Consider the following 144,179-nt stretch of genomic DNA (forward strand, 5'->3'; position numbering starts at 1 on the left):
TGCTTATATGAGTTTGCTTTTCAATATAGAGCAACATTTTAAGGAACAGAATCTAAGTATCATGGTGAATTCAGTAGGTTCCCAATAGGATTCGCATGTAATAAAATGGTTATTCAAGACAGAGCAACGTTTTCACGAACTGAAACACCTTTTCTTTGTGAATTCAGTTAGTTGCCAGTAGTTTGCTCATGTAAAATGTGTACTTTTAAAGATTTATCAAAATTTGGTGAGCCGAATCTGAGTAACATGATGAATTCGGTTAGTTCCCAATGGGCCGCAGTAGTAATAAGTGGACTGTCCAGGATATAGAAAAAATTTCACGAATGGAAGCAAAATTTCCATAGAGATTTCAGTGATTTCCCAATGTGACATGCTTATATGAGTTTGCTTTTCAATATAGAGCAACATTTTAAGGAACAGAATCTAAGTATCATGGTGAATTCAGTAGGTTCCCAATAGGATTCGCATGTAATAAGCTCGTTATTAAAGATAGAGCAACGTTTTCACGAACTGAAACACTGTTTCTTTGTGAATTCAGTTAGTTCCCTATATCCTGATCTTGTAATATGTGTACTTTTAAAGATTTATCAAAATTTGGTGAGCCGAATCTGAGCAACATCGTGAATTCGGTTAGTTCCCAATGGGCCACAGTAGTAATAAGTGGACTGTTCGGGATATAGAAAAATTTTCACGAATGGAATCAAAATTTTTGGGCGAATTCAGTGATTTCCCAATTGGACATGCTTGTATGAGTTTGCTTTTCAATATAGAGCAACATTTTAAGGAACGGAATCTAAGTATCATGGTGATTTCAGTAGTTTCCCAATAGGATTCGCATGTAATAAGCTTGTTATTCAAGATATAGCAAAGTTTTAACGAACTGAAACACTGTTTCTTTGTGAATTCAGTTAGTTCCCAGTAGCCAGCTCTTGAAATATGTGTACTTTTAAAGATTTATCAAAATTTTGTGAGCCGAACCTGAGTAACATCGTGAATTTGGTTAGTTCCCAATGGTCCGCAGTAGTAATAAGTGGACTGTTCGGGATATAGAAAAAGTTTCACGAATGGAATCAAAATTTCTAGGCGAATTCAGTGAGTTCCCAATGGGACATGCTTGTATGAGTTTGTTTTTCAATATAGAGCAACATTTTAAGGAACGGAATCTAAGTATCATTGTGAATTCAGTACGTTCCCAATAGGATTCGCATCTACTAAGCTTGTTATTCAAGATAGAGCAGTGTTTTAAAGAAAAGAAACACTATTTCTTTGTGAATTCAGTTAGTTGCCAGTAGCCTGCTCTTGTTATATGTGTACTTTTAAAGATTTATCAAAATTTGGTGAGCCGAATATGAGTAACATAGTGAATTCGTTTAGTTCCCATTAGGCCGCATTAGTAATAAGGGGACTGTTCGGGATATAGAAAAATTTTCACGAATGGAATCAAAATTCCTAGGCGAATTCAGTGATTTCCCAATGGGACATGCTTGTATGAGTTTGTTTTTCAATATAGAGCAAAATAAGGAACGGACTCTAAGTATCATGTTGAATTCAGTAGGTTCCCAATAGGAATCACATGTAATAAGCTTGTTATTCAAGATAGAGCAAGTTTTAACGAACTGAAACACTGTTTCTTTGTGAATTCAGTTAGTTCCCAGTAGCAGGCCCTTGTAATATGTGTACTTTTAAAGATTTATCAAAATTTGGAGAGCCGAATCTGAGTAACATGGTGAATTCGGTTAGTTCCCAATGGGCCGCAGTAGTAATAAGTGGACTGTTCGGGATATAGAAAAATTTTCACGAATGGAATCAAGATTTCTAGGCGAATTCAGTGAGTTCCCAATGGGACATGCTTGTATGAGTTTGCTTTTCAATATCGAGCAACATTTTAAGGAACGGAATCTAAGTATCATGGTGAATTGAGTAGGTTCCCAATTGGATTCGCATGCAATAAGCTTGTTATTCAAGATAGAGCAACGTTTGAACGAACTGAAACACTGTTTCTTTGTGAATTCAGTTAGATCCCAGTAGCCTGCTCTTGTAATATGTGTACTTTTAAAGATTTATCAAAATTTGGTGAGCCGAATCTGAGTAACATCGTGAATTCGGATAGTTCCCAATAGGCCGCAGTAGTAATAAGTGGACTCTTCGGGATATAGAAAAATTTGCACGAACGAAATCAAAATTTCTAGGCGAATTTAGTGAATTCCCAATGGGACATGCTTGAATGAGTATGCTTTTCAATATCGAGCAACATTTTAAGGAACGGAATCTAAGTATCATGGTGAATTGAGTAGGTTCCCAATTGGATTCGCATGCAATAAGCTTGTTATTCAAGATAGAGCAAAGTTTTAACAAACTGAAAAACTGTTTCCTTGTGAATTCGGTTAGTTGCCAGTAGCCTGCTCTTGTCAAATGTGTACTCTTAAGGATTTATCAAAATTTGGTGAGCTGAATCTGAGTAACATGTTGAATTCGGTTAGTTCCCAATAGGCCTCAGTAGTAATAAGTGGACTGTTCGGGTTATAGACCAAATTTCAGGAATGGAATCAAAATTTCTAGGTCAATTCAGTGATTTCCCAATGTGACATGCTTGTATGAGTTTGGTTTTCAATATCGAGCAACATTTTAAGGAACGGAATCTAAGTATCATGGTGATTTCAGTAGGTTCCCAATAGGATTCGCATGTAATAAGCTTGTTATTCAAGTTAGAGCTACGTTTTAGCGAACTGAAACACTGTTTCTTTGTGAATTTGTTAGTTCCAAGTAGCCAGCTCTTGAAATATGTGTACTTTTAAAGATTTATCAAAATTTGGTGAGCCGAATCTGAGTAACATGGTGAATTCGGTTAGTTCCCAATGGGCCGCAGTAGTAATAAGTGGACTGTTCAGGATATAGAAAAATTTTCACGAAAGAATCAAAATTTCCATAGAGATTTCAGTGAATTCCCAATGGGGCATGCTTGTATGAGTTTGTTTTCAATATAGAGCAAAATTTTAAGGAACGGAATCTAAGTATCATGGTGAATTCAGTCGGTTCCCAATAGGATTCGCATCTAATAAGCTTGTTATTCAAGATATAGCAAAGTTTTAACGAAAACAAACACTGTTTCTTTGTGAATTCACTTAGTTGCCAGTAGCCTGCTCTTGTCAAATGTGTACTCTTAAGGATTTATCAAAATTTGGTGAGCTGAATCTGAGTAACATGTTGAATTCGGTTAGTTCCCAATAGGCCTCAGTAGTAATAAGTGGACTGTTCGGGTTATAGACCAATTTTCAGGAATGGAATCAAAATTTCTAGGTCAATTCAGTGATTTCCCAATGTGACATGCTTGTATGAGTTTGGTTTTCAATATCGAGCAACATTTAAGGAACGGAATCTAAGTATCATTGTGAATTGAGTAGGTTCCCAATAGGATTCGCATGTAATAAGCTTGTTATTCAAGATAGAGCAACGTTTTCACGAACTGAAACACTGTTTCTTTGTGAATTCAGTTAGTTCCCAGTAGCCTGCTCTTGTAATACGTGTACTTTAAAGATTTATCAAAATTTGGTGAGCCGAATCTGAGTAACATCGTGAATTTGGTTAGTTCCCAATGGTCCGCAGTAGTAATAAGTGGACTGTTCGGGATATATAAAAATTTTTACGAATGGAATCAAAATTTCTAGGCGAATTCAGTGAGTTCCCAATGGGACATGCTTGTATAAGTTTGCTTTTCAATATAGAGCAACATTTTAAGGAACGGAAACTACGTATCATGGTGATTTCAGTAGGTTCCCAATAGGATTCGCATGTAATAAGCTGGATTTCAAGATAGAGCAACGTTTTCACGAACTGAAACACTGTTTCTTAGTGAATTCAGTTAGTTCCCAGTAGCCTGCTCTTGTTATATGTGTACTTTTAAAGATTTATCAAAATTTGGTGAGCCGAATCTGAGTAACATGGTGAATTCGGTTATTTCCCAATGGGCCGCGGTAGTAATAAGTGGACTGTTCGGGATATAGAAAAATTTTCACGAATGGAATCAAAATCAAGGAGATTTCAGTGATTTCCCAATGAGACATGCTTGTATGAGTTTGGTTTTCAATATAGAGCAACATTTTAAGGAACGTAATCTAAGTATCATGGTGAATTCAGTAGGTTCCCAATATGATTCGCAAGTACTAAGCTTGTTACTCAAGATAGAGCAACGTTTTTGCGAACTGGAACACTGTTTCTTTGTGAATTCAGTTAGTTCCCAGTAGCCTGCTCTTGTAATACGTGTACTTTTAAAGATTTATCAAAATTTGGTGAGCCGAATCTGAGTAACATGGTGAATTCGGTTAGTTCCCAATAGGCCGCAGTAGTAATAAGTGGACTGTTCGGGATATAGAAAGATTATCACGAATGGAATCAAAATTTCTAGACGAATTCAGTGAGTTCCCAATGGGACATGCTTGTATGAGTGTCCTTTTAATATATAGCAATATTTTAAGGAACGGAATCTAAGTATCATGGTGAATTCAGTCGGTTCCCAATAGGATTCGCATCTAATAAGCTTGTTATTCAAGATATAGCAAAGTTTTAACGAAAACAAACACTGTTTCTTTGTGAATTCACTTAGTTGCCAGTAGCCTGCTCTTGTCAAATGTGTACTCTAAGGATTTATCAAAATTTGGTGAGCTGAATCTGAGTAACATGTTGAATTCGGTTAGTTCCCAATAGGCCTCAGTAGTAATAAGTGGACTGTTCGGGTTATAGACCAATTTTCAGGAATGGAATCAAAATTTCTAGGTCAATTCAGTGATTTCCCAATGTGACATGCTTGTATGAGTTTGGTTTTCAATATCGAGCAACATTTAAGGAACGGAATCTAAGTATCATTGTGAATTGAGTAGGTTCCCAATAGGATTCGCATGTAATAAGCTTGTTATTCAAGATAGAGCAACGTTTTCACGAACTGAAACACTGTTTCTTTGTGAATTCAGTTAGTTCCCAGTAGCCTGCTCTTGTAATACGTGTACTTTAAAGATTTATCAAAATTTGGTGAGCCGAATCTGAGTAACATCGTGAATTTGGTTAGTTCCCAATGGTCCGCAGTAGTAATAAGTGGACTGTTCGGGATATAGAAAAATTTTTACGAATGGAATCAAAATTTCTAGGCGAATTCAGTGAGTTCCCAATGGGACATGCTTGTATAAGTTTGCTTTTCAATATAGAGCAACATTTTAAGGAACGGAAACTACGTATCATGGTGATTTCAGTAGGTTCCCAATAGGATTCGCATGTAATAAGCTGGATTTCAAGATAGAGCAACGTTTTCACGAACTGAAACACTGTTTCTTAGTGAATTCAGTTAGTTCCCAGTAGCCTGCTCTTGTTATATGTGTACTTTTAAAGATTTATCAAAATTTGGTGAGCCGAATCTGAGTAACATGGTGAATTCGGTTATTTCCCAATGGGCCGCGGTAGTAATAAGTGGACTGTTCGGGATATAGAAAAATTTTCACGAATGGAATCAAAATCAAGGAGATTTCAGTGATTTCCCAATGAGACATGCTTGTATGAGTTTGGTTTTCAATATAGAGCAACATTTTAAGGAACGTAATCTAAGTATCATGGTGAATTCAGTAGGTTCCCAATATGATTCGCAAGTACTAAGCTTGTTACTCAAGATAGAGCAACGTTTTTGCGAACTGGAACACTGTTTCTTTGTGAATTCAGTTAGTTCCCAGTAGCCTGCTCTTGTAATACGTGTACTTTTAAAGATTTATCAAAATTTGGTGAGCCGAATCTGAGTAACATGGTGAATTCGGTTAGTTCCCAATAGGCCGCAGTAGTAATAAGTGGACTGTTCGGGATATAGAAAGATTATCACGAATGGAATCAAAATTTCTAGACGAATTCAGTGAGTTCCCAATGGGACATGCTTGTATGAGTGTCCTTTTAATATATAGCAATATTTTAAGGAACGGAATCTAAGTATCATGGTGATTTCAGTAGGTTCCCAATAGGATTCGCATGTAATAAGCTTGTTATTCAAGATAGAGCAACGTTTTAACGAAAAGAAACACTGTTTTTTTGTGAATTCATTTAGTTCCCAGTAGCCTGCTCTTGTAAAATGTGTACTTTTCAAGATTTTTCTAAATTTGGTGAGCCGAATCTGAGTAACATGGTGAATTCGGTTAGTTCCCAATAGGCCGCAGTAGTAATAAGTGGATTGTTCGTGATATAGAAAAATTCACGAATGTAATCAAAATTTCTAGGCGAATTCAGTGATTTCCCAATGTGACATGCTAATATGAGTTTGCTTTTCAATATAGAGCAACATTTTAAGGAACAGAATCTAAGTATCATGGTGAATTCAGTAGGTTCCCAATAGGATTCGCATGTAATAAACTTGTTATTCAAGATAGAGCAACGTTTTAACGAACTGAAACTCTGTTTCTTTGTGAATTCAGTTAGTTCCCAGTAGCCTGCTCCTGTAATATGTTTACTTTTAAAGATTTATCCAAATTTGGTGAGCCGAATCTGAGTAACATGGTGAATTTGGTTAGTTCCCATTATGCCGCAGTAGTAAATAGTGGACTGTTCGGGATATTGAAAAATATTCACGAATGGAATCAAAATTTCTAGGCGAATTCAGTGAGTTCCCAATGGGACATGCTTGTATGAGTGTCCTTTTCTTTATAGAGCAACATTTTAAGGAACGGAATCTACGTATCATGCTGATTTCAGTAGGTTCCCAAAAGGATTCGCATGTACTAAGCTTGTTATTCAAGATAGAGCAACGTTTTTCCGAACTGGAACACTGTTTCTTTTTGAATTCAGTTAGTTCCCAGTAGCCTGCTCTTGTAATACGTGTACTTTTAAAGATTTATCAAAATTGGTGAGCCGAATCTGAGTAACATGGTGAATTCGGTTAGTTCCCAATAGGCCGCAGTGGTAATAAGTGGACTATTCTGGATATAGAAAAATTTTCACGAATGGAATCAAAATTACTAGGAGATTTCAGTGATTTTCCAATGGGGCATGCTTGTATGAGTTTGTTTTTCAATATAGAGCAACATTTTAAGGAACGGAATCTAAGTATCATGGTGAATTCAGTAGGTTCCCAATAGAATTCGCATATAATAAGCTTGTTATTCAAGATACAGCAACGTTTTTAGGAACTGAAACACTGTTTCTTTGTGAATTCAGTTAGTTCCCTGTAGCCTGCTCTTGCAATACATGAACTTTTAAAGATTTATCAAAATTTGGTGAGCCGAATCTGAGTAACATGGTGAATTCGGTTAGTTCCCTATAGGCTGCAGCAGTAATAAGTGGACTGTTCGGTATATAGAAAACTTTCCACGAATGGAATCAAAATTTCTAGGAGATTTCAGTGATTTTCCAATGAGACATGCTTGTATGAGTTTGTTTTTCAATATAGAGCAACATTTTAATGAACGGAATCTAAGTATCATGGTGAATTCAGTAGGTTCCAAATAGGATTCGCATGTACTAAGCTTGTTATTCAAGAAAGAGCAACGTTTTTGCGAACTGGAACACTGTTTCTTTGTGAATTCAGTTAGTTCCCAGTAGCCTTCTATTGTAATACGTGTACTTTTAAAGATTTATCAAAATTTGGTGAGCCGAATCTGAGTAACATTGTGAATTCGGTTACATCCCAATAGGCCGCAGTAGTAATAAGTGGACTGTTGGGAAATAGAAAAATTTTCACGAGTGGAATCAAAATTTCTAGGCGAATTCAGTGATTTCCCATTTGGACATGCTTGTATGAGTTTGCTTTTCAATATAGCGCAACATTTTAAGGAACGGAATCTACGTATCATTGTGATTTCAGTAGGTTCCCAATAGGATTCGCATGTAATAAGCTTGTTATTCAAGATAGAGCAACGTTTTAACGAACTGAAACACTGTTTCTTTGTGAATTCAGTTAGTTCCCTGTAAACCTGCTCTTGTAATATGTGTACTTAAAAAGCTTTATCAAAATTTGGTGAGCCGAATCTGAGTAACATCGTGAATTTGGTTAGTTCCCAATGGTCCGCAGTAGTCATAAGTGTACTGTTCGGGATATAGAAAAATTTTCACGAAAGGATTCAAAATTTCTAGGCGAATTCAGTGAGTTCCCAATGGGACATGCTTGTATGAGTGTCCTTTTCAATATAGAGCAATATTTTAAGGAACGGAATCTAAGTATCATGGTGATTTCAGTAGGTTCCCAATAGGATTCGCAGGTAATAAGCTTGTTATTCAAGATAGAAGACCGTTGTCACGAACTGAAACAGTTTCTTTGTGAATTCAGTTAGTTCCCAGTAGCCTGCTCTTGTAATATGTGTACTTTTAAAGATTTATCAAAATTTGGTGAGCCGAATCTGAGTAACATGGTCAATTTGGTTAGTTCCCAATGGGCCGCAGTAGTAATAAGTGGACTGTTCGGGATATAGAAAAAATTTTCATGAATTGTATCAAAATTACTAGGAGATTTCAGTGATTTCCCAATGAGACATGCTTGTAAGAGTTTGTTTTTCAATATAGAGCAACTTTTAAGGGACGGAATCTAAGTATCATGGTGAATTCAGTAGGTTCCCAAAAGTATTCGCATTTACTAAGCTTGTTATTCAAGATAGAGCAACGTTTTTGCGAACTGGAGCACTGTATCTTTGTGAATTCAGTTAGTTCCCAGTAGCCTGCTCTTGTAATACGTGTACTTTTAAAGATTTATCAAAATTTGGTGAGCCGAATCTGAGTAACATGGTCAATTCGGTTAGTTCCCAATAGGCCGCAGTAGTTATAAGTGGACTGTTCGGGATAAAGAAAAATTTTCACGAATGGAATCAAATTTCTAGGCGAATTCAGTGATTTCCAACTGGACATGCTTGTATGAGTTTGCTTTTCAATATAGAGCAACATTTTAAAAAACGGAATCTAAGTATCATGGTGATTTCAGTAGGTTCCCAATAGGATTCGCCTGTAATAAGCTTGTTATTCAGGATAGAGCAACGTTTTAACGAACAGAAACACTGTCTTTGTGAATTCAGTTAGACCCTGTAGCCTGATCTTGCAATACGTGTACTTTTAAAGAATTATCAAAATTTGGTGAGCCGAATCTGAGTAACATGGTGAATTTGGTTAGTTCCCATTATGCCGCAGTAGTTAATAGTGGACTGTTCGGGATATAGAAAAATATTCACGAATGGAATCAAAATTTCTAGGCGAATTCAGTGAGTTCCCAAATGGACATGCTTGTATGAGTTTGCTTTTCAATACAGAGTAACATTTTAAGGAACGGAATCTACGTATCATGGTGATTTTAGTAGGTTCCCAATAGGATTCGCATGTACTAAGCTTGTTATTCAAGATAGAGCAACGTTTTTGCGAACTGGAACACTGTTTCTTTGTGAATTCAGTTAGTTCCCAGTAGCCTGCTCTTGTAATATGTGTACTTTTAAAGATTTATCAAAATTTGGTGAGCCGAATCTGAGTAACATGGTGAATTCGGTTAGTTCCCAATAGGCCGCAGTAGTAATAAGTGGACTGTTCTGGATATAGAAAAAATTTTCACGAATGGAATCAAAATTACTAGGAGATTTCAGTGATTTTCCAATGGGGCATGCTTGTATGAGTTTGTTTTTCAATATAGAGCAACATTTTAAGGAACGGAATCTAAGTATCATGGTGAATTCAGTAGGTTCCCAATAGAATTCGCATATAATAAGCTTGTTATTCAAGGTACAGCAACGTTTTTACGAACTGAAACACTGTTTCTTTGTGAATTCAGTTAGTTCCCTGTAGCCTGCTCTTGCAATACATGAACTTTTAAAGATTTATCAAAATTTGGTGAGCCGAATGGGTAACATGGTGAATTCGGTTAGTTCCCTATAGGCTGCAGCAGTAATAAGTGGACTGTTCGGTATATAGAAAAATTTCCACGAATGGAATCAAAATTTCTAGGAGATTTCAGTGATTTTCCAATGAGACATGCTTGTATGAGTTTGTTTTTCAATATAGAGCAACATTTTAAGGAACGGAATCTAAGTATCATGGTGAATTCAGTAGGTTCCCAATAGAATTCGCATATAATAAGCTTGTTATTCAAGGTACAGCAACGTTTTTACGAACTGAAACACTGTTTCTTTGTGAATTCAGTTAGTTCCCTGTAGCCTGCTCTTGCAATACATGAACTTTTAAAGATTTATCAAAATTTGGTGAGCCGAATCTGAGTAACATGGTGAATTCGGTTAGTTCCCTATAGGCTGCAGCAGTAATAAATGGACTGTTCGGTATATAGAAAAATTTCCACGAATGGAATCAAAATTTCTAGGAGATTTCAGTGATTTTCCAATGGGGCATGCTTGTATGAGTTTGTTTTTCAATATAGAGCAACATTTTAAGGAACGGAATCTAAGTATCATGGTGAATTCAGTAGGTTCCCAATAGAATTCGCATATAATAAGCTTGTTATTCAAGGTACAGCAACGTTTTTACGAACTGAAACACTGTTTCTTTGTGAATTCAGTTAGTTACCTGTAGCCTGCTCTTGCAATACATGAACTTTTAAAGATTTATCAAAATTTGGTGAGCCGAATCTGAGTAACATGGTGAATTCGGTTAGTTCCCTATAGGCTGCAGCAGTAATAAGTGGACTGTTCGGTATATAGAAAAATTTCAACGAATGGAATCAAAATTTCTAGGAGATTTCAGTGATTTTCCAATGAGACATGCTTGTATGAGTTTGTTTTTCAATATAGAGCAACATTTTAAGGAACGGAATCTAAGTATCATGGTGAATTCAGTAGGTTCCAAATAGGATTCGCATGTACTAAGCTTGTTATTCAAATAGAGCAACGTTTTTGCGAACTGGAACACTGTTTCTTTGTGAATTCAGTTAGTTCCCAGTAGCCTTCTATTGTAATACGTGTACTTTTAAAGATTTATCAAAATTTGGTGAGCCGAATCTGAGTAACATGGTGAATTCGGTTACATCCCAATAGGCCGCAGTAGTAAGTGGACTGTTGGGAAATAGAAAAATTTTCACGAGTGGAATCAAAATGTCTAGGCGAATTCAGTGATTTCCCATTTGGACATGCTTGTATGAGTTTGCTTTTCAATATAGCGCAACATTTTAAGGAACGGAATCTACGTATCATTGTGATTTCAGTAGGTTCCCAATAGGATTCGCATGTAATAAGCTTGTTATTCAAGATAGAGCAACGTTTTAACGAACTGAAACACTGTTTCTTTGTGAATTCAGTTAGTTCCCTGTAAACCTGCTCTTGTAATATGTGTACTTAAAAAGATTTATCAAAATTTGGTGAGCCGAATCTGAGTAACATCGTGAATTTGGTTAGTTCCCAATGGTCCGCAGTAGTAATAAGTGTACTGTTCGGGATATAGAAAAATTTTCACGAAAGGATTCAAAATTTCTAGGCGAATTCAGTGAGTTCCCAATGGGACATGCTTGTATGAGTGTCCATTTCAATATAGAGCAATATTTTAAGGAACGGAATCTAAATATCATGGTGATTTCAGTAGGTTCCCAATAGGATTCGCAGGTAATAAGCTTGTTATTCAAGATAGAAGACAGTTGTCACGAACTGAAACAGTTTCTTTTTGAATTCAGTTAGTTCCCAGTAGCCTGCTCTTGTAATATGTGTACTTTTAAAGATTTATCAAAATTTGGTGAGCCGAATCTGAGTAACATGGTCAATTTGGTTAGTTCCCAATGGGCCGCAGTAGTAATAAGTGGACTGTTCGGGATATAGAAAAAATTTTCATGAATGGTATCAAAATTACTAGGAGATTTCAGTGATTTCCCAATGAGACATGCTTGTAAGAGTTTGTTTTTCAATATAGAGCAACTTTTAAGGGACGGAATCTAAGTATCATGGTGAATTCAGTAGGTTCCCAAAAGTATTCGCATTTACTAAGCTTGTTATTCAAGATAGAGCAACGTTTTTGCGAACTGGAGCACTGTATCTTTGTGAATTCAGTTAGTTCCCAGTAGCCTGCTCTTGTAATACGTGTACTTTTAAAGATTTATCAAAATTTGGTGAGCCGAATCTGAGTAACATGGTCAATTCGGTTAGTTCCCAATAGGCCGCAGTAGTTATAAGTGGACTGTTCGGGATAAAGAAAAATTTTCACGAATGGAATCAAATTTCTAGGCGAATTCAGTGATTTCCAACTGGACATGCTTGTATGAGTTTGCTTTTCAATATAGAGCAACATTTTAAAAAACGGAATCTAAGTATCATGGTGATTTCAGTAGGTTCCCAATAGGATTCGCCTGTAATAAGCTTGTTATTCAGGATAGAGCAACGTTTTAACGAACAGAAACACTGTCTTTGTGAATTCAGTTAGTTCCCTGTAGCCTGCTCTTGCAATACGTGTACTTTTAAAGAATTATCAAAATTTGGTGAGCCGAATCTGAGTAACATGGTGAATTCGGTTAGTTCCCAATAGGCCGGAGTAGTAATAAGTGGACTGTTCGGGATACAGAAAAATTTTCACGAATGGAATCAAAATTTTGGGCGAATTCAGTGATTTCCCAATGTGACATGCTTATATGAGTTTGCTTTTCAATATTGAGCAACATTTTAAGGAACAGAATCTAAGTATCATGGGGAATTCAGTAGGTTCCCAATAGGATTCGCATGTAATAAGCTTGTTATTCAAGACAGAGCAAAGTTTTAACGAACTGAAACACTGTTTCTTTGTGAATTCAGTTAGTTCCCAGTAGCCTGCTCTTGTAATATGTGTACTTAAAAAGATTTATCAAAATTTGGTGAGCCGAATCTGAGTAACATCGTGAATTTGGTTAGGTCCCAAAGGTCCGCAGTACTAATAGGGGGACTGTTCGGAATATAGAAAAATTTTTACGAATGTAATTTAAATTTCTAGGCGAAATCAGTGAGTTCCCAATGGGACATGCTTGTATAAATTTGCTTTTCAATATAGAGCAACATTTTAAGGAACGGAATCTACGGATCATGGTGATTTCAGTAGGTTCCCAATAGGATTCGCATGTAATAAGCTTGTTATTCAGGATAGAACAACGTTTTAACGAACTGAAACACTGTTTCTTTGTGAATTCAGTTAGTTCCCAGTAGCCTGCTCTTGTAATATGTGTACTTTTAAAGAATTATCAAAATTTGGTGAGCCGAATCTGAGTAACATGGTGAATTCGGTTAGTTCCCAATAGGCCGGAGTAGTAATAAGTGGACTGTTCGGGATATAGAAAAATTTTCACGACAGGATTCAAATTTTCTGGGCGAATTCAGTGAGTTCCCAATGGGACATGCTTGTATGAGTGTCCTTTTCAATATAGAGCAATATTTTAAGGAACGGAATCTAAGTATCATGTTGAATTCAGTAGATTCCCAGTAGCATTCGCATCTAATAAGCTTGTTATTCAAGATAGAGCAACGTTTTAACGAACTGAAACACTGTTTCTTTGTGAATTCAGTTAGTTCCCTGTAGCCTGCTCTGGCAATACGTGTACTTTTAAAGATTTATCAAAATTTGGTGAGCCGAATCTGAGTAACATGGTGATTTCGGTTAGTTCCCAATAGGCCGAGGTGGTAATAAGTGGACTGTTCGGGATACAGAAAAATTTTCACGAATGGAATCAAAATTTTTGGGCGAATTCAGTGATTTCCCAATGTGTTATGCTTATATGAGTTTGCTTTTCAATATTGTGCAACATTTTAAGGAATAGAATCTAAGTATCATGGGGAATTCAGTAGATTCCAATAGGATTCGCATGTAATAATCTCGTTATTCAAGATAGAGCAACGTTTTAACGAACTGAAACACTGTTTCTTTGCGAATTCAATTAATTCCCAGTAGCCTGCTCTTGTAATATGTGTACTTTTAAAGATTTATCAAAATTTGGTGTGACGAATCTGAGTAACATGGTCAATTCGGTTATTTACCAATGGGCCGCAGTAGTAATAAGTGGACTGTTCGGGATATAGAAAAATTTTCACGAATGGAATCAAAATTTCTAGGAGATTTCAGTGATTTTCCAATGGGGCATGCTTGTATGAGTTTGTTTTTCATTATAGAGCAACAGTTTAAGGAACGGAATCTAAGTATCATGTTGAATTCAGTAGATTCCCAGTAGCATTCGCATCTAATAAGCTTGTTATTCAAGATAGAACAACGTTTTAACGAACTGAAACACTGTTTGTTTGTGAATTTAGTTAGTTCCCAGTAGCCTGCTCTTGTAAAATGTGTACTTTTAAAGATTTATCAAAATTTGGTGAGCTGAATCTGAGTAACATGGTGAATTCGGTTAGATCCCAATAGGCCGCAGTAGTAATAAGTGGACTGTTTGGGATATAGAAAAATTTTCACGAATGTAATCAAAATTTCTAGGCGAATTCAGTGATTTCCCAATGTGACATGCTTATATGAGTTTGCTTTTCAATATAGAGCAACATTTTAAGGAACAGAATCTAAGGATCATGGTGAATTCAGTAGGTTCCCAATAGGATTCGCATGTAATAAGCTCGTTATTCAAGATAGAGCAACGTTTCTCGAACTGAAACACTGTTTCTTTGTGAATTCAGTTAGTTCCCAGTAGCCTGCTCTTGTAATATGTGTACTTTGAAAGATTTATCAAAATTTGGTGAGCCGAATCTGAGTAACATGGTCAATTCGGTTAGTTCCCAATGGGCCGCAGTAGTAATAAGTGGACTGTTCGGGATATAGAAAAAATTTTCATGAATGGAATCAAAATTACTAGGAGATTTCAGTGATTTCCCAATGAGACATGCTTGTATGAGTTTGTTTTTCAAAATAGAGCAACTTTTAAGGGACGGAATCTAAGTATCATGGTGAATTCAGTAGGTTCCCAAAAGGATTCGCAATTACTAAGCTTGTTATTCAAGATAGAGCAACGTTTTTGCGAACTGGAACACTGTTTCTTTGTGAATTCAGTTAGTTCTCAGTAGCCTGCTCTTGTAATACGTGTACTTTTCAATATTTATCAAAATTTGGTGAGCCGAATCTGAGTAACATGGTGAATTCGGTAAGTTCCCAATAGGCCGCAGTAGTTATAAGTGGACTGTTCGGATTATAGAAAAAAATTCACGAATGGAATCAAAATTTCTAGGCGAATTCAGTGATTTCCCAATTGGACATGCTTGTATGAGTTTGCTCTTCAATATAGAGCAACATTTTAAGGAACAGAATCTAAGTATCATGGTGATTTCAGTAGGTTCCCAATAGGATTCGCATGTAATAAGCTTGTTTTTCAAGATAGAGCAACGTTTTAACGAACTGAAACACTGTTTCTTTTTGAATTCAGTTAGTTCCCTGTAGCCTGCTCTTGCAATACGTGTACTTTTAAAGATTTATCAAAATTTGGTGAGCCGAATTTGAGTAACATGGTGAATTCCGTTAGTTCCCAATAGGCCGCAGTGGTAATAAGTGGACTGTTCGGGATGCAGAAAAATTTTCACGAATGGAATCAAAATTTTTGGGCGAATTCAGTGATTTCCCAATGTGACATGCTTATATGAGTTTGCTTTTCAATATTGAGCAACATTTTAAGGAATAGAATCTAAGTATCATGGGGAATTCAGTAGATTCCAATAGGATTCGCAAGTAATAATCTCGTTATTCAAGATAGAGCAACGTTTTAACGAACTGAAACACTGTTTCTTTGTGAATTCAATTAATTCCCAGTAGCCTGCTCTTGTAATATGTGTACTTTTAAAGATTTATCAAAATTTGGTGTGACGAATCTGAGTAACATGGTCAATTCGGTTATTTACCAATGGGCCACAGTAGTAATAAGTGGACTGTTCGGGATATAGAAAAATTTTCACGAATGGAATCAAAATTTCTAGGAGATTTCAGTGATTTCCCAATGTGACATGCTTATATGAGTTTGTTTTTCAATATAGAGCAACTTTTTAAGGAACGTAATCTAACTATTATGGAGAATTCAGTAGGTTCCCAATTGGATTCGCATGTACTAAGCATGTTATTCAAGATAGAGCAACGTTTTAACGAACTGAAACACTGTTTCTTTTTGAATTCAGTTAGTTCCCAGTAGCCTGCTCTTGTAATATGTGTAATTTTAAAGATTTATCAAAATTTGGTGAGCCGAATCTGAGTAACATCGTGAATTTGGTTAGTTCCAATGGTCCGCAGTAGTAACTAGTGGACTGTTCAGGATATAGAAAAATTTTCACGAATGGAATCAAAATTTCTAGGCTAATTCAGCGAGTTCCCAAATGGACATGCTTGTATGAGTTTGCTTTTCAATATAGAGCAACATTTTAAGGAACAAAATCTAAGTATCTTGGTGAATTCAGTTCGTTCCCAATAGGATTCGCATATAATAAGCTTGTTATTCAAGATAGAGCAACGTTTTAACGAACTGAAACACTGTTTCTTTTTGAATTCAGTTAGTTCACAGTAGCCTGCTCTTGTAAAATGTGTACTTTTAAATATTTATCAAAATTTGTTGAGCCGAATCTGAGTAACGTGGTGAATTTGGTTACTTCCCAATACACCGCGGTAGTAATAAGTGGACTGTTCGGGATACAGAAATATTTTCACGAATGGAATCAAAATTTCTAGGCGAATTCAGTGATTTCCCAATGTGACATGCTTATATGAGTTTGCTTTTCAATATAGAGCAACATATTAAGGAACAGAATCTAAGTATCACGGTGAATTGAGTAGGTTCCCAATAGGATTCTCATGTAATAAACTTGTTATTCAAGATAGAGCAACGTTTTAACGAACAGAAACACTGTTTCTTTGTGAATTCAGTTAGTTCCCAGTAGCCTGCTCTTGTAATATGTTCACTTTTAAAGATTTATCAAAATTTGGTGAGCCGAATCTAAGTAACATGGTGAATTTGGTTAGTTCCCACTATGCCGCAGTAGTAAATAGTGGACTGTTCGGGATATAGAAAAATATTCACGAATGGAATCAAAATTTCTAGGCGAATTCAGTGAGTTCCCAATGGGACATGCTTGTATGAGTTTGCTTTTCAATATAGAGCAACATATTAAGGAACGGAATCTACGTATCATGGTGATTTCAATAGGTTCCCAAAAGGATTCGCATGTACTAAGCTTGTTATTCAAGATAGAGCAACGGTTTTGCGAACTGGAACACTGTTTCTTTGTGAATTCATTTAGTTCCCATTAGCCTGCTCTTGTAATATGTGTACTTTTAAAGATTTATCAAAATTTGGTGAGCCGAATCTGGGTAACATCGTGAATTTGGTTAGTTCCCAATTGTCCGGTGTAGTAATAAGTGGACTGTTCGGGATATAGAAAAATTTTCAGGAATGGAATCAAAATTTCTAGGCGAATTCAGTGAGTTCCAAATGGGACATGCTTGTATGAGTTTGCTTTTCAATATAGAGCAACATTTTAAAGAACGGAATCTAAGTATCATGGTGATTTCAGTAGGCTCCCAATAGTAACCGCATGTAATAAGCTTGTTATTCAAGATAGAACAACGTTTTAACGACCTGAAACACTGTTTCTTTGTGAATTCAGTTAGTTCCCAGTAGCCTGCTCTTGTAATATGTGTACTTTTAAAGATTTATCAAAATTTGGTGAGCCGAATCTGAGTAACATCGTGAATTTGGTTAGTTCCCAATGATCCGCAGTAGTAATAAGTGGACTTTTCGGGATATAGAAAAATTTTTACGAATGGAATCAAAATTTCTAGGCGAATTCAGTGAGTTCCCAATGGGACATGCTTGTATAAGTTTCCTTTTCAATATAGAGCAACATTTTAAGGAACGGAATCTACGTATCATTGTGATTTCAGTAGGTTCCCAATATGATTCGCATGTAATAAGATTGTTATTCAAGATAGAGCAACGTTTTAACGAACTGAATCACTGTTTCTTTGTGAATTCAATTAGTTCCCAGTAGCCTGCTTTTGTAAAATGTGTACGTTTAAAGAGTTATCAAAATTTGGTGAGCTGAATATGAGTAACATGGTGAATTCGGTTAGTTCCCAATAGGCCGCAGTAGTAATAAGTGGACTGTTCGGGATATAGAAATATTTTCACGAAAAATTTTCAAAATTTCTAGGCGAATTCAGTGATTTCCCAATGTGACATGCTTATATGAGTGTGTTTTTCAATATAGAGCAACATTTTAAGGAACGTAATCTAAGTATCATGGTGAATTCAGTAGGTTCCCAATAGGATTCGCATGTACTAAGCATGTTATTCATATAGAGCAACGTTTTAACGAACTGAAACATTGTTTCTTTTTGAATTCAGTTAGTTCCCTGTTGCCTGCTCTTGCAATACATGTACTTTTAAAGATTTATCAAAATTTGGTACCGAATCTGAGTAAAATGTTGAATTCGGTTAGTTTCAAATGGGCCACAGTAGTAATAAGTGGACTGTTCAGGATATAGAAAAATTTTCACGAATGGAATCAAAATTTCTAGGAGATTTCAGTGATTCTCCAAAGGGGCATGCTTGTATGAGTTTGTTTTTCAATATAGAGCAACATTTTAAGGAACCGAATCTAAGTATCATGGTGAATTCAGTAGGTTCCCATTAGGATTCGCATATAATAAGCTTGTTATTCAAGATAGAGCAAAGTTTTAACGAAAAGAAACACTGTATCTTTGTGAATTCAGTTAGTTCCCAGTAGCCTGCTCTTGTAATACGTGTACTTTTAAAGATTTATCAAAATTTGGTGAGCCGAATCTGAGTAACATGGTGAATTCGGTTAGTTCCCAATAGGCCGCAGTAGTAATAAGTGGCCTGTTCAGGATATAGAAAAAATTTCACGAATGGAATCAAATTTTCTAGGGGAATTCAGTGAGTTCCCAATTGGACATGCTTGTATGAGTTTGCTTTTCATTATAGAGCAACATTTTAAGGAACGGAATCTAAGTATCATGGTGATTTCAGTAGGTTCCCAATAGGATTCGCATGTAATAAGCTTGTTATTCAAGATAGAGCTACGTTTTAGCGAACTGAAACACTGTTTCTTTGTGAATTTGTTAGTTCCAAGTAGCCAGCTCTTGAAATATGTGTACTTTTAAAGATTTATCAAAATTTGGTGAGCCGAATCTGAGTAACATCGTGAATTTGGTTAGTTCCCAATGGTCCGCAGTAGTAATAAGTGGACTGTTCGGTATATAGAAAAATTTTCACGAATGGAATCAAAATTTCTAGGCGAATTCAGTGAGTTCCCAATGGGACATGCTTGTATGAGTTTGCTTTTCAATATAGAGCAACATTTTAAGGAACGGAATCTAAGTATCATGGTGAATTCAGTAGGTTCCCAATAGGATTAGCATGTACTAAGCATGTTATTCAAGATAGAGCAACGTTTTAACGAACTTAAACACTGTTTCATTGTGAATTCAGTTAGTTCCCAGTAGCCAGCTCTTGAAATATGTGTACTTTTAAAGATTTATCAAAATTTGGTGAGCCGAATCTGAGTAACATGGTGAATTCGGTTAGTTCCCAATGGGCCGCAGTAGTAATAAGTGGACTGTTCAGGATATAGAAAAATTTTCACGAATGGAAGCAAAATTTCCAAAGAGATTTCAGTGATTTCCCAATGTGACATGCTTATATGAGTTTGCTTTTCAATATAGAGCAACATTTTAAGGAACAGAATCTAAGTATCATGGTGAATTCTGTAGGTTCCCAATAGGATTCGCATGTAATAAGCTCGTTATTAAAGATAGAGCAACGTTTTCACGAACTGAAACACTGTTTCTTTGTGAATTCAGTTAGTTCCCTATATCCTGATCTTGTAATATGTGTACTTTTAAAGATTTATCAAAATTTGGTGAGCCGAATCTGAGCAACATCGTGAATTCGGTTAGTTCCCAATGGGCCACAGTAGTAATAAGTGGACTGTTCGGGATATAGAAAAATTTTCACGAATGGAATCAAAATTTTTGGGCGAATTCAGTGATTTCCCAATTGGACATGCTTGTATGAGTTTGCTTTTCAATATAGAGCAACATTTTAAGGAACGGAATCTAAGTATCATGGTGATTTCAGTAGTTTCCCAATAGGATTCGCATGTAATAAGCTTGTTATTCAAGATATAGCAACGTTTTAACGAACTGAAACACTGTTTCTTTGTGAATTCAGTTAGTTCCCAATAGCCAGCTCTTGAAATATGTGTACTTTTAAAGATTTATCAAAATTTTGTGAGCCGAACCTGAGTAACATCGTGAATTTGGTTAGTTCCCAATGGTCCGCAGTAGTAATAAGTGGACTGTTCGGGATATAGAAAAAGTTTCACGAATGGAATCAAAATTTCTAGGCGAATTCAATGAGTTCCCAATGGGACATGCTTGTATGAGTTTGTTTTTCAATATAGAGCAACATTTTAAGGAACGGAATCTAAGTATCATTGTGAATTCAGTACGTTCCCAATAGGATTCGCATCTACTAAGCTTGTTATTCAAGATAGAGCAGTGTTTTAAAGAAAAGAAACACTATTTCTTTGTGAATTCAGTTAGTTGCCAGTAGCCTGCTCTTGTTATATGTGTACTTTTAAAGATTTATCAAAATTTGGTGAGCCGAATATGAGTAACATAGTGAATTCGTTTAGTTCCCATTAGGCCGCATTAGTTATAAGGGGACTGTTCGGGATATAGAAAAATTTTCACGAATGGAATCAAAATTCCTAGGCGAATTCAGTGATTTCCCAATGGGACATGCTTGTATGAGTTTGTTTTTCAATATAGAGCAAAATAAGGAACGGACTCTAAGTATCATGTTGAATTCAGTAGGTTCCCAATAGGAATCACATGTAATAAGCTTCTTATTCAAGATAGAGCAAGTTTTAACGAACTGAAACACTGTTTCTTTGTGAATTCAGTTAGTTCCCAGTAGCAGGCCCTTGTAATATGTGTACTTTTAAAGATTTATCAAAATTTGGAGAGCCGAATCTGAGTAACATGGTGAATTCGGTTAGTTCCCAATGGGCCGCAGTAGTAATAAGTGGACTGTTCGGGATATAGAAAAATTTTCACGAATGGAATCAAGATTTCTAGGCGAATTCAGTGAGTTCCCAATGGGACAGGCTTGTATGAGTTTGCTTTTCAATATCGAGCAACATTTTAAGGAACGGAATCTAAGTATCATGGTGAATTGAGTAGGTTCCCAATAGGATTCGCATGCAATAAGCTTGTTATTCAAGATAGAGCAACGTTTGAACGAACTGAAACACTGTTTCTTTGTGAATTCAGTTAGATCCCAGTAGCCTGCTCTTGTAATATGTGTACTTTTAAAGATTTATCAAAATTTGGTGAGCCGAATCTGAGTAACATCGTGAATTCGGATAGTTCCCAATAGGCCGCAGTAGTAATAAGTGGACTCTTCGGGATATAGAAAAATTTGCACGAACGAAATCAAAATTTCTAGGCGAATTTAGTGAATTCCCAATGGGACATGCTTGAATGAGTTTGCTTTTCAATATAGAGCAACATTTTAATGAACGGAATCTAAGTATCATTTTGAATTCATTAGGTTCCCAATAGGATTCGCAGGTAATAAGTGTGTTATTCAAGATAGAGCAAAGTTTTAACAAACTGAAAAACTGTTTCCTTGTGAATTCGGTTAGTTCCCAGTAGCCTGCTCTTGTTATATTTGTACTTTAAAAGATTTATCAAAATTTGGTGACCCGAATATGAGTAACATAGTGAATTCGTTTAGTTCCCATTAGGCCGAATTAGTAATAAGGGGACTGTTCGGGATATAGAAAAATTTTCACGAATGGACTCAAAATTACTAGGCCTATTCAATGATTTCCCAATGTGACATGCTTGTATGAGTTTGTTTTTCAATATAGAGCAACATAAGGAACGGAATCTAAGTATCATGGTGAATTCAGTAGGTTCCAAATAGGAATCACATGTAATAAGCTTGTTATTCAAGATAGAGCAAGTTTTAACGAACTGAAACACTGTTTCTTTGTGAATTCAGTTAGTTCCCAGTAGCAGGCCCTTGTAATATGTGTACTTTTAAAGATTTATCAAAATTTGGTGAGCCGAATCTGAGTAACACCGTGAATTCGGTTAGTTCCCAATAGGCCGCAGTAGTAATAAGTGAACAGTTCGGGATATAGAAAAATTTTCACGAATGGAATCAAAATTTCTAGGCGAATTCAGTGATTTCCCAATGGGACATGCTTGTATGAGTTGGCTTTTCAATATCGAGCAACATTTTAAGGAACGGAATCTAAGTATCATGGTGAATTCAGTAGGTTCCCAAGAGGATTCGCATATAATAAGCTTGTTATTCAAGATAGAGCAACGTTTAAACGAACTGAGACACTGTTTCTTTGTGAATTCAGTTAGTTCCCAGTAGCCTGCTCTTGTAATATGTGTACTTTTAAAGATTTATAAGAATTTGGTGAGCCGAATCTGAGTAACATGGTGAATTCGGTTAGTTCCCAATAGGCCGCAGTAGTAATAAGTGGACTGTTCGGGATATGGAAAAAATTTCACGAATGGAATCAAAATTTCTAGGCGAATTCAGTGAGTTCCCAAAGGGATATGCTTGTATGAGTTTGCTTTTCAATATCGAGCAACATTTTAAGGAATGGAATCTAAGTATCATGGTGAATTGAGTAGGTTCCCAAAAGGATTCGCATGTAATAAGCTTGTTATTCAAGATAGAGCAAGTTTTAACGAACTGAAACACTGTTTCTTTGTAAATTCAGTTAGTTCCCAGTAGCCTGCTCTTGTAACGTGTGTACTTTTAAAGATTTATCAAAATTTGGTGAGCCTAATCTGAGTAACATTGTGAATTCTGTTAGTTCCCAATATGCCGCAGTAGTTATCAGTGGACTGTTCGGATATAATAAAATTTTCACGAATGGAATCAAAATTTCTAGGCGAATTCAGTGAGTTCCCAATGGAACATGCTTGTATGAGTTGGTTTTTCAATATCCAGCAACATTTTAAGGAACGGAATCTAAGTATCATGGTGAATTGAGTAGGTTCCCAATAGGATTCGCATGCAATAAGCTTGTTATTCAAGATAGAGCAACGTTTGAACGAACTGAAACACTATTTCTTTGTGAATTCAGTTAGATCCCAGTAGCCTGCTCTTGTAATATGTGTACTTTTAAAGATTTATCAAAATTTGGTGAGCCGAATCTGAGTAACATCATGAATTCGGATAGTTCCCAATAGGCCGCAGTAGTAATAAGTGGACTCTTCGGGATATAGAAAAATTTGCACGAACGAAATCAAAATTTCTAGGCGAATTTAGTGAATTCCCAATGGGACATGCTTGAATGAGTTTGCTTTTCAATATAGAGCAACATTTTAATGAACGGAATCTAAGTATCATTTTGAATTCATTAGGTTCCCAATAGGATTCGCAGGTAATAAGTTTGTTATTCAAGATAGAGCAAAGTTTTAACAAACTGAAAAACTGTTTCCTTGTGAATTCGGTTAGTTCCCAGTAGCCTGCTCTTGTTATATTTGTACTTTAAAAGATTTATCAAAATTTGGTGACCCGAATATGAGTAACATAGTGAATTCGTTTAGTTCCCATTAGGCCGCATTAGTAATAAGGGGACTGTTCGGGATATAGAAAAATTTTCACGAATGGACTCAAAATTACTAGGCCTATTCAATGATTTCCCAATGTGACATGCTTGTATGAGTTTGTTTTTCAATATAGAGCAACATAAGGAACGGAATCTAAGTATCATGGTGAATTCAGTAGGTTCCAAATAGGAATCACATGTAATAAGCTTGTTGTTCAAGATAGAGCAAGTTTTAACGAACTGAAACACTGTTTCTTTGTGAATTCAGTTAGTTCCCAGTAGCAGGCCCTTGTAATATGTGTACTTTTAAAGATTTATCAAAATTTGGTGCGCCGAATCTGAGTAACACCGTGAATTCGGTTAGTTCCCAATAGGCCGCAGTAGTAATAAGTGAACAGTTCGGGATATAGAAAAATTTTCAGGAATGGAATCAAAATTTCTAGGCGAATTCAGTGATTTCCCAATGGGACATGCTTGTATGAGTTGGCTTTTCAATATCGAGCAACATTTTAAGGAACGGAATCTAAGTATCATGGTGAATTCAGTAGGTTCCCAAGAGGATTCGCATATAATAAGCTTGTTATTCAAGATAGAGCAACGTTTAAACGAACTGAGACACTGTTTCTTTGTGAATTCAGTTAGTTCCCAGTAGCCTGCTCTTGTAATATGTGTACTTTTAAAGATTTATAAGAATTTGGTGAGCCGAATCTGAGTAACATGGTGAATTCGGTTAGTTCCCAATAGGCCGCAGTAGTAATAAGTGGACTGTTCGGGATATAGAAAAAAATTCACGAATGGAATCAAAATTTCTAGGCGAATTCAGTGAGTTCCCAAAGGGATATGCATGTATGAGTTTGCTTTTCAATATCGAGCAACATTTTAAGGAATGGAATCTAAGTATCATGGTGAATTGAGTAGGTTCCCAAAAGGATTCGCATGTAATAAGCTTGTTATTCAAGATAGAGCAAGTTTTAACGAACTGAAACACTGTTTCTTTGTAAATTCAGTTAGTTCCCAGTAGCCTGCTCTTGTAACGTGTGTACTTTTAAAGATTTATCAAAATTTGGTGAGCCTAATCTGAGTAACATTGTGAATTCTGTTAGTTCCCAATATGCCGCAGTAGTTATCAGTGGACTGTTCGGATATAATAAAATTTTCACGAATGGAATCAAAATTGCAAGGCGAATTCAGTGAGTTCCCAATGGAACATGCTTGTATGAGTTGGTTTTTCAATATCCAGCAACATTTTAAGGAACGGAATCTAAGTATCATGGTGAATTAAGTAGGTTCCCAATAGGATTCGATGGTAATAAGCTTGTTATTCAAGATAGAGCAACGTTTTAAGGAACTGAAACACTGTTTCTTTGTGAATTTAGTTAGATCCCAGTAGCCTGCTCTTGTTATATGTGTACTTTTAAAGATTTATCAAACTTTGGTGAGACGAAGATGAGTAACATAGTGAATTCGTTTCGTTCCCATTAGGCCGCATAAGTAATAAGTGGACTGATCGGGATATAGAAAAATTTTCACGAATGGAATCAAAATTTCTAGGCGAATTCAGTGAGTTCCCAATGGGACATGCTTGTATGAGTTTGCTTTTCAATATCGAGCAACATTTTAAGGAACGGAATCTAAGTATCATGGTTAATTGAGTAGGTTCCCAATAGGATTCGCATGCAATAAGCTTGTTATTCAAGATAGAGCAACGTTTTAACAAACTGAAACACTGTTTCTTTGTGAATTCAGTTAGATCCCAGTAGCCTGCTCTTGTAATATGTGTACTTTTAAAGATTTATAAAAATTTGGAGAGCCGAATCTGAGTAACATGGTGAATTCGGTTACTTCCCAATAGGCGGCAGTAGTAATAAGTGGACTCTTCGGGATATAGAAAAATTTGAACGAACGAAATCAAAATTTCTAGGCGAATTTAGTGAATTCCCAATGGGACATGCAAGAATGAGTTTGCTTTTCAATATAGAGCAACATTTTAATGAACGGAATCTAAGTATCATTTTGAATTCATTAGGTTCCCAATAGGATTCGCAGGTAATAAGTTTGTTATTCAAGATAGAGCAAAGTTTTAACAAACTGAAACACTGTTTCCTTGTGAATTCGGTTAGTTCCCAGTAGCCTGCTCTTGTTATATTTGTACTTTTAACGATTTATCAAAATTTGGTGACCCGAATATGAGTAACATAGTGAATTCGTTTAGTTCCCATTAGGCCGCATTAGTAATAAGGGGACTGTTCGGGATATAGAAAAATTTTCACAAATGGACTCAAAATTACTAGGCCTATTCAGTGATTTCCCAATGTGACATGCTTGTATGAGTTTGTTTTTCAATATAGAGCAACATAAGGAACGGAATCTAAGTATCATGGTGAATTCAGTAGGTTCCCAATAGGAATCACATGTAATAAGCTTGTTATTCAAGATAGAGCAAGTTTTAACGAACTGAAACACTGTTTCTTTGTGAATTCAGTTAGTTCCCAGTAGCAGGCCCTTGTAATATGTGTACTTTAAAGATTTATCAAAATTTGGTGAGCCGAATCTGAGTAACACCGTGAATTCGGTTAGTTCCCAATAGGCCGCAGAAGTAATAAGTGAACAGTTCGGGATATAGAAAAATTTTCACGAATGGAATCAAAATTTCTAGGCGAATTCAGTGATTTCCCTATGGGACATGCTTGTATGAGTTGGCTTTTCAATATCGAGCAACATTTTAAGGAACGGAATCTAAGTATCATGGTGAATTCAGTAGGTTCCCAAGAGGATTCGCATATAATAAGCTTGTTATTCAAGATAGAGCAACGTTTAAACGAACTGAGACACTGTTTCTTTGTGAATTCAGTTAGTTCCCAGTAGCCTGCTCTTGTAATATGTGTACTTTTAAAGATTTATAAGAATTTGGTGATCCGAATCTGAGTAACATGGTGAATTCGGTTAGTTCCCAATAGGCCGCAGTAGTAATAAGTGGACTGTTCGGGATATAGAAAAATCTTCACGAATGGAATCAAAATTTCTAGGCGAATTCAGTGAGTTCCCAATGGGACATGCTTGTATGAGTTTGCTTTTCAATATCGAGCAACATTTTAAGGAATGTAATCTAAGTATCATGGTGAATTGAGTAGGTTCCCAAAAGGATTCGCATGTAATAAGCTTGTTATTCAAGATAGAGCAAGTTTTAACGAACTGAAACACTGTTTCTTTGTAAATTCAGTTAGTTCCCAGTAGCCTGCTCTTGTAACGTGTGTACTTTTAAAGATTTATCAAAATTTGGTGAGCCTAATCTGAGTAACATTGTGAATTCTGTTAGTTCCCAATATGCCGCAGTAGTTATCAGTGGACTGTTCGGATATAATAAAATTTTCACGAATGGAATCAAAATTGCAAGGCGAATTCAGTGAGTTCCCAATGGAACATGCTTGTATGAGTTGGTTTTTCAATATACAGCAACATTTTAAGGAACGGAATCTAAGTATCATGGTGAATTAAGTAGGTTCCCAATAGGATTCGATGGTTATAAGCTTGTTATTCAAGATAGAGCAACGTTTTAAGGAACTGAAACACTGTTTCTTTGTGAATTCAGTTAGATCCCTGTAGCCTGCTCTTGTTATATGTGTACTTTTAAAGATTTATCAAACTTTGGTGAGCCGAATATGAGTAACATAGTGAATTCGTTTCGTTCCCATTAGGCCGCATTAGTAATAAGGGGACTGATGGGGATATAGAAAAATTTTCACGAATGGAATCAAAATTTCTAGGGGAATTCAGTGATTTCCCAATGGGACATGCTTGTATGAGTTTGTTTTTCAATATAGAGCAACATAAGGAACGGAATCTAAATATCATGGTGAATTCAGTAGGTTCCCAATAGGAATCGCATGTAATAAGCTTGTTATTTAAGATAGAGCAAGTTTTAATGAACTGAAATACTGTTTCTTTGTGAATTCAGTTAGTTCCCAATAGCAGGCCCTTGTAATATGTGTACTTTAAAGATTTATCAAAATTTGGTGAGCCGAATCTGAGTAACATCGTGAATTCGGTTAGTTCCTAATGGGCCGCAGTAGTAATCAGGAATTTTAAGGAACGGATCAAAGTATCATGGTGAATTGAGTAGGTTCCCAATAGGATTCGCATGTAATAAGCTTGTTATTCAAGATAGAGCAACGTTTAAACGAACTGAGACACTGTTTCTTTGTGAATTCAGTTAGTTTCCAGGACCCTGCTCTTGCAATATGTGTACTTTTAAAGATTTATAAAAATTTGGTGAGCCGAAACTGAGTAACATGGTGAATTCGGATAGTTCCCAATATGCCGCAGTAGTAATAAGTGGACTGTTCGGGATATAGAAAAATTGGCACGAACGGAATCAAAATTTCTAGGCGAATTTAGTGAGTTCCCAATGGGACATGCTTGTATGAGTTAGCTTTAATATCGAGCAACATTTTAAGGAACGGAATCTAAGTATCATGGTGAATTGAATAGGTTCCCAATAGGATTCGCATGTAATAAGCTTGTTATTCAAGATAGAGCAACGTTTTAACGAACTGAAACACTGTTTCTTTGTGAATTCAGTTAGTTCCCAGGAGCCTGCTCTTGTAATATGTGTACTTTTAAAGATTTATAAAAATTTGGTGACCCGAATCTGAGTAACATGGTGAATTCGGTTACTTCCCAATAGGCCGCAGTAGTAATATGTGGACTGTTCGGGATATAGAAAAATTTTCACGAATGGAATTAAAATGTCTAGGCGAATTCAGTGCATTCCCAATGGGCCATGCTTGTATGAGTTTGCTTTTCAATATCGAGTAACATTTTAAGGAATGGAATCTAAGCATCATGGTGAATTGAGTAGGTTCCCAATAGGATTCGCATGTAATAAGCTTGTTATTCAAATTAGAGCAACGTTTAAAGGAACTGAGACACTGTGTCTTTGAGAATTCAGTTAGTTCCAGTAGCCTGCTCTCGTAATGTGTGTACTTTTAAAGATTTATCAAAATTTGGTGAGCCTAATCTGAGTAACATGGTGAATTCCGTTAGTTCCCATAGGCCGCAGTAGTAATCAGTGGACTGTTCGGGATATAGAAAAATGTTCACGAATGGAATCAAAATTTCTAGGCGAATTCAGTGAATTCCCAATGGGACATGCTTGTATGAGTTGGCTTTTCAATATCGAGCAACATTTTAAGGAAGAGAATCTAAGTATCATGGTGAATTCAGTAGGTTCCCAATAGGATTCGCATGTAATAAGCTTGGTATTCAAGGTAGAGGAACGTTTAAACGAACTGAGACACTGTTTCTTTGTGAATTCAGTTAGTGCCCAGTAGCCTGATCTTGCCATATGTGTACTTTTAAAGATTTATAAAAATTTGGTGAGCTGAAACTGAGTAACATGGTGAATTCGGTTAGTTCCCAATATGCCGCAGTAGTAAAAAGTGGACTGTTCGGGATATAGAAAAATTTTCACGAATGGAATTAAAATGTCTTGGCGAATTCAGTGAATTCCCAATGGGACATGCTTGTGTGAGTTTGCTTTTCAATATCGAGTAACATTTTAAGGAATGGAATCTAAGTATCATGGTGAATTGAGTAGGTTCCCAATAGGATTCGCATGTAATAAGCTTGTTATTCAAGATAGAGCAACGTTTAAACGAACTGAGACACTGTGTCTTTGATAATTCAGTTAGTTCCAGTAGCCTGCTCTCGTAATGTGTGTACTTTTAAAGATTTATCAAAATTTGGTGAGTCTAATCTGAGTAACATGGTGAATTCCGTTAGTTCCCAATATGCCGCAGTAGTAAAAAGTGGACTGTTCGGGATATAGAAAATTTTCACTAATGGAATTTAAATGTCTAGGCGAATTCAGTGAATTCCCAATGGGACATGCTTGTATGAGTTTGTTTTTCAATATCGAGCAACATTTAAAGGAACTGAATCTAAGTATCAAGGTGAATTGAGTAGGTACCCAATAGGAATCACAAGTAATAAGTTTGTTATTCAAGATAGAGTAAGTTTTAAAGAAATGAAACACTGTTTCTTTGTGAAGTCAGTTAGTTCCCAGTAGCAGGCCCTTGTAATATGTGTACTTTAAAGATTTATCAAAATTTGGTGAGCCGAATCTTAGTAACATGGTGAATTCGGTTAGTTCCCAATGGGCCACAGTAATAATATGTGGACTGTTCGGGATATTTAAGAATTTTCACGAATGGAATCAAAATTTCTAGGAGATTTCAGTGATTTCCCATTGGGACATGCTTGTATGAGTTTGTTTTTCAATATAGAGAAACATGTTAAGGTACGGAATCTTAGTATCATGGTGAATTCAGTAGGTTCCCAATAGTATTCGCATGTACTAAGCATGTTATTCAAGATAGAGCAACGTTTAAACGAACTGAGACACTGTTTCTTTGTGAATTCAGTTTGTTCCCAGTAACCTGCTCTTGTAAAATGTGTACTTTTAAACATTTATCAAAATTTGGTGAGCCGAATCTGAGTAACATGTTGAATGGGTTAGTTCCCAATAGGCCGCAGTAGAAATAAGTTGACTGTTCGGGATAAAAAAATTTTCACGAATGGAATCAAAATTTCTAGGCGAATTCAGTGAGTTCCCAATGGGACATGCTTGTATGCGTTGGCTTTTCAATATCGAGCAACATTTTAAGGAACAGAATCTAAGTATCATGGTGAATTGAGTAGGTTCCCAATAGGATTCGCATGTAATAAGTTTGTTATTCAAGATAGAGCAACGTTTTAACAAACTGAAACACTGTTTCTTTGTGAATTCAGTTAGTTCCCAGTAGCCTGCTCTTGTTATATGTGTACTTTTAAAGATTTATCAAAATTTGGTGACCCGAATATGAGTAAAATAGTGAATTCGTTTAGTTCCCATTAGGCCGCATTAGTAATAAGGGGACTGTTCGGGATATAGAAAAATTTTCACGAATGGAATCAAAATTTCTAGGCGAAGTCAGTGAATTCCCAATGGGACATGCTTGTATGAGTTGGCTTTTCAATATCGAGCAACATTTTAAGGAACGGAATCTAAGTATCATGGTGAATTGAGTAGGTTCCCCATAGGATTCGCATGAAATAAGCTTGTCATTCAAGATAGAGCAAAGTTTAAACGAACTGAGACACTGTTTCTTTGTGAATTCAGTTAGTTCCCAGTAGCCTGCTCTTGGAATGTGTGTACTTCTAAAGATTTATCAAAATTTGGTGAGCCGAATCTGAGTAACATGGTGAATTCCATTAGTTCCCAAGGGCCGCAGTAGTAATCAGTGGACTGTTCAGGATATAGAAAAATTTTCAAGAATGGAATCAATATATATAGGCGAATTCAGTGAGTTCCTAATGGGACATGCTTGTATGAGTTGGCTTTTCAATATCGAGCAACATTTTAAGGAACAGAATCTAAGTATCATGGTGAATTCCGTAGGTTCCCAATAGGATTCGCATGTAATAAGCTTGGTATTCAAGGTAGAGGAACGTTTAAACGAACTGAGACACTGTTTCTTTGTGAATTCAGTTAGTTCCCAGTAGCCTGATCTTGCCATATGTGTACTTTTAAAGATTTATAAAAATTTGGTGAGCTGAAACTGAGTAACATGGTGAATTCGGTTAGTTCCCAATAGGCCGCAGTAGTAAAAAGTGGACTGTTCGGTATATAGAAAAATTTTCACGAATGGAATTAAAATGTCTAGGCGAATTCAGTGATTTTCCAATGGGACATGCTTGTATGAGTTTGCTTTTCAATATCGAGCAACATTTTAAGGAATGGAATCTAAGTATCATGGTGAATTGAGTAGGTTCCCAACAGGATTCGCATGTAATAAGCTTGTTATTCAAGATAGAGCAAAGTTTAAACGAACTGAGACACTGTGTCTTTGAGAATTCAGTTAGTTCCAGTAGCCTGCTCTCGTAATGTGTGTACTTTTAAAGATTTTTCAAAATTTGGTGAGCCTAATCTGAGTAACATGGTGAATTCCGTTAGTTCCCAATAGGCCGCAGGAGTTATCAATGGACTGTTCGGGATATAGAAAAATTTTCACGAATGGAATCAAAATTTCTAGGCGAATTCAGTGAGTTCCCAATAGAACATGCTTGTATGAGTTGGCTTTTCAATATCGAGCAACATTTTAAGGAACGGAATCTAAGTATCATGGTGAATTCAGTAGGTTCCAAATAGGATTCGCATGTAATAAGCTTGTTATTCAAGATAGAGCAACGTTTTAACGAACTGAAACACTGTTCCTGTGAATTCAGTTAGTTCCCAGGAGCCTGCTCTTGTAATATGTGTACTTTTAAAGATTTATAAAAATTTGGAGAGCCGAATCTGAGTAACATGGTGAATTCGGTTACTTCCCAATAGGCCGCAGTAGGAATAAGTGGGCTGTCTGGGATATAGAAAAATTTTCACGAATGGAATCAAAACTTCTAGGCGAATTCAGTAAATTCCCAATGGGACATGCTTGTATGACTTTGCTTTTCAATATCGAGCAACATTTTAAGGAACGGAATCTAAGTATCATGGTGAATTGAGTAGGTTCCCAATAGGATTCGCATGTAATAAGCTTGTTATTCAAGATAGAGCAAAGTTTAAACGAACTGAGACACTGTTTCTTTGAGATTCAGTTAGTTCCCAGTAGCCTGCTCTCGTAATGTGTGTACTTTTAAAGTTTTATCAAAATTTGGTGAGCCTAATATGAGTAACATGGTGAATTCGTTTAGTTCCCATTAGGCCGCATTAGTAATAAGGGGAGTGTTCGGGATATAGAAAAATTTTCACGAATGGAATCAAAATTTCTAGGCGAATTCAGTGAACTCCCAATGGGACATGCTTGTATGAGTTGGCTTTTCAATATCGAGCAACATTTTAAGGAACGGAATCTAAGTATCATGGTGAATTGAGTAGGTTCCCCATAGGATTCGCATGAAATAATCTTGTCATTCAAGATAGAGCAAAGTTTAAACGAACTGAGACACTGTTTCTTTGTGAATTCAGTTAGTTCCCAGTAGCCTGCTCTTGTTATATGTGTACTTTTAAAGATTTATCAACATTTGGTGAGCCTAATCTGAGTAACATGGTGAATTCCGTTAGTTCCCATAGGCCGCAGTAGTAATCAGAGGACTGTTCGGGATATAGAAAAATTTTCAAGAATGGAATCAAAATTTATAGGCGAATTCAGTGAGTTCCCAATGGGACATGCTTGTATGAGTTGGCTTTTCAATATCGAACAACATTTTAAGGAAGAGAATCTAAGTATCATGGTGAATTCAGTAGTTTCCCAATAGGATTCGCATGTAATAAGCTTGGTATTCAAGGTAGAGGAACGTTTAAACGAACTGAGACACTGTTTCTTTGTGAATTCAGTGAGTTCCCAGTAGCCTGATCTTGCCATATGTGTACTTTTAAAGATTTATAAAAATTTGGTGAGCTGAAACTGAGTAACGTGGTGAATTCGGTTAGTTCCCAATAGGCCGCAGTAGTAATAAGTGGACTGTTTGGGATATAGAAAAGTTTTCACGAATGGAATCAAAATTTCTAGGCGAATTCAGTGAATTCCCAATGGGACATCCTTGTATGACTTTGCTTTTCAATATCGAGCAACATTTTAAGGAACGGAATCTAAGTGTCATGGTGAATTGAGTAGGTTCCCAATAGGATTCGCATGTAATAAGCTTGTTATTCAAGATAGAGCAAAGTTTAAACGAACTGAGACACTGTTTCTTTGAGATTCAGTTTGTTCCCAGTAGCCTGCTCTCGTAATGTGTGTACTTTTAAAGTTTTATCAAAATTTGGTGAGCCTAATCTGAGTAACATGGTGAATTCTGTTAGTTCCCAATAGGCCGCAGTAGTAATCAGTGGACTGTTCCGGATATAGAAAAATTTTCACTAATGGAATCAAAATTTCTAGGCGAATTCAGTGAGTTCCCAATGGGACATGCTTGTATGAGTAGGCTTTTCAAAATGGAGCAACATTTTAAGGAACAGAATATAAGTATCATGGTGAATTGAGTAGGTTCCCAATAGGATTCGCATGTAATAAGTTTGTTATTCAAGATAGAGCAACGTTTTAACAAACTGAAACACTGTTTCCTTGTGAATTCGGTTATTTCCCAGTAGCCTGCTCTTGTTATATGTGTACTTTTAAAGATTTATCAAAATTTGTTGACCCGAATATGAGTTACATAGTGAATTCGTTTAGTTCCCGTTACGCCGCATTAGTAATAAGGGGACTGTTCGGGATATAGAAAAATTTTCAAGAATGGAATCAAAATTTCTAGGCGAATTCAGTGAGTTCCCAATGGGACATGCTTGTATGAGTTGGCTTTTCAATATCGAGCAACATTTTAAGGAACAGAATATAAGTATCATGGTGAATTCAGTAGGTTCCCAGTAGGATTCGCATGTAATAAGCTTGTTATTCAAGGTAGAGGAACGTTTAAATGAACTAAGACACTGTTTCTTTGTGAATTCAGTTAGTTCCCAGGAGCCTGATCTTGCCCTATGTGTACTTTTAAAGATTTATAAAAATTTGGTGAGCTGAAACTGAGTAACATGGTGAATTCGGCTAGTTCCCAATATGCCACAGTAGTAAATAGTGGACAGTTCGGGATATAGAAAAATTTTCACGAATGGAATTAAAATGTCTAGGCGAATTCAGTGCATTCCCAATGGGCCATGCTTGTATGAGTTTGCTTTTCAATATCGAGTAACATTTTAAGGAATGGAATCTAAGTATCATGGTGAATTCAGTAGGTTCCCAATAGGATTCGCATGTAAGAAACTTGGTATTCAAGGTAGAGGAACGTTTAAACGAACTGAGACACTGTTTCTTTGTGAATTCAGTAGGTTCCCAGTAGCATGATCTTGCCATATGTGTACTTTTAAAGATTTATAAAAATTTGGTGAGCTGAAACTGAGTAACATGGTGAATTCGGTTAGTTCCCAATATGCCGCAGTAGTAAAAAGTGGACTGTTCGGGATATTTAAGAATTTTCACGAATGGAATCAAAATTTCTAGGAGATTTCAGTGATTTCCCATTGGGACATGCTTGTATGAGTTTGTTTTTCAATATAGAGAAACATGTTAAGGTACGGAATCTTAGTATCATGGTGAATTCAGTAGGTTCCCAATAGTATTCGCATGTACTAAGCATGTTATTCAAGAGAGAGCAACGTTTAAACGAACTGAGACACTGTTTCTTTGTGAATTCAGTTTGTTCCCAGTAACCTGCTCTTGTAATATGTGTACTTTTAAACATTTATCAAAATTTGGTGAGCCGAATCTGAGTAACATGGTGAATGGGTTAGTTCCCAATAGGCCGCAGTAGAAATAAGTGGACTGTTCGGGATAAAAAAATTTTCACGAATGGAATCAAAATTTCTAGGCGAATTCAGTGAGTTCCCAATGGAACATGCTTGTATGCGTTGGCTTTTCAATATCGAGCAACATTTTAAGGAACAGAATCTAAGTATCATGGTGAATTGAGTAGGTTCCCAATAGGATTCGCATGTAATAAGTTTGTTATTCAAGATAGAGCAACGTTTTAACAAACAGAAACACTGTTTCTTTGTGAATTCAGTTAGTTCCCAGTAGCCTGCTCTTGTTATATGTGTACTTTTAAAGATTTATCAAAATTTGGTGACCCGAATATGAGTAACATATTGAATTCGTTTAGTTCCCATTAGGCCGCATTAGTAATAAGGGGACTGTTCGGGATATAGAAAAATTTTCACGAATGGAATCAAAATTTCTAGGCGAAGTCAGTGAATTCCCAATGGGACATGCTTGTATGAGTTGGCTTTTTAATATCGAGCAACATTTTAAGGAACGGAATCTAAGTATCATGGTGAATTGAGTAGGTTCCCCATAGGATTCGCATGAAATAAGCTTGTCATTCAAGATAGAGCAAAGTTTAAACGAACTGAGACACTGTTTCTTTGTGAATTCAGTTAGTTCCCAGTAGCCTGCTCTTGGAATGTGTGTACTTCTAAAGATTTATCAAAATTTGGTGAGCCTAATCTGAGTAACATGGTGAATTCCATTAGTTCCCAAGGGCCGCAGTAGTAATCAGTGGACTGTTCAGGATATAGAAAAATTTTCAAGAATGGAATCAATATATATAGGCGAATTCAGTGAGTTCCCAATGGGACATGCTTGTATGAGTTGGCTTTTCAATATCGAGCAACATTTTAAGGAACAGAATCTAAGTATCATGGTGAATTCAGTAGGTTCCCAATAGGATTCGCATGTAATAAGCTTGGTATTCAAGGTAGAGGATCGTTTAAACGAACTGAGACACTGTTTCTTTGTGAATTCAAGTAGTTCCCAGTAGCCTGATCTTGCCATATGTGTACTTTTAAAGATTTATAAAAATTTGGTGAGCTGAAACTGAGTAACATGGTGAATTCGGTTAGTTCCCAATATGCCGCAGTAGTAAAAAGTGGACTGTTCGGTATATAGAAAAATTTTCACGAATGGAATTAAAATGTCTAGGCGAATTCAGTGATTTTCCAATGGGACATGCTTGTATGAGTTTGCTTTGCAATATCGAGTAACATTTTAAGGAATGGAATCTAAGTATCATGGTGAATTGAGTAGGTTCCCAACAGGATTCGCATGTAATAAGCTTGTTATTCAAGATAGAGCAACGTTTAAACGAACTGAGACACTGTGTCTTTGAGAATTCAGTTAGTTCCAGTAGCCTGATCTCGTAATGTGTGTACTTTTAAAGATTTATCAAAATTTGGTGAGCCTAATCTGAGTAACATGGTGAAATCCGTTAGTTCCCAATAGGCCGCAGGAGTTATCAGTGGACTGTTCGGGATATAGAAAAATTTTCACGAATGGAATCAAAATTTCTAGGCGAATTCAGTGAGTTCCCAATGGGACATGCCTGTATGAGTTGGCTTTTCAATATCGAGCAACATTTTAAGGAACAGAATCTAAGTATCATGGTGAATTCAGTAGGTTCCCAATAGGATTCGCATGTAATAAGCTTGTTATTCAATGTAGAGGAACGTTTAAACGAACTGAGACACTGTTTCTTTGTGAATTCAGTTAGTTCCCAGGAGCCTGATCTTGCCATATGTGTACTTTTAAAGATTTATAAAAATTTGTTGAGTTGAAACTGAGTAACATGGTGAATTCGGTTAGTTCCCAATATGCCGCAGTAGTAAAAAGTGGACTGTTCGGGATATAGAAAAATTTTCACGAATGGAATTAAAATGCCGAGGCAAATTCAGTGAATTCCCAATGGGACATGCTTGTATGAGTTTGCTTTTCAATATCGAGTAACATTTTAAGGAATGGAATCTAAGTATCATGGTGAATTGAGTAGGTTCCCAATAGGATTCGCATGTAATAAGCTTGTTATTCAAGATAGAGCAACGTTTAAACGAACTGAGACACTGTGTCTTTGAGAATTCAGTTAGTTCCAGTAGCCTGCTCTCGTAATGTGTGTACTTTTAAAGATTTATCAAAATTTGGTGAGCCTAATCTGAGTAACATGGTGAATTCCGTTAGTTCCCAATAGGCCGCAGGAGTTATCAGTGGACTATTCGGGATATAGAAAAATTTTCACGAATGGAATCAAAATTTCTAGGCGAATTCAGTGAGTTCCCAATAGAACATGCTTGTATGAGTTGGCTCTTCAATATCGAGCAACATTTTAAGGAACGGAATCTAAGTATCATGGTGAATTCAGTAGGTTCCAAATAGGATTCGCATGTAATAAGCTTGTTATTCAAGATAGAGCAACGTTTTAACGAACTGAAACACTGTTTCTTTGTGAATTCAGTAAGTTCCCAGGAGCCTGCTCTTGTAATATGTGTACTTTTAAAGATTTATAAAAATTTGGAGAGCCGAATCTGAGTAACATGGTGTATTCGGTTACTTCCCAATAGGCCGCAGTAGGAATAAGTGGACTGTCTGGGATATAGAAAAATTTTCACGAATGGAATCAAAACTTCTAGGCGAATTCAGTAAATTCCCAATGGGACATGCTTGTATGACTTTGCTTTTCAATATCGAGCAACATTTTAAGGAACGGACCTAAATATCATGGTGAATTGAGCAGGTTCCCAATAGGATTCGCATGTAATAAGTTTGTTATTCAAGTTAGAGCAACGTTTTAACAAACTGAAACACTGTTTCCTTGTGAATTCGGTTATTTCCCAGTAGCCTGCTCTTGTTATATGTGTACTTTTAAAGATTTATCAAAATTTGGTGACCCGAATATGAGTAACATAGTGAATACGTTTAGTTCCCATTAGGCCGCATTAGTAATAAGGGGACTCTTCGGGATATAGAAAAATTTTCACGAATGGAATCAAAATTTCTAGGCGAATTCAGTGAATTCCCAATGGGACATGCTTGAATGAGTTTGCTTTTCAATATCGAGCAACATTTTAAGGAACGGAATCTAAGTATCATGGTGAATTCAGTAGGTTCCCAATAGGATTCGCATGAAATAAGCTTGTTATTCAAGATAGAGCAACGTTTAAACGAACTGAGACACTGTTTCTTTGTGAATTCAGTTATTTCCCAGTAGCCTGCTCTTGTAATGTGTGTACTTTTAAAGATTTATCAAAATATGGTGTGCCTAGTCTGAGTAACATGGTGAATTCCGTTAGTTCCCATAGGCCGCAGTAGTAATCAGTGGACTGTTCGTGATATAGAAAAATTTTCAAGAATGGAATCAAAATTTCTAGGCGAATTCAGTGAGTTCCCAATGGGACATGCTTGTATGAGTTGGCTTTTCAATATCGAGCAACATTTTAAGGAACAGAATCTAAGTATCATGGTGAATTCAGTAGGATCCCTTTAGGATTCGCATGTAATAAGCTTGTTATTCAAGGTAGAGGAACGTTTAAACAAACTGAGACATTTTCTTTGTGAATTCGGTTAGTTCCCAGTAGCCTGCTCTTGTTATATGTGTACTTTTAAAGATTTATAAAAATTTGGTGAGCCGAAACTGAGTAACATGGTGAATTCGGTTAGTTCCCAATATGCCGCAGTAGTAATAAGTGGACTGTTCGGGATATAGAAAAATTTTCACGAATGGAATCAAAATTTCTAGGCGAATTCAGTGAGTTCCCAATGGGAAATGCTTGTATGAGTTTGCTTTTCAATATCGAGCAACATTTTAAGGAACGGAATCTAAGTATCATGGTGAATTGAGTAGGTTCCCAATAGGATTCGCATGTAATAAGTTTGTTATTCAAGATAGAGCAACGTTTAAACGAACTGAGACACTGTTTCTTTGTGAATTCAGTTAGTTCCCAGTAGCCTGCTCTTGTAATTTGTGTACTTTTAAAGATTTATCAAAATTTGGTGACCCGAATATGAGTAACATGGTGAATTCGCTTAGTTCCCATTAGGCCGCATTAGTAATAAGGGGACTGTTCGGGATATAGAAAAATTTTCACGAATGGAATCAAAATTCCTAGGCGAATTCAGTGATTTCCCAATGGGACATGCTTGTATGAGTTTGTTTTTCAATATAGAGCAACATAAGGAACGGAATCTAAGTATCATGCTGAATTCAGTAGGTTCCCAATAGGAATCACATGTAATAAGCTTGTTATTCAAGATAGAGCACGTTTTAAAGAACTGAAAGACTGTTTCTTTGTGAATTGAGTTAGTTCCCAGTAGCAGGCCCTTGTAATATGTGTACTTTTAAAGATTTATCATATTTGGTGAACCGAATCTGAGTAACATGGTGAATTCGGTTAGTTCACAATGGGCCACAGTAGTAATAAGAGGACTGTTCGGGATATAGAAGAATTTCACGAATGGAATCAAAATTTCTAGGAGATTTCAGTGATTTCCCAATGGGACATGCTTGTATGAGTTTGTTTTTCTATATAGAGAAACATGTTAAGCAACGGAATCTAAGTATCATGGTGAATTCAGTAGGTTCGCAATAGGATTCGCATGTACTAAGCATGTTATTCAAGATAGAGCAAGGTTTAAACGAACTGAGACACTGTTTCTTTGTGAATTCAGTTATTTCCCAGTAGCCTGCTCTTGTAATGTGTGTACTTTTAAAGATTTATCAAAATTTGGTGAGCCTAATCAGAGTAACATGGTGATTTCCGTTAGTTCCCAATAGGCCGCAGTAGTAATCAGTGGACTGTTCGGGATATAGAAAAATTTTCACGAATGGAATCAAAACTTCTAGGCGAATTCAGTTATTTCCCAATGGGACATGCTTGTATGAGTTGGCTTTTCAATATCGAGCAACATTTTAAGGAACAGAATCTAAGTATCATGGTGAATTCAGTAAGTTCCCAATAGGATTCACATGTAATAATCTTGTTATTCAAGATAGAGCAACGTTTAAACGAACTGAGACACTGTTTCTTTGTGAATTCAGTTAGTTCCCAGTAGCCTGCTCTTGCAATATGTGTACTTTTAAAGATTTATCAAAATTTGGTGAGCCGAAACTGAATAACATGGTGAATTCGGTTAGTTCCCAATATGCCGCAGTAGTAATAAGTGGACTGTTCGGGATATAGAAAAATTTTCACGAATGGAATCAAAATTTCTAGGCGAATTCAGTGAATTCCCAATGGGAAATGCTTGTATGAGTTTGCTTTTCAATATCGAGCAACATTTTAAGGAACGGACTCTAAGATTCATGGTGAATTGAGTAGGTTCCCAATAGGATTCGCATGTAATAAGCTTGTTATTCAAGATAGAGCAAAGTTTAAAAGACCTGAGACACTGTTTCTTTGAGAATTCAGTTAGTTCCCAGTAGCCTGCTCTCGTAATGTGTGTACTTTTAAAGATTTATCAAAATTTGGTGAGCCTAAACTGAGTAACATCGTGAATTCCGTTAGTTCCCAATAGACAGCAGTAGTAATCAGTGGACTGTTCGGGATATAGAAAAATTTTCACGAATGGAATCAAAATTTCTAGGCGAAATCAGTGAGTTCCCAATGGGACATGCTTGTATGAGTTTGCTTTTCAATATCGAGCAACATTTTAAGGAACGGAATCTAATTATCATGGTGAATTGCGTAGGTTCCCAATAGGATTCGCATGTAATAAGCTTGTTATTCAAGATAGAGCAACGTTTAAACGAACTGAGACACTGTTTCTTTGAGATTCAGTTAGTTCCCAGTACCCTGCTCTCGTAATGTGTGTACTTTTAAAGTTTTATAAAAATTTGGCGAGCCGAATATGAGTAACATGGTGAATTCGGTTAGTTCCCAATAGGCCGCAGTAGTAATAAGTGGACTATTCGGGATATAGAAAAATTTTCAAGAATGGAATCAAAATTTCTAGGCGAAATCAGTTAGTGCCCAATGGGACATGCTTGTATGAGTTGGCTTTTCAATATCGAGCAACATTTTAAGGAACAGATTCTAAGTATCATGGTGAATTCAGTAGGTTCCCAATAGGATTCGCATGTAATAAGTTTGTTATTCAAGATAGAGCAACGTTTTAACAAACTGAAACACTGTTTCCTTGTGAATTCTGTTAGTTCCCAGTAGCCTGCTCTTGTTATATGTGTACTTTTAAAGATTTATCAAAATTTGGTGACCCGAATATGAGTAACATACTGAATTCGTTTAGTTCCCATTAGGCCGCATTAGTAATAAGGGGGCTGTTCGGGATATAGAAAAATTTTCACGAAAGGAATCAAAATTTGTAGGCGAATTCAGTGAATTCCCAATGGGACATGCTTGTATGAGTTTGCTTTTCAATATCGAGCAACATTTTAAGGAACGGAATCTAGGTATCGTGGTGAACTGAGTAGGTTCCAAATAGGATTCGCATGTAATAAGCTTGTTATTCAAGATAAGCAACGTTTAAACGAACTGAGACACTGTTTCTTTGTGAATTCAGTTAGTTCCCAGTAGCCTGCTCTCGTAATGTGTGTACTTTTAAAGATTTATCAAAATTTGGTGAGCCTAGTCTCTGTAACATGGTGAAATCCGTTAGTTCCCATAGGCCGCAGTAGTAATCAGTGGACTGTTCAGGATATTGAAAAAATTTCAAGAATGGAATCAAAATTTCTAGGCGAATTCATTGAGTTCCCAATGGGATATGCTTGTACGAGTTGGCTTTTCAATATCGAGCAACATTTTAAGGAACAGAATGTAAGTATCATTTTGAATTCAGTAGGTTCCCAATAGGATTCGCATGTAATAAGCTTGTTATTCAAGGTAGAGGAACGTTTAAATGAACTGAGACACTTTCTTTGTGAATTCAGTTAGTTCCCAGTAGCCTGATCTTGCAATACGTGTACTTTTAAAGATTTATCAAAATTTGGTGAGCCGAAACTGAGTAACATGGTGACTTCGGTTAGTTCCCAATATGCCGCAGTAGTAATAAGTGGACTGTTCGGGATATAGAAAAATTTTCACGAATGGAATCAAAATTTCTAGGCGAATTCAGTGAGTTCCCAATGGGACATGCTTGTATGAGTTTGCTTTTCAATATCGAGCAACATTTTAAGGAACGGAATCTAAGTATCATGGTGAATTGAGTAGGTTCCCAATAGGATTCGCATGTAATAAGCTTGTTATTCAAGATACAGCAACGTTCAAGCGAACTGAGACACTGTTTCTTTGTGAATTCGGTTAGTTCCCAGTAGCCTGCTCTTGTTATATGTGTACTTTTAAAGATTTATCAAAATTTGGTGACCCGAATCTGAGTAACATGGTGAATTCGTTTAGTTCCCAATGGGCCGCAGTAGTAATAAGTGGACTGTTCGGGATATAGAAAAATTTTCACGAATGGAATCAAAACTTCTAGGCGAATTCAGTTATTTCCCAATGGGACATGCTTGTATGAGTTTGATTTTCAATATCGAGCAACAGTTTAAGGAACGGACTCTAAGATTCATGGTGAATTGAGTAGGTTCCCAATAGGATTCGCATGTAATAAGCTTGTTATTCAAGATAGAGCAAAGTTTAAAAGAACTGAGACACTGTTTCTTTGAGAATTCAGTTAGTTCCCAGTAGCCTGCTCTCGTAATGTGTGTACTTTTAAAGATTTATCAAAATTTGGTGAGCCTAATCTGAGTAACATCGTGAATTCCGTTAGTTCCCAATAGACCACAGTAGTAATCAGTGGACTGTTCTGGATATAGAAAAATTTTCACGAATGGAATCAAAATTTCTAGGCGAAATCAGTGAGTTCCCAATGGGACATGCTTGTATGAGTTTGCTTTTCAATATCGAGCAACATTTTAAGGAACGGAATCTAAGTATCATGGTGAATTGAGTAGGTTCCCAATAGGATTCGCATGTACTAAGCATGTTATTCAAGATAGAGCAACGTTTAAACGAACTGAGACACTGTTTCTTTGTGAATTCAGTTAGTTCCCAGTAGCCTGCTCTTGTAATGTGTGTACTTTTAAAGATTTATCAATATTTGGTGAGCCTAATCTGAGTAACATGGTGATTTCCGTTAGTTCCCATAGGCCGCAGTAGTAATCAGTGGACTGTTCGGGATATAGAAAAATTTTCAAAATGGAATCGAAATTTCTAGGCGAATTCAGTGAGTTCCCAATGGGACATGCTTTTATGAGTTTGTTTTTCAATATAGAGCAACATTTTAAGGAACGGAATCTAAGTATCATGGTGAATTCAGTGTGTTCCCAAAAGGATTCGCTTGTAATATGCTTGTTATTCAAGATAGAGCAAGTTTCAACGAAGTGAAACACTGTTTCTTTGTGAATTCAGTTAGTTCCCATTAGCCTGCTCTTGTAATATGTGTACATTTAAAGATTTATCAAAATTTGGTGAGCCGAATCTGAGTAACATGGTGAATTGGGTAAGTTCCCAATAGGCCGCAGTAGTAATAGTGGACTGTTGGGGACATAAAAAATTTTCACGAATGGAATCAAAATTTCTAGGCGAATCAATGAGTTCCCAATGGGACATGCTTGTATGAGTTTGCTTTTCAATAAAGCAACATTTTAATGAATGGAACCTAAGTATCATGGTGAATTCAGTAGGTTCCCAATAGGATTCACATGTAATAAGCTTGTTATTCAAGATAGAGCAACGTTTTAACGAACTGAAACACTGTTTCTTTGTAAATTCTGTTAGTTCCCAGTAGCCTGCTCTTGTAATATCTGTACTTTTATTCATTTATCAAATTTGGTGAGCCAAATCTGAGTAACATGGTGAATTCGGTTAGTTCCCAATGTGCCGCACTAGTAATACGTGGACAGTTCGGGATATAGAAAAATTTTCACGAATGGAATCAAAATTTCAAGGCTAATTCAATGAGTTCCCAATGGGACATGCTTGTATGAGTTTTCTTTTCAATACAGAGCAACATTTTAAGGAACGGTATCTAATTATCATGGTGAATTCAGTAGGTTTCCAATAGGATTCGCCTGTAATAAACTTGTTATTCAAGATAGAACAACTTTTTCAAGAACTGAAACACTGTTTCTTTGTGAATTCAGTTAGTTCCCAGCAGCTTGCTCTTGTAATATATGTACTTTTAAAGATTTATCATAATTTGTAACCGAATATGAGTAACATGGTGAATTCGGTTAGTTCCCAATAGTCGCAAGAGTAATAAGAGGCTTGTTTGGGATATAGCAAAATTTTCACGAATGGAATCAAAATTTCTATGAGATTTCTGTGATGTACCAATAGGACATGCTTGTATGAGTTGTTTTTCGATACAGAGCAACATTTTAAGGAACAGAATCTAAGTATCATGGTGAATTCAGTAGGTTACCAATAGGATTCACATGTAATAAGCTTGTTATTCAAGATAGAGCAACGTTTAACGAACTGAAACACTGTTTCTTTGTGTATTCAGTTAGTTCCCAGTAGCCTGCTCTTGTAATATGTGTACTTTTAAACATTTATCAAAATTTGTTGAGCCGAATCTGAGTAACATGGTTAGTTCGGTTAGTTCCCAATGGGCCGAAGTAGTAATAAGTAGACTGTTCGGGATATAGAAAAATTTTTAAGAATGCGATCAAAATTTCTGGGAGATTTCAGTGAGTTCCCAATGGGACATGCTTGTATGAGTTTGCTTTTCGATACAGAGCAACATTTTAAAGAACGGAATCTAAGTATCATGGTGAATTCAGTAGGTTCCCAATAGGATTCGAATGTAATAAGCTTGTTATTCAAGATAGAGCAAAGTTTTAACGCACTGAAACACTGCTTCTTTGTGAATTCCGTTAGTTCCCAGTAGCCTGCTCTTGTAATATGTGTACTTTTAAAGATTTAACGAAATTTGGTGAGGCGAATCTGAGTAACATGGTGAATTCGGTTAGTTCCCAATGGGCCGGAGTAGTAATAAGTGGACTGTTTGGGATATAGAAAAATTTTCACGAATGGAATCAAAATTTCTGGGCGAATTCTGTGACTTACCAACGGGACATGCTTGTATGAGTTTGCTTTTCAATATCGAGCAACATTTTAAGGAACGGAATCTATGTATCATGGTGAACTCAGTAGGTTTCCAATAGGATTCGCATGTAATAAGCTTGTTATTCAAGATAGAGCAACATTTTAACGACTGAAACACTATTTCTTTGAGTTCTGTTAGTTCCCGGTAGCCTGCCTTTGTAATATGTGTACTTTTAAACATTTATCAAAATTTGGTGAGCCGAATCTGAATAACATGGTGAATTCGGTTAGTTCCCAATAGGTCGCAATAGTAATAAGTGGACTGTTAGGAATATAGAAAAATTTTCATGAATGGAATCAAAATTTCCAGGCGAATTCAGTGAGTTGCCAATGGGACATGCTTGTATGAGTTTGCTTTTCAATATAGAGCAACATTTTTAGGAACGGAATCTAAGTATAATGTTGAATTCAGTAGGTTCCCAATAGGATTCGCATGTAATAAGCTTGTTATTCAAGATAGAGCAAGTGTTAATGAACTGAAACACTGTTTCTTTGTGAATTCTGTTAGTTCCCAGTAGCCTGCTCTTGTAATATGTGTACTTTTGAACATTTATCAAATTTGGTGAGCCGAATCTGAGTATCATGGTGAATTCGGTTAGTTCCCAATGTGCCGCAGTAGTAATACATGGACAGTTCGGGATATAGAAAAATTTTCACGAATGGAATCAAAATTTCAAGGCTAATTCAGTGAGTTCCCAATGCGACATGCTTGTATGAGTTTTCTTTTCAATACAGAGCAACATTTTAAGGAACGGAATCTAATTATCATGATGAATTCAGTAGGTTCCCAATAGAATTCGCAAGTAATAAACTTGTAATTCAAGATAGACCAAATTTTTCAAGAACTGAAACACTGTTTCTTTGTGAATTCAGTTAGTTCCCCGTAGCTTGCTCTTGTATTATATGTACTTTTAACGATTTGTCATAATTTGGTAGCCGAATCTGAGTAACATGGTGAATTCGGTTAGTTCCCAATAGTCGCAATAGTAATAAGAGGACTGTTTGGGATATAGAAAAATTTTCACGAATGGAATCAATATTTCTAGGCGAATTCAGTGAGGTCCCAATGGTACATGCTTGTATGAGTTGTTTTTCGATACAGAGCAACATTTTAAGTAACAGAATCTAAGTATCATGGTGAATTCAGTAGGTTACCAATAGGTTTCACATGTAATAAGCTTGTTATTCAAGATAGAGCAACGTTTTAACGAACTGAAACACTGTTTCTTTGTGTATTCAGTTAGTTCCCAGTAGCCTGCTCTTGTAATATGTGTACTTTTAAAGATTTATGAAAATTTGAGGGCCGAATCAGAGTAACATGGTGAATTCAGTTAGTTCCCCATAGGCTCAGTAGTAATAAGTGGACTGTTCGGGATATAGAAAGATTTTCACGAATGGAATCAAAATTTGTAGGCGAATTCAGTGAGTTCCCAATGGGACAGGCTTGTATGGGTTTCCTTTTCAAAATAGAGCAACATTTTTGGAACGGAATCTAAGTATCATGGTGAATTCAGTATGTTCCAAATATGATTCACATGTAATAAGGTTGTTATGCAAGATAGAGCAAGTTTTAACGAACTGAAACACTGTTTCTTTGTGAATTCAGTTAGTTCCCAATAGCCTGCTCTTGTAATATGTCTACTTTTAAAGATTTATCAAAATTTGTTGAGCCGAATCTGAGTAACATGGTGAATTGGATTAGTTCACAATAGGCCGCAGTAGTAATAAGTGGACTGTTCGGGATATAGAAAAATTTTCACGAATGGAATCAAAATTTCTAGGCGAATTCAGTGAGTTCCCAAAGGGACATGCTTGTATGAGTTTGCTTTTCAATATAGAGCAATATTTTAAGGAACGGAATCTAGGTATCATGGTGAATTCAGTAGGTTACCAATAGGATTCACAAGTAATAAGCTTGTTATTCAAGATAGAGCAACGTTTTAATGAACTGAAACACTGTTTCTTTGTGAATTCAGTTAGTTCCCAGGAGTCCGCTCTTGTAATATGTGTACTTTCAAAGATTTATCAAAATTTGGTGAGCCGAATCTGAGTAACATGGTGAATTCGGGTTGTTCCCACAGGTCGCAGTAGTAATCAGTGGACTGTTCGGGATATAGAAAATTTTTCACGAATGGAATCAAAATTTCTAGGAGATTTCAGTGAGGTCACAATGGGACATGCTTGTATGAGTTTGCTTTTCGATACAAAGCAACATTTTAAGGAACGGAATCTAGGTATCATGGTTAATTCTGTAAGTTACCAATAGGATTCACATGTAATAAGCTTGTTATTCAAGATAGAGCAACGTTTTAACGAACTGTAACTCTGTTTCTTTGTGAATTCCGTTAGTTCCCAGTAACCTGCTCTTGTAATATGTGTACTTTTAAATATTTATCAAAATTAGGGGAGCCGAATCTGAGTAACATCGTGAATTCGGTTAGTTCCCAATGGGCCGCAGTAGTAATAAGTGGAATCTTCCGGATATAGAAAAATTTTCACGAATGGAATCAAAATTTCTAGGCGAATTCAGTGAGTTCCCAATGGGACATGCTTGTATGAGTTTGTTTTTCAATATAGAGCAACATTATAAGGAACGGAATGTAAGTATCATGGTGAATTCAGTATGTTCCCAAAAGTATTCGCATGTATTAAGCTTGTTATTCAAGATAGAGCAAGTTTTTACAAACTGAAACACTGTTTCTTTGTGAATTCAGTAAGTTCCCAATAGCCTGCTGTTGTAATATGTGCACTTTTAAAGATTTATCAAAATTTGGTGAGCCGAATCTGAGTAACATGGTGAATTGGGTTAGTTCCCAATAGGCTGCAGTAGTAATAAGTGGACTGTTCGGGATATAAAATATTTTCATGAATTCAATCAAAATTTCTAGGCGAATTCTGTGAGTTCCCAATGGGAAATGCTTGTATGAGTTTGCTTTTCGATACAGAGCAACATATTAAGGAACAGAATCTAAGTATCATGGTGAATTCAGTAGGTTCCCAATAGGATTCGCATGTAATAAGCTTGTTATTCAAGATACAGCAACGTTTTAACTAACTGAAACACTGTTTCTTTGTGAAATCTGTTAGTTCCCAGTAGCCAGCTCTTGTAATATGTATACTTTTAAAGATTTATCAAAACTTGGTGAGCCGAATCTGAGTAACATGGTGAATTCGGTTAGTTCCCAATAGGTCGCAATGATAATAAGTGGACTGTTAGGGATATAGAAAAATTTTCACGAATGGAATCAAAATTCAAGGCTAATTCAATGAGTTCCCAATGGGACATGCTTGTATGAGTTTTCTTTTCAATACAGAGCAACATTTTAAGGAACGGTATCTAATTATCATGGTGAATTCAGTAGGTTTCCAATAGGATTCGCCTGTAATAAACTTGTTATTCAAGATAGACCAACTTTTTCAAGAACTGAAACACTGTTTCTTTGTGAATTCAGTTAGTTCCCAGCAGCTTGCTCTTGTAATATATGTACTTTTAAAAATTTATCATAATTTGTAACCGAATATGAATAACATGGTGAATTCGGTTAGTTCCCAATAGTCGCAAGAGTAATAAGAGGCTTGTTTGGGATATAGCAACATTTTCACGAATGGAATCAAAATTTCTATGAGATTTCAGTGATGTACCAATAGGACATGCTTGTATGAGTTGTTTTTCGATACAGAGCAACATTTTAAGGAACAGAATCTAAGTATCATGGTGAATTCAGTAGGTTACCAATAGGATTCACATGTAATAAGCTTGTTATTCAAGATAGAGCAACGTTTAACGAACTGAAACACTGTTTCTTTGTGTATTCAGTTAGTTCCCAGTAGCCTGCTCTTGTAATATGTGTACTTTTAAACATTTATCAAAATTTGGTGAGCCGAATCTGAGTAACATGGTTAGTTCTGTTAGTTCCCAATGGGCCGCAGTAGTAATAAGTGGACTGTTCGGGATATAGAAAAATTTTTACGAATGCGATCAAAATTTCTGGGAGATTTCAGGGAGTTCCCAATGGGACATGCTTGTATGAGTTTGGTTTTCGATACAGAGCAACATTTTAAAGAACGGAATCTAAGTATCATGGTGAATTCAGTAGGTTCCCAATAGGATTCGAATGTAATAAGCTTGTTATTCAAGATAGAGCAAAGTTTTAACGCACTGAAACACTGCTTCTTTGTGAATTCCGTTAGTTCCCAGTAGCCTGCTCTTGTAATATGTGTACTTTTAAAGATTTAACGAAATTTGGTGAGGCGAATCTGAGTAACATGGTGAATTCGGTTAGTTCCCAATGGGCCGGAGTAGTAATAAGTGGACTGTTTGGGATATAGAAAAATTTTCACGAATGGAATCAAAATTTCTGGGCGAATTCTGTGACTTACCAACGGGACATGCTTGTATGAGTTTGCTTTTCAATATCGAGCAACATTTTAAGGAACCGTATCTATGTATCATGGTGAACTCAGTAGGTTTCCAATAGGATTCGCATGTAATAAGCTTGTTATTCAAGATAGAGCAACATTTTAACGAACTGAAACACTATTTCTTTGAGTTCTGTTAGTTCCCGGTAGCCTGCCTTTGTAATATGTGTACTTTTAAACATTTATCAAAATTTGGTGAGCCGAATCTGAGTAACATGGTGAATTCGGTTAGTTCCCAATAGGTCGCAATAGTAATAAGTGGACTGTTAGGGATATAGAAAAATTTTCATGAATGGAATCAAAATTTCCAGGCGAATTCAGTGAGTTGCCAATGGGACATGCTTGTATGAGTTTGCTTTTCAATATAGAGCAACATTTTTAGGAACTGAATCTAAGTATAATGTTGAATTCAGTAGGTTCCCAATAGGATTCACATGTAATAAGCTTGTTATTCAAGATAGAGCAAGTGTTAACGAACTGAAACACTGTTTCTTTGTGAATTCTGTTATTTCCCAGTAGCCTGCTCTTGTAATATGTGTACTTTTGAACATTTATCAAATTTGGTGAGCCGAATACGAGTATCATGGTGAATTCGGTTAGTTCCCAATATGCCGCAGTAGTAATACATGGACAGTTCGGGATATAGAAAAATTTTCACGAATGGAATCAAAATTTCAAGGCTAATTCAGTGAGTTCCCAATGCGACATGCTTGTATGAGTTTTCTTTTCAATACAGAGCAACATTTTAAGGAACGGAATCTAATTATCATGATGAATTCAGTAGGTTCCCAATAGAATTCGCAAGTAATAAACTTGTAATTCAAGATAGACCAAATTTTTCAAGAACTGAAACACTGTTTCTTTGTGAATTCAGTTAGTTCCCCGTAGCTTGCTCTTGTATTATATGTACTTTTAACGATTTGTCATAATTTGGTAGCCGAATCTGAGTAACATGGTGAATTCGGTTAGTTCCCAATAGTCGCAATAGTAATAAGAGGACTGTTTGGGATATAGAAAAATTTTCACGAATGGAATCAATATTTCTAGGCGAATTCAGTGAGGTCCCAATGGTACATGCTTGTATGAGTTGTTTTTCGATACAGAGCAACATTTTAAGTAACAGAATCTAAGTATCATGGTGAATTCAGTAGGTTACCAATAGGTTTCACATGTAATAAGCTTGTTATTCAAGATAGAGCAACGTTTTAACGAACTGAAACACTGTTTCTTTGTGTATTCAGTTAGTTCCCAGTAGCCTGCTCTTGTAATATGTGTACTTTTAAAGATTTATGAAAATTTGAGGGCCGAATCAGAGTAACATGGTGAATTCAGTTAGTTCCCCATAGGCTCAGTAGTAATAAGTGGACTGTTCGGGATATAGAAAGATTTTCACGAATGGAATCAAAATTTCTAGGCGAATTCAGTGAGTTCCCAATGGGACAGGCTTGTATGGGTTTCCTTTTCAAAATAGAGCAACATTTTTGGAACGGAATCTAAGTATCATGGTGAATTCAGTATGTTCCAAATATGATTCACATGTAATAAGGTTGTTATGCAAGATAGAGCAAGTTTTAACGAACTGAAACACTGTTTCTTTGTGAATTCAGTTAGTTCCCAATAGCCTGCTCTTGTAATATGTCTACTTTTAAAGATTTATCAAAATTTGTTGAGCCGAATCTGAGTAACATGGTGAATTGGATTAGTTCACAATAGGCCGCAGTAGTAATAAGTGGACTGTTCGGGATATAGAAAAATTTTCACGAATGGAATCAAAATTTCTAGGCGAATTCAGTGAGTTCCCAAAGGGACATGCTTGTATGAGTTTGCTTTTCAATATAGAGCAATATTTTAAGGAACGGAATCTAGGTATCATGGTGAATTCAGTAGGTTACCAATAGGATTCACAAGTAATAAGCTTGTTATTCAAGATAGAGCAACGTTTTAATGAACTGAAACACTGTTTCTTTGTGAATTCAGTTAGTTCCCAGGAGTCCGCTCTTGTAATATGTGTACTTTCAAAGATTTATCAAAATTTGGTGAGCCGAATCTGAGTAACATGGTGAATTCGGGTTGTTCCCACAGGTCGCAGTAGTAATAAGTGGACTGTTCGGGATATAGAAAATTTTTCACGAATGGAATCAAAATTTCTAGGAGATTTCAGTGAGGTCACAATGGGACATGCTTGTATGAGTTTGCTTTTCGATACAAAGCAACATTTTAAGGAACGGAATCTAGGTATCATGGTTAATTCTGTAAGTTACCAATAGGATTCACATGTAATAAGCTTGTTATTCAAGATAGAGCAACGTTTTAACGAACTGTAACTCTGTTTCTTTGTGAATTCCGTTAGTTCCCAGTAACCTGCTCTTGTAATATGTGTACTTTTAAATATTTATCAAAATTAGGGGAGCCGAATCTGAGTAACATCGTGAATTCGGTTAGTTCCCAATGGGCCGCAGTAGTAATAAGTGGAATCTTCCGGATATAGAAAAATTTTCACGAATGGAATCAAAATTTCTAGGCGAATTCAGTGAGTTCCCAATGGGACATGCTTGTATGAGTTTGTTTTTCAATATAGAGCAACATTATAAGGAACGGAATCTAAGTATCATGGTGAATTCAGTATGTTCCCAAAAGTATTCGCATGTATTAAGCTTGTTATTCAAGATAGAGCAAGTTTTTACAAACTGAAACACTGTTTCTTTGTGAATTCAGTAAGTTCCCAATAGCCTGCTGTTGTAATATGTGCACTTTTAAAGATTTATCAAAATTTGGTGAGCCGAATCTGAGTAACATGGTGAATTGGGTTAGTTCCCAATAGGCTGCAGTAGTAATAAGTCGACTGTTCGGGATATAAAATATTTTCATGAATTCAATCAAAATTTCTAGGCGAATTCTGTGAGTTCCCAATGGGAAATGCTTGTATGAGTTTGCTTTTCGATACAGAGCAACATATTAAGGAACGGAATCTAAGTATCATGGTGAATTCAGTAGGTTCCCAATAGGATTCGCATGTAATAAGCTTGTTATTCAAGATACAGCAACGTTTTAACTAACTGAAACACTGTTTCTTTGTGAAATCTGTTAGTTCCCAGTAGCCAGCTCTTGTAATATGTATACTTTTAAAGATTTATCAAAACTTGGTGAGCCGAATCTGAGTAACATGGTGAATTCGGTTAGTTCCCAATAGGTCGCAATGATAATAAGTGGACTGTTAGGGATATAGAAAAATTTTCACGAATGGAATCAAAATTCAAGGCTAATTCAATGAGTTCCCAATGGGACATGCTTGTATGAGTTTTCTTTTCAATACAGAGCAACATTTTAAGGAACGGTATCTAATTATCATGGTGAATTCAGTAGGTTTCCAATAGGATTCGCCTGTAATAAACTTGTTATTCAAGATAGACCAACTTTTTCAAGAACTGAAACACTGTTTCTTTGTGAATTCAGTTAGTTCCCAGCAGCTTGCTCTTGTAATATATGTACTTTTAAAAATTTATCATAATTTGTAACCGAATATGAATAACATGGTGAATTCGGTTAGTTCCCAATAGTCGCAAGAGTAATAAGAGGCTTGTTTGGGATATAGCAAAATTTTCACGAATGGAATCAAAATTTCTATGAGATTTCAGTGATGTACCAATAGGACATGCTTGTATGAGTTGTTTTTCGATACAGAGCAACATTTTAAGGAACAGAATCTAAGTATCATGGTGATTTCAGTAGGTTACCAATAGGATTCACATGTAATAAGCTTGTTATTCAAAATAGAGCAACGTTTAACGAACTGAAACACTGTTTCTTTGTGTATTCAGTTAGTTCCCAGTAGCCTGCTCTTGTAATATGTGTACTTTTAAACATTTATCAAAATTTGGTGAGCCGAATCTGAGTAACATGGTTAGTTCGGTTAGTTCCCAATGGGCCGCAGTAGTAATAAGTGGACTGTTCGGGATATAGAAAAATTTTTACGAATGCGATCAAAATTTCTGGGAGATTTCAGTGAGTTCCCAATGGGACATGCTTGTATGAGTTTGGTTTTCGATACAGAGCAACATTTTAAAGAACGGAATCTAAGTATCATGGTGAATTCAGTAGGTTCCCAATAGGATTCGAATGTAATAAGCTTGTTATTCAAGATAGAGCAAAGTTTTAACGCACTGAAACACTGCTTCTTTGTGAATTCCGTTAGTTCCCAGTAGCCTGCTCTTGTAATATGTGTACTTTTAAAGATTTAACGAAATTTGGTGAGGCGAATCTGAGTAACATGGTGAATTCGGTTAGTTCCCAATGGGCCGGAGTAGTAATAAGTGGACTGTTTGGGATATAGAAAAATTTTCACGAATGGAATCAAAATTTCTGGGCGAATTCTGTGACTTACCAACGGGACATGCTTGTATGAGTTTGCTTTTCAATATCGAGCAACATTTTAAGGAACCGTATCTATGTATCATGGTGAACTCAGTAGGTTTCCAATAGGATTCGCATGTAATAAGCTTGTTATTCAAGATAGAGCAACATTTTAACGAACTGAAACACTATTTCTTTGAGTTCTGTTAGTTCCCGGTAGCCTGCCTTTGTAATATGTGTACTTTTAAACATTTATCAAAATTTGGTGAGCCGAATCTGAGTAACATGGTGAATTCGGTTAGTTCCCAATAGGTCGCAATAGTAATAAGTGGACGGTTAGGGATATAGAAAAATTTTCATGAATGGAATCAAAATTTCCAGGCGAATTCAGTGAGTTGCCAATGGGACATGCTTGTATGAGTTTGCTTTTCAATATAGAGCAACATTTTTAGGAACTGAATCTAAGTATAATGTTGAATTCAGTAGGTTCCCAATAGGATTCACATGTAATAAGCTTGTTATTCAAGATAGAGCAAGTGTTAACGAACTGAAACACTGTTTCTTTGTGAATTCTGTTATTTCCCAGTAGCCTGCTCTTGTAATATGTGTACTTTTGAACATTTATCAAATTTGGTGAGCCGAATACGAGTATCATGGTGAATTCGGTTAGTTCCCAATATGCCGCAGTAGTAATACATGGACAGTTCGGGATATAGAAAAATTTTCACGAATGGAATCAAAATTTCAAGGCTAATTCAGTGAGTTCCCAATGAGACATGCTTGTATGAGTTTTCTTTTCAATACAGAGTAATATTTTAAGGAACGGAATCTAATTATCATGATGAATTCAGTAGGTTCCCAATAGGATTCGCAAGTAATAAACTTGTTATTCAAGATAGACCAACTTTTTCAAGAACTGAAACACTGTTTCTTTGTGAATTCAGTTAGTTCCCCGTAGCTTGCTCTTGTAATATATGTACTTTTAACGATTTGTCATAATTTGGTACCCAAATCTGAGTAACATGGTGAATTCTGTTAGTTCCCAATAGTCGCAATAGAAATAAGAGGACTGTTTGGGATAAAGAAAAATTTTCACGCATGGAATCAAAATTTCTAGGAGATTTCAGTGAGGTCCCAATGGTACATGCTTGTATGAGTTGTTTTTCGATACAGAGCAACATTTTAAGTAACAGAATCTAAGTATCATGGTGAATTCAGTAGGTTACCAATAGGATTCACATGTAATAAGCTTGTTATTCAAGATAGAGCAACGTTTTAACGAACTGAAACACTGTTTCTTTGTGTATTCAGTTAGTTCCCAGTAGCCTGCTCTTGTAATATGTGTACTTTTAAAGATTTATCAAAATTTGGTGAGCCGAATCAGAGTAACATGGTGAATTCGGTTAGTTCCCCATAGGCTCAGTAGTAATAAGTGGACTGTTCAGGATATAGAAAGATTTTCACGAATGGAATCAAAATTTCTAGGCGAATTCAGTGAGTTCCCAATGGGACAGGCTTGTATGGGTTTCCTTTTCAAAATAGAGCAACATTTTTGGAACGGAATCTAAGTATCATGGTGAATTCAGTATGTTCCAAATATGATTCACATGTAATAAGGTTGTTATGCAAGATAGAGCAAGTTTTAACGAACTGAAACACTGTTTCTTTGTGAATTCAGTTAGTTCCCAATAGCCTGCTCTTGTAATATGTCTACTTTTAAAGATTTATCAAAATTTGTTGAGCCGAATCTTAGTAACATGGTGAATTGGATTAGTTCACAATACGCCGCAGTAGTAATAAGTGGACTGTTCGGGATATAGAAAAATTTTCACGAATGGAATCAAAATTTCTAGGCGAATTCAGTGAGTTCCCAAAGGGACATGCTTGTATGAGTTTGCTTTTCAATATAGAGCAATATTTTAAGGAACGGAATCTAGGTATCATGGTGAATTCAGTAGGTTACCAATAGGATTCACATGTAATAAGCTTGTTATTCAAGATAGAGCAACGTTTTAATGAACTGAAACACTGTTTCTTTGTGAATTCAGTTAGTTCCCAGGAGTCCGCTCTTGTAATATGTGTACTTTCAAAGATTTATCAAAATTTGGTGAGCCGAATCTGAGTAACATGGTGAATTCGGGTTGTTCCCAGAGGTCGCAGTAGTAATAAGTGGACTGTTCGGGATATAGAAAATTTTTCACGAATGGAATCAAAATTTCTAGGAGATTTCAGTGAGGTCACAATGGGACATGCTTGTATGAGTTTGTTTTTCGATACAAAGCAACATTTTAAGGAACGGAATCTACGTATCATGGTTAATTCTGTAAGTTACCAATAGGATTCACATGTAATAAGCTTGTTATTCAAGATAGAGCAACGTTTTAACGAACTGTAACTCTGTTTCTTTGTGAATTCCGTTAGTTCCCAGTAACCTGCTCTTGTAATATGTGTACTTTTAAATATTTATCAAAATTAGGGGAGCCGAATCTGAGTAACATCGTGAATTCGGTTAGTTCTCAATGGGCCGCAGTAGTAATAAGTGGAATCTTCCGGATATAGAAAAATTTTCACGAATGGAATCAAAATTTCTAGGCGAATTCAGTGAGTTCCCAATGGGACATGCTTGTATGAGTTTGTTTTTCAATATAGAGCAACATTATAAGGAACGGAATCTAAGTATCATGGTGAATTCAGTATGTTCCCAAAAGTATTCGCATGTATTAAGCTTGTTATTCAAGATAGAGCAAGTTTTTACAAACTGAAACACTGTTTCTTTGTGAATTCAGTAAGTTCCCAATAGCCTGCTGTTGTAATATGTGCACTTTTAAAGATTTATCAAAATTTGGTGAGCCGAATCTGAGTAACATGGTGAATTGGGTTAGTTCCCAATAGGCTGCAGTAGTAATAAGTGGACTGTTCGGGATATAAAATATTTTCATGAATTCAATCAAAATTTCTAGGCGAATTCTGTGAGTTCCCAATGGGAAATGCTTGTATGAGTTTGCTTTTCGATACAGAGCAACATATTAAGGAACGGAATCTAAGTATCATGGTGAATTCAGTAGGTTCCCAATAGGATTCACATGTAATAAGCTTGTTATTCAAGATACAGCAACGTTTTAACTAACTGAAACACTGTTTCTTTGTGAAATCTGTTAGTTCCCAGTAGCCAGCTCTTGTAATATGTATACTTTTAAAGATTTATCAAAATTTGGTAATCCGAATCTGAGTAACATGGTGAATTCGGTTAGTTCCCAATAGGTCGCAATGGTAATAAGTGGACTGTTAGGGATATAGAAAAATTTTCACGAATGGAATCAAAATTTCAAGGCTAATTCAGTGAGTTCCCAATGCGACATGCTTGTATGAGTTTTCTTTTCAATACAGAGCAACATTTTAAGGAACGGAATCTAATTATCATGATGAATTCAGTAGGTTCCCAATAGGATTCGCAAGTAATAAACTTGTTATTCAAGATAGACCAACTTTTTCAAGAACTGAAACACTTTTTCTTTGTGAATTCAGTTAGTTCCCCGTAGCTTGCTCTTGTAATATATGTACTTTTAACGATTTGTCATAATTTGGTAGCCGAATCTGAGTAACATGGTGAATTCGGTTAGTTCCCAATAGTCGCTATAGTAATAAGAGGACTGTTTGGGATATAGAAAAATTTTCACGCATGGAATCAAAATTTCTAGGAGATTTCAGTGAGGTCCCAATGGTACATGCTTGTATGAGTTGTTTTTCGATACAGAGCAACATTTTAAGTAACAGAATCTAAGTATCATGGTGAATTCAGTAGGTTACCAATAGGATTCACATGTAATAAGCTTGTTATTCAAGATAGAGCAACGTTTTAACGAACTGTAACTCTGTTTCTTTGTGAATTCCGTTAGTTCCCAGTAACCTGCTCTTGTAATATGTGTACTTTTAAATATTTATCAAAATTAGGGGAGCCGAATCTGAGTAACATCGTGAATTCGGTTAGTTCTCAATGGGCCGCAGTAGTAATAAGTGGAATCTTCCGGATATAGAAAAATTTTCACGAATGGAATCAAAATTTCTAGGCGAATTCAGTGAGTTCCCAATGGGACATGCTTGTATGAGTTTGTTTTTCAATATAGAGCAACATTATAAGGAACGGAATCTAAGTATCATGGTGAATTCAGTATGTTCCCAAAAGTATTCGCATGTATTAAGCTTGTTATTCAAGATAGAGCAAGTTTTTACAAACTGAAACACTGTTTCTTTGTGAATTCAGTAAGTTCCCAATAGCCTGCTGTTGTAATATGTGCACTTTTAAAGATTTATCAAAATTTGGTGAGCCGAATCTGAGTAACATGGTGAATTGGGTTAGTTCCCAATAGGCTGCAGTAGTAATAAGTGGACTGTTCGGGATATAAAATATTTTCATGAATTCAATCAAAATTTCTAGGCGAATTCTGTGAGTTCCCAATGGGAAATGCTTGTATGAGTTTGCTTTTCGATACAGAGCAACATATTAAGGAACGGAATCTAAGTATCATGGTGAATTCAGTAGGTTCCCAATAGGATTCACATGTAATAAGCTTGTTATTCAAGATACAGCAACGTTTTAACTAACTGAAACACTGTTTCTTTGTGAAATCTGTTAGTTCCCAGTAGCCAGCTCTTGTAATATGTATACTTTTAAAGATTTATCAAAATTTGGTAATCCGAATCTGAGTAACATGGTGAATTCGGTTAGTTCCCAATAGGTCGCAATGGTAATAAGTGGACTGTTAGGGATATAGAAAAATTTTCACGAATGGAATCAAAATTTCAAGGCTAATTCAGTGAGTTCCCAATGCGACATGCTTGTATGAGTTTTCTTTTCAATACAGAGCAACATTTTAAGGAACGGAATCTAATTATCATGATGAATTCAGTAGGTTCCCAATAGGATTCGCAAGTAATAAACTTGTTATTCAAGATAGACCAACTTTTTCAAGAACTGAAACACTTTTTCTTTGTGAATTCAGTTAGTTCCCCGTAGCTTGCTCTTGTAATATATGTACTTTTAACGATTTGTCATAATTTGGTAGCCGAATCTGAGTAACATGGTGAATTCGGTTAGTTCCCAATAGTCGCTATAGTAATAAGAGGACTGTTTGGGATATAGAAAAATTTTCACGCATGGAATCAAAATTTCTAGGAGATTTCAGTGAGGTCCCAATGGTACATGCTTGTATGAGTTGTTTTTCGATACAGAGCAACATTTTAAGTAACAGAATCTAAGTATCATGGTGAATTCAGTAGGTTACCAATAGGATTCACATGTAATAAGCTTGTTATTCAAGATAGAGCAACGTTTTAACGAACTGAAACACTGTTTCTTTTTGTATTCAGTTAGTTCCCAGTAGCCTGCTCTTGTAATATGTGTACTTTTAAACATTTATCAAAATTTGGTGAGCTGAATCGGAGTAACATGGTTAATTCGGTTAGTTCCCAATGGGCCGCAGTAGTAATAAGTGGACTGTTCGGGATATAGAAAAATTTTCACGAATAGAATCAAAATTTCTAGGCGAATTCAGTGAGTTCCCAATGAGACATGCTTGTATGAGTTTGCTTTTCGATACAGAGCAACATTTTAAAGAACGGAATATAACTATCATGGTGAATTCAGTAGGTTCCCAATAGTATTCGAATATAATAAGCTTGTTATTCAAGATAGAGTAACGTTTTAACTAACTGAAACACTGTTTCTTTGTGAAATCTGTTAGTTCCCAGTAGCCAGCTCTTGTAATATGTATACTTTTAAAGATTTATCAAAATTTGGTGAGCCGAATCTGAGTAACATGGTGAATTCCGATAGTTCCCAATGTGCCACAGTAGTAATAAGTGGACTCTTCAGGATATAGAAAAATTTTCAAGTATGGAATCAAAATTTCTAGGCGAATACGGGGAGTTCCCAATGGGACATGCTTGTATGAGTTTGTTTTTCAATATAGAGCAACATTTTAAGGAACGGAATCTAAGTATCATTGTGAATTCAATAGGTTCCCAATAGGATTAGCATGTAATAAGCTTGTTATTCAAGATAGAGCAAAGTTTTAACGAAGTGAAACACTGTTTCTTTGTGAATTAAGTTAGTTCCCAGTAGCTGGCTCTTGTAATATGTGTACTTTTAAAGATTTATCAAAATTTGGTGAGCCGAATCAGAGTAACATGGTGAATTCGGTTAGTTCCCCATAGGCTCAGTAGTAATAAGTGGACTGTTCGGGATATAGAAAGATTTTCACGAATGGAATCAAAATTTCTAGGCGAATTCAGTGAGATCCCCTTTGGACAGGCTTGTATGGGTTTCCTATTCAATATAGAGCAACATTTTTGGCACGGAATCTAAGTATCATGGTGAATTCAGTATGTTCCCAATATGATTCACATGTAATAAGGTTGTTATGCAAGATAGAGCAAGTTTTAACGAACTGAAACACTGTTTCTTTGTGAATTCAGTTAGTTCCAAATAGCCTGCTCTTGTAATATGTCTACTTTTAAAGATTTATCAAAATTTGTTGAGCCGAATCTTAGTAACATGGTGAATTGGGTTAGTTCACAATAGGCCGCAGTAGTAATAAGAGGACTGTTCGGGATATAGAAAAATTTTCACGAATGGAATCAAAATTTATAGGCGAATTCAGTGAGTTCCCAAGGGGACATGCTTGTATGAGTTTGCTTTTCAATATAGAGCAACATTTTAAGGAAAGGAATCTAAGTAAAATGGCGAATTCAGTAGGTTACCAATAGGATTCGCATGTAATAAGCTTCTTATTCAAGATAGAGCAACGTTTGAACGATATGAAAACTGTTTCTTTGTGAATTCAGTTATTTCCCAGGAGCCTGCTCTTGTAATATGTGTACTTTCAAAGATTTATCAAAATTTGGTGAGCCGAATCTGAGTAACATGGTGAATTCGGTTAGTTCCCAATAGGCCGCAGTAGTAATAAGTGGACTGTTCGGGATATAGAAAAATTTTCACGAATGGAATCAAAATATCTAGGAGATTTCAGTGAGGTCACAATGGGACATGCTTGTATGAGTGTGCTTTTCGATACAGAGCAACATTTTAAGGAAAGGAATCTAGGTATCATGGTGAATTCAGTAGGTTACCAATAGGATTCACAGGTAATAAGCTTGTTATTCAAGATAGAGCAAAGTTTTAATGAACTGAAACACTGTTTCTTTGTGAATTCAGTTAGTTACCCGTAGCCTGCTCTTGTAATATGTGTACTTTCAAAGATTTATCAAAATTTGGTGAGCCGAATCTGAGTAACATGGTGAATTCGGGTAGTTCCCAGAGGTCGCAGTAGTAATAAGTGGACTGTTCGGGATATAGAAAATTTTCACGAAGGGAATCAAAATTTCTAGGAGATTTCAGTGAGTTCCCAATGGGACATGCTTGTATGAGTCTGATTTTCAATATAGAGCAACATTTTTAGGAACGGAATCTAAGTATAATGTTGAATTCAGTAGGTTCCCAATAGGATTCGCATGTAATAAGTTGTTATTCAAGATAGAGCAAGTGTTAACGAACTGAAACACTGTTTCTTTTGAATTCTGTTAGTTCCCAGTAGTCTGCTCTTGTAATATGTGTACTTTTGAACATTTATCAAATTTGGTGAGCCGAATCTGAGTATCATGGTGAATTCGGTTAGTTCCCAATGTGCCGCAGTAGTAATACATGGACAGTTCGGGATATAGAAAAATTTTCATGAATGGAATCAAAATTTCAAGCCTAATTCAGTGAGTTCTCAATGCGACATGCTTATATGAGTTTTCTTTTCAATACAGAGCAACATTTTATGGAACGGAATCTAATTATCATGATGAATTCAGTAGGTTCCCAATAGGATTCGCAAGTAATAAACTTGTTATTCAAGATAGACCAACTTTTTCAAGAACTGAAACACTGTTTCTTTGTGAATTCAGTTAGTTCCCCGTAGCTTGCTCTTGTAATATATGTACTTTTAACGATTTGTCATAATTTGGTAGACGAATCTGAGTAACATGGTGAATTCGGTTAGTTCCCAATGTGCCGCAGGAGTAATAAATGGACTGTTCGGGATATAGAAAAATTTTCACGAATGGAATCAAAATTTCTAGGAGATTTCAGTGAGTTCCCAATGGGACATGCTTGTATGAGTTTGCTTTTCGATACAGAGCAACAATTTAACGAACGGAATCTAAGTATCATGGTGAATTCAGTAGGTTCCCAATAGGATTCGAATGTAATAAGCTTGTTATTCAAGATAGAGCAACGTTTTAACGCACTGTTACACTGTTTCTTTGTGAATTCCGTTAGTTCCCAGTAGCCTGCTCTTGTAATATGTGTACTTTTAAAGATTTATCGAAATTTTGTGAGCCGAATCTGAGTAACATGGTGAATTCGGTTAGTTCCCAATGGGCCGGAGTAGTAATAAGTGGACTGTTTGGGATATAGAAAAATTTTCACGAATGGAATCAAAATTTCTGGCGAATTCTGTGACTTCCCAATGGGACATGCTTGTATGAGTTTGCTTTTCAATATCGAGCAACATTTTAAGGAACGGAATCTATGTATCATGGTGAACTCAGTAGGTTTCCAATAGGATTCGCATGTAATAAGCTTGTTATTCAAGATAGAGCAACGTTTTAACGAACTTAAACACTATTTCTTTGAGTTCTGTTAGTTCCCGGTAGCCTGCCTTTGTAATATGTGTACTTTTAAACATTTATCAAAATTTGGTGAGCCGAATCTGAGTAACATGGTGAATTCTGTTAGTTCCCAATGGGCCGGAGTAGTAATAAGTGGACTGTTTGGGATATAGAAAAATTTTCACGAATGGAATCAAAATTTCTGGCGAATTCTGTGACTTCCCAATGGGACATGCTTGTATGAGTTTGCTTTTCAATATCGAGCAACATTTTAAGGAACGGAATCTATGTATCATGGTGAAGTCAGTAGGTTTCCAATAGGATTCGCATGTAATAAGCTTGTTATTCAAGATAGAGCAACGTTTTAACGAACTTAAACACTATTTCTTTGAGTTCTGTTAGTTCCCAGTAGCCTGCTCTTGTAATATGTGTACTTTTAAAGATTTAGCAAAATTTGGTGAGCCGAATCTGAGTAACATTGTGAATTTGGTTAGTTCCTAATGGGCCGCAGTAGTAATCAGGAATTTTAAGGAACGGATCAAAGTATCATGGTGAATTGAGTAGGTTCCCAATAGGATTCGCATGTAATAAGCTTGTTATTCAAGATAGAGCAACGTTTAAACGAACTGAGACACTGTTTCTTTGTGAATTCAGTTAGTTTCCAGGACCCTGCTCTTGCAATATGTGTACTTTTAAAGATTTATAAAAATTTGGTGAGCCGAAACTGAGTAACATGGTGAATTCTGATAGTTCCCAATATGCCGCAGTAGTAATAAGTGGACTGTTCGGGATATAGAAAAATTGGCACGAACGGAATCAAAATGTCTAGGCGAATTTAGTGAGTTCCCAATGGGACATGCTTGTATGAGTTAGCTTTAATATCGAGCAACATTTTAAGGAACGGAATCTAAGTATCATGGTGAATTGAATAGGTTCCCAATAGGATTCGCATGTAATAAGCTTGTTATTCAAGATAGAGCAACGTTTTAACGAACTGAAACACTGTTTCTTTGTGAATTCAGTTAGTTCCCAGGAGCCTGCTCTTGTAATATGTGTACTTTTAAAGATTTATAAAAATTTGGTGACCCGAATCTGAGTAACATGGTGAATTCGGTTACTTCCCAATAGGCCGCAGTAGTAATATGTGGACTGTTCGGGATATAGAAAAATTTTCACGAATGGAATTAAAATGTCTAGGCGAATTCAGTGCATTCCCAATGGGCCATGCTTGTATGAGTTTGCTTTTCAATATCGAGTAACATTTTAAGGAATGGAATCTAAGCATCATGGTGAATTGAGTAGGTTCCCAATAGGATTCGCATGTAATAAGCTTGTTATTCAAATTAGAGCAACGTTTAAAGGAACTGAGACACTGTGTCTTTGAGAATTCAGTTAGTTCCAGTAGCCTGCTCTCGTAATGTGTGTACTTTTAAAGATTTATCAAAATTTGGTGAGCCTAATCTGAGTAACATGGTGAATTCCGTTAGTTCCCATAGGCCGCAGTAGTAATCAGTGGACTGTTCGGGATATAGAAAAATGTTCACGAATGGAATCAAAATTTCTAGGCGAATTCAGTGAATTCCCAATGGGACATGCTTGTATGAGTTGGCTTTTCAATATCGAGCAACATTTTAAGGAAGAGAATCTAAGTATCATGGTGAATTCAGTAGGTTCCCAATAGGATTCGCATGTAATAAGCTTGGTATTCAAGGTAGAGGAACGTTTAAACGAACTGAGACACTGTTTCTTTGTGAATTCAGTTAGTGCCCACTAGCCTGATCTTGCCATATGTGTACTTTTAAAGATTTATAAAAATTTGGTGAGCTGAAACTGAGTAACATGGTGAATTCGGTTAGTTCCCAATATGCCGCAGTAGTAAAAAGTGGACTGTTCGGGATATAGAAAAATTTTCACGAATGGAATTAAAATGTCTTGGCGAATTCAGTGAATTCCCAATGGGACATGCTTGTGTGAGTTTGCTTTTCAATATCGAGCAACATTTTAAGGAACGGAATCTAAGTATCATGGTGAATTGAGTAGGTTCCCAATAGGTTTCGCATGTAATAAGCTTGTTATTCAAGATAGAGCAACGTTTAAACGAACTGAGACACTGTGTCTTTGATAATTCAGTTAGTTCCAGTAGCCTGCTCTCGTAATGTGTGTACTTTTAAAGATTTATCAAAATTTGGTGAGTCTAATCTGAGTAACATGGTGAATTCCGTTAGTTCCCAATAGGCCGCAGGAGTTATCAGTGGACTGTTCCCGATATAGAAAAATTTTCACGAATGGAATCAAAATTTCTAGGCGAATTCAGTGAGTTCCCAATAGAACATGCTTGTATGAGTTTGCTTTTCAATATCGAGCAACCTTTTAAGGAACGGAATCTAAGTATCATGGTGAATTGAGTAGGTTCCCAATAGGATTCGCATGTAATAAGCTTGTTATTCAAGATAGAGCAACGTTTAAACGAACTGAGACACTGTTTCTTTGAGAAATCAGTTAGTTCCCAGTAGCCTGCTCTCGTAATGTGTGTACTTTTAAAGATTTATCAAAATTTGGTGAGCCTAATCTGAGTAACATGGTGAAATCCGTTAGTTCCCAATATGCCGCAGTAGTAAAAAGTGGACTGTTCGGGATATAGAAAATTTTCACTAATGGAATTTAAATGTCTAGGCGAATTCAGTGAATTCCCAATGGGACATGCTTGTATGAGTTTGTTTTTCAATATCGAGCAACATTTAAAGGAACTGAATCTAAGTATCAAGGTGAATTGAGTAGGTACCCAATAGGAATCACAAGTAATAAGTTTGTTATTCAAGATAGAGTAAGTTTTAAAGAAATGAAACACTGTTTCTTTGTGAAGTCAGTTAGTTCCCAGTAGCAGGCCCTTGTAATATGTGTACTTTAAAGATTTATCAAAATTTGGTGAGCCGAATCTGAGTAACATGGTGAATTCGGTTAGTTCCCAATGGGCCACAGTAATAATATGTGGACTGTTCGGGATATTTAAGAATTTTCACGAATGGAATCAAAATTTCTAGGAGATTTCAGTGATTTCCCATTGGGACATGCTTGTATGAGTTTGTTTTTCAATATAGAGAAACATGTTAAGGTACGGAATCTTAGTATCATGGTGAATTCAGTAGGTTCCCAATAGTATTCGCATGTACTAAGCATGTTATTCAAGATAGAGCAACGTTTAAACGAACTGAGACACTGTTTCTTTGTGAATTCAGTTTGTTCCCAGTAACCTGCTCTTGTAATATGTGTACTTTTAAACATTTATCAAAATTTGGTGAGCCGAATCTGAGTAACATGTTGAATGGGTTAGTTCCCAATAGGCCGCAGTAGAAATAAGTGGACTGTTCGGGATAAAAAAATTTTCACGAATGGAATCAAAATTTCTAGGCGAATTCAGTGAGTTCCCAATGGGACATGCTTGTATGCGTTGGCTTTTCAATATCGAGCAACATTTTAAGGAACAGAATCTAAGTATCATGGTGAATTGAGTAGGTTCCCAATAGGATTCGCATGTAATAAGTTTGTTATTCAAGATAGAGCAACGTTTTAACAAACTGAAACACTGTTTCTTTGTGAATTCAGTTAGTTCCCAGTAGCCTGCTCTTGTTATATGTGTACTTTTAAAGATTTATCAAAATTTGGTGACCCGAATATGAGTAAAATAGTGAATTCGTTTAGTTCCCATTAGGCCGCATTAGTAATAAGGGGACTGTTCGGGATATAGAAAAATTTTCACGAATGGAATCAAAATTTCTAGGCGAAGTCAGTGAATTCCCAATGGGACATGCTTGTATGAGTTGGCTTTTCAATATCGAGCAACATTTTAAGGAACGGAATCTAAGTATCATGGTGAATTGAGTAGGTTCCCCATAGGATTCGCATGAAATAAGCTTGTCATTCAAGATAGAGCAAAGTTTAAACGAACTGAGACACTGTTTCTTTGTGAATTCAGTTAGTTCCCAGTAGCCTGCTCTTGGAATGTGTGTACTTCTAAAGATTTATCAAAATTTGGTGAGCCGAATCTGAGTAACATGGTGAATTCCATTAGTTCCCAAGGGCCGCAGTAGTAATCAGTGGACTGTTCAGGATATAGAAAAATTTTCAAGAATGGAATCAATATATATAGGCGAATTCAGTGAGTTCCTAATGGGACATGCTTGTATGAGTTGGCTTTTCAATATCGAGCAACATTTTAAGGAACAGAATCTAAGTATCATGGTGAATTCCGTAGGTTCCCAATAGGATTCGCATGTAATAAGCTTGGTATTCAAGGTAGAGGAACGTTTAAACGAACTGAGACACTGTTTCTTTGTGAATTCAGTTAGTTCCCAGTAGCCTGATCTTGCCATATGTGTACTTTTAAAGATTTATAAAAATTTGGTGAGCTGAAACTGAGTAACATGGTGAATTCGGTTAGTTCCCAATATGCCGCAGTAGTAAAAAGTGGACTGTTCGGTATATAGAAAAATTTTCACGAATGGAATTAAAATGTCTAGGCGAATTCAGTGATTTTCCAATGGGACATGCTTGTATGAGTTTGCTTTTCAATATCGAGCAACATTTTAAGGAATGGAATCTAAGTATCATGGTGAATTGAGTAGGTTCCCAACAGGATTCGCATGTAATAAGCTTGTTATTCAAGATAGAGCAAAGTTTAAACGAACTGAGACACTGTGTCTTTGAGAATTCAGTTAGTTCCAGTAGCCTGCTCTCGTAATGTGTGTACTTTTAAAGATTTTTCAAAATTTGGTGAGCCTAATCTGAGTAACATGGTGAATTCCGTTAGTTCCCAATAGGCCGCAGGAGTTATCAATGGACTGTTCCCGATATAGAAAAATTTTCACGAATGGAATCAAAATTTCTAGGCGAATTCAGTGAGTTCCCAATAGAACATGCTTGTATGAGTTGGCTTTTCAATATCGAGCAACATTTTAAGGAACGGAATCTAAGTATCATGGTGAATTCAGTAGGTTCCAAATAGGATTCGCATGTAATAAGCTTGTTATTCAAGATAGAGCAACGTTTTAACGAACTGAAACACTGTTCCTGTGAATTCAGTTAGTTCCCAGGAGCCTGCTCTTGTAATATGTGTACTTTTAAAGATTTATAAAAATTTGGAGAGCCGAATCTGAGTAACATGGTGAATTCGGTTACTTCCCAATAGGCCGCAGTAGGAATAAGTGGGCTGTCTGGGATATAGAAAAATTTTCACGAATGGAATCAAAACTTCTAGGCGAATTCAGTAAATTCCCAATGGGACATGCTTGTATGACTTTGCTTTTCAATATCGAGCAACATTTTAAGGAACGGAATCTAAGTATCATGGTGAATTGAGTAGGTTCCCAATAGGATTCGCATGTAATAAGCTTGTTATTCAAGATAGAGCAACGTTTAAACGAACTGAGACACTGTGTCTTTGATAATTCAGTTAGTTCCAGTAGCCTGCTCTCGTAATGTGTGTACTTTTAAAGATTTATCAAAATTTGGTGAGTCTAATCTGAGTAACATGGTGAATTCCGTTAGTTCCCAATAGGCCGCAGGAGTTATCAGTGGACTGTTCCCGATATAGAAAAATTTTCACGAATGGAATCAAAATTTCTAGGCGAATTCAGTGAGTTCCCAATAGAACATGCTTGTATGAGTTTGCTTTTCAATATCGAGCAACCTTTTAAGGAACGGAATCTAAGTATCATGGTGAATTGAGTAGGTTCCCAATAGGATTCGCATGTAATAAGCTTGTTATTCAAGATAGAGCAACGTTTAAACGAACTGAGACACTGTTTCTTTGAGAAATCAGTTAGTTCCCAGTAGCCTGCTCTCGTAATGTGTGTACTTTTAAAGATTTATCAAAATTTGGTGAGCCTAATCTGAGTAACATGGTGAAATCCGTTAGTTCCCAATATGCCGCAGTAGTAAAAAGTGGACTGTTCGGGATATAGAAAATTTTCACTAATGGAATTTAAATGTCTAGGCGAATTCAGTGAATTCCCAATGGGACATGCTTGTATGAGTTTGTTTTTCAATATCGAGCAACATTTAAAGGAACTGAATCTAAGTATCAAGGTGAATTGAGTAGGTACCCAATAGGAATCACAAGTAATAAGTTTGTTATTCAAGATAGAGTAAGTTTTAAAGAAATGAAACACTGTTTCTTTGTGAAGTCAGTTAGTTCCCAGTAGCAGGCCCTTGTAATATGTGTACTTTAAAGATTTATCAAAATTTGGTGAGCCGAATCTGAGTAACATGGTGAATTCGGTTAGTTCCCAATGGGCCACAGTAATAATATGTGGACTGTTCGGGATATTTAAGAATTTTCACGAATGGAATCAAAATTTCTAGGAGATTTCAGTGATTTCCCATTGGGACATGCTTGTATGAGTTTGTTTTTCAATATAGAGAAACATGTTAAGGTACGGAATCTTAGTATCATGGTGAATTCAGTAGGTTCCCAATAGTATTCGCATGTACTAAGCATGTTATTCAAGATAGAGCAACGTTTAAACGAACTGAGACACTGTTTCTTTGTGAATTCAGTTTGTTCCCAGTAACCTGCTCTTGTAATATGTGTACTTTTAAACATTTATCAAAATTTGGTGAGCCGAATCTGAGTAACATGTTGAATGGGTTAGTTCCCAATAGGCCGCAGTAGAAATAAGTGGACTGTTCGGGATAAAAAAATTTTCACGAATGGAATCAAAATTTCTAGGCGAATTCAGTGAGTTCCCAATGGGACATGCTTGTATGCGTTGGCTTTTCAATATCGAGCAACATTTTAAGGAACAGAATCTAAGTATCATGGTGAATTGAGTAGGTTCCCAATAGGATTCGCATGTAATAAGTTTGTTATTCAAGATAGAGCAACGTTTTAACAAACTGAAACACTGTTTCTTTGTGAATTCAGTTAGTTCCCAGTAGCCTGCTCTTGTTATATGTGTACTTTTAAAGATTTATCAAAATTTGGTGACCCGAATATGAGTAAAATAGTGAATTCGTTTAGTTCCCATTAGGCCGCATTAGTAATAAGGGGACTGTTCGGGATATAGAAAAATTTTCACGAATGGAATCAAAATTTCTAGGCGAAGTCAGTGAATTCCCAATGGGACATGCTTGTATGAGTTGGCTTTTCAATATCGAGCAACATTTTAAGGAACGGAATCTAAGTATCATGGTGAATTGAGTAGGTTCCCCATAGGATTCGCATGAAATAAGCTTGTCATTCAAGATAGAGCAAAGTTTAAACGAACTGAGACACTGTTTCTTTGTGAATTCAGTTAGTTCCCAGTAGCCTGCTCTTGGAATGTGTGTACTTCTAAAGATTTATCAAAATTTGGTGAGCCGAATCTGAGTAACATGGTGAATTCCATTAGTTCCCAAGGGCCGCAGTAGTAATCAGTGGACTGTTCAGGATATAGAAAAATTTTCAAGAATGGAATCAATATATATAGGCGAATTCAGTGAGTTCCTAATGGGACATGCTTGTATGAGTTGGCTTTTCAATATCGAGCAACATTTTAAGGAACAGAATCTAAGTATCATGGTGAATTCCGTAGGTTCCCAATAGGATTCGCATGTAATAAGCTTGGTATTCAAGGTAGAGGAACGTTTAAACGAACTGAGACACTGTTTCTTTGTGAATTCAGTTAGTTCCCAGTAGCCTGATCTTGCCATATGTGTACTTTTAAAGATTTATAAAAATTTGGTGAGCTGAAACTGAGTAACATGGTGAATTCGGTTAGTTCCCAATATGCCGCAGTAGTAAAAAGTGGACTGTTCGGTATATAGAAAAATTTTCACGAATGGAATTAAAATGTCTAGGCGAATTCAGTGATTTTCCAATGGGACATGCTTGTATGAGTTTGCTTTTCAATATCGAGCAACATTTTAAGGAATGGAATCTAAGTATCATGGTGAATTGAGTAGGTTCCCAACAGGATTCGCATGTAATAAGCTTGTTATTCAAGATAGAGCAAAGTTTAAACGAACTGAGACACTGTGTCTTTGAGAATTCAGTTAGTTCCAGTAGCCTGCTCTCGTAATGTGTGTACTTTTAAAGATTTTTCAAAATTTGGTGAGCCTAATCTGAGTAACATGGTGAATTCCGTTAGTTCCCAATAGGCCGCAGGAGTTATCAATGGACTGTTCGGGATATAGAAAAATTTTCACGAATGGAATCAAAATTTCTAGGCGAATTCAGTGAGTTCCCAATAGAACATGCTTGTATGAGTTGGCTTTTCAATATCGAGCAACATTTTAAGGAACGGAATCTAAGTATCATGGTGAATTCAGTAGGTTCCAAATAGGATTCGCATGTAATAAGCTTGTTATTCAAGATAGAGCAACGTTTTAACGAACTGAAACACTGTTCCTGTGAATTCAGTTAGTTCCCAGGAGCCTGCTCTTGTAATATGTGTACTTTTAAAGATTTATAAAAATTTGGAGAGCCGAATCTGAGTAACATGGTGAATTCGGTTACTTCCCAATAGGCCGCAGTAGGAATAAGTGGGCTGTCTGGGATATAGAAAAATTTTCACGAATGGAATCAAAACTTCTAGGCGAATTCAGTAAATTCCCAATGGGACATGCTTGTATGACTTTGCTTTTCAATATCGAGCAACATTTTAAGGAACGGAATCTAAGTATCATGGTGAATTGAGTAGGTTCCCAATAGGATTCGCATGTAATAAGCTTGTTATTCAAGATAGAGCAAAGTTTAAACGAACTGAGACACTGTTTCTTTGAGATTCAGTTAGTTCCCAGTAGCCTGCTCTCGTAATGTGTGTACTTTTAAAGTTTTATCAAAATTTGGTGAGCCTAATATGAGTAACATGGTGAATTCGTTTAGTTCCCATTAGGCCGCATTAGTAATAAGGGGAGTGTTCGGGATATAGAAAAATTTTCACGAATGGAATCAAAATTTCTAGGCGAATTCAGTGAACTCCCAATGGGACATGCTTGTATGAGTTGGCTTTTCAATATCGAGCAACATTTTAAGGAACGGAATCTAAGTATCATGGTGAATTGAGTAGGTTCCCCATAGGATTCGCATGAAATAATCTTGTCATTCAAGATAGAGCAAAGTTTAAACGAACTGAGACACTGTTTCTTTGTGAATTCAGTTAGTTCCCAGTAGCCTGCTCTTGTTATATGTGTACTTTTAAAGATTTATCAACATTTGGTGAGCCTAATCTGAGTAACATGGTGAATTCCGTTAGTTCCCATAGGCCGCAGTAGTAATCAGAGGACTGTTCGGGATATAGAAAAATTTTCAAGAATGGAATCAAAATTTATAGGCGAATTCAGTGAGTTCCCAATGGGACATGCTTGTATGAGTTGGCTTTTCAATATCGAACAACATTTTAAGGAAGAGAATCTAAGTATCATGGTGAATTCAGTAGTTTCCCAATAGGATTCGCATGTAATAAGCTTGGTATTCAAGGTAGAGGAACGTTTAAACGAACTGAGACACTGTTTCTTTGTGAATTCAGTTAGTTCCCAGTAGCCTGATCTTGCCATATGTGTACTTTTAAAGATTTATAAAAATTTGGTGAGCTGAAACTGAGTAACGTGGTGAATTCGGTTAGTTCCCAATAGGCCGCAGTAGTAATAAGTGGACTGTTTGGGATATAGAAAAGTTTTCACGAATGGAATCAAAATTTCTAGGCGAATTCAGTGAATTCCCAATGGGACATCCTTGTATGACTTTGCTTTTCAATATCGAGCAACATTTTAAGGAACGGAATCTAAGTGTCATGGTGAATTGAGTAGGTTCCCAATAGGATTCGCATGTAATAAGCTTGTTATTCAAGATAGAGCAAAGTTTAAACGAACTGAGACACTGTTTCTTTGAGATTCAGTTTGTTCCCAGTAGCCTGCTCTCGTAATGTGTGTACTTTTAAAGTTTTATCAAAATTTGGTGAGCCTAATCTGAGTAACATGGTGAATTCTGTTAGTTCCCAATAGGCCGCAGTAGTAATCAGTGGACTGTTCCGGATATAGAAAAATTTTCACTAATGGAATCAAAATTTCTAGGCGAATTCAGTGAGTTCCCAATGGGACATGCTTGTATGAGTAGGCTTTTCAAAATGGAGCAACATTTTAAGGAACAGAATATAAGTATCATGGTGAATTGAGTAGGTTCCCAATAGGATTCGCATGTAATAAGTTTGTTATTCAAGATAGAACAACGTTTTAACAAACTGAAACACTGTTTCCTTGTGAATTCGGTTATTTCCCAGTAGCCTGCTCTTGTTATATGTGTACTTTTAAAGATTTATCAAAATTTGTTGACCCGAATATGAGTTACATAGTGAATTCGTTTAGTTCCCGTTACGCCGCATTAGTAATAAGGGGACTGTTCGGGATATAGAAAAATTTTCAAGAATGGAATCAAAATTTCTAGGCGAATTCAGTGAGTTCCCAATGGGACATGCTTGTATGAGTTGGCTTTTCAATATCGAGCAACATTTTAAGGAACAGAATATAAGTATCATGGTGAATTCAGTAGGTTCCCAGTAGGATTCGCATGTAATAAGCTTGTTATTCAAGGTAGAGGAACGTTTAAATGAACTAAGACACTGTTTCTTTGTGAATTCAGTTAGTTCCCAGGAGCCTGATCTTGCCCTATGTGTACTTTTAAAGATTTATAAAAATTTGGTGAGCTGAAACTGAGTAACATGGTGAATTCGGCTAGTTCCCAATATGCCACAGTAGTAAATAGTGGACAGTTCGGGATATAGAAAAATTTTCACGAATGGAATTAAAATGTCTAGGCGAATTCAGTGCATTCCCAATGGGCCATGCTTGTATGAGTTTGCTTTTCAATATCGAGTAACATTTTAAGGAATGGAATCTAAGTATCATGGTGAATTCAGTAGGTTCCCAATAGGATTCGCATGTAAGAAACTTGGTATTCAAGGTAGAGGAACGTTTAAACGAACTGAGACACTGTTTCTTTGTGAATTCAGTAGGTTCCCAGTAGCATGATCTTGCCATATGTGTACTTTTAAAGATTTATAAAAATTTGGTGAACTGAAACTGAGTAACATGGTGAATTCGGTTAGTTCCCAATATGCCGCAGTAGTAAAAAGTGGACTGTTCGGGATATTTAAGAATTTTCACGAATGGAATCAAAATTTCTAGGAGATTTCAGTGATTTCCCATTGGGACATGCTTGTATGAGTTTGTTTTTCAATATAGAGAAACATGTTAAGGTACGGAATCTTAGTATCATGGTGAATTCAGTAGGTTCCCAATAGTATTCGCATGTACTAAGCATGTTATTCAAGAGAGAGCAACGTTTAAACGAACTGAGACACTGTTTCTTTGTGAATTCAGTTTGTTCCCAGTAACCTGCTCTTGTAATATGTGTACTTTTAAACATTTATCAAAATTTGGTGAGCCGAATCTGAGTAACATGGTGAATGGGTTAGTTCCCAATAGGCCGCAGTAGAAATAAGTGGACTGTTCGGGATAAAAAAATTTTCACGAATGGAATCAAAATTTCTAGGCGAATTCAGTGAGTTCCCAATGGAACATGCTTGTATGCGTTGGCTTTTCAATATCGAGCAACATTTTAAGGAACAGAATCTAAGTATCATGGTGAATTGAGTAGGTTCCCAATAGGATTCGCATGTAATAAGTTTGTTATTCAAGATAGAGCAACGTTTTGACAAACAGAAACACTGTTTCTTTGTGAATTCAGTTAGTTCCCAGTAGCCTGCTCTTGTTATATGTGTACTTTTAAAGATTTATCAAAATTTGGTGACCCGAATATGAGTAACATATTGAATTCGTTTAGTTCCCATTAGGCCGCATTAGTAATAAGGGGACTGTTCGGGATATAGAAAAATTTTCACGAATGGAATCAAAATTTCTAGGCGAATTCAGTGAATTCCCAATGGGACATGCTTGTATGAGTTGGCTTTTCAATATCGAGCAACATTTTAAGGAACGGAATCTAAGTATCATGGTGAATTGAGTAGGTTCCCCATAGGATTCGCATGAAATAAGCTTGTCATTCAAGATAGAGCAAAGTTTAAACGAACTGAGACACTGTTTCTTTGTGAATTCAGTTAGTTCCCAGTAGCCTGCTCTTGGAATGTGTGTACTTCTAAAGATTTATCAAAATTTGGTGAGCCTAATCTGAGTAACATGGTGAATTCCATTAGTTCCCAAGGGCCGCAGTAGTAATCAGTGGACTGTTCAGGATATAGAAAAATTTTCAAGAATGGAATCAATATATATAGGCGAATTCAGTGAGTTCCCAATGGGACATGCTTGTATGAGTTGGCTTTTCAATATCGAGCAACATTTTAAGGAACAGAATCTAAGTATCATGGTGAATTCAGTAGGTTCCCAATAGGATTCGCATGTAATAAGCTTGGTATTCAAGGTAGAGGATCGTTTAAACGAACTGAGACACTGTTTCTTTGTGAATTCAAGTAGTTCCCAGTAGCCTGATCTTGCCATATGTGTACTTTTAAAGATTTATAAAAATTTGGTGAGCTGAAACTGAGTAACATGGTGAATTCGGTTAGTTCCCAATATGCCGCAGTAGTAAAAAGTGGACTGTTCGGTATATAGAAAAATTTTCACGAATGGAATTAAAATGTCTAGGCGAATTCAGTGATTTTCCAATGGGCCATGCTTGTATGAGTTTGCTTTGCAATATCGAGTAACATTTTAAGGAATGGAATCTAAGTATCATGGTGAATTGAGTAGGTTCCCAACAGGATTCGCATGTAATAAGCTTGTTATTCAAGATAGAGCAACGTTTAAACGAACTGAGACACTGTGTCTTTGAGAATTCAGTTAGTTCCAGTAGCCTGATCTCGTAATGTGTGTACTTTTAAAGATTTATCAAAATTTGGTGAGCCTAATCTGAGTAACATGGTGAAATCCGTTAGTTCCCAATAGGCCGCAGGAGTTATCAGTGGACTGTTCGGGATATAGAAAAATTTTCACGAATGGAATCAAAATTTCTAGGCGAATTCAGTGAGTTCCCAATGGGACATGCCTGTATGAGTTGGCTTTTCAATATCGAGCAACATTTTAAGGAACAGAATCTAAGTATCATGGTGAATTCAGTAGGTTCCCAATAGGATTCGCATGTAATAAGCTTGTTATTCAATGTAGAGGAACGTTTAAACGAACTGAGACACTGTTTCTTTGTGAATTCAGTTAGTTCCCAGGAGCCTGATCTTGCCATATGTGTACTTTTAAAGATTTATAAAAATTTGTTGAGTTGAAACTGAGTAACATGGTGAATTCGGTTAGTTCCCAATATGCCGCAGTAGTAAAAAGTGGACTGTTCGGGATATAGAAAAATTTTCACGAATGGAATTAAAATGCCGAGGCAAATTCAGTGAATTCCCAATGGGACATGCTTGTATGAGTTTGCTTTTCAATATCGAGTAACATTTTAAGGAATGGAATCTAAGTATCATGGTGAATTGAGTAGGTTCCCAATAGGATTCGCATGTAATAAGCTTGTTATTCAAGATAGAGCAACGTTTAAACGAACTGAGACACTGTGTCTTTGAGAATTCAGTTAGTTCCAGTAGCCTGCTCTCGTAATGTGTGTACTTTTAAAGATTTATCAAAATTTGGTGAGCCTAATCTGAGTAACATGGTGAATTCCGTTAGTTCCCAATAGGCCGCAGGAGTTATCAGTGGACTATTCGGGATATAGAAAAATTTTCACGAATGGAATCAAAATTTCTAGGCGAATTCAGTGAGTTCCCAATAGAACATGCTTGTATGAGTTGGCTCTTCAATATCGAGCAACATTTTAAGGAACGGAATCTAAGTATCATGGTGAATTCAGTAGGTTCCAAATAGGATTCGCATGTAATAAGCTTGTTATTCAAGATAGAGCAACGTTTTAACGAACTGAAACACTGTTTCTTTGTGAATTCAGTAAGTTCCCAGGAGCCTGCTCTTGTAATATGTGTACTTTTAAAGATTTATAAAAATTTGGAGAGCCGAATCTGAGTAACATGGTGAATTCGGTTACTTCCCAATAGGCCGCAGTAGGAATAAGTGGACTGTCTGGGATATAGAAAAATTTTCACGAATGGAATCAAAACTTCTAGGCGAATTCAGTAAATTCCCAATGGGACATGCTTGTATGACTTTGCTTTTCAATATCGAGCAACATTTTAAGGAACGGACCTAAATATCATGGTGAATTGAGCAGGTTCCCAATAGGATTCGAATGTAATAAGTTTGTTATTCAAGTTAGAGCAACGTTTTAACAAACTGAAACACTGTTTCCTTGTGAATTCGGTTATTTCCCAGTAGCCTGCTCTTGTTATATGTGTACTTTTAAAGATTTATCAAAATTTGGTGACCCGAATATGAGTAACATAGTGAATACGTTTAGTTCCCATTAGGCCGCATTAGTAATAAGGGGACTCTTCGGGATATAGAAAAATTTTCACGAATGGAATCAAAATTTCTAGGCGAATTCAGTGAATTCCCAATGGGACATGCTTGAATGAGTTTGCTTTTCAATATCGAGCAACATTTTAAGGAACGGAATCTAAGTATCATGGTGAATTCAGTAGGTTCCCAATAGGATTCGCATGAAATAAGCTTGTTATTCAAGATAGAGCAACGTTTAAACGAACTGAGACACTGTTTCTTTGTGAATTCAGTTATTTCCCAGTAGCCTGCTCTTGTAATGTGTGTACTTTTAAAGATTTATCAAAATATGGTGTGCGTAGTCTGAGTAACATGGTGAATTCCGTTAGTTCCCATAGGCCGCAGTAGTAATCAGTGGACTGTTCGTGATATAGAAAAATTTTCAAGAATGGAATCAAAATTTCTAGGCGAATTCAGTGAGTTCCCAATGGGACATGCTTGTATGAGTTGGCTTTTCAATATCGAGCAACATTTTAAGGAACAGAATCTAAGTATCATGGTGAATTCAGTAGGATCCCTTTAGGATTCGCATGTAATAAGCTTGTTATTCAAGGTAGAGGAACGTTTAAACAAACTGAGACATTTTCTTTGTGAATTCGGTTAGTTCCCAGTAGCCTGCTCTTGTTATATGTGTACTTTTAAAGATTTATAAAAATTTGGTGAGCCGAAACTGAGTAACATGGTGAATTCGGTTAGTTCCCAATATGCCGCAGTAGTAATAAGTGGACTGTTCGGGATATAGAAAAATTTTCACGAATGGAATCAAAATTTCTAGGCGAATTCAGTGAGTTCCCAATGGGAAATGCTTGTATGAGTTTGCTTTTCAATATCGAGCAACATTTTAAGGAACGGAATCTAAGTATCATGGTGAATTGAGTAGGTTCCCAATAGGATTCGCATGTAATAAGTTTGTTATTCAAGATAGAGCAACGTTTAAACGAACTGAGACACTGTTTCTTTGTGAATTCAGTTAGTTCCCAGTAGCCTGCTCTTGTAATTTGTGTACTTTTAAAGATTTATCAAAATTTGGTGACCCGAATATGAGTAACATGGTGAATTCGCTTAGTTCCCATTAGGCCGCATTAGTAATAAGGGGACTGTTCGGGATATAGAAAAATTTTCACGAATGGAATCAAAATTCCTAGGCGAATTCAGTGACTTCCCAATGGGACATGCTTGTATGAGTTTGTTTTTCAATATAGAGCAACATAAGGAACGGAATCTAAGTATCATGCTGAATTCAGTAGGTTCCCAATAGGAATCACATGTAATAAGCTTGTTATTCAAGATAGAGCACGTTTTAAAGAACTGAAAGACTGTTTCTTTGTGAATTGAGTTAGTTCCCAGTAGCAGGCCCTTGTAATATGTGTACTTTTAAAGATTTATCATATTTGGTGAACCGAATCTGAGTAACATGGTGAATTCGGTTAGTTCACAATGGGCCACAGTAGTAATAAGAGGAGTGTTCGGGATATAGAAGAATTTCACGAATGGAATCAAAATTTCTAGGAGATTTCAGTGATTTCCCAATGGGACATGCTTGTATGAGTTTGTTTTTCTATATAGAGAAACATGTTAAGCAACGGAATCTAAGTATCATGGTGAATTCAGTAGGTTCGCAATAGGATTCGAATGTACTAAGCATGTTATTCAAGATAGAGCAAGGTTTAAACGAACTGAGACACTGTTTCTTTGTGAATTCAGTTATTTCCCAGTAGCCTGCTCTTGTAATGTGTGTACTTTTAAAGATTTATCAAAATTTGGTGAGCCTAATCAGAGTAACATGGTGATTTCCGTTAGTTCCCAATAGGCCGCAGTAGTAATCAGTGGACTGTTCGGGATATAGAAAAATTTTCACGAATGGAATCAAAACTTCTAGGCGAATTCAGTTATTTCCCAATGGGACATGCTTGTATGAGTTGGCTTTTCAATATCGAGCAACATTTTAAGGAACAGAATCTAAGTATCATGGTGAATTCAGTAGGTTCCCAATAGGATTCACATGTAATAATCTTGTTATTCAAGATAGAGCAACGTTTAAACGAACTGAGACACTGTTTCTTTGTGAATTCAGTTAGTTCCCAGTAGCCTGCTCTTGCAATATGTGTACTTTTAAAGATTTATCAAAATTTGGTGAGCCGAAACTGAATAACATGGTGAATTCGGTTAGTTCCCAATATGCCGCAGTAGTAATAAGTGGACTGTTCGGGATATAGAAAAATTTTCACGAATGGAATCAAAATTTCTAGGCTAATTCAGTGAATTCCCAATGGGAAATGCTTGTATGAGTTTGCTTTTCAATATCGAGCAACATTTTAAGGAACGGACTCTAAGATTCATGGTGAATTGAGTAGGTTCCCAATAGGATTCGCATGTAATAAGCTTGTTATTCAAGATAGAGCAAAGTTTAAAAGAACTGAGACACTGTTTCTTTGAGAATTCAGTTAGTTCCCAGTAGCCTGCTCTCGTAATGTGTGTACTTTTAAAGATTTATCAAAATTTGGTGAGCCTAAACTGAGTAACATCGTGAATTCCGTTAGTTCCCAATAGACCGCAGTAGTAATCAGTGGACTGTTCGGGATATAGAAAAATTTTCACGAATGGAATCAAAATTTCTAGGCGAAATCAGTGAGTTCCCAATGGGACATGCTTGTATGAGTTTGCTTTTCACTATCGAGCAACATTTTAAGGAACGGAATCTAATTATCATGGTGAATTGCGTAGGTTCCCAATAGGATTCGCATGTAATAAGCTTGGTATTCAAGGTAGAGGATCGTTTAAACGAACTGAGACACTGTTTCTTTGTGAATTCAAGTAGTTCCCAGTAGCCTGATCTTGCCATATGTGTACTTTTAAAGATTTATAAAAATTTGGTGAGCTGAAACTGAGTAACATGGTGAATTCGGTTAGTTCCCAATATGCCGCAGTAGTAAAAAGTGGACTGTTCGGTATATAGAAAAATTTTCACGAATGGAATTAAAATGTCTAGGCGAATTCAGTGATTTTCCAATGGGACATGCTTGTATGAGTTTGCTTTGCAATATCGAGTAACATTTTAAGGAATGGAATCTAAGTATCATGGTGAATTGAGTAGGTTCCCAACAGGATTCGCATGTAATAAGCTTGTTATTCAAGATAGAGCAACGTTTAAACGAACTGAGACACTGTGTCTTTGAGAATTCAGTTAGTTCCAGTAGCCTGATCTCGTAATGTGTGTACTTTTAAAGATTTATCAAAATTTGGTGAGCCTAATCTGAGTAACATGGTGAAATCCGTTAGTTCCCAATAGGCCGCAGGAGTTATCAGTGGACTGTTCGGGATATAGAAAAATTTTCACGAATGGAATCAAAATTTCTAGGCGAATTCAGTGAGTTCCCAATGGGACATGCCTGTATGAGTTGGCTTTTCAATATCGAGCAACATTTTAAGGAACAGAATCTAAGTATCATGGTGAATTCAGTAGGTTCCCAATAGGATTCGCATGTAATAAGCTTGTTATTCAATGTAGAGGAACGTTTAAACGAACTGAGACACTGTTTCTTTGTGAATTCAGTTAGTTCCCAGGAGCCTGATCTTGCCATATGTGTACTTTTAAAGATTTATAAAAATTTGTTGAGTTGAAACTGAGTAACATGGTGAATTCGGTTAGTTCCCAATATGCCGCAGTAGTAAAAAGTGGACTGTTCGGGATATAGAAAAATTTTCACGAATGGAATTAAAATGCCGAGGCAAATTCAGTGAATTCCCAATGGGACATGCTTGTATGAGTTTGCTTTTCAATATCGAGTAACATTTTAAGGAATGGAATCTAAGTATCATGGTGAATTGAGTAGGTTCCCAATAGGATTCGCATGTAATAAGCTTGTTATTCAAGATAGAGCAACGTTTAAACGAACTGAGACACTGTGTCTTTGAGAATTCAGTTAGTTCCAGTAGCCTGCTCTCGTAATGTGTGTACTTTTAAAGATTTATCAAAATTTGGAGAGCCTAATCTGAGTAACATGGTGAATTCCGTTAGTTCCCAATAGGCCGCAGGAGTTATCAGTGGACTATTCGGGATATAGAAAAATTTTCACGAATGGAATCAAAATTTCTAGGCGAATTCAGTGAGTTCCCAATAGAACATGCTTGTATGAGTTGGCTCTTCAATATCGAGCAACATTTTAAGGAACGGAATCTAAGTATCATGGTGAATTCAGTAGGTTCCAAATAGGATTCGCATGTAATAAGCTTGTTATTCAAGATAGAGCAACGTTTTAACGAACTGAAACACTGTTTCTTTGTGAATTCAGTAAGTTCCCAGGAGCCTGCTCTTGTAATATGTGTACTTTTAAAGATTTATAAAAATTTGGAGAGCCGAATCTGAGTAACATGGTGAATTCGGTTACTTCCCAATAGGCCGCAGTAGGAATAAGTGGACTGTCTGGGATATAGAAAAATTTTCACGAATGGAATCAAAACTTCTAGGCGAATTCAGTAAATTCCCAATGGGACATGCTTGTATGACTTTGCTTTTCAATATCGAGCAACATTTTAAGGAACGGACCTAAATATCATGGTGAATTGAGCAGGTTCCCAATAGGATTCGCATGTAATAAGTTTGTTATTCAAGTTAGAGCAACGTTTTAACAAACTGAAACACTGTTTCCTTGTGAATTCGGTTATTTCCCAGTAGCCTGCTCTTGTTATATGTGTACTTTTAAAGATTTATCAAAATTTGGTGACCCGAATATGAGTAACATAGTGAATACGTTTAGTTCCCATTAGGCCGCATTAGTAATAAGGGGACTCTTCGGGATATAGAAAAATTTTCACGAATGGAATCAAAATTTCTAGGCGAATTCAGTGAATTCCCAATGGGACATGCTTGAATGAGTTTGCTTTTCAATATCGAGCAACATTTTAAGGAACGGAATCTAAGTATCATGGTGAATTCAGTAGGTTCCCAATAGGATTCGCATGAAATAAGCTTGTTATTCAAGATAGAGCAACGTTTAAACGAACTGAGACACTGTTTCTTTGTGAATTCAGTTATTTCCCAGTAGCCTGCTCTTGTAATGTGTGTACTTTTAAAGATTTATCAAAATATGGTGTGCCTAGTCTGAGTAACATGGTGAATTCCGTTAGTTCCCATAGGCCGCAGTAGTAATCAGTGGACTGTTCGTGATATAGAAAAATTTTCAAGAATGGAATCAAAATTTCTAGGCGAATTCAGTGAGTTCCCAATGGGACATGCTTGTATGAGTTGGCTTTTCAATATCGAGCAACATTTTAAGGAACAGAATCTAAGTATCATGGTGAATTCAGTAGGATCCCTTTAGGATTCGCATGTAATAAGCTTGTTATTCAAGGTAGAGGAACGTTTAAACAAACTGAGACATTTTCTTTGTGAATTCGGTTAGTTCCCAGTAGCCTGCTCTTGTTATATGTGTACTTTTAAAGATTTATAAAAATTTGGTGAGCCGAAACTGAGTAACATGGTGAATTCGGTTAGTTCCCAATATGCCGCAGTAGTAATAAGTGGACTGTTCGGGATATAGAAAAATTTTCACGAATGGAATCAAAATTTCTAGGCGAATTCAGTGAGTTCCCAATGGGAAATGCTTGTATGAGTTTGCTTTTCAATATCGAGCAACATTTTAAGGAACGGAATCTAAGTATCATGGTGAATTGAGTAGGTTCCCAATAGGATTCGCATGTAATAAGTTTGTTATTCAAGATAGAGCAACGTTTAAACGAACTGAGACACTGTTTCTTTGTGAATTCAGTTAGTTCCCAGTAGCCTGCTCTTGTAATTTGTGTACTTTTAAAGATTTATCAAAATTTGGTGACCCGAATATGAGTAACATGGTGAATTCGCTTAGTTCCCATTAGGCCGCATTAGTAATAAGGGGACTGTTCGGGATATAGAAAAATTTTCACGAATGGAATCAAAATTCCTAGGCGAATTCAGTGACTTCCCAATGGGACATGCTTGTATGAGTTTGTTTTTCAATATAGAGCAACATAAGGAACGGAATCTAAGTATCATGCTGAATTCAGTAGGTTCCCAATAGGAATCACATGTAATAAGCTTGTTATTCAAGATAGAGCACGTTTTAAAGAACTGAAAGACTGTTTCTTTGTGAATTGAGTTAGTTCCCAGTAGCAGGCCCTTGTAATATGTGTACTTTTAAAGATTTATCATATTTGGTGAACCGAATCTGAGTAACATGGTGAATTCGGTTAGTTCACAATGGGCCACAGTAGTAATAAGAGGACTGTTCGGGATATAGAAGAATTTCACGAATGGAATCAAAATTTCTAGGAGATTTCAGTGATTTCCCAATGGGACATGCTTGTATGAGTTTGTTTTTCTATATAGAGAAACATGTTAAGCAACGGAATCTAAGTATCATGGTGAATTCAGTAGGTTCGCAATAGGATTCGCATGTACTAAGCATGTTATTCAAGATAGAGCAAGGTTTAAACGAACTGAGACACTGTTTCTTTGTGAATTCAGTTATTTCCCAGTAGCCTGCTCTTGTAATGTGTGTACTTTTAAAGATTTATCAAAATTTGGTGAGCCTAATCAGAGTAACATGGTGATTTCCGTTAGTTCCCAATAGGCCGCAGTAGTAATCAGTGGACTGTTCGGGATATAGAAAAATTTTCACGAATGGAATCAAAACTTCTAGGCGAATTCAGTTATTTCCCAATGGGACATGCTTGTATGAGTTGGCTTTTCAATATCGAGCAACATTTTAAGGAACAGAATCTAAGTATCATGGTGAATTCAGTAGGTTCCCAATAGGATTCACATGTAATAATCTTGTTATTCAAGATAGAGCAACGTTTAAACGAACTGAGACACTGTTTCTTTGTGAATTCAGTTAGTTCCCAGTAGCCTGCTCTTGCAATATGTGTACTTTTAAAGATTTATCAAAATTTGGTGAGCCGAAACTGAATAACATGGTGAATTCGGTTAGTTCCCAATATGCCGCAGTAGTAATAAGTGGACTGTTCGGGATATAGAAAAATTTTCACGAATGGAATCAAAATTTCTAGGCGAATTCAGTGAATTCCCAATGGGAAATGCTTGTATGAGTTTGCTTTTCAATATCGAGCAACATTTTAAGGAACGGACTCTAAGATTCATGGTGAATTGAGTAGGTTCCCAATAGGATTCGCATGTAATAAGCTTGTTATTCAAGATAGAGCAAAGTTTAAAAGAACTGAGACACTGTTTCTTTGAGAATTCAGTTAGTTCCCAGTAGCCTGCTCTCGTAATGTGTGTACTTTTAAAGATTTATCAAAATTTGGTGAGCCTAAACTGAGTAACATCGTGAATTCCGTTAGTTCCCAATAGACCGCAGTAGTAATCAGTGGACTGTTCGGGATATAGAAAAATTTTCACGAATGGAATCAAAATTTCTAGGCGAAATCAGTGAGTTCCCAATGGGACATGCTTGTATGAGTTTGCTTTTCAATATCGAGCAACATTTTAAGGAACGGAATCTAATTATCATGGTGAATTGCGTAGGTTCCCAGTAGGATTCGCATGTAATAAGCTTGTTATTCAAGATAGAGCAACGTTTAAACGAACTGAGACACTGTTTCTTTGAGATTCAGTTAGTTCCCAGTACCCTGCTCTCGTAATGTGTGTACTTTTAAAGTTTTATAAAAATTTGGCGAGCCGAATATGAGTAACATGGTGAATTCGGTTAGTTCCCAATAGGCCGCAGTAGTAATAAGTGGACTATTCGGGATATAGAAAAATTTTCAAGAATGGAATCAAAATTTCTAGGCGAAATCAGTTAGTGCCCAATGGGACATGCTTGTATGTGTTGGCTTTTCAATATCGAGCAACATTTTAAGGAACAGATTCTAAGTATCATGGTGAATTCAGTAGGTTCCCAATAGGATTCGCATGTAATAAGTTTGTTATTCAAGATAGAGCAACGTTTTAACAAACTGAAACACTGTTTCCTTGTGAATTCTGTTAGTTCCCAGTAGCCTGCTCTTGTTATATGTGTACTTTTAAAGATTTATCAAAATTTGGTGACCCGAATATGAGTAACATACTGAATTCGTTTAGTTCCCATTAGGCCGCATTAGTAATAAGGGGGCTGTTCGGGATATAGAAAAATTTTCACGAAAGGAATCAAAATTTGTAGGCGAATTCAGTGAATTCCCAATGGGACATGCTTGTATGAGTTTGCTTTTCAATATCGAGCAACATTTTAAGGAACGGAATCTAGGTATCGTGGTGAACTGAGTAGGTTCCAAATAGGATTCGCATGTAATAAGCTTGTTATTCAAGATAAGCAACGTTTAAACGAACTGAGACACTGTTTCTTTGTGAATTCAGTTAGTTCCCAGTAGCCTGCTCTCGTAATGTGTGTACTTTTAAAGATTTATCAAAATTTGGTGAGCCTAGTCTGTGTAACATGGTGAAATCCGTTAGTTCCCATAGGCCGCAGTAGTAATCAGTGGACTGTTCAGGATATTGAAAAAATTTCAAGAATGGAATCAAAATTTCTAGGCGAATTCATTGAGTTCCCAATGGGATATGCTTGTACGAGTTGGCTTTTCAATATCGAGCAACATTTTAAGGAACAGAATGTAAGTATCATTTTGAATTCAGTAGGTTCCCAATAGGATTCGCATGTAATAAGCTTGTTATTCAAGGTAGAGGAACGTTTAAATGAACTGAGACACTTTCTTTGTGAATTCAGTTAGTTCCCAGTAGCCTGATCTTGCAATACGTGTACTTTTAAAGATTTATCAAAATTTGGTGAGCCGAAACTGAGTAACATGCTGACTTCGGTTAGTTCCCAATATGCCGCAGTAGTAATAAGTGGACTGTTCGGGATATAGAAAAATTTTCACGAATGGAATCAAAATTTCTAGGCGAATTCAGTGAGTTCCCAATGGGACATGCTTGTATGAGTTTGCTTTTCAATATCGAGCAACATTTTAAGGAACGGAATCTAAGTATCATGGTGAATTGAGTAGGTTCCCAATAGGATTCGCATGTAATAAGCTTGTTATTCAAGATACAGCAACGTTCAAGCGAACTGAGACACTGTTTCTTTGTGAATTCGGTTAGTTCCCAGTAGCCTGCTCTTGTTATATGTGTACTTTTAAAGATTTATCAAAATTTGGTGACCCGAATCTGAGTAACATGGTGAATTCGTTTAGTTCCCAATGGGCCGCAGTAGTAATAAGTGGACTGTTCGGGATATAGAAAAATTTTCACGAATGGAATCAAAACTTCTAGGCGAATTCAGTTATTTCCCAATGGGACATGCTTGTATGAGTTTGATTTTCAATATCGAGCAACAGTTTAAGGAACGGACTCTAAGATTCATGGTGAATTGAGTAGGTTCCCAATAGGATTCGCATGTAATAAGCTTGTTATTCAAGATAGAGCAAAGTTTAAAAGAACTGAGACACTGTTTCTTTGAGAATTCAGTTAGTTCCCAGTAGCCTGCTCTCGTAATGTGTGTACTTTTAAAGATTTATCAAAATTTGGTGAGCCTAATCTGAGTAACATCGTGAATTCCGTTAGTTCCCAATAGACCACAGTAGTAATCAGTGGACTGTTCTGGATATAGAAAAATTTTCACGAATGGAATCAAAATTTCTAGGCGAAATCAGTGAGTTCCCAATGGGACATGCTTGTATGAGTTTGCTTTTCAATATCGAGCAACATTTTAAGGAACGGAATCTAAGTATCATGGTGAATTGAGTAGGTTCCCAATAGGATTCGCATGTACTAAGCATGTTATTCAAGATAGAGCAACGTTTAAACGAACTGAGACACTGTTTCTTTGTGAATTCAGTTAGTTCCCAGTAGCCTGCTCTTGTAATGTGTGTACTTTTAAAGATTTATCAATATTTGGTGAGCCTAATCTGAGTAACATGGTGATTTCCGTTAGTTCCCATAGGCCGCAGTAGTAATCAGTGGACTGTTCGGGATATAGAAAAATTTTCAAAATGGAATCGAAATTTCTAGGCGAATTCAGTGAGTTCCCAATGGGACATGCTTTTATGAGTTTGTTTTTCAATATAGAGCAACATTTTAAGGAACGGAATCTAAGTATCATGGTGAATTCAGTGTGTTCCCAAAAGGATTCGCTTGTAATATGCTTGTTATTCAAGATAGAGCAAGTTTCAACGAAGTGAAACACTGTTTCTTTGTGAATTCAGTTAGTTCCCATTAGCCTGCTCTTGTAATATGTGTACATTTAAAGATTTATCAAAATTTGGTGAGCCGAATCTGAGTAACATGGTGAATTGGGTAAGTTCCCAATAGGCCGCAGTAGTAATAGTGGACTGTTGGGGACATAAAAAATTTTCACGAATGGAATCAAAATTTCTAGGCGAATCAATGAGTTCCCAATGGGACATGCTTGTATGAGTTTGCTTTTCAATAAAGCAACATTTTAATGAATGGAACCTAAGTATCATGGTGAATTCAGTAGGTTCCCAATAGGATTCACATGTAATAAGCTTGTTATTCAAGATAGAGCAACATTTTAACGAACTGAAACACTGTTTCTTTGTAAATTCTGTTAGTTCCCAGTAGCCTGCTCTTGTAATATCTGTACTTTTATTCATTTATCAAATTTGGTGAGCCAAATCTGAGTAACATGGTGAATTCGGTTAGTTCCCAATGTGCCGCACTATTAATACGTGGACAGTTCGGGATATAGAAAAATTTTCACGAATGGAATCAAAATTTCAAGGCTAATTCAATGAGTTCCCAATGGGACATGCTTGTATGAGTTTTCTTTTCAATACAGAGCAACATTTTAAGGAACGGTATCTAATTATCATGGTGAATTCAGTAGGTTTCCAATAGGATTCGCCTGTAATAAACTTGTTATTCAAGATAGAACAACTTTTTCAAGAACTGAAACACTGTTTCTTTGTGAATTCAGTTAGTTCCCAGCAGCTTGCTCTTGTAATATATGTACTTTTAAAGATTTATCATAATTTGTAACCGAATATGAGTAACATGGTGAATTCGGTTAGTTCCCAATAGTCGCAAGAGTAATAAGAGGCTTGTTTGGGATATAGCAAAATTTTCACGAATGGAATCAAAATTTCTATGAGATTTCTGTGATGTACCAATAGGACATGCTTGTATGAGTTGTTTTTCGATACAGAGCAACATTTTAAGGAACAGAATCTAAGTATCATGGTGAATTCAGTAGGTTACCAATAGGATTCACATGTAATAAGCTTGTTATTCAAGATAGAGCAACGTTTAACGAACTGAAACACTGTTTCTTTGTGTATTCAGTTAGTTCCCAGTAGCCTGCTCTTGTAATATGTGTACTTTTAAACATTTATCAAAATTTGGTGAGCCGAATCTGAGTAACATGGTTAGTTCGGTTAGTTCCCAATGGGCCGAAGTAGTAATAAGTAGACTGTTCGGGATATAGAAAAATTTTTAAGAATGCGATCAAAATTTCTGGGAGATTTCAGTGAGTTCCCAATGGGACATGCTTGTATGAGTTTGCTTTTCGATACAGAGCAACATTTTAAAGAACGGAATCTAAGTATCATGGTGAATTCAGTAGGTTCCCAATAGGATTCGAATGTAATAAGCTTGTTATTCAAGATAGAGCAAAGTTTTAACGCACTGAAACACTGCTTCTTTGTGAATTCCGTTAGTTCCCAGTAGCCTGCTCTTGTAATATGTGTACTTTTAAAGATTTAACGAAATTTGGTGAGGCGAATCTGAGTAACATGGTGAATTCGGTTAGTTCCCAATGGGCCGGGGTAGTAATAAGTGGACTGTTTGGGATATAGAAAAATTTTCACGAATGGAATCAAAATTTCTGGGCGAATTCTGTGACTTACCAACGGGACATGCTTGTATGAGTTTGCTTTTCAATATCGAGCAACATTTTAAGGAACGGAATCTATGTATCATGGTGAACTCAGTAGGTTTCCAATAGGATTCGCATGTAATAAGCTTGTTATTCAAGATAGAGCAACATTTTAACGACTGAAACACTATTTCTTTGAGTTCTGTTAGTTCCCGGTAGCCTGCCTTTGTAATATGTGTACTTTTAAACATTTATCAAAATTTGGTGAGCCGAATCTGAATAACATGGTGAATTCGGTTAGTTCCCAATAGGTCGCAATAGTAATAAGTGGACTGTTAGGAATATGAAAAATTTTCATGAATGGAATCAAAATTTCCAGGCGAATTCAGTGAGTTGCCAATGGGACATGCTTGTATGAGTTTGCTTTTCAATATAGAGCAACATTTTTAGGAACGGAATCTAAGTATAATGTTGAATTCAGTAGGTTCCCAATAGGATTCGCATGTAATAAGCTTGTTATTCAAGATAGAGCAAGTGTTAATGAACTGAAACACTGTTTCTTTGTGAATTCTGTTAGTTCCCAGTAGCCTGCTCTTGTAATATGTGTACTTTTGAACATTTATCAAATTTGGTGAGCCGAATCTGAGTATCATGGTGAATTCGGTTAGTTCCCAATGTGCCGCAGTAGTAATACATGGACAGTTCGGGATATAGAAAAATTTTCACGAATGGAATCAAAATTTCAAGGCTAATTCAGTGAGTTCCCAATGCGACATGCTTGTATGAGTTTTCTTTTCAATACAGAGCAACATTTTAAGGAACGGAATCTAATTATCATGATGAATTCAGTAGGTTCCCAATAGAATTCGCAAGTAATAAACTTGTAATTCAAGATAGACCAAATTTTTCAAGAACTGAAACACTGTTTCTTTGTGAATTCAGTTAGTTCCCCGTAGCTTGCTCTTGTATTATATGTACTTTTAACGATTTGTCATAATTTGGTAGCCGAATCTGAGTAACATGGTGAATTCGGTTAGTTCCCAATAGTCGCAATAGTAATAAGAGGACTGTTTGGGATATAGAAAAATTTTCACGAATGGAATCAATATTTCTAGGCGAATTCAGTGAGGTCCCAATGGTACATGCTTGTATGAGTTGTTTTTCGATACAGAGCAACATTTTAAGTAACAGAATCTAAGTATCATGGTGAATTCAGTAGGTTACCAATAGGTTTCACATGTAATAAGCTTGTTATTCAAGATAGAGCAACGTTTTAACGAACTGAAACACTGTTTCTTTGTGTATTCAGTTAGTTCCCAGTAGCCTGCTCTTGTAATATGTGTACTTTTAAAGATTTATGAAAATTTGAGGGCCGAATCAGAGTAACATGGTGAATTCAGTTAGTTCCCCATAGGCTCAGTAGTAATAAGTGGAGTGTTCGGGATATAGAAAGATTTTCACGAATGGAATCAAAATTTCTAGGCGAATTCAGTGAGTTCCCAATGGGACAGGCTTGTATGGGTTTCCTTTTCAAAATAGAGCAACATTTTTGGAACGGAATCTAAGTATCATGGTGAATTCAGTATGTTCCAAATATGATTCACATGTAATAAGGTTGTTATGCAAGATAGAGCAAGTTTTAACGAACTGAAACACTGTTTCTTTGTGAATTCAGTTAGTTCCCAATAGCCTGCTCTTGTAATATGTCTACTTTTAAAGATTTATCAAAATTTGTTGAGCCGAATCTGAGTAACATGGTGAATTGGATTAGTTCACAATAGGCCGCAGTAGTAATAAGTGGACTGTTCGGGATATAGAAAAATTTTCACGAATGGAATCAAAATTTCTAGGCGAATTCAGTGAGTTCCCAAAGGGACATGCTTGTATGAGTTTGCTTTTCAATATAGAGCAATATTTTAAGGAACGGAATCTAGGTATCATGGTGAATTCAGTAGGTTACCAATAGGATTCACAAGTAATAAGCTTGTTATTCAAGATAGAGCAACGTTTTAATGAACTGAAACACTGTTTCTTTGTGAATTCAGTTAGTTCCCAGGAGTCCGCTCTTGTAATATGTGTACTTTCAAAGATTTATCAAAATTTGGTGAGCCGAATCTGAGTAACATGGTGAATTCGGGTTGTTCCCACAGGTCGCAGTAGTAATAAGTGGACTGTTCGGGATATAGAAAATTTTTCACGAATGGAATCAAAATTTCTAGGAGATTTCAGTGAGGTCACAATGGGACATGCTTGTATGAGTTTGCTTTTCGATACAAAGCAACATTTTAAGGAACGGAATCTTGGTATCATGGTTAATTCTGTAAGTTACCAATAGGATTCACATGTAATAAGCTTGTTATTCAAGATAGAGCAACGTTTTAACGAACTGTAACTCTGTTTCTTTGTGAATTCCGTTAGTTCCCAGTAACCTGCTCTTGTAATATGTGTACTTTTAAATATTTATCAAAATTAGGGGAGCCGAATCTGAGTAACATCGTGAATTCGGTTAGTTCCCAATGGGCCGCAGTAGTAATAAGTGGAATCTTCCGAATATAGAAAAATTTTCACGAATGGAATCAAAATTTCTAGGCGAATTCAGTGAGTTCCCAATGGGACATGCTTGTATGAGTTTGTTTTTCAATATAGAGCAACATTATAAGGAACGGAATCTAAGTATCATGGTGAATTCAGTATGTTCCCAAAAGTATTCGCATGTATTAAGCTTGTTATTCAAGATAGAGCAAGTTTTTACAAACTGAAACACTGTTTCTTTGTGAATTCAGTAAGTTCCCAATAGCCTGCTGTTGTAATATGTGCACTTTTAAAGATTTATCAAAATTTGGTGAGCCGAATCTGAGTAACATGGTGAATTGGGTTAGTTCCCAATAGGCTGCAGTAGTAATAAGTGGACTGTTCGGGATATAAAATATTTTCATGAATTCAATCAAAATTTCTAGGCGAATTCTGTGAGTTCCCAATGGGAAATGCTTGTATGAGTTTGCTTTTCGATACAGAGCAACATATTAAGGAACGGAATCTAAGTATCATGGTGAATTCAGTAGGTTCCCAATAGGATTCGCATGTAATAAGCTTGTTATTCAAGATACAGCAACGTTTTAACTAACTGAAACACTGTTTCTTTGTGAAATCTGTTAGTTCCCAGTAGCCAGCTCTTGTAATATGTATACTTTTAAAGATTTATCAAAACTTGGTGAGCCGAATCTGAGTAACATGGTGAATTCGGTTAGTTCCCAATAGGTCGCAATGATAATAAGTGGACTGTTAGGGATATAGAAAAATTTTCACGAATGGAATCAAAATTCAAGGCTAATTCAATGAGTTCCCAATGGGACATGCTTGTATGAGCTTTCTTTTCAATACAGAGCAACATTTTAAGGAACGGTATCTAATTATCATGGTGAATTCAGTAGGTTTCCAATAGGATTCGCCTGTAATAAACTTGTTATTCAAGATAGACCAACTTTTTCAAGAACTGAAACACTGTTTCTTTGTGAATTCAGTTAGTTCCCAGCAGCTTGCTCTTGTAATATATGTACTTTTAAAAATTTATCATAATTTGTAACCGAATATGAATAACATGGTGAATTCGGTTAGTTCCCAATAGTCGCAAGAGTAATAAGAGGCTTGTTTGGGATATAGCAAAATTTTCACGAATGGAATCAAAATTTCTATGAGATTTAGGTGATGTACCAATAGGACATGCTTGTATGAGTTGTTTTTCGATACAGAGCAACATTTTAAGGAACAGAATCTAAGTATCATGGTGAATTCAGTAGGTTACCAATAGGATTCACATGTAATAAGCTTGTTATTCAAGATAGAGCAACGTTTAACGAACTGAAACACTGTTTCTTTGTGTATTCAGTTAGTTCCCAGTAGCCTGCTCTTGTAATATGTGTACTTTTAAACATTTATCAAAATTTGGTGAGCCGAATCTGAGTAACATGGTTAGTTCGGTTAGTTCCCAATGGGCCGCAGTAGTAATAAGTGGACTGTTCGGGATATAGAAAAATTTTTACGAATGCGATCAAAATTTCTGGGAGATTTCAGTGAGTTCCCAATGGGACATGCTTGTATGAGTTTGGTTTTCGATACAGAGCAACATTTTAAAGAACGGAATCTAAGTATCATGGTGAATTCAGTAGGTTCCCAATAGGATTCGAATGTAATAAGCTTGTTATTCAAGATAGAGCAAAGTTTTAACGCACTGAAACACTGCTTCTTTGTGAATTCCGTTAGTTCCCAGTAGCCTGCTCTTGTAATATGTGTACTTTTAAAGATTTAACGAAATTTGGTGAGGCGAATCTGAGTAACATGGTGAATTCGGTTAGTTCCCAATGGGCCGGAGTAGTAATAAGTGGACTGTTTGGGATATAGAAAAATTTTCACGAATGGAATCAAAATTTCTGGGCGAATTCTGTGACTTACCAACGGGACATGCTTGTATGAGTTTGCTTTTCAATATCGAGCAACATTTTAAGGAACCGTATCTATGTATCATGGTGAACTCAGTAGGTTTCCAATAGGATTCGCATGTAATAAGCTTGTTATTCAAGATAGAGCAACATTTTAACGAACTGAAACACTATTTCTTTGAGTTCTGTTAGTTCCCGGTAGCCTGCCTTTGTAATATGTGTACTTTCAAAGATTTATCAAAATTTGGTGAGCCGAATCTGAGTAACATGGTGAATTCGGTTAGTTCCCAATAGGTCGCAATAGTAATAAGTGGACTATTAGGGATATAGAAAAATTTTCATGAATGGAATCAAAATTTCCAGGCGAATTCAGTGAGTTGCCAATGGGACATGCTTGTATGAGTTTGCTTTTCAATATAGAGCAACATTTTTAGGAACTGAATCTAAGTATAATGTTGAATTCAGTAGGTTCCCAATAGGATTCACATGTAATAAGCTTGTTATTCAAGATAGAGCAAGTGTTAACGAACTGAAACACTGTTTCTTTGTGAATTCTGTTATTTCCCAGTAGCCTGCTCTTGTAATATGTGTACTTTTGAACATTTATCAAATTTGGTGAGCCGAATACGAGTATCATGGTGAATTCGGTTAGTTCCCAATATGCCGCAGTAGTAATACATGGACAGTTCGGGATATAGAAAAATTTTCACGAATGGAATCAAAATTTCAAGGCTAATTCAGTGAGTTCCCAATGAGACATGCTTGTATGAGTTTTCTTTTCAATACAGAGTAATATTTTAAGGAACGGAATCTAATTATCATGATGAATTCAGTAGGTTCCCAATAGGATTCGCAAGTAATAAACTTGTTATTCAAGATAGACCAACTTTTTCAAGAACTGAAACACTGTTTCTTTGTGAATTCAGTTAGTTCCCCGTAGCTTGCTCTTGTAATATATGTACTTTTAACGATTTGTCATAATTTGGTAGCCAAATCTGAGTAACATGGTGAATTCTGTTAGTTCCCAATAGTCGCAATAGAAATAAGAGGACTGTTTGGGATAAAGAAAAATTTTCACGCATGGAATCAAAATTTCTAGGAGATTTCAGTGAGGTCCCAATGGTACATGCTTGTATGAGTTGTTTTTCGATACAGAGCAACATTTTAAGTAACAGAATCTAAGTATCATGGTGAATTCAGTAGGTTACCAATAGGATTCACATGTAATAAGCTTGTTATTCAAGATAGAGCAACGTTTTAACGAACTGAAACACTGTTTCTTTGTGTATTCAGTTAGTTCCCAGTAGCCTGCTCTTGTAATATGTGTACTTTTAAAGATTTATCAAAATTTGGTGAGCCGAATCAGAGTAACATGGTGAATTCGGTTAGTTCCCCATAGGCTCAGTAGTAATAAGTGGACTGTTCAGGATATAGAAAGATTTTCACGAATGGAATCAAAATTTCTAGGCGAATTCAGTGAGTTCCCAATGGGACAGGCTTGTATGGGTTTCCTTTTCAAAATAGAGCAACATTTTTGGAACGGAATCTAAGTATCATGGTGAATTCAGTATGTTCCAAATATGATTCACATGTAATAAGGTTGTTATGCAAGATAGAGCAAGTTTTAACGAACTGAAACACTGTTTCTTTGTGAATTCAGTTAGTTCCCAATAGCCTGCTCTTGTAATATGTCTACTTTTAAAGATTTATCAAAATTTGTTGAGCCGAATCTTAGTAACATGGTGAATTGGATTAGTTCACAATACGCCGCAGTAGTAATAAGTGGACTGTTCGGGATATAGAAAAATTTTCACGAATGGAATCAAAATTTCTAGGCGAATTCAGTGAGTTCCCAAAGGGACATGCTTGTATGAGTTTGCTTTTCAATATAGAGCAATATTTTAAGGAACGGAATCTAGGTATCATGGTGAATTCAGTAGGTTACCAATAGGATTCACATGTAATAAGCTTGTTATTCAAGATAGAGCAACGTTTTAATGAACTGAAACACTGTTTCTTTGTGAATTCAGTTAGTTCCCAGGAGTCCGCTCTTGTAATATGTGTACTTTCAAAGATTTATCAAAATTTGGTGAGCCGAATCTGAGTAACATGGTGAATTCGGGTTGTTCCCAGAGGTCGCAGTAGTAATAAGTGGACTGTTCGGGATATAGAAAATTTTTCACGAATGGAATCAAAATTTCTAGGAGATTTCAGTGAGGTCACAATGGGACATGCTTGTATGAGTTTGTTTTTCGATACAAAGCAACATTTTAAGGAACGGAATCTACGTATCATGGTTAATTCTGTAAGTTACCAATAGGATTCACATGTAATAAGCTTGTTATTCAAGATAGAGCAACGTTTTAACGAACTGTAACTCTGTTTCTTTGTGAATTCCGTTAGTTCCCAGTAACCTGCTCTTGTAATATGTGTACTTTTAAATATTTATCAAAATTAGGGGAGCCGAATCTGAGTAACATCGTGAATTCGGTTAGTTCTCAATGGGCCGCAGTAGTAATAAGTGGAATCTTCCGGATATAGAAAAATTTTCACGAATGGAATCAAAATTTCTAGGCGAATTCAGTGAGTTCCCAATGGGACATGCTTGTATGAGTTTGTTTTTCAATATAGAGCAACATTATAAGGAACGGAATCTAAGTATCATGGTGAATTCAGTATGTTCCCAAAAGTATTCGCATGTATTAAGCTTGTTATTCAAGATAGAGCAAGTTTTTACAAACTGAAACACTGTTTCTTTGTGAATTCAGTAAGTTCCCAATAGCCTGCTGTTGTAATATGTGCACTTTTAAAGATTTATCAAAATTTGGTGAGCCGAATCTGAGTAACATGGTGAATTGGGTTAGTTCCCAATAGGCTGCAGTAGTAATAAGTGGACTGTTCGGGATATAAAATATTTTCATGAATTCAATCAAAATTTCTAGGCGAATTCTGTGAGTTCCCAATGGGAAATGCTTGTATGAGTTTGCTTTTCGATACAGAGCAACATATTAAGGAACGGAATCTAAGTATCATGGTGAATTCAGTAGGTTCCCAATAGGATTCACATGTAATAAGCTTGTTATTCAAGATACAGCAACGTTTTAACTAACTGAAACACTGTTTCTTTGTGAAATCTGTTAGTTCCCAGTAGCCAGCTCTTGTAATATGTATACTTTTAAAGATTTATCAAAATTTGGTAATCCGAATCTGAGTAACATGGTGAATTCGGTTAGTTCCCAATAGGTCGCAATGGTAATAAGTGGACTGTTAGGGATATAGAAAAATTTTCACGAATGGAATCAAAATTTCAAGGCTAATTCAGTGAGTTCCCAATGCGACATGCTTGTATGAGTTTTCTTTTCAATACAGAGCAACATTTTAAGGAACGGAATCTAATTATCATGATGAATTCAGTAGGTTCCCAATAGGATTCGCAAGTAATAAACTTGTTATTCAAGATAGACCAACTTTTTCAAGAACTGAAACACTTTTTCTTTGTGAATTCAGTTAGTTCCCCGTAGCTTGCTCTTGTAATATATGTACTTTTAACGATTTGTCATAATTTGGTAGCCGAATCTGAGTAACATGGTGAATTCGGTTAGTTCCCAATAGTCGCTATAGTAATAAGAGGACTGTTTGGGATATAGAAAAATTTTCACGCATGGAATCAAAATTTCTAGGAGATTTCAGTGAGGTCCCAATGGTACATGCTTGTATGAGTTGTTTTTCGATACAGAGCAACATTTTAAGTAACAGAATCTAAGTATCATGGTGAATTCAGTAGGTTACCAATAGGATTCACATGTAATAAGCTTGTTATTCAAGATAGAGCAACGTTTTAACGAACTGAAACACTGTTTCTTTTTGTATTCAGTTAGTTCCCAGTAGCCTGCTCTTGTAATATGTGTACTTTTAAACATTTATCAAAATTTGGTGAGCTGAATCGGAGTAACATGGTTAATTCGGTTAGTTCCCAATGGGCCGCAGTAGTAATAAGTGGACTGTTCGGGATATAGAAAAATTTTCACGAATAGAATCAAAATTTCTAGGCGAATTCAGTGAGTTCCCAATGAGACATGCTTGTATGAGTTTGCTTTTCGATACAGAGCAACATTTTAAAGAACGGAATATAACTATCATGGTGAATTCAGTAGGTTCCCAATAGTATTCGAATATAATAAGCTTGTTATTCAAGATAGAGTAACGTTTTAACTAACTGAAACACTGTTTCTTTGTGAAATCTGTTAGTTCCCAGTAGCCAGCTCTTGTAATATGTATACTTTTAAAGATTTATCAAAATTTGGTGAGCCGAATCTGAGTAACATGGTGAATTCCGATAGTTCCCAATGTGCCACAGTAGTAATAAGTGGACTCTTCAGGATATAGAAAAATTTTCAAGTATGGAATCAAAATTTCTAGGCGAATACGGGGAGTTCCCAAAAGGACATGCTTGTATGAGTTTGTTTTTCAATATAGAGCAACATTTTAAGGAACGGAATCTAAGTATCATTGTGAATTCAATAGGTTCCCAATAGGATTAGCATGTAATAAGCTTGTTATTCAAGATAGAGCAAAGTTTTAACGAAGTGAAACACTGTTTCTTTGTGAATTAAGTTAGTTCCCAGTAGCTGGCTCTTGTAATATGTGTACTTTTAAAGATTTATCAAAATTTGGTGAGCCGAATCAGAGTAACATGGTGAATTCGGTTAGTTCCCCATAGGCTCAGTAGTAATAAGTGGACTGTTCGGGATATAGAAAGATTTTCACGAATGGAATCAAAATTTCTAGGCGAATTCAGTGAGATCCCCTTTGGACAGGCTTGTATGGGTTTCCTATTCAATATAGAGCAACATTTTTGGCACGGAATCTAAGTATCATGGTGAATTCAGTATGTTCCCAATATGATTCACATGTAATAAGGTTGTTATGCAAGATAGAGCAAGTTTTAACGAACTGAAACACTGTTTCTTTGTGAATTCAGTTAGTTCCAAATAGCCTGCTCTTGTAATATGTCTACTTTTAAAGATTTATCAAAATTTGTTGAGCCGAATCTTAGTAACATGGTGAATTGGGTTAGTTCACAATAGGCCGCAGTAGTAATAAGAGGACTGTTCGGGATATAGAAAAATTTTCACGAATGGAATCAAAATTTATAGGCGAATTCAGTGAGTTCCCAAGGGGACATGCTTGTATGAGTTTGCTTTTCAATATAGAGCAACATTTTAAGGAAAGGAATCTAAGTAAAATGGCGAATTCAGTAGGTTACCAATAGGATTCGCATGTAATAAGCTTCTTATTCAAGATAGAGCAACGTTTGAACGATATGAAAACTGTTTCTTTGTGAATTCAGTTATTTCCCAGGAGCCTGCTCTTGTAATATGTGTACTTTCAAAGATTTATCAAAATTTGGTGAGCCGAATCTGAGTAACATGGTGAATTCGATTAGTTCCCAATAGGCCACAGTAGTAATAAGTGGACTGTTCGGGATATAGAAAAATTTTCACGAATGGAATCAAAATTTCTAGGCGAATTCTGTGAGTTCCCAATGGGAAATGCTTGTATGAGTTTGCTTTTCGATACAGAGCAACATATTAAGGAACGGAATCTAAGTATCATGGTGAATTCAGTAGGTTCCCAATAGGATTCGCATGTAATAAGCTTGTTATTCAAGATAGAGCAACGTTTTAACTAACTGAAACACTGTTTCTTTGTGAATTCCGTTAGTTCCCAGTAACCTGCTCTTGTAATATGTGTACTTTTAAATATTTATCAAAATTAGGGGAGCCGAATCTGAGTAACATGGTGAATTCGGTTAGTTCCCAATGGGCCACAGTAGTAATAAGTGGAATCTTCCGGATATAGAAAAATTTTCACGAATGGAATCAAAATTTCTAGGCGAATTCAGTGAGTTCCCAATGGGACATGCTTGTATGAGTTTGTTTTTCAATATAGAGCAACATTATAAGGAACGGAATCTAGTATCATGGTGAATTCAGTATGTTCCCAAAAGGATTCGCATGTATTAAGCTTGTTATTCAAGATAGAGCAAGTTTTTACGAAATGAAACAATGTTTCTTTGTGAATTCAGTAAGTTCCCAATAGCTGGCTGCTGTAATATGTGTACTTTTAAAGATTTATCAAAATTTGGTGAGCCGAATCTGAGTGACATGGTGAATTGGGTTAGTTCCCAATAGGCCGCAGTAGTAATAAGTGGACTGTTCGGGATATAAAATATTTTCACGAATGGAATCAAAATTTATATGCGAATTCAGTGAGTTCCCAAGGGGACATGCTTGTATGAGTTTGCTTTTCAATATAGAGCAACATTTTAAGGAAAGGAATCTAAGTAAAATGGCGAATTCAGTAGGTTCCCAATAGGATTCGCATGTAATAAGCTTCTTATTCAAGATAGAGCAACGTTTGAACGATATGAAAACTGTTTCTTTGTGAATTCAGTTAGTTCCCTGGAGCCTGCTCTTGTAATATGTGTACTTTTAAAGATTTATCAAAATTTGGTGAGCCGAATCTGAGTAACATGGTGAATTCGGTTAGTTCCCAATAGGCCGCAGTAGTAATAAGTGGACTGTTCGGGATATAGAAAAATTTTCACGAATGGAATCAAAATATCTAGGAGATTTCAGTGAGGTCACAATGGGACATGCTTGTATGAGTGTGCTTTTCGATACAGAGCAACATTTTAAGGAAAGGAATCTAGTTATCATGGTGAATTCAGTAGGTTACCAATAGGATTCACAGGTAATAAGCTTGTTATTCAAGATAGAGCAAAGTTTTAATGAACTGAAACACTGTTTCTTTGTGAATTCAGTTAGTTACCCGTAGCCTGCTCTTGTAATATGTGTACTTTCAAAGATTTATCAAAATTTGGTGAGCCGAATCTGAGTAACATGGTGAATTCGGGTAGTTCCCAGAGGTCGCAGTAGTAATAAGTGGACTGTTCGGGATATAGAAAATTTTCACGAAGGGAATCAAAATTTCTAGGAGATTTCAGTGAGTTCCCAATGGGACATGCTTGTATGAGTCTGCTTTTCAATATAGAGCAACATTTTTAGGAACGGAATCTAAGTATAATGTTGAATTCAGTAGGTTCCCAATAGGATTCGCATGTAATAAGTTGTTATTCAAGATAGAGCAAGTGTTAACGAACTGAAACACTGTTTCTTTTGAATTCTGTTAGTTCCCAGTAGTCTGCTCTTGTAATATGTGTACTTTTGAACATTTATCAAATTTGGTGAGCCGAATCTGAGTATCATGGTGAATTCGGTTAGTTCCCAATGTGCCGCAGTAGTAATACATGGACAGTTCGGGATATAGAAAAATTTTCATGAATGGAATCAAAATTTCAAGCCTAATTCAGTGAGTTCTCAATGCGACATGCTTATATGAGTTTTCTTTTCAATACAGAGCAACATTTTATGGAACGGAATCTAATTATCATGATGAATTCAGTAGGTTCCCAATAGGATTCGCAAGTAATAAACTTGTTATTCAAGATAGACCAACTTTTTCAAGAACTGAAACACTGTTTCTTTGTGAATTCAGTTAGTTCCCCGTAGCTTGCTCTTGTAATATATGTACTTTTAACGATTTGTCATAATTTGGTAGACGAATCTGAGTAACATGGTGAATTCGGTTAGTTCCCAATGTGCCGCAGGAGTAATAAATGGACTGTTCGGGATATAGAAAAATTTTCACGAAGGGAATCAAAATTTCTAGGAGATTTCAGTGAGTTCCCAATGGGACATGCTTGTATGAGTTTGCTTTTCGATACAGAGCAACAATTTAACGAACGGAATCTAAGTATCATGGTGAATTCAGTAGGTTCCCAATAGGATTCGAATGTAATAAGCTTGTTATTCAAGATAGAGCAACGTTTTAACGCACTGTTACACTGTTTCTTTGTGAATTCCGTTAGTTCCCAGTAGCCTGCTCTTGTAATATGTGTACTTTTAAAGATTTATCGAAATTTTGTGAGCCGAATCTGAGTAACATGGTGAATTCGGTTAGTTCCCAATGGGCCGGAGTAGTAATAAGTGGACTGTTTGGGATATAGAAAAATTTTCACGAATGGAATCAAAATTTCTGGCGAATTCTGTGACTTCCCAATGGGACATGCTTGTATGAGTTTGCTTTTCAATATCGAGCAACATTTTAAGGAACGGAATCTATGTATCATGGTGAACTCAGTAGGTTTCCAATAGGATTCGCATGTAATAAGCTTGTTATTCAAGATAGAGCAACGTTTTAACGAACTTAAACACTATTTCTTTGAGTTCTGTTAGTTCCCGGTAGCCTGCCTTTGTAATATGTGTACTTTTAAACATTTATCAAAATTTGGTGAGCCGAATCTGAGTAACATGGTGAATTCTGTTAGTTCCCAATGGGCCGTAGTAGTAATAAGTGGACTGTATGGGATATAGAAAAATTTTCACGAATGGAATCAAAATTTCTGGCGAATTCTGTTACTTCCCAATGGGACATGCTTGTATGAGTTTGCTTTTCAATATCGAGCAACATTTTAAGGAACGGAATCTATGTATCATGGTGAACTCAGTAGGTTTCCAATAGGATTCGCATGTAATAAGCTTGTTATTCAAGATAGAGCAACGTTTTAACGAACTTAAACACTATTTCTTTGAGTTCTGTTAGTTCCCAGTAGCCTGCTCTTGTAATATGTGTACTTTTAAAGATTTAGCAAAATTTGGTGAGCCGAATCTGAGTAACATTGTGAATTTGGTTAGTTCCCAATGGGCCACAGTAGTAATAAGTGGACTCTTCGGGATATAGAAAAAATTTCAAGTATTGAATCAAAATTTCTAGGCGAATTCAGGGAGTTCCCAATGTACATGCTTGTACTAGTTTGTTTTTCAATATAGAGCAACATTTTAAGGAACGGAATCTAAGTATCATTGTGAATTCAATAGGTTTCCAATAGGATTAGCATGTAATAAACTCTTATTCAAGATAGAGCAACGTTTTAACGAACTGAAACACTGTTTCTTTGTGAATTCAGTTAGTTCCCAGTAGCCTGCTCTTGTAATATGTGTACTTTTAAAGATTTATCAAAATTTGGTGAGCCGAATCTGAGTAACATGGTGAATTCGGGTAGTTCCCAATGGGCCGCAGTAGTAATAAGTGGACTGTTCGGGAGATAAAAAATTTTCACGAATGGAATCAAAATTTCTAGGAGATTTCAGAGAGGTCCCAGTGGGACATCCTTGTATGAGTTTGCTTTTCGATACAGAGCAATATTTTAAGGAACGGTATCTAAGTATCATGGTGAATTCAGTAGGTTCCCAATAAGATTCGCATGTAATAAGCTTGTTATTCAAGATAGAGCAACGTTTTTACGAACTGAAACACTGTTTATTTGTGAATTCCGTTAGTTACCAGTAGCCTGCTCTTGTAATATGTGTACTTTTAAAGATTTATCGAAATTTTTTGAGCCGAATCTGAGTAACATGGTGAATTCGGTTAGTTCCCAATGGGCCGGAGTAGTAATAAGTGGACTGTTTGGGATATAGAAAAATTTTCACGAATGGATTCAAAATTTCTGGCGAATTCTGTGACTTCCCAATGGGACATGCTTGTATGAGTTTGCTTTTAAATATCGAGCAACATTTTAAGGAACGGAATCTATGTATCATGGTGAACTCAGTAGGTTTCCAATAGGATTCGCATGTAATAAGCTTGTTATTCAAGATAGAGCAACGTTTTAACGAACTGAAACATTATTTCTTTGAGTTCTGATAGTTCCCGGTAGCCTGCCTTTGTAATATGTGTACTTTTAAACATTTATCAAAATTTGGTAAGCCGAATCTGAGTAACATGGTGAATTCGGTTAGTTCCCAATAGGTCGCAATAGTAATAAGTGGACTGTTAGGGATATAGAAAAATTTTCATGAATGGAATCAAAATTTCCAGGCGAAATCAGTGAGTTGCCAATGGGACATGCTTGTATGAGTTTGCTTTTCAATATAGAGCAACATTTTTAGGAACGGAATCTAAGTATAATGTTGAATTCAGTAGGTTCCCAATAGGATTCGCATGTAATAAGCTTGTTATTCAAGATAGAGCAACGTTTTAACGAACTGAAACATTATTTCTTTGAGTTCTGTTAGTTCCCGGTAGCCTGCCTTTGTAATATGTGTACTTTTAAACATTTATCAAAATTTGTAAGCCGAATCTGAGTAACATGGTGAATTCGGGTAGTTCCCAGAGGTCGCAGTAGTAATAAGTGGACTGTTCGGGATATAGAAAATTTTTCACGATTGGAATCAAAATTTCTAGGCGAATTCAGTGAGTTCCCAATGGGACATGCTTGTATGAGTTTGCTTTTCAACATAGAGCAACATTTTAGGGAACGTAATCTAAGTATCATGGTGAATTCAGTAGGTTTCCAATAGGATTCGCATGTAATAAGCTTGTTATTCAAGATAGAGCAACGTTTTAACGAACTGAAACACTGTTTTTTTGTGAATTCAGATAGTTCCCAGTAGCCTGCTATTGTAATATGTGTACTTATAAAGATTTATCAAAATTTGGTGAGCCGAATCTGAGTAACATGGTTAATTCGGTTAGTTCACAATGGGCCACAGTAGTAATAAGTGGACTGTTCGGGATATAGAAAAATTTTTACGAATGCGATCAAAATTTCTGGGAGATTTCAGTGAGTTCCCAATGGGAAATGCTTGTATGAGTTTGCTTTTCGATACAGAGCAACATTTTAAAGAACGGAATCTAAGTATCATGGTGAATTCAGTAGGTTCCCAATAGGATTCGGATGTAATAAGCTTGTTATTCAAGATAGAGCAACGTTTTAACGCACTGTTACACTGTTTCTTTGTGAATTCCGTTAGTTCCCAGTAGCCTGCTCTTGTAATATGTGTACTTTTAAAGATTTATCGAAATTTTGTGAGCCGAATCTGAGTAACATGGTGAATTCGGTTAGTTCCCAATGGGCCGGAGTAGTAATAAGTGGACTGTTTGGGATATAGAAAAATTTTCACGAATGGAATCAAAATTTCTGGCGAATTCTGTGACTTCCCAATGGGACATGCTTGTATGAGTTTGCTTTTCAATATCGAGCAACATTTTAAGGAACGGAATCTATGTATCATGGTGAACTCAGTAGGTTTCCAATAGGATTCGCATGTAATAAGCTTGTTATTCAAGATAGAGCAACATTTTAACGAACTTAAACACTATTTCTTTGAGTTCTGTTAGTTCCCGGTAGCCTGCCTTTGTAATATGTGTACTTTTAAACATTTATCAAAATTTGGTGAGCCGAATCTGAGTAACATGGTGAATTCGGTTAGTTCCCAATAGGTCGCAATAGTAATAAGTGGACTGTTAGGGATATAGAAAAATTTTCATGAATGGAATCAAAATTTCCAGGCGAATTCAGTGGGTTGCCAATGGGACATGCTTGTATGAGTTTGCTTTTCAATATAGAGCAACATTTTTATGAACGGAATCTAAGTATAATGTTGAATTCAGTAGGTTCCCAATAGGATTCGCATGTAATAAGTTGTTATTCAAGATAGAGCAAGTGTTAACGAACTGAAACACTGTTTCTTTTGAATTCTGTTAGTTCCCAGTAGTCTGCTCTTGTAATATGTGTACTTTTGAACATTTATCAAATTTGGTGAGCCGAATCTGAGTATCATGGTGAATTCGGTTAGTTCCCAATGTGCCGCAGTAGTAATACATGGACAGTTCGGGATATAGAAAAATTTTCATGAATGGAATCAAAATTTCAAGCCTAATTCAGTGAGTTCTCAATGCGACATGCTTGTTTGAGTTTTCTTTTCAATACAGAGCAACATTTTATGGAACGGAATCTAATTATCATGATGACTTCAGTAGGTTCCCAATAGGATTCGCAAGTAATAAACTTGTTATTCAAGATAGACCAACTTTTTCAAGAACTGAAACACTGTTTCTTTTTGAATTCAGTTAGTTCCCCGTAGCTTGCTCTTGTAATATATGTACTTTTAACGATTTGTCATAATTTGGTAGAAGAATCTGAGTAACATGGTGAATTCGGTTAGTTCCCAATAGTCGCAATAGTAATAAGAGGACTGTTTGGGATATAGAAAAATTTTCACGAAAGGAATCAAAATTTCTAGGCGAATTAAGTGAGGTCCCAATGGTACATGCTTGTATGAGTTGTTTTTTGATACAGAGCAACAATTTAAGTAACAGAATCTAAGTATCATGGTGAATTCAGTAGGTTACCAATAGGATTCACATGTAATAAGCTTGTTATTCAAGATAGAGTAACGTTTTAACGAACTGAAACACTGATTCTTTGTGTATTCAGTTAGTTCCCAGTAGCCTGCTCTTGTTATATGTGTACTTTTAAACATTTATCAAAATATGGTGAGCTGAATCGGAGTAACATGGTTAATTCGGTTAGTTCCCAATGGGCCGCAGTAGTAATAAGTGGACTGTTCGGGATATAGAAAAATTTTCACGAATGGAATCAAAATTTCTAGGCGAATTCAGTGAGTTCCCAATGAGACATGCTTGTATGAGTTTGCTTTTCGATACAGAGCAACATTTTAAAGAACGGAATCTAAGTATCATGGTGAATTCAGTAGGTTCCCAATAGTATTCGAATATAATAAGCTTGTTATTCAAGATAGAGCAACGTTTTAACGCACTGAAACACTGTTTCTTTGTGAATTCAGTTAGTTCCCAGTAGCCTGCTCTTGTAATATGTGTACTTTTAAATATTTATCAAAATTAGGGGAGCCGAATCTGAGTAACATTGTGAATTTGGTCAGTTCCCAATGGGCCACAGTAGTAATAAGTGGACTCTTCGGGATATAGAAAAAATTTCAAATATTGAATCAAAATTTCTAGGCGAATTCAGGGAGTTCCCAATGTACATGCTTGTATGAGTTTGCTTTTCGATACAGAGCAACATTTTAAGGAACGGTATCTAAGTATCATGGTGAATTCAGTAGGTTCCCAATAAGATTCGCATGTAATAAGCTTGTTATTCAAGATAGAGCAACGTTTTTACGAACTGAAACACTGTTTATTTGTGAATTCCTTAGTTCCCAGTAGCCTGCTCTTGTAATATGTGTACTTTTAAAGATTTATCGAAATTTTTTGAGCCGAATCTGAGTAACATGGTGAATTCGGTTAGTTCCCAATGGGCCGGAATAGTAATAAGTGGACTGTTTGGGATATAGAAAAATTTTCACGAATGGAATCAAAATTTCTGGCGAATTCTGTGACTTCCCAATGGGACATGCTTGTATGAGTTTGCTTTTCAATATCGAGCAACATTTTAAGGAACGGAATCTATGTATCATGGTGAACTCAGTAGGTTTCCAATAGGATTCGCATGTAATAAGCTTGTTATTCAAGATAGAGCAACGTTTTAACGAACTGAAACATTATTTCTTTGAGTTCTGATAGTTCCCGGTAGCCTGCCTTTGTAATATGTGTACTTTTAAACATTTATCAAAATTTGGTGAGCCGAATCTGAGTAACATGGTGAATTCGGTTAGTTCCCAATAGGTCGCAATAGTAATAAGTGGACTGTTAGGGATATAGAAAATTTTTCATGAATGGAATCAAAATTTCCAGGCGAAATCAGTGAGTTGCCAATGGGACATGCTTGTATGAGTTTGCTTTTCAATATAGAGCAACATTTTTAGGAACGGAATCTAAGTATAATGTTGAATTCAGTAGGTTCCCAATAGGATTCGCATGTAATAAGCTTGTTATTCAAGATAGAGCAAGTGTTAACGAACTGAAACACTGTTTCTTTGTGAATTCTGTTAGTTGCCAGTAGCCTGCTCTTGTAATATGTGTACTTTTGAACATTTATCAAATTTGATGAGCCGAATCTGAGTAACATGGTGAATTCGGTTAGTTCCCAATGTGCCGCAGTAGTAATACATGGACAGTTCAGGATATAGAAAAATTTTCACGAATGGAATCAAAATTTCTAGGCGAATAAAGTGAGTTCGCAATGGGACATGCTTGTATGAGTTTGCTTTTCAATATCGAGCAACATTTTAAGGAACTGAATCTATGTATCATGGTGAACTCAGTAGGTTTCCAATAGGATTCGCATGTAATAAGCTTGTTTTTCAAGATAGAGCAACGTTTTAACGAACTGAAACATTATTTCTTTGAGTTCTGTTAGTTCCCGGTAGGCTGCCTTTGTAATATGTGTACTTTTAAACATTTACCAAAATTTGTGAGCCGGATCTGAGTAACATGGTGAATTCGGGTAGTTCCCAGAGGTCGCAGTAGTAATAAGTGGACTGTTCGGGATATAGAAAATTTTTCACGATTGGAATCAAAATTTCTAGGCGAATTCAGTGAGTTCCCAATGGGACATGCTTGTATGAGTTTGCTTTTCAACATAGAGAAACATTTTAGGGAACGTAATCTAAGTATCATGGTGAATTCAGTAGGTTTCCAATAGGATTCGCATGTAATAAGCTTGGTATTCAAGATAGAGCAACGTTTTAACGAACTGAAACACTGTTTTTTTGTGAAATCAGATAGTTCCCAGTAGCCTGCTATTGTAATATGTGTACTTTTAAAGATTTATCAAAATTTGGTGAGCCGAATCTGAGTAACATGGTTAATTCGGTTAGTTCACAATGGGCCGCAGTAGTAATAAGTGGACTGTTCGGGATATAGAAAAATTTTTACGAATGCGATCAAAATTTCTGGGAGATTTCAGTGAGTTCCCAATGGGAAATGCTTGTATGAGTTTGCTTTTCGATACAGAGCAACATTTTAAAGAACGGAATCTAAGTATCATGGTGAATTCAGTAGGTTCCCAATAGGATTCGAATGTAATAAGCTTGTTATTCAAGATAGAGCAACGTTTTAACGCACTGAAACACTGCTTCTTTGTGAATTCCGTTAGTTCCCAGTAGCCTGCTCTTGTAATATGTGTACTTTTAAAGATTTATCGAAATTTTGTGAGCCGAATCTGAGTAACATGGTGAATTCGGTTAGTTCCCAATGTGCCGCAGTAGTAATACGTGGACTGTTCGGGATATAGAAAAATTTTCACGAATGGAATCAAAATTTCAAGGCTATTTCAGTGAGTTCCCAATGCGACATGCTTGTATGAGTTTTCTTTTCAATACAGAGCAACATTTTAAGGAATGGAATCTAATTATCATGATGAATTCAGAAGGTTCCCAATAGGATTCGCATGTAATAAGCTTGTTATTCAAGATAGAGCATGTTTTAACGAACTGAAATACTGTTTCTTTTGAATTCTGTTAGTTCCCAGTAGCCTGCTCTTGTAATATGTGTACTTTTAAACATTTATCAAATTTGGTGAGCCGAATCTGAGTAACATGGTGAATTCAGTTATTTCCCAATATGCCGCAGTAGTAATACGTGGACTGTTCGGGATATAGAAAAATTTTCACGAATGGAATCAAAATTTCAAGGCTAATTCAGTGAGTTCCCAGTGCGACATGCTTTATTAGTTTTCTTTTCAATACAGAGCAACATTTTAAGGAACGGAAACTAATTATCATGATGAATTCAGTAGGTTCCCAATAGGATTCGCAAGTAATAAACTTGTTATTAAAGATAGACCAACTTTTTCAAGAACTGAAACACTGTTTCTTTGTGAATTCAGTTAGTTCCCCGTAGCTTGCTCTTGTAATATATGTACTTTTAACGATTTGTCATAATTTGGTAGCCGAATATGGGTAACATGGTGAATTCGGTTAGTTCCCAATAGTCGCAATAGTAATAAGAGGACTGTTTGGGATATAGAAAAATTTTCACGCATGGAATCAAAATTTCTAGGAGATTTCAGTGAGGTCCCAATGGTACATGCATGTATGAGTTGTTTTTCGATACAGAGCAACATTTTAAAGAACGGAATCTAAGTATCATGGTGAATTCAGTAGGTTCCCAATAGGATTCGAATATAATAAGCTTGTTATTCAAGATAGAGCAACGTATTAACGCACTGAAACACTGTTTCTTTGTGAATTCCGTTAGTTCCCAGTAGCCTGCTCTTGTAATATGTGTACTTTTAAAGATTTAGCAAAATTTGTTGAGCCGAATCTGAGTAACATTGTGAATTTGGTTAGTTCCCAATGGGCAACAGTAGTAATAAGTGGACTGTTCAGGATATAGAAAAATTTTCACGAATGGTATCAAAATTTCAAGGCTAATTCAATGAGTTCCCAATGGGACATGCTTGTATGAGTTTTCTTTTCAATACAGAGCAACATTTTAAGGAACGGTATCTAATTATCATGGTGAATTCAGTAGGTTTGCAATAGGATTCGCCTGTAATAAACTTGTTATTCAAGATAGACCAACTTTTTCAAGAACTGAAACACTGTTTCTTTGTGAATTCAGTTAGTTCCCAGCAGCTTGCTCTTGTAATATTTGTACTTTTAAAGATTTATCATAATTTGTAACCGAATATGAGTAACATGGTGAATTCGGTTAGTTCCCAATAGTCGCAAGAGTAATAAGAGGCTTGTTTGGGATATAGCAAAATTTTCACGAATGGAATCAAAATTTCTATGAGTTTTCAGTGATGTACCAATAGGACATGCTTGTATGAGATGTTTTTCGATACAGAGCAACATTTTAAGGAACAGAATCTAAGTATCATGGTGAATTCAGTAGGTTACCAATAGGATTCACATGATATAAGCTTGTTATTCAAGATAGAGCCACGTTTAACGAACTGAAACACTGTTTCTTTGTGTATTCAGTTAGTTCCCAGTAGCCTGCTCTTGTAATATGTGTACTTTTAAAGATTTAACGAAATTTGGTGAGGCGAATCTGAGTAACATGGTGAATTCGGTTAGTTCCCAATGGGCCGGAGTAGTAATAAGTGGACTGTTTGGGAAATAGAAAAATTTTCACGAATGGAATCAAAATTTCTGGGCGAATTCTGTGACTTACCAACGGGACATGCTTGTATGAGTTTGCTTTTCAATATCGAGCAACATTTTAAGAAACCGTATCTATGTATCATGGTGAACTCAGTAGGTTTCCAATAGGATTCGCATGTAATAAGCTTGTTATTCAAGATAGAGCAACATTTTAACGAACTGAAACACTATTTCTTTGAGTTCTGTTAGTTCCCGGTAGCCTGCCTTTGTAATATGTGTACTTTTAAACATTTATCAAAATTTGGTGAGCCGAATCTGAGTAACATGGTGAATTCGGTTAGTTCCCAATAGGTCGCAATAGTAATAAGTGGACTGTTAGGGATATAGAAAAATTTTCATGAATGGAATCAAAATTTCCAGGCGAATTCAGTGAGTTGCCAATGGGACATGCTTGTATGAGTTTGCTTTTCAATATAGAGCAACATTTTTAGGAACGGAATCTAAGTATAATGTTGAATTCAGTAGGTTCCCAATAGGATTCGCATGTAATAAGCTTGTTATTCAAGATAGAGCAAGTGTTAACGAACTGAAACACTGTTTCTTTGTGAATTCTGTTAGTTCCCAGTAGCCTGCTCTTGTAATATGTGTACTTTTGAACATTTATCAAATTTGGTGAGCCGAATACGAGTATCATGGTGAATTCGGTTAGTTCCCAATGTGCCGCAGTAGTAATACATGGACAGTTCGGGATATAGAAAAATTTTCACGAATGGAATCAAAATTTCAAGGCTAATTCAGTGAGTTCCCAATGCGACATGCTTGTATGAGTTTTCTTTTCAATACAGAGCAACATTTTAAGGAACGGAATCTAATTATCATGATGAATTCAGTAGGTTCCCAATAGGATTCGCAAGTAATAAACTTGTTATTCAAGATAGACCAACTTTTTCAAGAACTGAAACACTGTTTCTTTGTGAATTCAGTTAGTTCCCCGTAGCTTGCTCTTGTAATATATGTACTTTTAACGATTTGTCATAATTTGGTAGCCAAATCTGAGTAACATGGTGAATTCTGTTAGTTCCCAATAGTCGCCATAGTAATAAGAGGACTGTTTGGGATATAGAAAAATTTTCACGCATGGAATCAAAATTTCTAGGAGATTTCAGTGAGGTCCCAATGGTACATGCTTGTATGAGTTGTTTTTCGGTACAGAGCAACATTTTAAGTAACAGAATCTAAGTATCATGGTGAATTCAGTAGGTTACCAATAGGATTCACATGTAATAAGCTTATTAATCAAGATAGAGCAACGTTTTAACGAACTGAAACACTGTTTCTTTGTGTATTCAGTTAGTTCCCAGTAGCCTGCTCTTGTAATATGTGTACTTTTAAAGATTTATCAAAATTTGGTGAGCCGAATCAGAGTAACATGGTGAATTCGGTTAGTTCCCCATAGGCTCAGTAGTAATAAGTGGACTGTTCGGGATATAGAAAGATTTTCACGAATGGAATCAAAATTTCTAGGCGAATTCAGTGAGTTCCCAAAGGGACAGGCTTGTATGGGTTTCCTTTTCAAAATAGAGCAACATTTTTGGAACGGAATCTAAGTATCATGGTGAATTCAGTATGTTCCAAATATGATTCACATGTAATAAGGTTGTTATGCAAGATAGAGCAAGTTTTAACGAACTGAAACACTGTTTCTTTGTGAATTCAGTTAGGTCCCAATAGCCTGCTCTTGTAATATGTCTACTTTTAAAGATTTATCCAAATTTGTTGAGCCGAATCTGAGTAACATGGTGAATTGGATTAGTTCACAATAGGCCGCAGTAGTAATAAGTGGACTGTTCGGGATATAGAAAAATTTTCACGAATGGAATCAAAATTTCTAGGCGAATTCAGTGAGTTCCCAAAGGGACATGCTTGTATGAGTTTGCTTTTCAATATAGAGCAATATTTTAAGGAACGGAATCTAGGTATCATGGTGAATTCAGTAGGTTACCAATAGGATTCACATGTAATAAGCTTGTTATTCAAGATAGAGCAACGTTTTAATGAACTGAAACACTGTTTCTTTGTGAATTCAGTTAGTTCCCAGGAGTCTGCTCTTGTAATATGTGTACTTTCAAAGATTTATCAAAATTTGGTGATCCGAATCTGAGTAACATGGTGAATTCGGGTTGTTCCCAGAGGTCGCAGTAGTAATAAGTGGACTGTTCGGGATATAGAAAATTTTTCACGAATGGAATCAAAATTTCTAGGAGATTTCAGTGAGGTCACAATGGGACATGCTTGTATGAGTTTGCTTTTCGATACAAAGCAACATTTTAAGGAACGGAATCTAGTTATCATGGTTAATTCTGTAAGTTACCAATAGGATTCACATGTAATAAGCTTGTTATTCAAGATAGAGCAACGTTTTAACGAACTGTAACTCTGTTTCTTTGTGAATTCCGTTAGTTCCCAGTAACCTGCTCTTGTAATATGTGTACTTTTAAATATTTATCAAAATTAGGGGAGCCGAATCTGAGTAACATCGTGAATTCGGTTAGTTCCCAATGGGCCGCAGTAGTAATAAGTGGAATCTTCCGGATATAGAAAAATTTTCACGAATGGAATCAAAATTTCTAGGCGAATTCAGTGAGTTCCCAATGGGACATGCTTGTATGAGTTTGTTTTTCAATATAGAGCAACATTGTAAGGAACGGAATCTAAGTATCATGGTGAATTCAGTATGTTCCCAAGAGTATTCGCATGTATTAAGCTTGTTATTCAAGATAGAGCAAATTTTTACAAACTGAAACACTGTTTCTTTGTGAATTCAGTAAGTTCCCAATAGCCTGCTGTTGTAATATGTGCACTTTTAAAGATTTATCAAAATTTGTTGAGCCGAATCTGAGTAACATGGTGAATTGGGTTAGTTCCCAATAGGCTGCAGTAGTAATAAGTGGACTGTTCGGGATATAAAATATTTTCATGAATGGAATCAAAATTTCTAGGCGAATTCTGTGAGTTCCCAATGGGAAATGCTTGTATGAGTTTGCTTTTCGATACAGAGCAACATATTAAGGAACGGAATCTAAGTATCATGGTGAATTCAGTAGGTTCCCAATAGGATTCGCATGTAATAAGCTTGTTATTCAAGATACAGCAACGTTTTAACTAACTGAAACACTGTTTCATTGTGAAATCTGTTAGTTCCCAGTAGCCAGCTCTTGTAATATGTATACTTTTAAAGATTTATCAAAATTTGGTGAGCCGAATCTGAGTAACATGGTGAATTCGGTTAGTTCCCAATAGGTCGCAATGGTAATAAGTGGACTGTTAGGGATATAGAAAAATTTTCACGAATGGAATCAAAATTTCAAGGCTAATTCAGTGAGTTCCCAATGCGACATGCTTGTATGAGTTTTCTTTTCAATACAGAGCAACATTTTAAGGAACGGAATCTAATTATCATGATGAATTCAGAAGGTTACCAATAGGATTCACAGGTAATAAGCTTGTTATTCAAGATAGAGCAACGTTTTAACTAACTGAAACACTGTTTCTTTGTGAATTCCGTTAGTTCCCAGTAACCTGCTCTTGTAATATGTGTACTTTTAAATATTTATCAAAATTAGGGGAGCCGAATCTGAGTAACATGGTGATTTCGGATAGTTCCCAATGGGCCACAGTAGTAATAAGTGGAATCTTCCGGATATAGAAAAATTTTCACGAATGGAATCAAAATTTCTAGGCGAATTCAGTGAGTTCCCAATGGGACACGCTTGTATGAGTTTGTTTTTCAATATAGAGCAACATTATAAGGAACGGAATCTAGTATCATGGTGAATTCAGTATGTTCCCAAAAGGATTCGCATGTATTAAGCTTGTTATTCAAGATAGAGCAAGTTTTTACGAAATGAAACACTGTTTCTTTGTGAATTCAGTACGTTCCCAATAGCTGGCTGCTGTAATATGTGTACTTTTAAAGATTTATCAAAATTTGGTGAGCCGAATCTGAGTAACATGGTGAATTGGGTTAGTTCCCAATAGGCCGCAGTAGTAATAAGTGGACTGTTCGGGATATAGAAAAATTTTCACGAATGGAATCAAAATTTCTAGGCGAATTCAGTGAGTTCCCAAAGGGACATGCTTGTATGAGTTTGCTTTTCAATATAGAGCAATATTTTAAGGAACGGAATCTAGGTATCATGGTGAATTCAGTAGGTTACCAATAGGATTCACATGTAATAAGCTTGTTATTCAAGATAGAGCAACGTTTTAATGAACTGAAACACTGTTTCTTTGTGAATTCAGTTAGTTCCCAGGAGTCTGCTCTTGTAATATGTGTACTTTCAAAGATTTATCAAAATTTGGTGATCCGAATCTGAGTAACATGGTGAATTCGGGTTGTTCCCAGAGGTCGCAGTAGTAATAAGTGGACTGTTCGTGATATAGAAAATTTTTCACGAATGGAATCAAAATTTCTAGGAGTTTTCAGTGAGGTCACAATGGGACATGCTTGTATGAGTTTGCTTTTCGATACAAAGCAACATTTTAAGGAACGGAATCTAGTTATCATGGTTAATTCTGTAAGTTACCAATAGGATTCACATGTAATAAGCTTGTTATTCAAGATAGAGCAACGTTTTAACGAACTGTAACTCTGTTTCTTTGTGAATTCCGTTAGTTCCCAGTAACCTGCTCTTGTAATATGTGTACTTTTAAATATTTATCAAAATTAGGGGAGCCGAATCTGAGTAACATCGTGAATTCGGTTAGTTCCCAATGGGCCGCAGTAGTAATAAGTGGAATCTTCCGGATATAGAAAAATTTTCACGAATGGAATCAAAATTTCTAGGCGAATTCAGTGAGTTCCCAATGGGACATGCTTGTATGAGTTTGTTTTTCAATATAGAGCAACATTATAAGGAACGGAATCTAAGTATCATGGTGAATTCAGTATGTTCCCAAAAGTATTCGCATGTATTAAGCATGTTATTCAAGATAGAGCAAGTTTTTACAAACTGAAACACTGTTTCTTTGTGAATTCAGTAAGTTCCCAATAGCCTGCTGTTGTAATATGTGCACTTTTAAAGATTTATCAAAATATGGTGAGCCGAATCTGAGTAACATGGTGAATTGGGGTAGTTCCCAATAGGCTGCAGTAGTAATAAGTGGACTGTTCGGGATATAAAATATTTTCATGAATGGAATCAAAATTTCTAGGCGAATTCTGTGAGTTCCCAATGGGAAATTCTTGTATGAGTTTGCTTTTCGATACAGAGCAACATATTAAGGAACGGAATCTAAGTATCATGGTGAATTCAGTAGGTTCCCAATAGGATTCGCATGTAATAAGCTTGTTATTCAAGATACAGCAACGTTTTAACTAACTGAAACACTGTTTCTTTGTGAAATCTGTTAGTTCCCAGTAGCCAGCTCTTGTAATATGTATACTTTTAAAGATTTATCAAAATTTGGTGAGCCGAATCTGAGTAACATGGTGAATTCGGTTAGTTCCCAATAGGTCGCAATGGTAATAAGTGGACTGTTAGGGATATAGAAAAATTTTCACGAATGGAATCAAAATTTCAAGGCTAATTCAGTGAGTTCCCAATGCGACATGCTTGTATGAGTTTTCTTTTCAATACAGAGCAACATTTTAAGGAACGGAATCTAATTATCATGATGAATTCAGTAGGTTCCCAATAGGATTCGCAAGTAATAAACTTGTTATTCAAGATAGACCAACTTTTTCAAGAACTGAAACACTTTTTCTTTGTGAATTCAGTTAGTTCCCCGTAGCTTGCTCTTGTAATATATGTACTTTTAACGATTTGTCATAATTTGGTAGCCGAATCTGAGTAACATGGTGAATTCGGTTAGTTCCCAATAGTCGCTATAGTAATAAGAGGTATGTTTGGGATATAGAAAAATTTTCACGCATGGAATCAAAATTTCTAGGAGATTTCAGTGAGGTCCCAATGGTACATGCTTGTATGAGTTGTTTTTCGATACAGAGCAACATTTTAAGTAACAGAATCTAAGTATCATGGTGAATTCAGTAGGTTACCAATAGGATTCACATGTAATAAGCTTGTTATTCAAGATAGAGCAACGTTTTAACTAACTGAAACACTGTTTCTTTTTGTATTCAGTTAGTTCCCAGTAGCCTGCTCTTGTAATATGTGTACTTTTAAACATTTATCAAAATTTGGTGAGCTGAATCAGAGTAACATGGTTAATTCGGTTAGTTCCCAATGGGCCGCAGTAGTAATAAGTGGACTGTTCGGGATATAGAAAAATTTTCACGAGTAGAATCAAAATTTCTAGGCGAATTCAGTGCGTTCCCAATGAGACATGCTTGTATGAGTTTGCTTTTCGATACAGAGCAACATTTTAAAGAACGGAATCTAACTATCATGGTGAATTCAGTAGGTTTCCAATAGTATTCGAATATAATAAGCTTGTTATTCAAGATAGAGTAACGTTTTAACTAACTGAAACACTGTTTCTTTGTGAAATCTGTTAGTTCCCAGTAGCCAGCTCTTGTATTATGTATACTTTTAAAGATTTATCAAAATTTGGTGAGCCGAATCTGAGTAACATGGTGAATTCCGATAGTTCCCAATGTGCCACAGTAGTAATAAGTGGACTCTTCAGGATATAGAAAAATTTTCAAGTATGGAATCAAAATTTCTAGGCGAATACGGGGAGTTCCCAATGGGACATGCTTGTATGAGTTTGTTTTTCAATATAGAGCAAAATTTTAAGGAACGGAATCTAAGTATCATTGTGAATTCAATAGGTTCCCAATAGGATTAGCATGTAATAAGCTTGTTATTCAAGATAGAGCAAAGTTTTAACGAAGTGAAACACTGTTTCTTTGTGAATTAAGTTAGTTCCCAGTAGCTGGCTCTTGTAATATGTGTACTTTTAAAGATTTATCAAAATTTGTTGAGCCGAATCAGAGTAACATGGTGAATTCGGTGAGTTCCCCATAGGCTCAGTAGAAATAAGTGGACTGTTCGGGATTTAGAAAGATTTTCACGAATGGAATCAAAATTTCTAGGCGAATTCAGTGAGTTCCCATTGGGACAGGCTTGTATGGGTTTCCTTTTCAATATAGAGCAACATTTTTGGCACGGAATCTAAGTATCATGGTGAATTCAGTATGTTCCCAATATGATTCACATGTAATAAGGTTGTTATGCAAGATAGAGCAGGTTTTAACGAACTGAAACACTGTTTCTTTGTGAATTCAGTTAGTTCCCAATAGCCTGCTCTTGTAATATGTCTACTTTTAAAGATTTATCAAAATTTGGTGAGCCGAATCTGAGTAACATGGTGAATTCGATTAGTTCCCAATAGGCCACAGTAGTAATAAGTTTACTGTTCGGGATATAAAAAAATTTTCACGAATGGAATCAAAATATCTAGGAGATTTCAGAGAGGTCACAATGGGACATGCTTGTATGAGTGTGCTTTTCGATACAGAGCAACATTTTAAGGAACGGAATCTAGGTATCATGGTGAATTCAGTAGGTTACCAATAGGATTCACAGGTAATAAGCTTGTTATTCAAGATAGAGCAACGTTTTAACTAACTGAAACACTGTTTCTTTGTGAATTCCGTTAGTTCCCAGTAACCTGCTCTTGTAATATGTGTACTTTTAAATATTTATCAAAATTAGGGGAGCGAATCTGAGTAACATGGTGAATTTGGTTAGTTCCCAATGGGCCACAGTAGTAATAAGTGGAATCTTCCGGATATAGAAAAATTTTCACGAATGGAATCAAAATTTCTAGGCGAATTCAGTGAGTTCCCAATGGGACATGCTTGTATGAGTTTGTTTTTCAATATAGAGCAACATTATAAGGAACGGAATCTAGTATCATGGTGAATTCAGTATGTTCCCAAAAGGATTCGCATGTATTAAGCTTGTTATTCAAGATAGAGCAAGTTTTTACGAAATGAAACACTGTTTCTTTGTGAATTCAGTAAGTTCCCAATAGCTGGCTGCTGTAATATGTGTACTTTTAAAGATTTATCAAAATTTGGTGAGCCGAATCTGAGTAACATGGTGAATTGGGTTAGTTCCCAATAGGCCGCAGTAGTAATAAGTGGACTGTTCGGGATATAAAAAATTTTCACGAATGGAATCAAAATTTATATGCGAATTCAGTGAGTTCCCAAGGGGACATGCTTGTATGAGTTTGCTTTTCAATATAGAGCAACATTTTAAGGAAAGGAATCTAAGTAAAATGGCGAATTCAGTAGGTTCCCAATAGGATTCGCATGTAATAAGCTTCTTATTCAAGATAGAGCAACGTTTGAACGATATGAAAACTGTTTCTTTGTGAATTCAGTTAGTTCCCTGGAGCCTGCTCTTGTAATATGTGTACTTTTAAAGATTTATCAAAATTTGGTGAGCCGAATCTGAGTAACATGGTGAATTGGGTTAGTTCCCAATAGGCCGCAGTAGTAATAAGTGGACTGTTTGGGATATAGAAAAATTTTCACGAATGGAATCAAAATATCTAGGAGATTTCAGTGAGGTCACAATGGGACATGCTTGTATGAGTGTGCTTTTCGATACAGAGCAACATTTTAAGGAAAGGAATCTAGGTATCATGGTGAATTCAGTAGGTTACCAATAGGATTCACATGTAATAAGCTTGTTATTCAAGATAGAGCAACCTTTCAACGAACTGAAACACTGTTTATTTGTGAATTCAATTAGTTCCCAATAGCCTGCTCTTGTAATATGTTTACTTTTAAAGATTTGTCAAAATTTGTTGAGCCGAATCTACTTAACATGGTGAATTCGGTTAGTTCCCAATAGGCCGCAGTAGTAACAAGTGGACTGTTCAGGATATAGAAAAATTATCACGAATAGAATCAAAATTTCTAGGAGATTTCAGTGAGGTTACCATGGGACATGCTTGTATGAGTTTGCTTTTCGATACAAAGCAACATTTTAAGGAACGGAATCTAGGTATCATGGTGAATTCAGTAAGTTACCAATAGGATTCACATGGAATAAGCTTATTATTCAAGATAGAGCAACGTTTTAACGAACTGTAACTCTGTTTCAGGGTGAATTCCGTTAGTTCCCAGTAACCTGCTCTTGTAAAATGCGTACTTTTAAATATTTATCAAAATTAGGGGAGCCGAATCTGAGTAACATGGTGAAATCGGTTAGTTCTCAATGGGCCACAGTAGTAATAAGTGGACTCTTCGGTATATAGAAAAATTTTCACGAATGGAATCAAAATTTCTAGGCGAATTCAGTGAGTTCCCAAAGGGACATGCTTGTATGAGTTTGCTTTTCAGTATAGAGCAACATTTTAAGGAACGGAATCTAAGTATAATGGTGAATTCAGTAGGTTACCAATAGGATTCACATGTAATAAGCTTGTTATTCAAGATAGAGCAACGATTTAATGAACTGAAACACTGTTTCTTTGTGAATTCAGTTAGTTCCCAGTAGCCTCCTCTTGTAATATGTGTACTTTCAAAGATTTATCAAAATTTGGTGAGCCGAATCTGAGTAACATGGTGAATTGGGGTAGTTCCCAGAGGTCGCTGTAGTAATAAGTGGACTGTTCGGGATATAGAAAATTTTTCAGGAATGGAATCAAAATTTCTAGGCGAATTCTGTGAGTTCCCAATGGGAAATGCTTGTATGAGTTTGCTATTCGATACAGAGGAACATATTAAGGAACGGAATCTAAGTATCATGGTGAATTCAGTAGGGTCCCAATAGGATTCGCATGTAATAAGGTTGTTATGCAAGATAGAGCAAGTTTTAACGAACTGAAACACTGTTTCTTTGTGAATTCAGTTAGTTTCCAAAAGCCTGCTCTTGTAATATGTGTACTTTTAAATATTCATCAAAATTTGGTGAGCCGAGTCTGAGTAACATGGTGAATTGGGTTAGTTCACAATAGGCCGCAGTAGTAATAAGTGGTCTGTTCGGGATATAAAAAATTTTCACGAATGTAATCAAAATTTCTAGGCGAATTCAGTGAGTTCCCAAAGGGACATGCTTGTATGAGTTTGCTTTTCAGTATAGAGCAACATTTTAAGGAACGGAATCTAAGTATAATGGTGAATTCAGTAGGTTCCCAATAGGATTCACATGTAATAAGCTTGTTATTCAAGATAGAGCAACGATTTAATGAACTGAAACACTGTTTCTTTGTGTTCAGTTAGTTCCCAGTAGCCTGCTCTTGTAATATGTGTACTTTCAAAGATTTCTCAAAATATGGTGAGCCGAATCTGAGTAACATGGTGAATTCGGGTAGTTCCCAGAGGTCGCTGTAGTAATAAGTGGACTGTTCGGGATATAGAAAATTTTTCACGAATGGAATCAAAATTTCTCGGCAAATTCTGTGAGTTCCCAATGGGAAATGCTTGTATGAGTTTGCTTTTCGATACAGAGCAACATATTAAGGAACGGAATCTAAGTATCATGGTGAATTCAGTAGGGTCCCAATAGGATTCGCATGTAATAAGGTTGTTTTGCAAGATAGAGCAAGTTTTAACGAACTGAAACACTGTTTCTTTGTGAATTCAGTTAGTTCCCAATAGCCTGCTCTTGTAATATGTGTACTTTTAAAGATTTATCAAAATTTGGTGAGCCGAATCTGAGTAACATGGTGAATTGGGTTAGTTCCCAATAGGCCGCAGTAGTAATAAGTGGACTGTTCGGGATATAGAAAAATTTTCACGAATGGAATCAAAATATCCAGGAGATTTCAGTGAGGTCACAATGGGACATGCTTGTATGAGTTTGCTTTTCGATACAGAGCAACATTTTATGGAACGGAATCTAGGTATCATGGTGAATTCAGTAGGTTACCAATAGGATTCACAGGTAATAAGCTTGTTATTCAAGATAGAGCAACGATTTAATGAACTGAAACACTGTTTCTTTGTGAATTCAGTTAGTTCCCAGTAGCCTCCTCTTGTAATATGTGTACTTTCAAAGATTTATCAAAATTTGGTGAGCCGAACCTGAGTAACATGGTGAATTCGGGTAGTTCCCAGAGGTCGCTGTAGTAATAAGTGGACTGTTCGGGATATAGAAAATTTTTCACGAATGGAATCAAAATTTCTCGGCAAATTCTGTGAGTTCCCAATGGGAAATGCTTGTATGAGTTTGCTTTTGATACAGAGCAACATATTAAGGAACGGAATCTAAGTATCATGGTGAATTCAGTAGGGTCCCAATAGGATTCGCATGTAATAAGGTTGTTATGCAAGATAGAGCAAGTTTTAACGAACTGAAACACTGTTTCTTTGTGAATTCAGTTAGTTCCCAATAGCCTCTCTTGTAATATGTGTACTTTTAAAGATTTATCAAAATTTGGTGAGCCGAATCTGAGTAACATGGTGAATTCGGTTAGTTCTCAATAGGCCGCAGTAGTAATAAGTGGACTGTTCAGGATATAGAAAAATTTTCACGAATGGAATCAAAATATCTAGGAGATTTCAGTGAGGTCACAATGGGACATGCTTGTATGAGTGCTTTTCAATACAGAGCAACATTTTAAGGAACGGAATCTAGGTATCATGGTGAATTCATTAGGTTACCAATAGGATTCACAGGTAATAAGCTTGTTATTCAAGATAGAGCAACGTTTTAATGAACTGAAACACTGTTTCTTTGTGAATTCAGTTAGTTCCCAGTAGCCTGCTCTTGTAATATGTGTACTTTCAAAGATTTATCAAAATTTGGTGAGCCGAATCTGAGTAACAAGGTGAATTCGGGTAGTTCCCAGAGGTCGCTGTAGTAATAAGTGGACTGTTCGGGATATAGAAAATTTTTCACGAATGGAATCAATATTTCTCGGCAAATTCTGTGAGTTCCCAATGGGAAATGCTTGTATGAGTTTGCTTTTCGATACAGAGCAACATATTAAGGAACAGAATCTAAGTATCATGGTGAATTCAGTAGGGTCCCAATAGGATTTGCATGTAATAAGGTTGTTATGCAAGATAGAGCAAGTTTTAACGAACTGAAACACTGTTTCTTTGTGAATTCAGTTAGTTCCCAATAGCCTGCTCTTGTAATATGTGTACACCCAAAGATTTATCAAAATTTGTTGAGCCGAATCTGAGTAACATGGTGAATTGGGTTAGTTCACAATAGGCCGCAGTAGTAATAAGTGGACTGTTCGGGATATAGAAAAATTTTCACGAATGGAATCAAAATTTCTAGGCGAATTCAGTGAGTTCCCAAAGGGACATGCTTGTATGAGTTTGCTTTTCAATATAGAGCAACATTTTAAGGAACGGTATCTAGGTATCATGGTGAATTCAGTAGGTTACCAATAGGATTCACATGTAATAAGCTTGTTATTCAAGATAGAGCAACGTTTTAATGAACTGAAACACTGTTTCTTTGTGAACTCAGTTAGTTCCCAGTAGCCTCCTCTTGTAATATGTGTACTTTCAAAGATTTATCAAAATTTGGTGAGCCGAATCTGAGTAACATGGTGAATTGGGGTAGTTCCCAGAGGTCGCTGTAGTAATAAGTGGACTGTTCGGGATATAGAATAATTTTCAGGAATGGAATCAAAATTTCTAGGCGAATTCTGTGAGTTATCAATGCGAAATGCTTGTATGAGTTTGCTTTTCGATACAGAGCAACATATTAAAGAACGGAATCTAAGTATCATGGTGAATTCAGTAGGGTCCCAATAGGATTCGCATGTAATAAGGTTGTTATGCAAGATAGAGCAAGTTTTAACGAACTGAAACACTGTTTCTTTGTGAACTCAGTTAGTTTCCAATAGCCTGCTCTTGTAATATGTGTACTTTTAAAGATTTATCAAAATTTGGTGAGCCGAATCTGAGTAACAAGGTGAATTGGGTTAGTTCCCAATAGGCCGCAGTAGTAATAAGTGGACTGTTCGGGATATAGAAAAATTTTCACGAATGGAATCAAAATATCAAGGAGATTTCAGTGAGGTCACAATGGGACATGCTTGTATGAGTTTGCTTTTCGATACAGAGCAACATTTAAGGAACGGAATCTAGGTATCATGGTGAATTCAGTAGGTTACCAATAGGATTCACAGGTAATAAGCTTGTTATTCAAGATAGAGCAACGTTTTAATGAACTGAAACACTGTTTCTTTGTGAATTCAGTTAGTTCCCCATAGCCTGCTCTTGTAATATGTGTACTTTCAAAGATTTATCAAAATTTGGTGAGCCGAATCTGAGTAACATGGTGAATTCGGGTAGTTCCCAGAGGTCGCAGTAGTAATAAGTGGACTGTTCGGGATATAGAAAATTTTTCACGAATGGAATCAAAATTTCGAGGCGAATTCTGTGAGTTCCCAATGGGAAATGCTCGTATGAGTTTGCTTTTCGATACAGAGCAACATATTAAGGAACGGAATCTAAGTATCATGGTGAATTCAGTAGGGTCCCAAAAGGATTCGCATGTAATAAGGTTGTTATGCAAGATAGAGCAAGTTCTAACGAACTGAAACACTGTTTCTTTGTGAATTCAGTTAGTTCCCAAAAGCCTGCTCTTGTAATATGTGTACTTTTAAATATTTATCAAAATTTGGTGAGCCGAATCTGAGTAACATGGTAAATTGGGTTAGTTCACAATAGGCCGCAGTAGTAATAAGTGGTCTGTTCGGGATATAAAAAATATTCATGAATGTAATCAAAATTTCTAGGCGAATTCAGTGAGTTCCCAAAGGGACATGCTTGTATGAGTTTGCTTTTCAGTATAGAGCATCATTTTAAGGAACGGAATCTAAGTATAATGGTGAATTCAGTAGGTTCCCAATAGGATTCACATGTAATAAGCTTGTTATTCAAGATAGAGCAACGATTTAATGAACTGAAACACTGTTTCTTTGTGTTCAGTTAGTTCCCAGTAGCCTGCTCTTGTAATATGTGTACTTTGAAAGATTTCTCAAAATATGGTGAGCCGAATCTGAGTAACATGGTGAATTCGGGTAGTTCCCAGAGGTCGCTGTAGTAATAAGTGGACTGTTCGGGATATAGAAAATTTTTCACGAATGGAATCAAAATTTCTCGGCAAATTCTGTGAGTTCCCAATGGGAAATGCTTGTATGAGTTTGCTTTTCGATACAGAGCGACATATTAAGGAACGGAATCTAAGTATCATGGTGAATTCAGTAGGGTCCCAATAGGATTCGCATGTAATAAGGTTGTTATGCAAGATAGAGCAAGTTTTAACGAACTGAAACACTGTTTCTTTGTGAATTCAGTTAGTTCCCAATAGCCTCTCTTGTAATATGTGTACTTTTAAAGATTTATCAAAATTTGGTGAGCCGAATCTGAGTAACATGGTGAATTGGGTTAGTTCTCAATAGGCCGCAGTTGTAATAAGTGGACTGTTCGGGATATAGAAAAATTTTCACGAATGGAATCAAAATATCTAGGAGATTTCAGTGAGGTCACAATGGGACATGCTTGTATGAGTGCTTTTCAATACAGAGCAACATTTTAAGGAACGGAATCTAGGTATCATGGTGAATTCAGTAGGTTACCAATAGGATTCACAGGTAATAAGCTTGTTATTCAAGATAGAGCAACGTTTTAATGAACTGAAACACTGTTTCTTTGTGAATTCAGTTAGTTCCCCGTAGCCTGCTCTTGTAATATGTGTACTTTCAAAGATTTATCAAAATTTGGTGAGCCGAATCTGAGTAACATGGTGAATTCGGGTAGTTCCCAGAGGTCGCAGTAGTAATAAGTGGACTGTTCGGGATATAGAAAATTTTTCACGAATGGAATCAAAATTTCTAGGCGAATTCTGTGAGTTCCCAATGGAAATGCTCGTATGAGTTTGCTTTTCGATACAGAGCAACATATTAAGGAACGGAATCTAAGTATCATGGTGAATTCAGTAGGGTCCCAATAGGATTCGCATGTAATAAGGTTGTTATGCAAGATAGAGCAAGTTCTAACGAACTGAAACACTGTTTCTTTGTGAATTCAGTTAGTTCCCAAAAGCCTGCTCTTGTAATATGTGTACTTTTAAATATTTATCAAAATTTGGTGAGCCGAATCTGAGTAACATGGTGAATTGGGTTAGTTCACAATAGGCCGCAGTAGTAATAAGTGGTCTGTTCGGGATATAAAAAATTTTCATGAATGTAATCAAAATTTCTAGGCGAATTCAGTGAGTTCCCAAAGGGACATGCTTGTATGAGTTTGCTTTTCAGTATAGAGCATCATTTTAAGGAACGGAATCTAAGTATAATGGTGAATTCAGTAGGTTCCCAATAGGATTCACATGTAATAAGCTTGTTATTCAAGATAGAGCAACGATTTAATGAACTGAAACACTGTTTCTTTGTGAATTCAGTTAGTTCCCAGTAGCCTGCTCTTGTAATATGTGTACTTTCAAAGATTTATCAAAATTTGGTGAGCCGAACCTGAGTAACATGGTGAATTCGGGTAGTTCCCAGAGGTCGCTGTAGTAATAAGTGGACTGTTCGGGATATAGAAAATTTTTCACGAATGGAATCAATATTTCTCGGCAAATTCTGTGAGTTCCCAATGGGAAATGCTTGTATGAGTTTGCTTTTCGATACAGAGCAACATATTAAGGAACAGAATCTAAGTATCATGGTGAATTCAGTAGGGTCCCAATAGGATTTGCATGTAATAAGGTTGTTATGCAAGATAGAGCAAGTTTTAACGAACTGAAACACTGTTTCTTTGTGAATTCAGTTAGTTCCCAATAGCCTGCTCTTGTAATATGTGTACACCCAAAGATTTATCAAAATTTGTTGAGCCGAATCTGAGTAACATGGTGAATTGGGTTAGTTCACAATAGGCCGCAGTAGTAATAAGTGGACTGTTCGGGATATAGAAAAATTTTCACGAATGGAATCAAAATTTCTAGGCGAATTCAGTGAGTTCCCAAAGGGACATGCTTGTATTAGTTTGCTTTTCAATATAGAGCAACATTTTAAGGAACGGTATCTAGGTATCATGGTGAATTCAGTAGGTTACCAATAGGATTCACATGTAATAAGCTTGTTATTCAAGATAGAGCAACGTTTTAATGAACTGAAACACTGTTTCTTTGTGAACTCAGTTAGTTCCCAGTAGCCTCCTCTTGTAATATGTGTACTTTCAAAGATTTATCAAAATTTGGTGAGCCGAATCTGAGTAACATGGTGAATTGGGGTAGTTCCCAGAGGTCGCTGTAGTAATAAGTGGACTGTTCGGGATATAGAAAAATTTTCAGGAATGGAATCAAAATTTCTAGGCGAATTCTGTGAGTTCCCAATGCGAAATGCTTGTATGAGTTTGCTTTTCGATACAGAGCAACATATTAAAGAACGGAATCTAAGTATCATGGTGAATTCAGTAGGGTCCCAATAGGATTCGCATGTAATAAGGTTGTTATGCAAGATAGAGCAAGTTTTAACGAACTGAAACACTGTTTCTTTGTGAACTCAGTTAGTTCCCAATAGCCTGCTCTTGTAATATGTGTACTTTTAAAGATTTATCAAAATTTGGTGAGCCGAATCTGAGTAACAAGGTGAATTGGGTTAGTTCCCAATAGGCCGCAGTAGTAATAAGTGGACTGTTCGGGATATAGAAAAATTTTCACGAATGGAATCAAAATATCAAGGAGATTTCAGTGAGGTCACAATGGGACATGCTTGTATGAGTTTGCTTTTCGATACAGAGCAACATTTAAGGAACGGAATCTAGGTATCATGGTGAATTCAGTAGGTTACCAATAGGATTCACAGGTAATAAGCTTGTTATTCAAGATAGAGCAACGTTTTAATGAACTGAAACACTGTTTCTTTGTGAATTCAGTTAGTTCCCCATAGCCTGCTCTTGTAATATGTGTACTTTCAAAGATTTATCAAAATTTGGTGAGCCGAATCTGAGTAACATGGTGAATTCGGGTAGTTCCCAGAGGTCGCAGTAGTAATAAGTGGACTGTTCGGGATATAGAAAATTTTTCACGAATGGAATCAAAATTTCGAGGCGAATTCTGTGAGTTCCCAATGGGAAATGCTCGTATGAGTTTGCTTTTCGATACAGAGCAACATATTAAGGAACGGAATCTAAGTATCATGGTGAATTCAGTAGGGTCCCAAAAGGATTCGCATGTAATAAGGTTGTTATGCAAGATAGAGCAAGTTCTAACGAACTGAAACACTGTTTCTTTGTGAATTCAGTTAGTTCCCAAAAGCCTGCTCTTGTAATATGTGTACTTTTAAATATTTATCAAAATTTGGTGAGCCGAATCTGAGTAACATGGTAAATTGGGTTAGTTCACAATAGGCCGCAGTAGTAATAAGTGGTCTGTTCGGGATATAAAAAATATTCATGAATGTAATCAAAATTTCTAGGCGAATTCAGTGAGTTCCCAAAGGGACATGCTTGTATGAGTTTGCTTTTCAGTATAGAGCATCATTTTAAGGAACGGAATCTAAGTATAATGGTGAATTCAGTAGGTTCCCAATAGGATTCACATGTAATAAGCTTGTTATTCAAGATAGAGCAACGATTTAATGAACTGAAACACTGTTTCTTTGTGTTCAGTTAGTTCCCAGTAGCCTGCTCTTGTAATATGTGTACTTTGAAAGATTTCTCAAAATATGGTGAGCCGAATCTGAGTAACATGGTGAATTCGGGTAGTTCCCAGAGGTCGCTGTAGTAATAAGTGGACTGTTCGGGATATAGAAAATTTTTCACGAATGGAATCAAAATTTCTCGGAAAATTCTGTGAGTTCCCAATGGGAAATGCTTGTATGAGTTTGCTTTTCGATACAGAGCAACATATTAAGGAACGGAATCTAAGTATCATGGTGAATTCAGTAGGGTCCCAATAGGATTCGCATGTAATAAGGTTGTTATGCAAGATAGAGCAAGTTTTAACGAACTGAAACACTGTTTCTTTGTGAATTCAGTTAGTTCCCAATAGCCTCTCTTGTAATATGTGTACTTTTAAAGATTTATCAAAATTTGGTGAGCCGAATCTGAGTAACATGGTGAATTCGGTTAGTTCTCAATAGGCCGCAGTAGTAATAAGTGGACTGTTCGGGATATAGAAAAATTTTCACGAATGGAATCAAAATATCTAGGAGATTTCAGTGAGGTCACAATGGGACATGCTTGTATGAGTGCTTTTCAATACAGAGCAACATTTTAAGGAACGGAATCTAGGTATCATGGTGAATTCAGTAGGTTACCAATAGGATTCACAGGTAATAAGCTTGTTATTCAAGATAGAGCAACGTTTTAATGAACTGAAACACTGTTTCTTTGTGAATTCAGTTAGTTCCCCGTAGCCTGCTCTTGTAATATGTGTACTTTCAAAGATTTATCAAAATTTGGTGAGCCGAATCTGAGTAACATGGTGAATTCGGGTAGTTCCCAGAGGTCGCAGTAGTAATAAGTGGACTGTTCGGGATATAGAAAATTTTTCACGAATGGAATCAAAATTTCTAGGCGAATTCTGTGAGTTCCCAATGGAAATGCTCGTATGAGTTTGCTTTTCGATACAGAGCAACATATTAAGGAACGGAATCTAAGTATCATGGTGAATTCAGTAGGGTCCCAATAGGATTCGCATGTAATAAGGTTGTTATGCAAGATAGAGCAAGTTCTAACGAACTGAAACACTGTTTCTTTGTGAATTCAGTTAGTTCCCAAAAGCCTGCTCTTGTAATATGTGTACTTTTAAATATTTATCAAAATTTGGTGAGCCGAATCTGAGTAACATGGTGAATTGGGTTAGTTCACAATAGGCCGCAGTAGTAATAAGTGGTCTGTTCGGGATATAAAAAATTTTCATGAATGTAATCAAAATTTCTAGGCGAATTCAGTGAGTTCCCAAAGGGACATGCTTGTATGAGTTTGCTTTTCAGTATAGAGCATCATTTTAAGGAACGGAATCTAAGTATAATGGTGAATTCAGTAGGTTCCCAATAGGATTCACATGTAATAAGCTTGTTATTCAAGATAGAGCAACGATTTAATGAACTGAAACACTGTTTCTTTGTGAATTCAGTTAGTTCCCAGTAGCCTGCTCTTGTAATATGTGTACTTTCAAAGATTTATCAAAATTTGGTGAGCCGAACCTGAGTAACATGGTGAATTCGGGTAGTTTCCAGAGGTCGCTGTAGTAATAAGTGGACTGTTCGGGATATAGAAAATTTTTCACGAATGGAATCAATATTTCTCGGCAAATTCTGTGAGTTCCCAATGGGAAATGCTTGTATGAGTTTGCTTTTCGATACAGAGCAACATATTAAGGAACAGAATCTATGTATCATGGTGAATTCAGTAGGGTCCCAATAGGATTTGCATGTAATAAGGTTGTTATGCAAGATAGAGCAAGTTTTAACGAACTGAAACACTGTTTCTTTGTGAATTCAGTTAGTTCCCAATAGCCTGCTCTTGTAATATGTGTACACCCAAAGATTTATCAAAATTTGTTGAGCCGAATCTGAGTAACATGGTGAATTGGGTTAGTTCACAATAGGCCGCAGTAGTAATAAGTGGACTGTTCGGGATATAGAAAAATTTTCACGAATGGAATCAAAATTTCTAGGCGAATTCAGTGAGTTCCCAAAGGGACATGCCTGTATGAGTTTGCTTTTCAATATAGAGCAACATTTTAAGGAACGGTATCTAGGTATCATGGTGAATTCAGTAGGTTACCAATAGGATTCACATGTAATAAGCTTGTTATTCAAGATAGAGCAACGTTTTAATGAACTGAAACACTGTTTCTTTGTGAACTCAGTTAGTTCCCAGTAGCCTCCTCTTGTAATATGTGTACTTTCAAAGATTTATCAAAATTTGGTGAGCCGAATCTGAGTAACATGGTGAATTGGGGTAGTTCCCAGAGGTCGCTGTAGTAATAAGTGGACTGTTCGGGATATAGAAAAATTTTCAGGAATGGAATCAAAATTTCTAGGCGAATTCTGTGAGTTCCCAATGCGAAATGCTTGTATGAGTTTGCTTTTCGATACAGAGCAACATATTAAAGAACGGAATCTAAGTATCATGGTGAATTCAGTAGGGTCCCAATAGGATTCGCATGTAATAAGGTTGTTATGCAAGATAGAGCAAGTTTTAACGAACTGAAACACTGTTTCTTTGTGAACTCAGTTAGTTCCCAATAGCCTGCTCTTGTAATATGTGTACTTTTAAAGATTTATCAAAATTTGGTGAGCCGAATCTGAGTTACAAGGTGAATTGGGTTAGTTCCCAATAGGCCGCAGTAGTAATAAGTGGACTGTTCGGGATATAGAAAAATTTTCACGAATGGAATCAAAATATCAAGGAGATTTCAGTGAGGTCACAATGGGACATGCTTGTATGAGTTTGCTTTTCGATACAGAGCAACATTTAAGGAACGGAATCTAGGTATCATGGTGAATTCAGTAGGTTACCAATAGGATTCACAGGTAATAAGCTTGTTATTCAAGATAGAGCAACGTTTTAATGAACTGAAACACTGTTTCTTTGTGAATTCAGTTAGTTCCCCATAGCCTGCTCTTGTAATATGTGTACTTTCAAAGATTTATCAAAATTTGGTGAGCCGAATCTGAGTAACATGGTGAATTCGGGTAGTTCCCAGAGGTCGCAGTAGTAATAAGTGGACTGTTCGGGATATAGAAAATTTTTCACGAATGGAATCAAAATTTCGAGGCGAATTCTGTGAGTTCCCAATGGGAAATGCTCGTATGAGTTTGCTTTTCGATACAGAGCAACATATTAAGGAACGGAATCTAAGTATCATGGTGAATTCAGTAGGGTCCCAAAAGGATTCGCATGTAATAAGGTTGTTATGCAAGATAGAGCAAGTTCTAACGAACTGAAACACTGTTTCTTTGTGAATTCAGTTAGTTCCCAAAAGCCTGCTCTTGTAATATGTGTACTTTTAAATATTTATCAAAATTTGGTGAGCCGAATCTGAGTAACATGGTAAATTGGGTTAGTTCACAATAGGCCGCAGTAGTAATAAGTGGTCTGTTCGGGATATAAAAAATATTCATGAATGTAATCAAAATTTCTAGGCGAATTCAGTGAGTTCCCAAAGGGACATGCTTGTATGAGTTTGCTTTTCAGTATAGAGCATCATTTTAAGGAACGGAATCTAAGTATAATGGTGAATTCAGTAGGTTCCCAATAGGATTCACATGTAATAAGCTTGTTATTCAAGATAGAGCAACGATTTAATGAACTGAAACACTGTTTCTTTGTGTTCAGTTAGTTCCCAGTAGCCTGCTCTTGTAATATGTGTACTTTGAAAGATTTCTCAAAATATGGTGAGCCGAATCTGAGTAACATGGTGAATTCGGGTAGTTCCCAGAGGTCGCTGTAGTAATAAGTGGACTGTTCGGGATATAGAAAATTTTTCACGAATGGAATCAAAATTTCTCGGCAAATTCTGTGAGTTCCCAATGGGAAATGCTTGTATGAGTTTGCTTTTCGATACAGAGCAACATATTAAGGAACGGAATCTAAGTATCATGGTGAATTCAGTAGGGTCCCAATAGGATTCGCATGTAATAAGGTTGTTATGCAAGATAGAGCAAGTTTTAACGAACTGAAACACTGTTTCTTTGTGAATTCAGTTAGTTCCCAATAGCCTCTCTTGTAATATGTGTACTTTTAAAGATTTATCAAAATTTGGTGAGCCGAATCTGAGTAACATGGTGAATTCGGTTAGTTCTCAATAGGCCGCAGTAGTAATAAGTGGACTGTTCGGGATATAGAAAAATTTTCACGAATGGAATCAAAATATCTAGGAGATTTCAGTGAGGTCACAATGGGACATGCTTGTATGAGTGCTTTTCAATACAGAGCAACATTTTAAGGAACGGAATCTAGGTATCATGGTGAATTCAGTAGGTTACCAATAGGATTCACAGGTAATAAGCTTGTTATTCAAGATAGAGCAACGTTTTAATGAACTGAAACACTGTTTCTTTGTGAATTCAGTTAGTTCCCCGTAGCCTGCTCTTGTAATATGTGTACTTTCAAAGATTTATCAAAATTTGGTGAGCCGAATCTGAGTAACATGGTGAATTCGGGTAGTTCCCAGAGGTCGCAGTAGTAATAAGTGGACTGTTCGGGATATAGAAAATTTTTCACGAATGGAATCAAAATTTCTAGGCGAATTCTGTGAGTTCCCAATGGGAAATGCTCGTATGAGTTTGCTTTTCGATACAGAGCAACATATTAAGGAACGGAATCTAAGTATCATGGTGAATTCAGTAGGGTCCCAATAGGATTCGCATGTAATAAGGTTGTTATGCAAGATAGAGCAAGTTCTAACGAACTGAAACACTGTTTCTTTGTGAATTCAGTTAGTTCCCAAAAGCCTGCTCTTGTAATATGTGTACTTTTAAATATTTATCAAAATTTGGTGAGCCGAATCTGAGTAACATGGTGAATTCGGTTAGTTCACAATAGGCCGCAGTAGTAATAAGTGGTCTGTTCGGGATATAAAAAATTTTCACGAATGTAATCAAAATTTCTAGGCGAATTCAGTGAGTTCCCAAAGGAACATGCTTGTATGAGTTTGCTTTTCAGTATAGAGCATCATTTTAAGGAACGGAATCTAAGTATAATGGTGAATTCAGTAGGTTCCCAATAGGATTCACATGTAATAAGCTTGTTATTCAAGATAGAGCAACGATTTAATGAACTGAAACACTGTTTCTTTGTGAATTCAGTTAGTTCCCAGTAGCCTGCTCTTGTAATATGTGTACTTTCAAAGATTTATCAAAATTTGGTGAGCCGAATCTGAGTAACATGGTGAATTCGGGTAGTTCCCAGAGGTCGCTGTAGTAATAAGTGGACTGTTCGGGATATAGAAAATTTTTCACGAATGGAATCAATATTTCTCGGCAAATTCTGTGAGTTCCCAATGGGAAATGCTTGTATGAGTTTGCTTTTCGATACAGAGCAACATATTAAGGAACAGAATCTAAGTATCATGGTGAATTCAGTAGGGTCCCAATAGGATTTGCATGTAATAAGGTTGTTATGCAAGATAGAGCAAGTTTTAACGAACTAAAACACAGTTTCTTTGTGAATTCAGTTAGTTCCCAATAGCCTGCTCTTGTAATATGTGTACACCCAAAGATTTATCAAAATTTGTTGAGCCGAATCTGAGTAACATGGTGAATTGGGTTAGTTCACAATAGGCCGCAGTAGTAATAAGTGGACTGTTCGGGATATAGAAAAATTTTCACGAATGGAATCTAAATTTCTAGGCGAATTCAGTGAGTTCCCAAAGGGACATGCTTGTATGAGTTTGCTTTTCAATATAGAGCAACATTTTAAGGAACGGTATCTAGGTATCATGGTGAATTCAGTAGGTTACCAATAGGATTCACATGTAATAAGCTTGTTATTCAAGATAGAGCAACGATTTAATGAACTGAAACACTGTTTCTTTGTGAACTCAGTTAGTTCCCAGTAGCCTCCTCTTGTAATATGTGTACTTTCAAAGATTTATCAAAATTTGGTGAGCCGAATCTGAGTATCATGGTGAATTGGGGTAGTTCCCAGAGGTCGCTGTAGTAATAAGTGGACTGTTCGGGATATAGAAAATTTTTCAGGAATGGAATCAAAATTTCTAGGCGAATTCTGTGAGTTCCCAATGGGAAATGCTTGTATGAGTTTGCTTTTCGATACAGAGCAACATATTAAAGAACGGAATCTAAGTATCATGGTGAATTCAGTAGGGTCCCAATAGGATTCGCATTTAATAAGGTTGTTATGCAAGATAGAGCAAGTTTTAACGAACTGAAACACTGTTTCTTTGTGAACTCAGTTAGTTCCCAATAGCCTGCTCTTGTAATATGTGTACTTTTAAAGATTTATCAAAATTTGGTGAGCCGAATCTGAGTAACAAGGTGAATTGGGTTAGTTCCCAATAGGCCGCAGTAGTAATAAGTGGACTGTTCGGGATATAGAAAAATTTTCACGAATGGAATCAAAATATCTAGGAGATTTGAGTGAGGTCACAATAGGACATGCTTGTATGAGTTTGCTTTTCGATACAGAGCAACATTTAAGGAACGGAATCTAGGTATCATGGTGAATTCAGTAGGTTACCAATAGGATTCACAGGTAATAAGCTTGTTATTCAAGATAGAGCAACGTTTTAATGAACTGAAACACTGTTTCTTTGTGAATTCAGTTAGTTCCCCGTAGCCTGCTCTTGTAATATGTGTACTTTCAAAGATTTATCAAAATTTGGTGAGCCGAATCTGAGTAACATGGTGAATTCGGGTAGTTCCCAGAGGTCGCAGTAGTAATAAGTGGACTGTTCGGGATATAGAAAATTTTTCACGAATGGAATCAAAATTTCGAGGCGAATTCTGTGAGTTCCCAATGGGAAATGCTCGTATGAGTTTGCTTTTCGATACAGAGCAACATATTAAGGAACGGAATCTAAGTATCATGGTGAATTCAGTAGGGTCCCAAAAGGATTCGCATGTAATAAGGTTGTTATGCAAGATAGAGCAAGTTCTAACGAACTGAAACACTGTTTCTTTGTGAATTCAGTTAGTTCCCAAAAGCCTGCTCTTGTAATATGTGTACTTTTAAATATTTATCAAAATTTGGTGAGCCGAATCTGAGTAACATGGTGAATTGGGTTAGTTCACAATAGGCCGCAGTAGTAATAAGTGGTCTGTTCGGGATATAAAAAATTTTCATGAATGTAATCAAAATTTCTAGGCGAATTCAGTGAGTTCCCAAAGGGACATGCTTGTATGAGTTTGCTTTTCAGTATAGAGCATCATTTTAAGGAACGGAATCTAAGTATAATGGTGAATTCAGTAGGTTCCCAATAGGATTCACATGTAATAAGCTTGTTATTCAAGATAGAGCAACGTTTTAATGAACTGAAACACTGTTTCTTTGTGAATGCAGTTAGTTCCCAGTAGCCTGCTCTTGTAATATGTGTACTTTCAAAGATTTATCAAAATTTGGTGAGCCGAATCTGAGTAACATGGTGAATTCGGGTAGTTCCCAGAGGTCGCTGTAGTAATAAGTGGACTGTTCGGGATATAGAAAATTTTTCACGAATGGAATCAAAATTTCTCGGCAAATTCTGTGAGTTCCCAATGGGAAATGCTTGTATGAGTTTGCTTTTCGATACAGAGCAACATATTAAGGAACAGAATCTAAGTATCATGGTGAATTCAGTAGGGTGCCAATAGGATTTGCATGTAATAAGGTTGTTATGCAAGATAGAGCAAGTTTTAACGAACTGAAACACTGTTTCTTTGTGAATTCAGTTAGTTCCCAATAGCCTGCTCTTGTAATATGTGTACACCCAAAGATTTATCAAAATTTGTTGAGCCGAATCTGAGTAACATGGTGAATTGGGTTAGTTCACAATAGGCCGCAATAGTAATAAGTGGACTGTTCGGGATATAGAAAAATTTTCACGAATGGAATCAAAATTTCTAGGCGAATTCAGTGAGTTCCCAAAGGGACATGCTTGTATGAGTTTGCTTTTCAATATAGAGCAACATTTTAAGGAACTGTATCTAGGTATCATGGTGAATTCAGTAGGTTACCAATAGGATTCACATGTAATAAGCTTGTTATTCAAGATAGAGCAACGATTTAATGAACTGAAACACTGTTTCTTTGTGAACTCAGTTAGTTCCCAGTAGCCTCCTCTTGTAATATGTGTACTTTCAAAGATTTATCAAAATTTGGTGAGCCGAATCTGAGTAACATGGTGAATTGGGGTAGTTCCCAGAGGTCGCTGTAGTAATAAGTGGACTGTTCGGGATATAGAAAATTTTTCAGGAATGGAATCAAAATTTCTAGGCGAATTCTGTGAGTTCCCAATGGGAAATGCTTGTATGAGTTTGCTTTTCGATACAGAGCAACATATTAAAGAACGGAATCTAAGTATCATGGTGAATTCAGTAGGGTCCCAATAGGATTCGCATGTAATAAGGTTGTTATGCAAGATAGAGCAAGTTTTAACGAACTGAAACACTGTTTCTTTGTGAACTCAGTTAGTTCCCAATAGCCTGCTCTTGTAATATGTGTACTTTTAAAGATTTATCAAAATTTGGTGAGCCGAATCTGAGTAACAAGGTGAATTGGGTTAGTTCCCAATAGGCCGCAGTAGTAATAAGTGGACTGTTCGGGATATAGAAAAATTTTCACGAATGGAATCAAAATATCTAGGAGATTTCAGTGAGGTCACAATGGGACATGCTTGTATGAGTTTGCTTTTCGATACAGAGCAACATTTAAGGAACGGAATCTAGGTATCATGGTGAATTCAGTAGGTTACCAATAGGATTCACAGGTAATAAGCTTGTTATTCAAGATAGAGCAACGTTTTAATGAACTGAAACACTGTTTCTTTGTGAATTCAGTTAGTTCCCCGTAGCCTGCTCTTGTAATATGTGTACTTTCAAAGATTTATCAAAATTTGGTGAGCCGAATCTGAGTAACATGGTGAATTCGGGTAGTTCCCAGAGGTCGCAGTAGTAATAAGTGGACTGTTCGGGATATAGAAAATTTTTCACGAATGGAATCAAAATTTCGAGGCGAATTCTGTGAGTTCCCAATGGGAAATGCTCGTATGAGTTTGCTTTTCGATACAGAGCAACATATTAAGGAACGGAATCTAAGTATCATGGTGAATTCAGTAGGGTCCCAAAAGGATTCGCATGTAATAAGGTTGTTATGCAAGATAGAGCAAGTTCTAACGAACTGAAACACTGTTTCTTTGTGAATTCAGTTAGTTCCCAAAAGCCTGACTTGTAATATGTGTACTTTTAAATATTTATCAAAATTTGGTGAGCCGAATCTGAGTAACATGGTGAATTGGGTTAGTTCACAATAGGCCGCAGTAGTAATAAGTGGTCTGTTCGGGATATAAAAAGTTTTCATGAATGTAATCAAAATTTCTAGGCGAATTCAGTGAGTTCCCAAAGGGACATGCTTGTATGAGTTTGCTTTTCTGTATAGAGCATCATTTTAAGGAATGGAATCTAAGTATAATGGTGAATTCAGTAGGTTCCCAATAGGATTCACATGTAATAAGCTTGTTATTCAAGATAGAGCAACGATTTAATGAACTGAAACACTGTTTCTTTCTGAATTCAGTTAGTTCCCAGTAGCCTGCTCTTGTAATATGTGTACTTTCAAAGATTTATCAAAATTTGGTGAGCCGAATCTGAGTAACATGGTGAATTCGGGTAGTTCCCAGAGGTCGCTGTAGTAATAAGTGGACTGTTCGGGATATAGAAAATTTTTCACGAATGGAATCAAAATTTCTCGGCAAATTCTGTGAGTTCCCAATGGGAAATGCTTGTATGAGTTTGCTTTTCGATACAGAGCAACATATTAAGGAACAGAATCTAAGTATCATGGTGAATTCAGTAGGGTCCCAATAGGATTTGCATGTAATAAGGTTGTTATGCAAGATAGAGCAAGTTTTAACGAACTGAAACACTGTTTCTTTGTGAATTCAGTTAGTTCCCAATAGCCTCTTCTTGTAATATGTGTACACCCAAAGATTTATCAAAATTTGTTGAGCCGAATCTGAGTAACATGGTGAATTGGGTTAGTTCAAAATAGGCCGCAGTAGTAATAAGTGGACTGTTCGGGATATAGAAAAATTTTCACGAATGGAATCTAAATTTCTAGGCGAATTCAGTGAGTTCCCAAAGGGACATGCTTGTATGAGTTTGCTTTTCAATATAGAGCAACATTTTAAGGAACGGTATCTAGGTATCATGGTGAATTCAGTAGGTTACCAATAGGATTCACATGTAATAAGCTTGTTATTCAAGATAGAGCAACGATTTAATGAACTGAAACACTGTTTCTTTGTGAACTCAGTTAGTTCCCAGTAGCCTCCTCTTGTAATATGTGTACTTTCAAAGATTTATCAAAATTTGGTGAGACGAATCTGAGTATCATGGTGAATTGGGGTAGTTCCCAGAGGTCGCTGTAGTAATAAGTGGACTGTTCGGGATATAGAAAATTTTTCAGGAATGGAATCAAAATTTCTAGGCGAATTCTGTGAGTTCCCAATGGGAAATGCTTGTATGAGTTTGCTTTTCGATACAGAGCAACATATTAAAGAACGGAATCTAAGTATCATGGTGAATTCAGTAGGGTCCCAATAGGATTCACATTTAATAAGGTTGTTATGCAAGATAGAGCAAGTTTTAACGAACTGAAACACTGTTTCTTTGTGAACTCAGTTAGTTCCCAATAGCCTGCTCTTGTAATATGTGTACTTTTAAAGATTTATCAAAATTTGGTGAGCCGAATCTGAGTAACAAGGTGAATTGGGTTAGTTCCCAATAGGCCGCAGTAGTAATAAGTGGACTGTTCGGGATATAGAAAAATTTTCACGAATGGAATCAAAATATCTAGGAGATTTCAGTGAGGTCACAATAGGACATGCTTGTATGAGTTTGCTTTTCGATACAGAGCAACATTTAAGGAACGGAATCTAGGTATCATGGTGAATTCAGTAGGTTACCAATAGGATTCACAGGTAATAAGCTTGTTATTCAAGATAGAGCAACGTTTTAATGAACTGAAACACTGTTTCTTTGTGAATTCAGTTAGTTCCCCGTAGCCTGCTCTTGTAATATGTGTACTTTCAAAGATTTATCAAAATTTGGTGAGCCGAATCTGAGTAACATGGTGAATTCGGGTAGTTCCCAGAGGTCGCAGTAGTAATAAGTGGACTGTTCGGGATATAGAAAATTTTTCACGAATGGAATCAAAATTTCGAGGCGAATTCTGTGAGTTCCCAATGGGAAATGCTCGTATGAGTTTGCTTTTCGATACAGAGCAACATATTAAGGAACGGAATCTAAGTATCATGGTGAATTCAGTAGGGTCCCAAAAGGATTCGCATGTAATAAGGTTGTTATGCAAGATAGAGCAAGTTCTAACGAACTGAAACACTGTTTCTTTGTGAATTCAGTTAGTTCCCAAAAGCCTGCTCTTGTAATATGTGTAGTTTTAAATATTTATCAAAATTTGGTGAGCCGAATCTGAGTAACATGGTGAATTGGGTTAGTTCACAATGGCCGCAGTAGTAATAAGTGGTCTGTTCGGGATATAAAAAATTTTCATGAATGTAATCAAAATTTCTAGGCGAATTCAGTGAGTTCCCAAAGGGACATGCTTGTATGAGTTTGCTTTTCAGTATAGAGCATCATTTTAAGGAACGGAATCTAAGTATAATGGTGAATTCAGTAGGTTCCCAATAGGATTCACATGTAATAAGCTTGTTATTCAAGATAGAGCAACGATTTAATGAACTGAAACACTGTTTCTTTGTGAATTCAGTTAGTTCCCAGTAGCCTGCTCTTGTAATATGTGTACTTTCAAAGATTTATCAAAATTTGGTGAGCCGAATCTGAGTAACATGGTGAATTCGGGTAGTTCCCAGAGGTCGCTGTAGTAATAAGTGGACTGTTCGGGATATAGAAAATTTTTCACGAATGGAATCAAAATTTCTCGGCAAATTCTGTGAGTTCCCAATGGGAAATGCTTGTATGAGTTTGCTTTTCGATACAGAGCAACATATTAAGGAACAGAATCTAAGTATCATGGTGAATTCAGTAGGGTGCCAATAGGATTTGCATGTAATAAGGTTGTTATGCAAGATAGAGCAAGTTTTAACGAACTGAAACACTGTTTCTTTGTGAATTCAGTTAGTTCCCAATAGCCTGCTCTTGTAATATGTGTACACCCAAAGATTTATCAAAATTTGTTGAGCCGAATCTGAGTAACATGGTGAATTGGGTTAGTTCACAATAGGCCGCAATAGTAATAAGTGGACTGTTCGGGATATAGAAAAATTTTCACGAATGGAATCAAAATTTCTAGGCGAATTCAGTGAGTTCCCAAAGGGACATGCTTGTATGAGTTTGCTTTTCAATATAGAGCAACATTTTAAGGAACGGTATCTACGTATCATGGTGAATTCAGTAGGTTACCAATAGGATTCACATGTAATAAGCTTGTTATTCAAGATAGAGCAACGATTTAATGAACTGAAACACTGTTTCTTTGTGAACTCAGTTAGTTCCCAGTAGCCTCCTCTTGTAATATGTGTACTTTCAAAGATTTATCAAAATTTGGTGAGCCGAATCTGAGTAACATGGTGAATTGGGGTAGTTCCCAGAGGTCGCTGTAGTAATAAGTGGACTGTTCGGGATATAGAAAATTTTTCAGGAATGGAATCAAAATTTCTAGGCGAATTCTGTGAGTTCCCAATGGGAAATGCTTGTATGAGTTTGCTTTTCGATACAGAGCAACATATTAAAGAACGGAATCTAAGTATCATGGTGAATTCAGTAGGGTCCCAATAGGATTCGCATGTAATAAGGTTGTTATGCAAGATAGAGCAAGTTTTAACGAACTGAAACACTGTTTCTTTGTGAACTCAGTTAGTTCCCAATAGCCTGCTCTTGTAATATGTGTACTTTTAAAGATTTATCAAAATTTGGTGAGCCGAATCTGAGTAACAAGGTGAATTGGGTTAGTTCCCAATAGGCCGCAGTAGTAATAAGTGGACTGTTCGGGATATAGAAAAATTTTCACGAATGGAATCAAAATATCTAGGAGATTTCAGTGAGGTCACAATAGGACATGCTTGTATGAGTTTGCTTTTCGATACAGAGCAACATTTAAGGAACGGAATCTAGGTATCATGGTGAATTCAGTAGGTTACCAATAGGATTCACAGGTAATAAGCTTGTTATTCAAGATAGAGCAACGTTTTAATGAACTGAAACACTGTTTCTTTGTGAATTCAGTTAGTTCCCCGTAGCCTGCTCTTGTAATATGTGTACTTTCAAAGATTTATCAAAATTTGGTGAGCCGAATCTGAGTAACATGGTGAATTCGGGTAGTTCCCAGAGGTCGCAGTAGTAATAAGTGGACTGTTCGGGATATAGAAAATTTTTCACGAATGGAATCAAAATTTCGAGGCGAATTCTGTGAGTTCCCAATGGGAAATGCTCGTATGAGTTTGCTTTTCGATACAGAGCAACATATTAAGGAACGGAATCTAAGTATCATGGTGAATTCAGTAGGGTCCCAAAAGGATTCGCATGTAATAAGGTTGTTATGCAAGATAGAGCAAGTTCTAACGAACTGAAACACTGTTTCTTTGTGAATTCAGTTAGTTCCCAAAAGCCTGCTCTTGTAATATGTGTACTTTTAAATATTTATCAAAATTTGGTGAGCCGAATCTGAGTAACATGGTGAATTGGGTTAGTTCACAATGGCCGCAGTAGTAATAAGTGGTCTGTTCGGGATATAAAAAATTTTCATGAATGTAATCAAAATTTCTAGGCGAATTCAGTGAGTTCCCAAAGGGACATGCTTGTATGAGTTTGCTTTTCAGTATAGAGCATCATTTTAAGGAACGGAATCTAAGTATAATGGTGAATTCAGTAGGTTCCCAATAGGATTCACATGTAATAAGCTTGTTATTCAAGATAGAGCAACGATTTAATGAACTGAAACACTGTTTCTTTGTGAATTCAGTTAGTTCCCAGTAGCCTGCTCTTGTAATATGTGTACTTTCAAAGATTTATCAAAATTTGGTGAGCCGAATCTGAGTAACATGGTGAATTCGGGTAGTTCCCAGAGGTCGCTGTAGTAATAAGTGGACTGTTCGGGATATAGAAAATTTTTCACGAATGGAATCAAAATTTCTCGGCAAATTCTGTGAGTTCCCAATGGGAAATGCTTGTATGAGTTTGCTTTTCGATACAGAGCATCATATTAAGGAACAGAATCTAAGTATCATGGTGAATTCAGTAGGGTCCCAATAGGATTCGCATGTAATAAGGTTGTTATGCAAGATAGAGCAAGTTTTAACGAACTGAAACACTGTTTCTTTGTGAATTCAGTTAGTTCCCAATAGCCTGCTCTTGTAATATGTGTACACCCAAAGATTTATCAAAATTTGTTGAGCCGAATCTGAGTAACATGGTGAATTGGGTTAGTTCACAATAGGCCGCAATAGTAATAAGTGGACTGTTCGGGATATAGAAAAATTTTCACGAATGGAATCTAAATTTCTAGGCGAATTCAGTGAGTTCCCAAAGGGACATGCTTGTATGAGTTTGCTTTTCAATATAGAGCAACATTTTAAGGAACGGTATCTAGGTATCATGGTGAATTCAGTAGGTTACCAATAGGATTCACATGTAATAAGCTTGTTATTCAAGATAGAGCAACGATTTAATGAACTGAAACACTGTTTCTTTGTGAACTCAGTTAGTTCCCAGTAGCCTCCTCTTGTAATATGTGTACTTTCAAAGATTTATCAAAATTTGGTGAGCCGAATCTGAGTAACAAGGTGAATTGGGTTAGTTCCCAATAGGCCGCAGTAGTAATAAGTGGACTGTTCGGGATATAGAAAAATTTTCACGAATGGAATCAAAATATCTAGGAGATTTCAGTGAGGTCACAATGGGACATGCTTGTATGAGTTTGGTTTTCGATACAGAGCAACATATTAAAGAACGGAATCTAGGTATCATGGTGAATTCAGTAGGTTCCCAATAGGATTCGCATGTAATAAGATTGTTATGCAAGATAGAGCAAGTTTTATCGAACTGAAACACTGTTTCTTTGTGAACTCAGTTAGTTCCCAATAGCCTGCTCTTGTAATATGTGTACTTTTAAAGATTTATCAAAATTTGGTGAGCCGAATCTGAGTAACAAGGTGAATTGGGTTAGTTCCCAATAGGCCGCAGTAGTAATAAGTGGACTGTTCGGGATATAGAAAAATTTTCACGAATGGAATCAAAATATCTAGGAGATTTCAGTGAGGTCACAATGGGACATGCTTGTATGAGTTTGCTTTTCGATACAGAGCAACATTTAAGGAACGGAATCTAGGTATCATGGTGAATTCAGTAGGTTACCAATAGGATTCACAGGTAATAAGCTTGTTATTCAAGATAGAGCAACGATTTAATGAACTGAAACACTGTTTCTTTGTGAATTCAGTTAGTTCCCAGTAGCCTGCTATTGTAATATGTGTACTTTCAAAGATTTATCAAAATTTGGTGAGCCGAATCTGAGTAACATGGTGAATTGGGGTAGTTCCCAGAGGTCGCTGTAGTAATAAGTGGACTGTTCGGGATATAGAAAATTTTTCACGAATGGAATCAAAACTTCTCGGCAAATTCTGTGAGTTCCCAATGGGAAATGCTTGTATGAGTTTGCTTTTCGATACAGAGCATCATATTAAAGAACAGAATCTAAGTATCATGGTGAATTCAGTAGGGTCCCAATAGGATTCGCATGTAATCAGGTTGTTATGCAAGATAGAGCAAGTTTTAACGAACTGAAACACTGTTTCTTTGTGAATTCAGTTAGTTCCCAATAGCCTGCTCTTGTAATATGTGTACACCCAAAGATTTATCAAAATTTGTTGAGCCGAATCTGAGTAACATGGTGAATTGGGTTAGTTCACAATCGGCCGCAGTAGTAATAAGTGGACTGTTCGGGATATAGAAAAATTTTCACGAATGGAATCAAAATTTCTAGGCGAATTCACTGAGTTCCCAAAGGGACATGCTTGTATGAGTTTGCTTTTCAATATAGAGCAACATTTTAAGGAACGGTATCTAGGTATCATGGTGAATTCAGTAGGTTACCAATAGGATTCACATGTAATAAGCTTGTTATTCAAGATAGAGCAACGATTTAATGAACTGAAACACTGTTTCTTTGTGAACTCAGTTAGTTCCCAGTAGCCTCCTCTTGTAATATGTGTACTTTCGAAGATTTATCAAAATTTGGTGAGCCGAATCTGAGTAACATGGTGAATTGGGGTAGTTCCCAGAGGTCGCTGTAGTAATAAGTGGACTGTTCGGGATATAGAAAATTTTTCAGGAATGGAATCAAAATTTCTAGGCGAATTCTGTGAGTTCCCAATGGGAAATGCTTGTATGAGTTTGCTTTTCGATACAGAGCAACATATTAAAGAACGGAATCTAAGTATCATGGTGAATTCAGTAGGGTCCCAATAGTATTCGCATGTAATAAGGTTGTTATGCAAGATAGAGCAAGTTTTAACGAACTGAAACACTGTTTCTTTGTGAACTCAGTTAGTTCCCAATAGCCTGCTCTTGTAATATGTGTACTTTTAAAGATTTATCAAAATTTGGTGAGCCGAATCTGAGTAACATGGTGAATTGGGTTA

The sequence above is a fragment of the Rattus norvegicus genome, chromosome 11, assembly GCF_036323735.1.
Source record: "Rattus norvegicus strain BN/NHsdMcwi chromosome 11, GRCr8, whole genome shotgun sequence".
Lineage (NCBI taxonomy): Eukaryota > Metazoa > Chordata > Mammalia > Rodentia > Muridae > Rattus > Rattus norvegicus.